Source organism: Triturus cristatus, chromosome 6 (genome assembly GCF_964204655.1).
Source record: "Triturus cristatus chromosome 6, aTriCri1.1, whole genome shotgun sequence".
In the NCBI taxonomy this organism is placed as follows: domain Eukaryota; kingdom Metazoa; phylum Chordata; class Amphibia; order Caudata; family Salamandridae; genus Triturus; species Triturus cristatus.
Genome location: NC_140589.1, coordinates 1,854,697,314 through 1,854,841,492, shown reverse-complemented (window position 1 = coordinate 1,854,841,492; position 144,179 = coordinate 1,854,697,314).

Below are 144,179 nucleotides of genomic sequence, written 5' to 3'. Positions count from 1 at the left end.
GCTTGACCGGAGGGAGATACAGGAAATCCTGCTGGTACGCGTAATTGTCCGTCCAGCTGTGGCAGGAGACCGGGCCTGCTACTCACCGCCGGCGCGTGAGATGAGAAAGTGTCCCTATTCGGGCGCCATCATGTGGTAAATAAAAATTCCTTTACCGGGACTGAATTTGATACAGAAACATTATAAAATAGCTCAGTAAAATGAGAGGCAGAATCCGTGATATTAGAGTTTCGGAATGGGCTTTATTCCAGTGATCGATTATAATCGGATGCTCCAAGTTCCATCACCACGGGGGTTCAGGAAGTGAAGTACATACTTTATTGACAAGAAGTAACTTTTATAGTACATTCATTACAATGAAGCGAATACAGTAGGCGTAACAATTGATAAGGAAATTGACGTTTTGTCTGCGTAACCAAAAATGGGTGTAATAATGAGTAAAAAGGAACATAATTGGTTATGATGTCATACATAGGTGGATCTATAAGATAATACTTGGCATAGATGCGCGCGCAGCAGTATGACGTGTAATTGACGTGTAACTAGGGGGTGAAGGGGACTTGACATTAGCTCTACATGTGGAGACGAAAAGTCTGGGGGGTCAAGTCAACCTAATCCCAAATCATATCTAACATCCTATGTTTAAAGAACTATGTTATCCACAAAAGAAGGACTCTCGGACAGAATCTATTCTATACTGACTGTGCGTGCGTGTACAAGCGTCTAAGTGTCTACACTGAATGCGAGGGGGTAGGAATATTCCATGGTAACAGGGCTATGAATTACTTGCATGAGGACAGAGAAGCCGGGCCTTTTGCTTGGTAACTGGAAGAATGTTTACTTAAACTACTAGGCAGGAATGCATCGGCTGAGGGGGAAGCAGATAATTCGAAGGTGAAATACAGTTCTTGGCAGAGAATAGGCTGATGTCAGGCTTCGTGAGCCGCGCAGAGAATGAGACAAAGTTCATGGTCACAGATGCAGGCTCAGACTGGAGCTTTCAGAGGCAGAAGGAAAGAGGAGTTTTGATGACAGAATCAGGGCCTACTTGCCTGGACTGTAAAATGGCATAAGTGAACCATATAAAGCCGGTGGCCTTTCATATTTAGGAATGGAATATCCGGCCTATTCATGGCGGATCTGACAGAGGACATGTTGACGGTGGACGCACATGTATTTGCGTCTTCATAACTGGAACTGGAGGGAACATACATGTACTTGTGACATGCACATAGAACCGTTGGGGTCCAAGATAGGGGACATAACTGACCAGAAAAATCCATATTTCCACACTTCACATGGCAATGATAAATTATCACTGTTCGCAGTCACTTATGACAGACCATCACCGTGAGTGCAACACCTCAAGTGTGTCCTACTGAAACCAGCATGGAAATCCCTGTGTCGCAGTGTTGAAAACGTGCATGAGGACAATGCTTGAGTGTCGTGACTAAAGATGTCTACATGCAGGGCCGGACTGGGAACCACAACCGGCCCTGGCAACGTGCTCGGCCGTCCGGCTCCCCCTGGGGAGGGCGGGGGTGCCGCCGAGCTCTTTGCCAGGGCCGGTTTTCGGCCGATTTTGTTACAAGGCCGATTTTGCAGCTATACTTTTGTGATGCTAACGTAGCAAAAATGTTAGTAAATTTAACTCAGGGTATCTATAATAAATATCATATTGGGGTGGTCCATGACACCAGACGAAATACACAGGATGTACCCATGAAGCCCAAGTGCATGTTGGAGAGGATGCAAAACCACATACACATGGTGGAATTGATCCCAATTCGCAAATGTACGGGAAATAAGACCTGTCAGTCATAAAAGATATAATGATGAGAGATATGTTGGAAAGGGATCCGAAAGAACCCCAGACTGTGGGACACATACCCATGCTGTGGCATGAGAATAGAGCACACGGACCATGCTGTGGAAGCGCTGGCCCAGAGCTGCATGGATCAGGACCTCCTGTAATAGTTTCAGTCCACCTCATTGAACGCCTTTTCAAAGTCAATGAGAAGTAGGGTGTGAGAAGTTGACCTGGTATATGCTGTCCACTAGTTATAGTGGGCACCCTGTACCAGTCCAAACAACCCCTTATTGGTTATAGGTTAAAGACAACCTTTATTGAAAGCTATCCTAGTTGTAGCTATGGAGAGCAGCCTTCAGGCTAAGTCTTGAAGGAATGTAAAGCAGCTTGTTTTACCACTCTATAACCTCTTGAGTGCCTAAATGAAAGACAACCACACCAGGTATATATATAAAATATATGTATGTATTTCTAAACACACCCTCCTCGACTCTTTATCAGGCTAGAGGTCAAAACACTTCAAATATGACAGTAATGAGCACAAATACACGTCAGGACCTAGGGGCGAGCCAAACCATTTACTAAAATAGTGGTATTAGAACCACAACTTAACTAGACACAAGGCCTAGAGCCTGTAGAATCGCTGGGACCCCAAGGAACCACCCACGGTAGTGACACAGGGGACCCACGGGGGCCGTGTGCAGTGTGTGAACACAGCCACAAGCTCCCGTTAGCTTCTATGGGGAAAGGCGCGGTTAGATTTTTAAAGATTAGGGACACTTAGAATTGAGTCAGGACCAAACCCTTTGAGACTTAGGAAGTTCTAGAGCCAATACCCACGTGAGCACCGGAGTACTTGTGTTACCTCACCCAGGGAAGTCGGGTGCATAGGTGTCAAATGCTGTCGGGTCGCGTCGTCGATTTCAATGGGAGCTGGCAAAGAAGTGCTGCTGCCGGGAAGATGCAAAGTGTCAGAAGAGATCCAAGTCTGGATTGAAGTCAAGGAGAACCTGAAAGCAGAGGGGACAGAGTCTGGGTCACTTGCCAGTGACCAGAAAGGCCATAGGCGGATGCCCACCAATGTAGGGTGATTTCAGGTGAAGAAGGTGAAGCTTGACTCTTCAGCCACGAGGACCGGGAGGTGTCGAGTACAGCCAGGAGCTGGATTTGAGCTGTCCCACAAAGAATGTCAAGTGCTGCTGCATCGGTGCCCGGATTGGACAGAACAAGCCTTGGCAACAGCAACCCACACAGAAAGAGAAGAAATGCTTCGGTGCAGACCAGCAAGGTCTTGGAGACTCACCACTTGGTCGGGAGTCTGGGCACGTCTGGAGCAACCAGGGAAACCAAAGGAAAATCAAATTTACCCCCTTTGGGACCCACCAGTCGACAGACCAGGGATCGCAAAGGGACCTCAAGACGAAACACAAAATGGTGGCTCATGGGTCACTTGGGGTGACTAGACCGACAATCTTCGGTAGATTCTGTGCTCGAGGTGGGGGCTACAAGTAAGCCCAAGCACGACTTCAAGAAATGTCAAGAAGTCAATGCACTTGCAAAAGTGCCCGGTTGCCAGGAGTTCCGGTTCCACGCTACTCACGAGGGCTGCAATTCTCAGCTTTGATGGGGCCTCGGGTCGGCCTCTGATATGTATGGAAATCCTCTTCTTGGGCTGCAAATACTTCGGAGTCCGGCGGGAGCTTCGGAAATGCAGCCCAGCAAATTGCTTCATTGGTGCATGCCAAGCAGGGGAGTCACTCCTTGACCCCAAGGGAAATTTCTTCAGTCCTCTAATCTTGAGTAGAGCATCGAAGTTCCAGGATTCAGCTTCAGAGTTTCGTCCAGGGATATCTAAAGTTCTGGTTACAGAGATTCCTTACTTATACCTAAGGAAGGGGTTGGACTAGCTCTGGGGACCCACCTATGGGAGGGTTTAGAAAGAGGGGTGGCTACACCCATTTTTTTTGTCCAGTTTCGCAGCAGAGCAGGGGCTGGAAGCCCCTGAACCGGTTTGAGCTGGACTATGCACAGGGACACCAAATGTGCCCCTAGTGCAGGATTTCAAAGCACTCTGAAAGTGCTCCCACCCAGCCCCAATACACATCATCCTGTCTGGGAGGTGGTTACACCTCTCTGTGACAGGAAACCTATTGTCCAGGCCTTCCCTGCTGGAATTTTGGTCAGCAGCAGGAGGCCAGACCCGCGTCTGTGGCCGCAGCATCCATTTTGTGATGCCAGGGCTCTGTTAAGTTTCTACCGGGTATACCAGTACTGCCATGTCTCTCCCTCTAGAAGGGTGGGATCATACTCCCACACCAGTTACTAGTGTGGGGGTATGATTCCAAGGTATTTGACACCAAACACAACATGTTTCCGTGCAGGCAGTCCAAAGTTAGCATTAACCGTTTAAGATATAATGCACTTAGAGTATATGGTCAGGCTGCACCACTGACAACCCCGGAGAAGAGATTCCGAAGGCTGCATAGGGGCTCAGCTCATGCCTGGGCACCTTTTCACATATAACCAAGCACTCTGCCTTCAGGATTGATAAGGCCTGCCATAGGAGTGACTGATAGGTTTGTATGTGCAGTGTTAGGTGAGGTATAGTGAACCTATACTTCAGTAAGGGGTGCATGCACCACCTTACCCAGGCTGCTGTAGCAGACCTGTGGTGTCATTTTGGATGGCTTTCCAGGGGTAGCATAATACATGCTTCAGCCCCTGGTAGGCCTCTGGGGTACCTATGCCCTGGGTACATAGTGTACCATATACTAGGGACTCACAAGGGTACCTCAGGATCCAATCTGTGGTGTACCTAAAGTGCATGCAATCGATTTAGAGAGGAAGCAGCTAGCCCGGGACCCTGAATAGCAGGCTCCCAGCCAGACTAAAGTCTAAAAACAGTGAAACACCAGCAAAAAGTGGGGGTAAGCATGTGGAGCAGATCCTACTCTCCTACATAGGGCTAGAGTTTGAGGCAGACAATGACAGTGGGCTAGGGCCACATGAAGTCACTAGATACAGTGTCTGGTGCTCCAAGAGGGTATAAAGTCACATTGATCCGGATGCACCAACATTGGCAGCACGCGTTTTAGTCTGTTTGCTAATACCGTGGCGAAGATCTTTCTTTCACAATTAAGTAGTGATATAGGGTGATAGCTGGCCCAGGACGTGGAGGGTGGATTGGTATTAGGAAGCACCACTATAGGTGTGGTATCCAGTTCTCCTGGGAACATGCCTGTCTGACACGCCTCCTCGTACAACCCCAACAGTTGAGTGATGAGAAGATCCAAGAACGCTGCATATTATTCCATGGGAAGCCCATCAGGACCAGGGGTCTTTCCCAATTGTATCTATGGTAAGAGGTTTGTCCAGTACACTGGAGTCCACTGGTGAGAGGATGGGCAGAGTGACCAAAGCTAGAAAACATTTAGGCCCTGTTGGACCCCTGTCTGAGGGTGCAGAGTTCAGCTTCTCATAGAAACGAGCGAAGGTCTGCACGATCTGCGGAAGTGATCATCTCAAACAGCCTGGGTCATCCATCACTTCGGGAATGATCTGGTTCACCTGTTGATGAGAAGCCAGACAATAAAGCAGTTTCCCATTCTTATCGCCCCAACCGTGCACAATAGCTGTTGAGGCACACCAAACAAGTTTAGCCGCCTCCAGGGACTGTAAGCAAATGTCATCTCGGACAAGGTGCAGCTGCTGAGAGACAGTCTCGCTAGGTGTACATTCCAGGCAGTGTTCCAGGTGTATGGCGCAGGCCTCTAACTGGGTAATGAAGAGGCTCGATCGCTTTCCCTCCTCCTGATCAAGCACTGTGCAACCCCCTAAAGGGTTGTCTTACTGACAGCCCAAATGGTGCACCTGCGGGAGACAGTTTGGGAAAAAGGAGGTGGTGATGGACAGAGTTTCTGAATGATGCAGAATACTCTTACCAAGTCAAGAGATCATGGTTTTAATCCATCACCGTTTTTTAGCTCACTGCACCATCCCAGCTCAGAACCTGGCTACATGCAAATTAGTCCGTACCTGTCCCAGTGCATGATGGGAACAGGGCAAACCAAACTACCAAGCCAATTCTTATACTGGGAAGGAAACAAGCTTCCGGGGACCGGTTTCTGGCATCACAGCCTTCATCGGCCCGGCTTGCCTGTATCCTGATGGTGCAATGAGCAAGGGACTCACGTCTGAGCATACCCTCCCACACTGAGTGTGGATAAAATCAATTTGGGAAAAAGGGGGTGGTGATGGACAGAGTTTCTGAATGATGCAGAAAACTCTTACCAAGTCAAGAGATCATGGTTTTAATCCATCACCGTTTTTTAGCTCACTGCACCATCCCAGCTCAGAACCTGGCTACATGCAAATTAGTCCGTACCTGTCCCAGTGCATGATGGGAACAGGGCAAACCTGCGGGAGACAGACCACTCGCTGTCACGAAAATATGCCCCTAGTTCGGCCCTTAAATCTTGGACAAAGTCCACGCCCTGGAAATACCACGTGTTAACTTGCCAAATAGGATGCAATCCCAAAGGAGAGCGCCCCAGGCAGAGGAGGAGCGGGGAATTATCAGTTATACTTTGCGGCAGGATATCGACGTGGGTCACCAATTGGTAGTCAGGGGCAGGTAAGAGAAAGAGGTCTATATGTGAATGCGTATGGTTTGCCGTCAAAGTGTGTGCAAACTGGCGGAGGTTAGGATGCCAAGACCTCCAGGCATCACAGAGACCCCATTCATTGATCCAATCAGCAAGGCAGCAGGCCCCAGTGTTTCTGGAAGTGGTGGGTGGGCCAGAGCTATCAAGGTCAGTGTGTAGGACTGCATTAAAGTTGCCCCCTATTATAAAGAGTCCCTGTGGGAGATTCGCAAGAAAATTAGAGAGATCTTTAAGACAGAGTGCCATGGAGGCTGGTGGAACATACATGCACACCAGCGCAACCGGCCTACTCTCCAATGTGCCCTCCAAGAAGATAAATCAACGCTGTGGGCCACACATGACCTGGGAGACCACCATAGGGAATGATCTGCACAGGAGGATGGCTACTCCTCTCGCACCCCAGGAATATCCCAAGTGGAATACCTTGTTGTATTCTTTACGGGCGAGGAAGGGACATCTATCGCCCAGGAGATGTGCTTCCTGGAGTAGCAGGACCTCGGAAAGGTGGCAGTGAGCAAATGTGAAGATCGCTGAATGTTTCACCCGGTCAAACAGACCGTTAACTTTCCATGATAAAACCTGGAATATCATGTGCTGTGCAGAGTGGAGGATGTGGAGTAGGAGCAGGATCCCTGGGAACCCATCCCCGGACAATAGACTGGAGTAGCCAATATAGAAGGTGCAGTGCCAAAAAGCAGTGTCCACAAGCTAAGGTCACGTTAAGGACGACAAAGTGTGCCAGAACCTCAAAAGGAAGGAAGAAAAGAAAACACCCCCCAACTCACATCCCACCCCACACTTTTACCCCAGAAGCATTTGTCCCCAATGAAACCCCAATACTAGAAACAGCATAATACACTAAAGTGGACGGTCGCTGTGACAGAACAGGGGTAATCCAAGAATTGGACGGACTTCGTAATGGCAGCTTGTCCTCGGTCATCACATAGATCTGAGTCCTGAACATAGCTAGGCATTATGGTTAGATGCCTTCAAAAAGACACATATCCTGCTTTGTGCACGTGGCATGGGAGCTGTTCAGTAGAGGAATGCCAGGACTTTCAGATGACAGAGCTACGAGAGAGATCTGAGTACAGATGAAGAGCAGGGTAGCCCACCGACCTTGTCGGTGAGAGGAACCCAACATCCCAATCCGCGTTCTCTAAATCAGTGGCTTGGCCCCGAGGTGGAACCCCTAAAACCATGGCTGCATTTGAGGTGAGGCAGGTGGCGATGCTGAGCGGGCTATCCCGCATCCCCTCTGGGAGCGAATGTGGTGCCTCCAAGATCTGGGCAGCAATTGGGAGGTCGATGCCGGATCAGTTCATCTAGTACTGGGGGAGTCTGCCTGCGAACAGAAGACGATATTGCAGGTCCATGGCTCGCAATTCCTGCTTGACTTCTGGATATGACTATCTCCACTGCTGTACCTCACTGGTATAGTCAGGGAATATGAGGACCTTAGCGTCCTTGCACCTCAGATCCAAGTGAGAAAGTGCTGCACTCAGGATCGTGTCTCTGTCCCAGTAGTCAGAATGGGGACTATGATGGGCCGGGGGACTGGCACCCGGTGGAGGCCTGGGAGTCAAGGCTCGGTGCACCCTCTCCACGATGAACCATGGGGACAAACACAAATCTGGCATCCAGGACTTAATACAGGTCTCAATGAAGTCAGTCATTTGCTGCAGAGTGGTGCCATCACTGGCCTCCGGCACCCCTATGACGAGATGTTGCAATTCGAGTGATTCTCAGCATCCTCAGCTCGAGCATGGAGCTCCAATGTGTGGGAAAGGAGAGCGACTAGCTGAGGTTTCGAGTGTGGAGACTTTGTCCCCAACTGTGGGATCTGGAATTCTGCCTTTGCAATCCATGCTGTGGCATTGCGAGGTCCTGTTGGGAGGACCACCACTACCATTCTGACCTCAGCGACCTTGACTTGTACCGCTGCTTGAGAGGACTGGAACACTTGCAGAATAACCGTAAGATCATTAGATGCAGGTTTTCGGTGTTGGGAGGGCACAGGGACTAGTGTAGTGATTCATTTGCGCCTGTGTTGAGGCGGAATGCCACGCTTTGTCCTTTCCCATGACTACAATCCCTGTGGGGGCATCTGTCGAGCTGTGACACCGTAGTCCACAAATCACACTGTCCAAGACCTTTGGACCGGCGAAAGGGGGTTGCAGTGCCAGAGCAGGCACCAACCACCCCGGTGCCCAAGACTCCAGGTGATCACACTAGGTAGTCACTGCATGCCATGATCCGCTCTGGACCATGCAGCAGTCCTCTGCAACTGGGGGGAAGGAGACAGGTATCACACTAGTGGTGTTGTCCCATCAAAGTAGGGTCCAGGGCCAGCTGGTACTGACCCGCCGACCCCCCCTCCGACAGGCCCACTGCTCCTGGATCCCCATGCCAACAGCAGCTTCAAAGCCAGGCAGCGCCCCATCCACAACAAGCAGTCCAGCGGTAGGGGGCTGCCACCCCGGTGTCCAGGTGCAAAGAGATAGTGAACAGAAACAGTGTGCAACTCTAGGGACCACATGTAACAGTCACCCTCCAAAAGCAGCCTCCAGTCAAGGTTCTCCTCAAGTAGGAGGGGGAGCAGCAGCAGGGCCAGAAGGACACTGGAAGAGGGAGCCCACACCCCAGGGGGTAGTGCACCAACCTGTACAGTGAACCTACTTCAACAGTTGCATGTGTAATCCGCAATCTTCAGGCCACCACTAGGAGCCAATGTCCACACTTCAGGGAGTGCCAGTGGCGGCTTCAACAGCAATCTGCCTTTACCTCCAATGGGGCACCGAAGCCTGGTCTCAGACAGAACAGCATATCCCAGCAGCACCCACGTCCCTGGGGTGCTCCAAAGGCCCAGCCAATGGGCCCCTCCGGCACCCGGGTCGCAACTCAGGCCCAGCCGGCTCCGCAGGCTACTGTCAACTGCTGGGCTTTCCCTTGCCTGGTCCAGACACAGGGAGTGGAAACAGCTGTGGAATCTGCAGGGCCAGGCCCCAGGAGTTGCAACGAGTGAGCCTCACCACAAGGCCTTGCACTGACGTGTGCAGTGCAGCTGCCCCTGTGGCGGGATAAGCAGACTGCGGCCACATGGATGCATCACAGCCCCAGCATCCAGGAGTCCACAGACCCCTCACCCACTGCACTGGTAGCAACAGTTGCCAGACCCCCCTCTCAGGAGGGACTCAGGGAGGGAGATTAGGGGGCCATAGCAGCACCTCCGGACTTGTGAAGGAAGTGGGCTGAACCTCCGGGGCACTGCACCAATGTGTTCAACGAAACTCCCCAGGTGACGGAATGGGCACGCCGTGGTCTCCAGACCTCACCATGTGCCCAGCTTCTAGCCAAAGTCAGGCCCTGCCAGCGGCCCCTCACTCAGCTGCACATCTACCCTGACATGCCTGTCTCAGTCTGCACACTCAGGAGCGACTCGGTAGCCCCGGCTACTCCGCAGCCCCGCGCCCAGTGCCCGTATAGTGCAAAGTCCCCACCAGTACTCAGAGTCCGCATCCCCTGACAGACCTGGGCTGTGGACCAAGCTGGCACAGCAACTCCAGCGGCATTGCCCACCAGGAACAGATATCAGGCAGACGCCACAAATTTGGATTAAGGCCGGATATCTGTATTCTTGATAGAGCTCAAGTACCGAGCCAATTTATGGGCAAAAAATTATGCTTTTATTGTGGAAAGTGTGACTGAACCATAACTACACTGGGGGGACAGATTTGCTTTGCTAATCATGCACCATTTGTAAATGGTAGACTTAGTATGGTGAGTTGCACCAGGGGCGTAGCTTGGTCAGTAAAATTGGGGAGGTGTGAGGGTCAGATTTTCTGACAATCATGTTGGTATTTCATTAGTCTGCAGACGTGGTAAAAATCTTTTTAGCATTTATTTTAACTTACTTATGGCACCTTTTAAATTGCTATTGTTAACTATTGGGTGATCCTTCTGCAGACATATTTACCTGTTTAACTTTGTTTGCTGCTCCCGGGTAATTAGCCTGTTCCCATCCTCCCCGGTCCACCGCAGCACTTCTGAGCAAAGGGAGGAGCAGTAGTCTTACTCTCTTTGGTATGTTATGTTATTGTGATTTCTAAAGCGCGCGAATACCAGAGGGTGTCTTGGCGCTAGCAATCCTGATAAATGATGTAGCACTATTTGTGGAAGAGCCAAGTTTTGAGTGCCTTCCTAAAGGCCATCAGAGAAGGGAGAGTTCTGATGGAGCTTGGGAGGCTGTTCCAGAGTTCCGTGTCCCCAACTGTGAAACTTCGACCGCCCCATCATCAGGCCCAGAGATTACAGTGGCGACACCTAATGGTTATACTGTGTTCTGTTTTGACAGACTCAATAAAAGGGGAGGAGGACTGGCAATATTTTAACGAAAGCACTTACAAGTAGCTTTTAAACCAGTCACTGTTGAGAGTATGGAAGCAGTGATACTTAATATTGAAGTCACAAAGACCCTATCATTTCATAGGTTGCTTATCTATCGCCCTCCTAGACCAAGAGCAACTATTGTAGGAAAAATCAGCCTGTTACTGGAAGTCCTTCTACTGCACACTGACTGTACGGTCATTGGGGATTTTAATTTCCATTTGGAAAACCCTTCTGACACAGAAACAGAATACCTCTTGGATACTCTGTCTGGTCTTGGTTTAGCGCAAATCGCAGAGGGGCCCACACATCATGCGGGCCACCTGCTAGATGGAATTTTCACCATCAAACCTAACATTACATTTATCCACTTAAAAAACGGGCTGCATTTAAAAAAAAGGTGCTTTATTAAAAAGAAGTTCCAGACATGGTGGTCTGCTGAGCCTAGCAGGCCACCATCCCTGGGAGGGCTGGCATTCACAATGGGCTCGCAAATTGAGAGAGGCTGATTAATAGCAATTTGCGACCCCATTGGGAATCGCAAAACAGTGGAAACACACTGTTGTACATTTCATTTAGTGCCTTGCAATATGCGACTCGCAATGTGTCAAAAATTACGAGGCGCTAAATGAAAGTGTTGTACATCTGGCCCCTAGTCAACAAGGTCTCTTCTACCTTCCTCTGGATTAAAACTATCAAATGAATTGAAATATTTCTTCCGGCTGATCTTCTGAAAGCTGTGGTCATTGCTTTAGTTTTTATCACAACTGGATTACTGTATTGGACAAAAGGTCCACTTAAGAAACTGCAGACATTCAAAATGCGGCTGCACGATTCCTTGAAAAAATTCCTAAATCTTAATCCGCTAGGTCAGCCGTTAGGCAATTGCATTTTCTCCCAGTTGGCCATCGTATCACCTTCAAGGCACTCTGCCTAGCCTATAAAACACTCTATGGGAAAGTCCCAGCCTATTTTAAGAAAAACCTTGAGTGGTATATACCAATTAGAACTCTCTTTTTCAGTGCAGCTAGACTCATAAAGGTTGCTTACTTCAAACTCGCCACCTAGGGGGGGAGAAGCTTTTTCAGAGCCACGGCTCTTCATTGGAACCATTTACCACCTGAACTGAAAACAGCGTCTTCACTCCCTGTCTTTAGGAAATAACTCAATACCTGGCTATTTAATCAGTAATCTCCTACAACACTATTAAGGACACCGTTGGGTCTTCTCTACTCCGCATAACGTCAAGACGCCTCTGGGCATTCGTGCGATTTAAAGTTACATCATTCATTCATTCATGTTTACATACATTACACAACAAGAAAGGCGCATGAGGGGGGCTTAAGCGGCAGTGGAAAGGGGGAGTAACACGGATTGGTAGGGGTACTAAGGGCCATATGTAGGAAGCCAAATACCGGTCGGTAACGGCCGATTTTCGGTAATTATCCCGTCACCGACCGGTATTTTGGCATTTGCTATGTAGGGGGCATATTTCAGGATTCGGTAATTTACCGAATCGGTAAAATTACCGAATCGGTAATTTTACCGAATCGGTAAATTCCGAATCCTGAAATGAGATGTAGGTGACACTCTAATGAGTGTTGTGTAGGAATTAAAATTCGGTATTTACCACCAAATATAGGTTGGTGTTAAATACCGAATTCATTGCAAAAAGCAATATTTTGCTGAAAAAAGAGTGCCATGTGGCAGACATACATGCCCTTAGGGCATGTATGTCCGCCACATGTGCACACATGCAGGAATCAGGGGTGCAACAGGGTGTCAATGTGACACCCTGCCACCCTTGAATGTGCTCCCCCCATTACCGAATCGGTATTTACCGATTCGGTAATGAGGCATACCTCCCATTGATTCCTATGGACCTCCAGGCCTCCAGGCCCATAGGAATCAATGGGAAGGTATGCCTCATTACCGAATCGGTAAATACCGATTCGGTAATTACCGAATTTCTCCGATTCGGTAATATTTACCGAATGATTACCTACATACAATTTACCACTTCTTAAATACCGAATCGGTAAAATTCGGTATTTAAGAAGTGGTAAATTGTATGCTACCTACATATGGCCCTTAAGTGAGAAAAAACACAATGTTTTGTAAAATAACCAACATCTTTGAAGACAGATCAAGGGAGAGTGTGTGTGTGCATTCTTTCTGTGTGTATGTAATCATTCTTGGTGAATTCAGACAGACACCTCACCATGCCTGGCTGAAAGCAGCTGTACCCAACTATTTACCACAAAGTACATGTATTAGGTGGCTGTAACAGCCCAAACACCCTCTGATGCCATGCCCCTGAGTGGCATATACTACAACGTGCATTGCCTGTATTCAGAATGTAGTTCCCAGATAGGTTTGCCACCGGGCCAGTTTTCATAGATCAGCTAATCCGGCATTCTTAGCCCTTTTCTGTACATTTGCCAAATGGAAAATATGAATAGAAAGCACTTCTAACCCCTTCACTGCTAGGCCTTCCCCCTAACCCACCACAGTGCCAAGCCTTTTTTGGGCTATTTGGGGTAGCTTAGCTTAGGCCCCTGTAACCTTTTGTCCACATAAGGTATCCGCTCCAAATCTGCACCCTTTTTTCCAATATCCTGGGGATTCTAAAGGTACCATGGGTTTGTGGTCCCCCCTGGAGGCAACCGAGAAATTATCAAAAATACAGCTAAATTATGTTTTTATTTTTTTTTAAAGGGAAAAAAGTGCTGCAGAAGAAAGTGCCTTTTTTCCCTTGTAAACGGTCTCAATGAAGGGTTTATGGTGCTTAGATCACTATCTTTCCACCTTTCAGGAAAATGCAGATGTTTGATAGAAAACCAACATTCTCCACACAGTTTTGGTATTTTAGTGGGACATAGCATATTTTTCATATTTTTGAGCTTTCAACCTCCTTCCAGTTAGTGGTAGAAATGGGTGTAAAACCAATAATGGATCCCAAAAAGCTATACATTTCTGAACAGTAAAGAAAATTCAGAATTCATCAAGGCATGATTTGTGTGCATCCTTCAAGGTTTTCTTATAGAAAGTAACAGTTGAAATAAAACAAATGAAATTGAGTTGAAAAAAACAGCCATTTATGCCTACATTTTCACCTGTAACAACTTCTAAGTATGGCAGATTTTCAAAATCATTATACTGTAACATCCAGTGGACTCTTCTGGTTGGGTGGGTATGTAGGACTTGTAGGTACACAAAGAACACGCGGTACCCAGAGTCAATAACTGAGCTGCGCCTTGCAATGGTTTTCATAGTGTACCAGGCATACCATAATTCATTTGGTAAAATATAAAAATTAGGTAACAAGGAAACCTATGTGGTTTTTAAATGGAAACAACATATGGATTTTATAAGCAGTGATTATTTAAACATCTAGCATGTGAATTAGAGGGCATTTTTCAAAATGACTTGTTTTTCACACACTGTCTTACATTTGGGAGGCAGAATTGCATAGAAAGTCAATTGTAATACCACTTGTTCCACTATTCCTTGTTGCCCTAAGTCTCCCAATAAAAATGATACCTCACTTCTGTGTGTAGGCCTAGTGGGCACAACAGGAAACATGGGCACAAAACATTTTTTCCAATGTTGTAAATGTAAATTTTTTAAAACTAGACGCACTGGGAAATCCAGGATGGGCTGATTTGTGTGGCTCTCACCAGGTTCTGTTACTCAGAATCCCTTGCACACCTCAACCTTGTAACCTCAACTTCCAAGCACTCAGCTTTTCTAGTCTCTCAACACAAAATGGTACCACACTTGTGTGGGTAGGCCTAGTGGCCGGGACAGGCAATGTCCCAAAACACAATGTGGACACATCACATATTTTCAAGTAAAAACAGACCATTTTTGCAATGTGTCTAGCTGTGTATTTTGGACCCTAGCTGAGCCGGTAAGTAGGGAAACGTAACAAACCTGTAAAATTTTAAACCAGGACATCCATGAAAATTCAGGATGGGGTGACTTATGTGGCTTATTGGTTACCCAGAATCCCATGCAAGCCTTATACTTTGTCAGAAAAACACAATTCTGTAATGGAAGGTTATAGAATCTGCATGGAGCCACAAACTTCCACCCATCCAGAATTTTCCCAAGTGTTCCAATAAAAATGACATTTCACTTGTGTGGATAGGCCTAGTGCCCGCGACAGAAAATGGCCCAAAACACAACGTGGACACATCACATTTGTCCAGTGAAAACAGACCCTTTTTTCGAAATGTGCATAGCTGTGGATTTTGGGCCCTATCTCAGCTGCACCTTGGGAAATCTAGCAAACCTGCAGCTTTTTGAAAACTAGACCTCAAGGGGGTTCCGGGATGGGGTGACATTTGCGGCTCTCACTAGGTTCTGGTACCCAGAATACCTTTCAAACATCAAACTTTGTAAAAAAAAAAAACAATTTCCTCGCATTCCAATGAAGGAAAGTTCTGGAATCTGTGTGAAGCCACAAACTACTACCTGCTCAGCATTCCCCCAAGACTCCCAATAAAAATGGTTCCTCACTTGTGTGGGTAGGCGTAGTGCCCACAACAGGAAAAGGCCTAAAACACAAAGTTGACACGACTGGAACAATTTATCCAGCTAAATGTATCTTTATACTTTGTGGGTTTTTTTCAGAAGGAGATAGAGATATTCCCTTTGTCACCTGACTAACTGAGCTTAATAGGCACACTGCATATAAATTACACATAGTATTCCCTATGTTTCTCGATGGTATTGACCGCCTTCTGTGAGTAGGGTAGGGATCTGTGTACCCGTCCTGAAGAAGAAGCCTTTGGCTTCGAAACATGTTGACACAGACACACAGGAGGTGTCGTACATTAATTCGTTAAACCGCCTTTCCACTGCTTTTAACAATACCCGCAAAGGGGTTTATTAAAAGTTTTTTTAGTCCTCATTTGCCAGGTATTTTTTAACATTCACTCACTCATCACTGTAGACCCTACCACTCACACACTCTCACACACTGCACATAGTGGTTACATCAAGTGCTCCCGCGTATTCGTTGGTCAGTAGCACGCCGCGCTCCGTAGAGGAGTGCGAAAACCCCTATGATGAAACATGACACCAAGGGCCCTTTTGGTGTGTGAGGGGTATTTTAAAAAACACAATGTGCCTCCTACCACTGTAGGATCCACATCGCTCGCAAGACCATATATTGCTTTACACCTTTAAACTGTTGCGGGTGGATTCCTTTAGTTTAGAAAAAATATGGCCACTAACACAGTCTAGGGCTCAGAATAGGTCTTAGACAATTATTCCCATGCTCAACCCTTGGTAGCATGGCTGCGAGCAGGCAAGATTAACTTCAAGGACAGGTATGTAAAGCATTTTAAAACACCAATACAGTAAATAATTAAGACACAATGCGCAATAAAAATCCAACACCAATTTATAACAATAGGAAATATGTTTATCTTTAAAAGGACACCAAAAGGAAAAAAAAATCCAATGTAGGGAACCCGAGATATGAATGTTTAAAGATTTAGGGCCTCATGTAGGTAGCCAAATACCGGTCGGTAACGGACGATTTTCGGTAAATATGCCATTACCGACCGGTAGTCAGACAAGTGAGATGTAGGAGTCCAAAAACCACTTTTCGGTAAATATGAGGCGGTAAATACCGAATCATATTTACCGAATCCTAAAATACCGATTCATATTTACCGAATACATATTTAACGAATCGGTAAACATGAAGTGGTAAATATGAAGTGGTAAAACTGAAAATGACATGTAGGAACACTCGGTAATTAAGAAATCCATGAAAATCGGTAAATAAGAGTCGGTAATTAACACGGATTGAAAGCAGGTGGTAACCATCAACAGTGCATATAAGCAATCCCAAAATGCAACAGCGTGGACAACATGGCCGCTCTGTATGTCATTGCAAGGCGCCTACGTCTACAGGCAGCAGGTCTGAGGATTTGGAGACGGGAGGAACGCATCTACAGACAGCGCATCACACTCTTCCAGCTGACTGATGCAGAGATACATGAGAGGTACAGGCTACACCCCGAAACCATCATGGACCTGATAAGGGACCTGCACCCACTCCTGGACCAGCCAATAAGAAGGGCGCACGCCATACCACCACATGTGCAGGTGCTCTGCAGCCTACATCTACTGGCATCCGGCAGTTATCAGGTGGTGATAGCTGCGGTGGGTGGTGTATCCCAGAGTTGCCTGTCCTGTTTCTTCAGGAAGTTCCTGGATGCCATGATGCAGAGAATGCACCACTACATCAGCTTCCCAAACACACAGGCTGCACTGCAGAAAACCAAAACAGACTTTTATCACATGGCACAGTTCCCCCATGTCATTGGCTGTATTGATGGCACACACATCCCAATATGCCCACCAGCTGACACTGAGCACATCTACAGGAACAGAAAGTCCACCCACTCCATCAATGTGCAGGTGATCTGTGATGCAGGGAACATCATCACTGATATTGTTGCGAAGTTTCCTGGGAGCACCCACGACTCTTACATCTTCCAGAACAGTGGGATCTACACACGACTGAGTGCCGGAGAATTTGGAGAGGGATACCTGCTAGGTAAGTAACAGTGACGCCCCTTGAAACCTGCAAATCATAGTGTATAGAGGCATGTGACTGATGTTTCCCTTCCTCTCACCTAGGCGACAGTGCATATGCCTGCCGGTCATTCATCCTCACTCCCTTCCCACACCCATCAACCCAGAGTGAGAGACGATACAACGTGGCACATAAAACAACACGCAATGTGGTGGAGCGCACGTTTGGACTACTGAAGAGCAGGTTCCGCTGCCTCCACAAGAGCGGAGGCGCACGCCAGTACACACCCATCCACTGCTGCAAGATCATTGCCACTTGTGCAATGCTGCACAACCTTGCCACGAAAAAAGGTACAGATGTGGAATTAACATATTTTGAGGACAACGAGGATGAGTCAGGCCAGCCAGAGTGCAACGCAGCTAGAGTGGCAACTGCAATCGATGGGAGAGAGAGACGGGCAGAGATCACATGCAACTATTTCTGAGTAAGTAAGGGGACACAGCCAGTTGTGATAAGTCATGACGTAGTTTTAATGCGGCACCACGCCATGAACACAAGAACAAGCCAATCTGGCAATATACCATATATACAAGGAGTAAGTCCAGGGTTACGTCACCCATTGGGAAGTGGCTAAGCAGGGCTGCATCAATGTTTGCGCATACGCGCTGCAGTGGTGGATGGCACGGCTTGTGCATCCTCACTAGAGCCAACCCCAAGCCGTCTGCTGCTCCTGCGTCCTTCTGGAACAGGGGGTGTGATGCTGCTCCTGCTGCTGGTGTCGATGCTCTCCACAGCATCCCCTGCAGCAGTTGTCGACGGCTGACTAGTTAATAGCACCCCTAGTGCACTTGTCACCTGCACCATCCCCCGAGACAGGTCGCTGCAGCAGTGTGTCAGGCCCTCCTGCATCGACACAGAGCGCCGGCAGAGTAGAGAAGTGGCAGTTGCCAGACGGTTGAGTGCCCTGGTGGTAGTGTCCCTCCTCTGCCGTTCCCGGCGCCGTGCTTCTATGTCAGCATCTAATTTGCTGCACAATTGCTGGATTGACTGGGACATGTCCCGAATGCCCGCTGCCATAGCGCTGATGTTATTGTCCATGTTGACTAATGTAGTTTTCATGACCCGCATGTGCCTCTGGACTGACATGACTGCCTTTGTTTGCAGGCGCTGTTGTTTCAACATTTGGCCCTCGAGCCCCGAGAAGACACCATGGCTGTCAATGGGTGCTGGTGGACTCTGGACACGCGACCTGCGGCGCCCTCTTGCTCCCGTCTGTGCTGCCTGTGAGGTGTAGGGCACAGTGGCATGGCTCCCTTCCTGGGGCCTGGTGAGTTCTTCAGGGCCCATGCTGTCGTCAGACGAGGTGTCTAAGGCTCGTAGCCTGGCTGCTGGACGCCTCCTCATTCTCACACCTGCAAGCGGAGATGTGGCCGGTGACTCAAACATGAGTGGCGATGCTGGCTCTGGGTGAGGTGATGCTGGCTCTGGGTGAGGTGATGCTGGCTCTGGGTGAGGCGAGGCTGCCTGTGTTGGTGGTGCGGCTGCCAGTGGCCCTGCTCCCTGGGCTGAACTTGTGCTGGCCAGAGGTGATATTTGTGGCCGGTGTGCCCTCTCTCCTGCAGCATGCCCTGTCCTGCATGATGTCACATCTGTGGACAGAAATACAACATTGGCTCAGTGTCCCCGAAGGGCTGCATTGCAAGCGTCACAATAAATCATTTCACATTCCAATTTGTCCTCTGCCTCCTTGTGCCTCATGTGTGTGACATACCTTGTTGCCCTGTGCCATTAACTTCATGGTTGGTGTTTCCCTGACTATATCTCCCAGAATGCATTGCCTGTCTGCACTGACACATGTGGACTGGAGTGGGATTCTCGTTTCACAATGGGGGATGTGGGATAGGGGTAGGGGGGGCTACATTGCTGTGCTTTCGTCTTACCTTGTTGTGTGGCGGCTCTGGCAGAGCTGTCAGCATCCCCAAGACCCACAACGCTCTCATGCTCGATTGTGGCCCCCACCAGCTCCTCAAGTTCGGTGAGGGCAGGTGCCCTGTTGGTTCCACCTCCAGTCTGTCTGGCCTCCTTCTGGATGTCGCCCATCTTCCTCTTGGTTACAATCCTCAGGTCATACCAGCGCTTTTTAAGGACCTCTATGTCCCTGTGGGTCACTCCCACAGCATTCACCTGCGCCTGGATGGCCAGCCAAATGTTGCGCTTTTCAGCCTCAGGCACTTGCAGGGATTGCCTTCCAAACAGCTTCTGGTGCTGCTTCACCACCTCCTCCACCAGCACCTGGAGTTCCTTGGGGCTGAATTTCAGCTTCCTCCTCCTTTCCCCTCCATCTCTCTGTGTCCTCTGGCTGGACATGATGTTCTTTTTCCGCTCGCACAGGCACTGGCTCCCTGCCTCTCCTCTGCACTCCAAGCCTCTCCAGGGTCGGCTGATTATGTACACCTGCCTGGGTGTGGCCACTTCCTGGTTGGGTGGGGTGTGGTTGCACAGGATTAGCTATTTCATCAAGTCATGTGATTTTATTTACCGATTCCGTATACACCGAATCGGTATTTACCGATTCGGTAAATACCACCTCGGTATTTACCGATTCGGTAAATACCACCTCGGTGTTTACCGATTCGGTAAATACCACCTCGGTATTTACCGATTCGGTGATTTCCGATTCATGATTACCGAATGTTACCGATTCGGTAACTGTTACCGAATTTTTACCTACATGTAACTTACCGATTCTTAAATACCGATTCGGTACGGCTCGGTATTTAAGAAACGGTAATATTTATTTACCTACATGAGGCCCTAAGTATTATATAGCACATAGAAACCCATAGCGTCTTAACAGGACATCTGGTTGCGATAGACTGGGTCAAAGTCAAAGCTTCAGGACGACCGCGATGGAGCCCTGTGCAGCTACCCCTCATGATAGATCTCAGTCAAAGTTTTTACCTTCTGACTTAGAACCTTTTCTGGACCTTTTCTTCCTGGGGTCTCTTGAAGCTCTCAGCCCGTCTGGATTCGCAGAGGGTTTGCTGGATTGCCTTGCGACGAGCTCCCAGTCAAAATTATGGAAGTCTGACCTCCGGAGCATTCCGGCGGGACGAACTAAGGATCCAGGCCAGTTCGCGGTTTAAGGCAGGTGGTTTGGCTCTCGCAGTTGCTCCCGGTCACCTTTTCTTCGCTCGGACTTAGCAACCTTTACAGAGCTTTTTCTTGCCAGGTCCCTTGATGCTCTTCACCAGGCCAGATTCGGTGAGGGTTTACAGGCCTCGGATTTCGCCTACTTCCGGCAAAACTCTTGAATTCTGACCTACTGAGCTTTTCACCGGGACGAACCTGGACAGCAGGCCGACTCGCAGTTGAAGGCAGGTGGCTTGGCTGGCCAGGTTGAGTTGGCCCACTTTTGGAGCTTTTTCCCAAAGTTGCTCCAAACTTCTCCAAACTTCTGGAACGTCTTCTTAAAGTTCCCCAAAGGGTCCCAAAGTGTCTCCAACTCCAAGGGTGTAAAAGCTCTAAGATGGTCCTTGAAAGTTGAGAACTTTAGTTCCCACAATCCACTTGGACAAAACCGTTACAAATCCACTGGTAGTGCTCCAGGTTGAGGATTCTTGGTGGTCATGTTCCAGGTGAGCTCTGTTAACCTGTAGCTTGCAGGGAGTCCACTTGTTATTCCTTTTACAGCAAGTTAGTCCACAGGGCTGTAGTTCTAGATGGTACAGAAGGTGCAATCTTCTGAGTGCAGGCCTTAGTGATTGCACATCAAACACTTCAGCATGGCCCTTCTTGCTCTCTTAGGTTTCAAGCAGCAGATCTGAGAGGCTCTGCCCCTCTCAGATACTTATTCCAAGTTCTCTGGGTCAAGCAGGAGGGCACTCCTGTCCAGTGGGGGGGCAGGGTAACACCCCAAAATATGACCACATCCTGCAGAGTGTGGCACTATTTTGTCCTAGAGCGCACCAATTCTTCCAAATTTATCATGGCTGATTTTCCAGCAGGAAGAGAAGAGCTGGCTAAAACACACCCCTAGGATGGCTAATCTCCATAGTCTCTCACCCTTGCACCTGCTCATTCCTTCCTTAAGCCTAGCGTCTGGCTTGGTTCAAAAGTGTAGAGTTGTAAATGACACTGGTGTCTTCCCCCCTCCCATGAAGTCCATGGTTTGGGGCTCCTCCCCCTGCTCTGGCATTCCTGTCTAACAGAACACTACCCTCTCAGCAGAACTGGTTAACACCAGGGGCTCTTTATTACCGCTTCAAAGGAGCCTGGCTTATTCATTTAACTCTGACCAATCGGGACAGACCACTGGAAGGCTGAATCTGGGATTACAGACAAGAAAAAACATCTTGCCTGTACATTTTAGGAGAAATCTGACAATATCATATTGTTGGATTTATCAATACCATTCTGGGAAGTCTTTGAATTCTATTTATATAATTCCCCTAGCAGTATTTATTAGTTAATAACTTCTTGCCATGTTAACCTATGTGGCAGGGTATTTGCAATGGGAAAAAATGAATTGGGCCATTTTTGCAGCACCAGGGATTATAAAAACATATTTTATAAGGACTCTGCTTTTATCTACATGGCCCCACTCCTGGAACACCTAGGGGAGACTTTAGGGGCTCTGAATATGTAAAAATATTACAGATCCTCCCTCCACAGTGCTTTAAAGTCGATTTCGTGCAGCACTTTATAACCATGTGGGGAGTGAAATGTGAAATTTCACTTAACCCAGGGCACATAAAACTATTTTTATAAGGGTTTGCCTTATAAATACCTGACCCCCTCCCCTAGGACACCTAGGGGAGACCCTGGGGGTACCTAATATGCCCAAACATTGTAGGTTATCCATTTGTAAGGGCACCAAACATCAAAGTCATTTGGGCACAATGTACTTTTTTAAAAGCAGTCCTGTAAAACAGGGCTACTTTTAAACTGACCTCATGCTTCAGTAGTGCACACATGCAAGTGCAGAAAGGGCTTCTGGCCTCCAAACTGCCATCCCATATTATATACTAGGTACTTAGAGGTAGTGTCAATCCTCCTGCTGTGTTATGTACTAGGGCGTTATAGGGTAGGTAATGCCAATCACAGGGGTATTCCGTCCCATATTGTACCCTAGTGTATGTATGTGTTTTCACCGTATTCTAAGGGTCTCTTTCAGCCTTAACACTGGCCCTGGGTGGTCGCACAGCAGACACTCTGTTGGCGCGCAGAAGGTGTGCCAAAGGCAAGCCCGTCTGCGCCCATCCGCGGCCAGCACCAGGAACCCTGGACCTCCCACTACCCATCGCTACGACACCACCACCCTCCTCACACTCAACCTTGGAAGACTTAGAGAATGCCAACAGGCCTCGCCGAACACGACGGCCAGTTCTCCAGTCTCCACTCCCGCCAGACCCTCACCGCCACCCCAGCTTCCAACACAGCTGACGCCAGTGCCGGCGCCACCCTAAAATGCATCCTCCTCAACGTACGCTCCGTACACAAACACGCCATGGAAATCTGGAACCTACTCGACTCTCTCTCGCCCAACATCACCTTCTTCACAGAGACCTGGACCAATGCATCCTCCACCCCCGACATCAGCACCACCATCCCAGACGGATACAAGATCCAGAGGAAAGACCGCCCAAACACCCAGGAGGAAGCCTCACCATTGCCCAGAAGAGCACCCCCCACCTCATCACCTCCAGCGAAACCTTCCCCTCTGCCGAATACCTGCACTTCCAGATCCAGACCACCCCAAAGCCACACTCCAGACCACCCCCAAAGCCACACTCCGAGGAACCCTCATCTACAGACCCCCGGCCCCCGAACACCCTTCACAACCACCATCACTGACTTCATCGCACCCCACGCCATCGCCTCAACAAACTACATACTCATTGGAGACATGAACTTTCACCTCCACAACACCAGCGACCCCAACTCCACTATCCTTCATGACAACCTCACCAGCATCTGACTTAAACAACTCGTCCACACACCGACCCACAGACCAGAACACACCCTCGACCCCATCTTCGCAACAGGAAACAGCGTACATTTCAGCCACACAACACAGCCTCCATGGACCGACCACCACTTCGTACACTTCGCCATCAACAAACCCAAGGCACCCAAACAATCCCCACGCACACCACGAAGGAATTGGAGCAAGGTTACCGATGAGCAACTTAACTCCACCCTCACCCGAGACAACCACACCTGGGTACCCAACACAAACAATGCAGCCAGAGAACTCCACACCTGGATCTCCAACTGCGTAGACGTACTCGCCCGCTACGCAACCCCGGCAGACAACGCGCCAGTAAAGCCACCTGGTTCACCACCGCTCTCCAAGAAGCCAGGCGCACCTGCAGACGCCTGAAGAACTGGAGAAACACCAAGACAGCCAAAAACAACACCACCTACATGGACGCCATGACAGACTACCACAACCAGATCAGACCCACCAAGAGGAACTTCATCTACAACAAAATCCTGGCCAACTTCAAGGAGCTTTTCAGTGTCATTCAAGAATTTACCAACCCACGCAGCGAAGCCACAGACATCTCCCCATCCCAAGACCTCTGCAACAAGCTTGGAACCTATTTCCACCTCAAGATCAAAAACCTCTACGACAACTTCATCGACCATCCACCAGGCGCCAGAGATGGCCCCCCGTCCCCCAGAAACACCAGTCAGCCCACCATCTCCAACTGGACACCGATCACGGCCGAAGACACCGCCTCGACCATGAAAAGCATCCACTCTGGTGCCCCCACCGACCCCTGTCCCCCTCACATCTACCACAGAGCCACGGCCGCCATCGCACCCGAACTACAATGCACCATCAACACCACCTTCAAAACAGGCACCTTCCCAGATGACTGGAAGCGCGCAGAAGTCAGACCGATGCTCAAGAAGCCCACAGCTAACCCCACCGACCTCAAGAACTATCGGCCCATCTCGCTCCTCCCATTCGCAGCCAAAGTTGCAGAGAAAACAGTTAACAGGAAACTGACAGGATGCATTGAAGAATGCCGTCCTCGACCCGTCCCAATCCTTATTCCAAAGCAACCACAGCACAGAGACCGCCCTACTCACCACCACAGACGACATCCGCACCCTCCTGGACCAAGGTCACTCCGCAGTCCTCATCCTACTTGACCTATCAGCGGCCTTCGACACCATCTCCCACTGCACACTAGTCACCAGACTACACGACGCAGGCATAAAAGGAACAGCCCTGGACTGGATCCGATCATTCCTCACCGGAAGAATCCAAAGGATCAGACTCCCACCCTTCCTCTCCGACCCCACAAAAATCACCTGCGGAGTTCAACAGGGTTCATCCTTGAGCCCCACCCTCTTCAACATCTACATAGCCCCCCTTGCAGCCATCGTCCGACAACACAGCCTCAACATCGTCTCCTACGCCGATGACACCCAGCTTATCTTCTCCCTCACCAAAGACCCCACCACTGCCAACCTCAACTTCTAGAAAGGAATGCAAGACGTCGCAGTCTGGATGACCAACAGATGCCTGAAGCTCAACGTCGAGAAGACAGAAGTCCTCATCCTCGGTACCACCCCTTCTACATGGGACAGCACCTGGTGGCCGACTGCCCTCGGAAGCCCACCTACCCCCTCAGACCATGCCAAGAGCCTCAGCATCGTACTCGACTCATCACTCACCATGAACCGTAAGGTCAATGCCCTCACCTCCAGCTGCTTCAACACCCTCCACATCCTCCGCAAGACCTTCAAGTGGATCCCCCTGAGTCAAGGAAGACAGTCACCCACGCACTCATCACCAGCAGACTGGACTATGGAAACGCACTCTACGCTGGTATCAACAAGTTCCTACTCCGCAAACTCTAGACAATACAGAACACTGCCGCCAGACTCGTCCTCGCCTCGGCATCCCCGACACGAACACATCAGCCAACACCTATGAAGTCTCCACTGGCTCCCCATGGAGAAAAGAGTCACTTTCAAAATCCTCACTCTCGCCTACACAACAATGGACCGAAATACCTCAACAACAGAATCAACTTCCACATACCCAAACTAAACCTCTGATCTTCCAACCTCGCACTGGCTGAAACCCCGAGCATCCACAGAGCCAGAGCAGGCAGAAGATCCTTCTCTCACATTGCAGCCAAGACCTGGAAAGAGCTACCAGCAGACATCAGACGCGCCCCCTCCCTGAACACCTTCAGGAAGACCCTCAAGACCTGGCTCTTCAGCTAAACAGATCTGCGGACCCCCCCTCAGCGCCTTGAGACTCTCACGGGTGAATAGCGCGCTTACAATTCCCTGATTGATTGATTGATTGATTGATTAGGCAGAGCCCAGGGTCAGTCAGAGTCAGTTACCACCAGTACCAGTCTGCAAAAAAGTTGGGGGGTGCCCTGGGCACAGGATGACTTTGCAAAAGCACCTCACTTTAGTGGGTACACCAAGTGCCCGCTACAGGAAACGGACCAAAAAGCAACGTGGTCACATCACATTTTTCCACTGTAACCAACAGACCCTTTTTTAGAAATGTGCCTAGCTGTGGATTTTGGACCCTAGCTTAGCAGGTTGCTAGGGAAACCTAGTACACCTGTTTGTGTTTGAAAACTAGATATCCAGGGAAACCCAGGATGGGGTGACTTGTGTAGCTTTCACAAGGATCTGTCAACCAGAATCACATGCAAAGATCAAACTTTATAAAAAAACACATTTTCCACAAATGTTTGTGATGAAAAATTCTGGAATCTGAGGGGAGCCATAAACAATCACCCACCCTGCATTTCCCTGACTCTTCTGATAAAAATGGCACCTCACTTGTATGGATAGGCCTAGTGCCCATGACAGGAAACGGCATAAAACGCAAAGTGGACACATCAAATTTTTCCAGTGAAAACTGATCCTTTTATTGCAATGTGTCTAGCTGTGGATTTTGGACCCTATCTCAGCTGGGACAAAGGGAATCCTAGCAAACCAGTATCTTTTCAAAATTAGACACACAGGGGAATCCAGGATAGGGTGACTTGTGTGGCTTTCTTAACGTTCTGTTACTCAGATTCCTTTGCATACCTCAAACTTTGTAAACAAAAACACATTTTCCCCTCATTTATGTGATGGAAAGTTCTGGAATATGCGGGAGTCACAAACTTCCAACCACCCAGAATTACCCCAAGTCTCTTGATAAAATGGTACCTCACTTGTGTGGATAGGACTAGTTCCCGTGACTGGAAATGGCCCAAAACGCAATGTGGACACATCACATTTTTTCAGTGAAAACTGACCCTTTTTTTGTAAAGTGCCTAGCTGTGTATTTTGCACCCTTGCTCAGTCGGCACCCAGGGATACCTAGAAAACATGTAAATGTTTTAAAACTAGACACACAGAGAAATCCAGGATGGGGTGACTTGTGTGACTCTCACTAGGTTCTGTTACACAGAATCTCTTGCAAACGTCGAACTTTGTAAAAAAAAACACATTTTCTCCACATTTCCATGATGGAAGGTTCTAGAAACTGTGGGGAGTCACAAACTTACAACCACCCAGCATTCCATCAAGTTTTTTGATAAAAATGGTACCTCACTTGTGTGGGTAGGCCTAGTGCCCGTGACAGAAAATGGCCCAAAACACAACGTTGTCACATCACATGTTTTCACTGAAAACTGTGCAAATTTTTGCAATTTGTCTGGCTATGGATTTTAAACCCAAGCTCTGCCGGCATGTATGGAAACCTAGCAAACCTGTACATTTTTTAAAACTAAATAAAAAGGGAAATCCATGATGGAGTGACTTGTGTGGCTCTCACCAGGTTCTGTTATTCAGGATCCCTTGCAAGCCTCAATCTTTGTCAAATAAACACATTTTCCTCACATTTCCATGATGGAAGGTTCTGGAATCTGTGGGGCGCCACAAACAACGGCCCACCCAGCGTTCCATCAAGTCTGCTGATACAAATGGTACCTCACTTGTCTTGGTAGGCCCAGTGCCCGTGACAGGAAAGGGCCGAAAATGCACCGTGGACACATCACATTTTTCAAGTCGAAATAGACCCTTTTTAGCGAAGTGCCTGCCTGTGTATTTTGGACCCTAGCTCAGCCGGCACCTCGGAAAACCTAGCACACCTGTACATTTTTAAAAACTAAATGCTAAGGGGAATCCAGGAATTGGTTACTTGTGTTGCTCTCACCAGGTTCTGTTACCCAGAATCCCTTGCAAACATCAAACTTTGTAAAAATTAACACATTTTTCCCACGTTTATGTAATGCAAAGTTCTGGAATCTGCATGGAGCCAGAAACTTCCACCCCCCAGCATTTCCCCAACTCCCGGTAAAAATGGTACATCATTCGCGTGGGTAGGCCTAGTGTCTGAGACAGGAAGTGGCCCAAAACACAACGTGGACACATCACATTTTTACCACTGTAAACTGACCCTTTTTTTGTAATGAGCCTAGCTGTGAATTTTGGACACTAGCTCAGCCTGGACATAGGGAATTCTAGCAAACCTGTATCTTTTTAAAGGTAGACACCCTGGGGAATCCAGGAAGGGGTGACTTGTATGGGTCTCACCAGGTTTTGTTACCCAGAATCCCTTACAAATCTCAAACTATGTAAAACAAAACATATTTCCCCACATTTATGTAATGGAAAGTGCTGGAATCTGCTGGGAGCCACAAATCTCCACCTACCTAGCCTTCCCCTAAGTCTCTTGATAAAAATGGAACCTCACTTGTAGGGATAAGCCTAGTGCCCATGACAGGAAATGGCTCAAAACACAACGTGGACACATCACATTTTACTAGTGAAAGCTGACCCTTTTTTTGCAATGTACCTAGGTGTGGATTTTAGACCCTAGCTCAGAGGGCACCTAGGAAAATCAACCAAACCTCTACATTTTTTAAAACTAGACACACAGTGGAATGAAGGATGTGGTGACTTTTGTCGCGGAGAGTTCTGGAAACTGCGGGGAGCCACAAACTTCTATCCACCTAGCATTCTCCCAAGTCTCTTTATAAAAATGCTACCTCACTTGTGTGGGTGGATCAAGTCTCACATTTTCCTCAAATGTCTGTGTTGTAAAGTTGTGGAATCCCCAAGCCAAAACAAATTTCCTACCCAGCATTCCCTCAGATCTCCTGATAAAATTGGTACCTCACTTGTGTGAGTGGCCAATGACCCACAACAGGGAAGGGTCCAAAATGCATTGTAGAGGCATCAAAATCATTGATCGCAAAAGGACCTGGTTTTGAAAGGGGGTCACCTGAGTTTTTTGTCCTGGGATCGGCGCCATCTAGGGAAACCTACCAAACCCAGAGAGTTCTGAAAACTAGAAAAACGGGGGAGTCCAAGGAGGTGTGGGTGGTACGAAATTGGTGCCGGCGCAGTGATACCACACAGAAATGTTATAAAAATGTGTTTTTGATTAGCTAAATTTGAAGTTTGCAGTGAATTCTAGGTAAGGAATCTATGGGGTATCCATTAGACCCACACCACTTTGGACTCTCCCAGGTGTCTAGTTTTCAGAAATGTCTGTGTTTGGTAGGTTTCCCTAGATGGCTGCTGAGTCATGGACCAAACACGCAGATGACCCCCTTGCAAAATCAGGTCCTTTTGTGTTCAATAATTTTGATGCTACACAATACGTTTTGGGCCTTTCCCTGTTGCGGGCACTTTGACCACCCACACAAGTGAGGTAGTATTTTTATCAGGAGACCTGGGTGAGCACTGGGTGAGAGGATATTTGTGATGGGCCCAGTGATACCACACAGAAGTGGGAAGAACATTTGATTTTTTTAGCTAGATTTGATGTTTGCAGGGGAGTCTCGGTAAGAAAACATTTGAGGATCCACACAAGCCACACCTCCCTGGACTCTCTCTGGTGTCTAGTTTTCAGAAATGTATGGGATTGGTAGTTTTCCCTAGATGGCCGCCAATCCCAGGACCAAAAACGTTTGTGACCCTCTTGCAAAACCAGGTCCTTGTGTGATTGATAATTTCGATGTCTCCACAATATGTTTTGGGCCCTTCCCTGTAACATGCACTTGGCCCACCCACACAAGTGAGGTACCATTTTTATCGGGATACCCGAGGGAACACTGAGTGGAAGGAAATTATTGGTTTTTCTGATTCTGGAAATAAATGGCAAAGTTATGCAAGGAAAATGCATGACTTTAGTCACCTTTTGATGTTTGCATGGCATTGTGAGTAAGAAAACGTGTTTAGATCTATGAGAAACACATCACCCTGTACTGCCCTGGGTTTTTAGTTTATGAAAATATCTAGAGTTGGTAGATATTCCCAAGAGACAATGTACACTGTAGCATAGAAATACAGAAAAGACAAATATTACTGCCAGTAAACCAGTATATTACACACATATACTGGTTTGATTTGACACGAGGGTGAGTAAAAGTTTCAAAATGTATATTTTATCAACAAGAGATTTCCCACAAAAAATACACTTAGTAACTGAAAGTCCCAAAAACTGACCCAATGACTCACACTTCGTGAGCTGTAAAGCTGCGTCATGGCACCAACCGCTTTACAGACCATTCACATACCTTTCATACTTGGCACACAAAAGAACATTCACACTGCCAGCCCGCTGGCCCAGCTCATTACAAAACTCACATCAACAGACAATGTAGAGACAATGTAAACCCTGGCAGAGAATGACAAAATACAAATATTACTTCTCAACTATCTGTTACTCAAGTGCACACATATAGGTTGGAATTGGCACATGGGTGAGTGAAGGTACAGAGTGCACAAAATTCATTAACAAGAGATTTCTCAAAAAAGAATTACACTGTTAATAACTGAACGTTTCTAAAACTGATCCAATGACTCACAGCTCGTGAGCTGTAAACCTGTGTCATGTACCAACTGCTTGACAGGGCATTCACACAACTTTCATACATGACACACAAGACCATTCATACAGTCAGCTGCATGCCCAGCACATTACAACACTCACATCAACAGACAGTGCCATTCAAGCGCCCATCACTTTCATACACTCACCTAACTGACAGACCAATCACACCGGCTGGCTGTTGCCAGAGTGTGTGCATTGGCATTTGGCTAGCAGTGTGTGTAGTGAGCAGCAGCAAGTCACTTCTCACATGCGCTCCTGTAAGGCTGCTGAATTTCTTTAAAACTTTTAAACTTGCACAATTTAGGAGGATTGTTGGCTTGTAAAGCTATTTTTATAACTTCTTGTCACTTGATTGTCATTGGATGCACATTGCACTCACTGTTTGGCAGCATTTTGACCGCGCTCCGCATTTCTCCTTGGTCCACCGCGGGTTCCCTGTTTGAGTGGAAGGAGAGAGCGGAAACAGTTTTCCCATACTTCTGGGCTGATCGTAGGTTAGCAGTCTAGCTGCTCGCCTTCTCTACATAAACGCATGCCTGACACGACGCTCAGCGGATGAGTGCAGCATGTGCGCCAAAGGCAAGCCCATCTGCGCCCATCTGGGCCCAGCTGTTGTCAGGAGACAGATCCCCTGTATGTTTTATGTCAGAAGCAGGAATCAGGTAGAAACACACCTATACTAACCTGGAACTCCTCAATATTATATGAGGCAGTTCGGATAAATGCACTTATCATTCATATGAAACCCTTAGAGCTCTCACGGTTATGGAGGGGCCCTTCATGTGCAGATTCTGTCAATTTCAGAGCCTGAAGTTGGATCAGAAGCACATAGATCTTACGGCATCTGACCCAGGCAAGAATCAGCACAGCCTCTATGCAGATACCCATTCCCAGACTCCTTCAGGAAACCACATGGGCAAATCTGCTCAAAGTTGGAACGGTTTTCTAAGCAATGTCAGATTTCTGCCTAAGCACGCAGTTGAAATCTGGAATCTACTTACCTCTAAGAACCAAAATATTGAATTCCTGAGGGAAACCTGGCTTAAACCCATCTCCAAAGCAAAACCAAACGAAATGATGGACGGAGTGTTGAACATTGCAAGCACTCACCCGCAGTCAACTGATCTGGGTTTAATCCATCACCGTTCTTTAGCCCACTCTGCCACCCCAGTTCAGACATGGTCATATGCAAATCAGTCTGACCCTGTGCCTCATGGGAACAGTCCAGCCTGAACTGCCAAGCCATGTCTTCCCTGGACCGGAAACAAGCTTCCTAGGACCGGTTTCTGGCATTTCAGCCGTCTTCAGCCAGGCTTGCTTGAATCCAGTGGCAAAGTGAGCAAGGGACTCACGTCTGAGCATACCCTGCCAACTTATGGCGAACAAAGCAAAACCAAAGGAAATGATGGACGGAGTGTTGAACATTGCAAGCACTCACCCCCAGTCAACTGATCTGGGTTTAATCCATCACCGTTCTTTAGCCCACTCTGCCACCCCAGTTCAGACATGGCCATATGCAAATCAGTCTGACCCTGTGCCTCATGGGAACAGTCCAGCCCGAACTGCCAAGCCATGTCTTCCCTGGACCGGAAACAAGCTTCCTAGGACCGGTTTCTGGCATTTCAGCCGTCTTCAGCTAGGCTTGCTTGAATCCAGTGACAAAGTGAGCAAGGGACTCACGTCTGAGCATACCCTGCCAACTTATGGCGAACAAAGCAAAACCAAAGAAAATGATGGACGGAGTGTTGAACATTGCAAGCACTCACCGCCAGTCAACTGATCTGGGTTTAATCCATCACCGTTCATTAGCACACTCTGCCACCCCAGTTCAGACATGGCCATATGCAAATCAGTCTGACCCTGTGCCTCATGGGAACAGTCCAGCCCGAATTGCCAAGCCATGTCTACCATTGACCGGAAACAAACTTCCTAGGACCGGTTTCTGGCATTTCAGCCGTCTTCAGCCAGGCTTGCTTGAATCCAGTGGCAAAGTGAGCAAGGGACTCACGTCTGAGCATACCCTGCCAACTTATGGCGAACAAAGCAAAACCAAAGGAAATGATGGACAGAGTGTTGAACATTGCAAGCACTCACCCCCAGTCAACTGATCTGGGTTTAATCCATCACCGTTCTTTAGCCCACTCTGCCACCCCAGTTCAGACATGGCCATATGCAAATCAGTCTGACCCTGTGCCTCATGGGAACAGTCCAGCCCACCCTTACCATAGCAGTAGCACTCCCGGAGGGCTAAAGCATTCAAAGGCTGGATAGACAACCCAAGGTGGGGGGGTAGCCATTATTCATAAAAATTCGATCAACGTTTCCATTCTTAAGCAACGCCGCAATAATAAAATCTAAATCCTCGTCTTTTGAATTGACTTGCTTCCCCAACATAGCTGGAAAGGTGCCCTTGTATATCAGTCCCCAGGCCCCCTTTCAGATTCCTCACTTCAACTAATGGAATTAATTGCCTCTAATGTCATTTATACAAAAAATGTCTTACTCTTGGGAGATTTTAATGTACATAGTGAGAACACTGCAAATCAGGATGCCTCCACGCTCTTGGCAGACTTAGCCACTCTAGAACTAGGTAAGATCAACGACCGCCCCACTCACTCAGCTGGACACACATTAGATCTCATTCTCACTAACTCTCCCAGCATTTTCTGTGAAGTTCCCTTTCCACTTACATGGACTGACCACTCATGAATAGATTTTCAAATCAGGGGCCCCAGAGTACACGATGTTCCCCCTATGATCCCCCTTAGCTCTCGCAGACAGTGGCATAAAATTACTCCTGACCACTTCCAGGATATAATTCCAGCATTCTGGAACCTCAAATTAGATAACATGGAGGAATGCCTGGCTCGCTATTATTCCACAGTCAAAACTGCCATTGATCACCTGGCATCTCTGAAACAGTGCCCTCGCTCGACAGGGGCCCTCAGACTGCGTGGTTCCACTCTAACCTACGGACGGAAAAACGTATTTGTAAAAATCTGGAACGGCGCTGGGACCATTCCCATGTTGCACAGGACAAAGAGAGATTTAAGATCGCTCTGGCTCAATACCACAAAAATAAAACAATTGCACGCACAGCCCAAATTGTGTTGCAACTTAATCTGGCAGGAAATGCCCCAAAGTTCTATACCAAATCCTTAAATTCTTCACCAACCCGAAGGCATGTAACAACAAGGCAGCTTTCTCCCAAGTACTTTGTGATAAAATAGCAACACATTTTACACAGAAAATTGAGCTGATCTACGATAAAATCACCTCAGTGGGAAACCCCAGGAGGATTCTATATCCTGCTACCCTCTTGCCCCTCCTAATGCACAGAAAATGTCCCCCCGCTTACCGCTAGTGACGTCGAGTCATTACTGAATACAGTAAAATCAGGCTCCCCTTTGGATATTATCCCGGCTAAAACTACTGCATTGCTCTCCGAACAGCTATCCCCCAATTTGCTCTATCCTCAATCTCTCGATGAGAGAGGGCCAACTTTTTACTGAATGGAAGGCGGCACATGGAAGACCTATCCAACTATCTCCCAATTTCTCTGTTACCTCTCCTGAGCAAGATATTGGAAAAACATATCAACAAACATCTGTCTGACCATGTCGAAGCCACAGGTGGCCTTGATCTATCTCAGTCCGGATTTAGGCCCAGGCACAGCACAGAGTCAGCTTTTATTGCTGTTACTGACAATATTATGAGGCAGACACTGGACAACGGACAAGCAGTATTGCTTGTACTGCTCAATTTGTCTGCTGCCTTCGATGCGGTCTCTCATCAGATTCTGCTCAGGAGACTCAAATAAATTGGTATCCAAAGACAAGCCTTTCAATGGATGTCGAGTTTTCTCTCTCACCGAACTCAGACCTAGTCCCTTTCCACTCAAAGACTATGGCACTGACTAAGGGAGTACCCCAGGGCTCCTGTCTCAGTCCCACTTTATTCAACATTTATGTTGCTCCTTTAACAGAACTGCTTAGGAAATTGGGTTTCTCACCAATCTCATATGCTGATGACACTCAGCTTCTACTTTCCTTTGATGAACACACTCCCAACGCTCAGTCTACTTTCTCGGATGGCTTGATGGCTATTGCTAGTTGGATGAGAAACAATATCCTCCAGCTCAATATGGGGAAAACTGAGATCATGCTGTTTGGAGGTGTCCCTATGCAGTGGTCCCCAAGCTGGTGTCTAGAGGAGTTAGGCACCATCCCGGCTCCCAAGACTGTGGTTAAAAACCTCTGGATAAGCTTGGACCAGCAACTAACAATGAAGGAGCAGGCTGCAACCACCGCAGGGTCCTGTTTCCACGCCCTAAGCCTCTACGGAGAGTATTTCCCTTCTTCCCTCTGACCACTCAGAAAACACTCATTCAGGCATTAGTGCTGAGCAGCCTGAATTACTGTAATGCCCTTCTGATCGCAGTAAATGAGTAATCGCTGAGCAGATTACAGATAGTCCAAAACACAGCGGCTCGCCTTGTCTCGAATGCCCCCCCCCAGAACTGCCTCCCTCCTTCTCCTACAACAACTGCATTGGCTTCCGGGTTTTTAACCGAATTAAATTTAAGATATGCTGCATTGTGTATAAAACCCTGAATGGCAAAGGTCCAACTTATCTTGCAGAAAAATTCATTCACTACCAGCCTCACAGGTCCTTACACTCAGAAACTAAGTCTCTACTCCTTGTTCCACGTTGCAAAAAATCACATCTGGGTGGTAAAGCTTTCTTTCACCTAGCCCCCTTCTATTGGAACCAACTCCCTATCTATCTCCGGCAATCCCCTGATCACCTACAATTTAAAAGGCTCCTTAAAACGGTACTGTTTTAACCTTGTCTCCCCTCTCGGCATGCTGCAGCTCATCCACAGCGGGGAGATACCCCTTGGGAGCTGATTCGGGCACTTTTAAATGAATAAATATCAAATATCACACACCGCCAGCCAAACACCAGTCCACGAATGCCACCATCCAAGCTCCAGTCCACACACACCGCCAGCCACGCGCCAGTCTACACATGCCACAAGTCAAGCACCAGTCCATTCACGCCGCCAGGTGAAGTACTTTCATCATGGATGGTAGTCAGCATGTAGACACCTCTCCTATCTTTCTTTATCACAGCTAGCAGTTCATCACTACGCAAAGCACTGCACTGTCCCCGCTAAAGTTTTTTTACAAACAAGCTCTTTTGTATAACCTTTATGCCTAGAGCGGATTGTGTACAAGCAACAGTGCCCGCTTTGAACAATTCCCTAAACAATTGCACACCAGTGTAGAAGTTATCTAGGTACAAATGGTAACCTTTGTTAAAAAACCCTCTACCTAGTTCCCACACAATGTTCTCACTAGATCCAAAAGTAGACAGACAACCAGGAGCGTCAATAGTGGAATCTACCAGTTTACACCCAGAAATTATAGACATATCCTGTACTACTCTCAGAGAACATATACAACTTAATTTCATAATGTTCCCTCTTGCTAGGAATGTACTGCCTAAAATCCAAACAGACCTTGAACAGGACCAAAGACTCATCAACAGCTATTTATTTCCCTGGAGCATAGATCCCTGAAAATTGATCTGCAATGTAACCAAGGACAGGCCGAATCTTAAAAAGGCAGTCACAATCAGGTTGATCTTGTGGCAACGATGAAGCAACAAGATGCAGCATCCGAAGCAAAAGCAAATACTGATTGCAACTCATGATTGTAGGAATTATAGCCGTTGCCATCAAGAGACTGGCCATTCCTTTAAGGTAAACAGGCTGCATCAAAAAAAATGCTTTGTTTAAAAAGCAAAGGAAACACAAGGAGATGATGAACGAGTGCTGAAACTTTCCAAACACTCACCCCTAGTCACAGATCTGGGTTGAATCCATCATCATTCTTTAGCTCACTTTACCACCCCAGTTCAGACACAGCTATATGGAAATCAGTCTTGACCCTGTGCCTCATGGGACCAGTCCAACTCGAACTGCCAAGCCATGTCTTCCCTGGACTGGAAACAAGCATCCTGGGACCGGTTTCTGGCTAATCAGCCGTCATCAGCCAGGCTAGCTTGAATCCAGTGGCAAAGTGAGCAAGGGACCCACGTCTGGGCATACCCTGCCAACTTAGGGTGAACAAAGCAAACACAAGGAGATGATGAATGACGGAATGCTGAAACTTTTCAAACACTCACCCTTAGTCACAGATCTGGGTTGAATCCATCACCATTCTTTAGCTCACTTTGGCACCCCAGTTCAGCATGGTGGTCTGCTAACCCAAGCAGGCCACCATCCCTGGGAGTGCTAGCCATTCCCAATGGGGTCGCAAATTGCACGCGCCTCATGGATTTTAATGAGGCAGGAAATTTGTGACCCCATTCGGAATCACAAACAGTGTCTGAGTCACTGTTGTAAATTCCAATTTGCGAGTCGGAAATTGTGAGTCGCAAAACTACGCAATTTACAACTCGCAAATTGGTAGGGTCATACATCTGGCCCCTAGTTTGGTATTCTAACTCAAGTACCAGGAGTGTGTCCCACCCTCACCGTGGACATGTACCTCCATTTGCTACCCCACTCAGTACTTCACTGAGACTTTGTGTACCCTCAGAGCAACTTCATTTATTGAGAACCATTTGTCTATATCACCTTCCACCACATAGCAGGGCACTAGGTCTTTGGGTATGCAAACCCTCCCTTCAATATTGGACACTGCTGATATGCTGCCATCATTACTGCTGGACTCTATTTGCTTGGCTCTCAAGTCCAGCTCTCTGAGACTGAGCTCATGGGCCATCCTTCTCTGTCCAGGCTCGTTTACTACAAGGCCCATTCAGCCCAAGCCTTCTCCATCTCTAGTTTCAACTTGGCTAGCTCTAATTTAAGCTTACTCTCCTTTTTCATATCCATCAGCTCATGTGAGCTCAGGTCCCTGCCAGGCACACTGCTCCATGCTCAGTCCTGGGCTCCCGGGTCATTCAGGTAATCTGTTGGAGTCGATTTGAGCTCTCCTGCCAACTCAGGACCCTGGGCTGGGTCCTCCTTCTGCTTCTCCTCTGTCTGTGCTCCCTACTCCTAATTGCCATCCTCCTCATCTTCCTCAGAGGTATCCTGCCTTCTCAGCATCTCCTAAAAGGCCCTGAGGGATACTTTGAGATAAAAGTTTGGTAGCCCTCCTGACTGTTTTCAGTCCTTTCTGCTTGCAGAGTTTCAGTAGGTTGGTCCTGCTAAGGGTGTCAATGTTATAGGGATTCATCTTCCTGGTGAAATAAGGAAAGTAGAGCACTCAAAATTAGAAACGAGGAAAAATAGAATTTAAAAAGGTGTAACACAAACTACTGTACGGTAGTGCACAAACACAAATTCTAAACCATACTGCTGAAAGTGAGTGTGAGAAAATGGGGTGTAGGTTGACTGGGGCATGAAACTTGGTCAAGAAACAACCACAATCCCATTCAAAGTGAACTACAAAAGTCACTAAATTAACTTGTGCTCAATGCTGGGAAACTTGGCACAAAAAGCATTCAGGCTTAACTGAGAGGTAAAATGTAAAGTATTTATGCAGGACACAAACAGTAATAAAGTGAAAACACAATAAAAATCCCATGCCAATTTAGAAAAATAGAGTACATTTTAATAAATTATCTGACACCAACGTGACAAAAACCCACAATGAAGATTTCTATGTTCAGACTTAGACACTAAAATGAAAGTCGAAAAACTCCAGCGGGATGAGGCAGATGGCTGTAGTCGAAAACAGATCCACAAGGTCAGATACACCTTTGTGAAAGGACTGTTAAAACGGAGTGGTACTTTGAAAAAGAACACAGCAGGACATGCTGCAAAATCAATGTGACCTGCGATGTCCATCGGGTGGATATGTGAGCAGGTTGGTCTTGGTCACCTCCTATTTCTCGGAGTCCTTGGTTTTGGAAAATGTTCATCTGGGTACATCTATCAACAAAACCACAGGTGCAGGACTGGTGGGACACCTCTTGGGAGCTACGGACTCACTCAGGATTGGTCCAGGTGCGGGTTCAAGATGGTAGGAGCCTGTTATTTCCCTGTGTCTCTAAACAGGAGGCCAGAAACCAACCCTTGGAGTCACTTCTGGTAGTCCTGGGTGCAGATGAAGATGCATGCCTGTTAGAATTGGGAATCTCTGGTTGGCACAGGTATGCACTTGTGACAAGCAGGGACTCTTACTTCTAAGTCAGAGTAAGGGGATCACCCTTTCAAATAACCCCTGCTCACCCTTTAGGTAGTGTGGCGCAAGCAGTCAAGACTATTCTCAGGGCGTCATAGGTTAAGCATTTGTGAACACATACAGTAATGCAATGACACACCACAAATGGACACCAGTCAAGGTTGTGTCAAGAATAGTTTTCTTTATATAAGGCTTAGCACAAGACCAGAATAACGAATAAAAAGACCACAGTATTATTTTGAAGTTCAATGTTCTTGTAGAAAGGCTTAAAATGCAAAAATAGGCTTCTTCTAGTTAAAATACGCTTCTTTCACTTAAGTACGCTTCTGTCAAGGCTCTGTACGGTTCGTACCTGGATGTGCGACTCGTTGGCATTCAAAACAAGGGAAGTACGAGTCAAACAATTGTTGCGGACTCCGGGGTCCGTGGCATGCACGCTGCGGTGCGAACAGAACAAAGTACCTTGGTGTTGTAGGGTCCGCGACGGACAGTGAGGGACAAGTCGATGGGTCCGGGTCGTAGCTCGGCAGTGTATTGGGATGCTGGTCGGGTCGCGGCGTCGGTACGCGGCGTTGGTACGGGACCTTCAGGGATACGTGCGGATGGCCCGGATCGGCTTGCAGAGTCCGTGGTGTTCGGCGTTCGAGCCGTACCTTCGGTGCAGATAGGCGGCGACACTTCTCGGCGAGCCGTACAGCGTACGGGGAGGATCTGTGTGATGCGGCTTCTCGGCTCTGAGTATGGCACGGTGCAGTACGATTTAGCAGCGTACGGGCCGTACCTGCGGGACAACGAAGCTTGTGTCCGGCGTAAAGGATTATTCAGCCAGGGTTGTACGACTCGAATCGGCGGGGAAGGTTAGGTGCGATGCGTCCAGGAAGGATACGGTGCGTACTAACGCTTTTAAATCAGCGTAGACACACGGTGCCGGGCGGCAAAGACACAGCTTCGCGGCGGATGGGGTACGAGTCGTACTGGGGCCAAATCCCGCGGAAAACAAGCAAGAATTGTCCAGGCAACTCAATTTTTGGAAGGCAGATGAGTCCAATGGTCCTGGGACTCAGTTCAGGGGGCAAGCTCTCTTCCAAGCCCTTGGAGATTGTTGAAAACAAAGTTGCAAAGTCTCTTTTTAGTCCTTTTCCTCTCCTTTCTCAGCAAGGCACCAACTGCAGGCCAATCCCCCAGGATAGGGAAAGTTACTCCTCCTTCAGCTTCTTCCAGGTCCTTCTAGTCAGGCAGAGTTTCTTTGTGGTTCAATCAGGATCTGCTTTCTTAGGAGCAGGGCTCCTACATTTATACCAAGTTTCTTTTGTCTTTACAGGCCAGGGGGTCCTTTGCCTAATCCCAGTCCAGTTATTTTCAGTGAGGAGCACTTTGTTGTTGGGACTCTGGCTTCTTCTTTCAGCAGGCAGGGCAGAGACATCAGACGCTCCCCAGGGGGTGGAACCAGCATTGTGGTGGCAGAGCACCGGCCTATTCAGAGTCAAGGTGCACTCCTCCCACCCATCCTGGTGTAATCTCTCTATTCACCACCTGGCAGCCCCAGCCTGTCTCCTGGAACTTTCCAGCCCTGTCACTCAAGCTACATACAAAGAAGATAGCCCCCCCCCCCCCCCCCCTCCAGAGGTGGACTTAAATGGTTAGGCACGCAAAGGCTAACTTTCTAAAAGTAGCATTTGCAAACCCAGGATATTAAAATAACCTTTTCTAAAAGATGTATTTTATTATTCTGAGTTCAGGCATACTAAACATGAATTTCTACCATGCTTCCTGAGCCTGCTAGGATTATAGAGTGTTATAATCTAGCAGCCCATTCTGGCCTATGGAGAGCAGGTAGCCTTACAATAGTGAAAAATGAAAATGGCTGTAATTTACTATTAGGACATGCCACACACTTCAGGGCATGTCCTACCTTATCCTTACAATGCACCCTGCCCTAGGGCCTATCTTAGTGGTGACTAACATGAAGGTAAGGGAAGGTTTAGGGACTGGCAAGTGGGGACACTTGCCCAGTCAGCATGACAGTACCAGACTGCATGCAGGTTCTGCAATGGCAGACCTTAGACATATTTTACCAGGCTGCTTCTGTGGGTGGCACAACCAGTGCTGCAAGCCCACTAGCAGAATTTGGATATACAAGCCCTGGGCACCCCTGGTGCACTCTACTAGGGACTGATAGTAACCCAAATAAGCCAAACATGGAAGTCAATTCACATAATACATTTTCCCATAGGGAGCACTTGCCTTGTGGCAATGGATGGCAGTGGCACAGGGTCCTGCGCAGCTAACACCAGCACAAAAATACATTGAGGCACAGACAAAAATGGAAGGGTGACCCACGCCAATGGTGCCAGGTCTAACAATGCCTCAACAGTGGGGCTGAACTTTGAGTGTTCAAGGTAGGATCCAGGCACATAAGCCTCCCTTCCAGGTATAGCAGCAGGTCTTCCACAGGTCCAGTAGTGAACTGAAGAGTGAGTTGACTGTCAGTTACACCCAGTCATGTGACCCATTTCAGCCTACAGGAAGAAAAGGGATAAGGGGAGGAAAATGACAACTTTCCTAAAGTGGCATTTTCAAATTGTAAGAATAATCTGACTTCACCACTAAAGAGGGTTTACCATTACAATTTTACAGGTACCAAACATGACATATTCACCTCCTCACAATTATTGCTTACAGCTTATTAAATATAATGAGGACTACTCAATGTTATCCTATAGTGGGGTAGGCCTCACAGTAGTTAAAAACAAAATTGGAAGTTTTTTACTATCAGGACATGTAAAACCTAAAAGAACATGTTCAAACTTTTAATTTAAACAGCACCCTCGCCTGTGGTCTACCAAGTGTCTACTGTAGGGGTAACCTATATCTAATAAAAGTGGAGTTTAAATGCTAAGTCAACATGGCATTGGGATACTGCATTCAGGCTGCAATGGGAGGCATCGGGCATGGTTTAAGGTGCTACTTAATCTTAATTGGGAGGCACATAATGTGCTGCAGGCCCACTGTCAGCATTTTGATTACAAGTCCTGGGTATATGGCATACCACTAAACAAGCGAGATATAAGTGAGTTTAATCTGCAGATTTGATAAATGCCAATCAAATCATGTGTAGAAGAGTGAGCACAAGCATTCTGGCACTGGTTAGCAGTAGCAAAGGGCAGAGTCCTATGGTCAACTAAAACGAATTTCAGAAAACAGTGGATGGTAAAAGGCAAAAGGTTTGGGGGGACCTTTAGAAAGTGCCAGATTCAAAAAATGGGAATTTTCTATAAGACACGGGCATGTAAAAGAAGAGAACGCAGCGCAGCAGCCCAACATTTTGCACTCTGTAGCATGGCGGGGAGGGTGGAGGTGAGCGCCTGTCTACTGAAATATTGCTCTCTCCTCGCCTGAGTCTACCTTAGGTTTTGTACTGGAAGAGTACCCTTCCAGTGCAAAATACTATACATAGACACATTTTAAAATTGCTCCAACTTTGTATGTATGCGGCAAAGTGCAATATACTGCTAAATTAAAAAAGAAATGAGAAATAAATACATTTCTCTTCTAAAAGCCTCCATTTAAATGGCACAATACCCTGTTTGTAGATAGGGTTCTTTATTAAAATGCATTGGTGGTAGCATGGTAGCTCCATGTACTACCCATGTGACTGCCCCTTGGCACTAAGTAATGAAAAGCAGTGCTTTGTGCTGCTCTGAGTTACTTTCATGTCACTTTCCAGCAGAAAACAAGTTTTGCACTGGAATCTAAATTAGGAAAAAACATTTTGTGCTGGTAAGTGGTATTTTTGTGGCGCTAACCGAGTGCAAAATACTAGTAAATCTACTCCAGAGTATCTATGATAAATATGATAGGGTGGTTCATAACACCAGACAAAATAAACAGGATGTTCCCTTGAAGACCAAGTGTATTTTGGAAAGGATGCAAAACCACACACACACACGTGGTGGAATTGACCCAAGTTGCAAATGTACGGAAAATAAGACCGGTCAGTCATAAAATATATAATTGGGTTGCCATTTCCAAGAGACACAGCTGCGATTATTGGGACTGAGACCTAAAAGAAGAGAAGGAGCGAAAAGATGAGTTGGAAAATGCTGTCCCATCTACTGTTATGTGCAAGATGGGTGATAGCCTGTTTTTGGAAATTAAATAAAATAATGAAATTATGGGAAAAAATAGCCATAGAAGGATTATCTAGACACATCATAAAAGAGAGCCAATTTCCGTCCTGGGTGGTAACTAGTACTGGATTCCATTGGGTGAGACTGAACAGAATCAACATGCAAACCTAGGATTCAGGCATTACACCTGTTTGACTGACAACATACAGAGAAGAAAAAAATGCACGCAAAACGATAAAAGCGAAAGGACCCATGGAGATCAAAATAACTAGAATTGCAAAGGAAAGGATTACAGATGATGGGAGAAAATGTATTAAATCTATATTGAAAATATTTGTACAATGACATCCAATATCACATCAAGGTAATGGAAAACGCGAATAATCTCACGAAAGCAATGATTCATAGCAAATGGTGTGTCGAATCTACTGTATTTATTACATTGACAACAGAAAGTATGAACAAGAAGTGTTGAAGTATAAGGAATTCCATGAATACAATATTTTATTGTATTACTTTAACAAACAACAGGGCTGTATCTAACTCGGATTGTGATGAATGGATGTTGAGATGTACACATCTGTTTAGTTACTATGTTAATAATTTCAACCAGGGTATTAAATTGTTATGTCCTCATTTTTTAAGGAATTCTGAAACTTATAGGATGCTTTTGTAACTGAAAATCTATGTGTGACGACAATGTGCCATTCTCAGATGAAATTCATAGTTGGTTACATCTTTTTCTGCTGGTGATTAATTTGCATCATCAGCTCATTTAATATTTCTGCAAATGTTTTACTTACAGAGAAGCCAGGTGAATGCCCTAAGGTAAAATTTACCTGCGGGATCGATCCTTTGCCCAGAACTTGCGACAGTGACAAGAACTGCAAAGGGATCCAGAAGTGCTGCCAGCTGTCTTGTGGCTTTGAGTGTACAGACCCTGTGAGCCCAGGTACAGTACGAGTGCACGCCTGTCTAGGAACAGGACACAGATTCAGTGCTCAGACCCTATCACAGCTTGTTAGATAATGCAATGTTTTGATGTGGAATCCCTGGAGATCTGTTGGGAAGCTGCAAGATGAATCTCAGAGGTCTGTAATCTGGTGAATTTACAGTCATTGTAACAAAATTAGCAAATGTATTTCTGATTGTAGCCTGGGTGCAAGATTTATAAAGCACCTTGACAATTTACACAGAGTATTGCTCATTTTTAAAATGCACAATTTGACATTCTAAATTGGTTATCAGGAGTAGCTCTACATCAGGTGTGAGGCTCATGTTGGATGCGAGCAAAATTGCTTCTTGCTGTTCCTGGTAGAATAGCATCCTGCATGGGATTCTTCTGTTAGCTATGAAAAGATATGCATCGGAGCATAGAGCTGCACCATACAAAGAAAGAAGAAGTTATAAACTGCCATCATAAGAGAAGAAGCACATTCCTACACCACAACAGAATCAACGTCACACTCTTCCCCAGTCATAAAGCCGTAATCACATCTCATAAGCATGCAGCTGTCTGCAGAACCCACCCAAGATAAGACATACTTCTCAGTAAAAGAGTGGTAGCCCCAATGCAGGCTGCAAAACAGAGTTATTCTACTCAGTCAACAGAAGAACAGTCTTAAGAGATAGAGAGAAGAGTGTCAGAGAGAAGAGCAGTGGAAATAAAAGTGAAAGAGTTAAGCGTGGTACAGTAAAAAGTGTAGTGTAGGGTGGTGTTAACTGTAGTAGAGAGAAGAATGAAGTGTGCTAGAGTGAAAAACTGTGAAATGCAGAGTCTCAGAGAAGACTAAAAAGAGGTAGGATAAGGAATAGTAGATACAGTACAGGTGGAGAAGAATTGTAGAAGAGAGAGGAGGGTTGGAGGGGAGATACCATGTGATACACCTTAATGTGACTTACAAGAGCCAGTTGTTTGATATAGATGCATCTGTGTGCAGTCTCTTTGAAGATCTTTTATGCTTTTTTATTCTCCGTATTATGGATGTGGGTCCAAAGGCAAAGAAGCTGATAAGGAGCAGCCCTGACAGTGCGCCACAAAAAGGTGGGTCACTGTCATTGCACCCTCTGATGGCTGCCCTCTGGAGGAGTTAAGGGGATCCTGTGGACTCTGCCCAGAGATGTCCTTGCTGGCGGGTACAATCAATAACTGCACCTGTTTGCAACGGGAGCTCTCTCCCCTCTTAAAGATGCAGGCCGCCTGCACAATTAAACATGGAGCGGATTTGATGTAGCCACTCTGTATTTCACTTGAGTGCAATGCCCCATGGGGCGTACGAGTTCACCTGTGCCCTGAGTGCAGTGCATTTAACATAGTATGGCACACTTTCCCTGTTTGCACAGGATACAGCTGTTTGAAGGTGAGGTGTATCCGAAACAGGGAAAGTCTACCCTATATGGCACAGGGTCCTTGTTTGTTAGAGAAAGTATTTCATCTTTTGAGAAATGTGATCAAAAGTATGGTATGGAGGAACAAGAATTGAGATTCCCATTTGAAACATTGGATGCAAAACAGACTAAAAAAAGCAGTAATGCTAGAACTGCGTTCGATAAATTCATCACCATCCATCGGGGGCAAGAATGGACTCACTTTTTATAAATTTAGGCTGGTCACCTGCCCATAAGAGCAACAACAGAGGGGACAAATGAAAATGTGTCAAAAATGAAAGGGATGGGGTGAGAAATTGGGATGTTAGTTGACTGAGATGTGAGCAGTGGTCAAGCAACAAACACAATCCTTTGCAGGGTGAACCATAAAATGTCACTAAATGAACCTGCTCTTAACCCTGGGTAGTTTGGCACAAAAAACATCCAGTCTTAACTTTGAGGCAATGTGTAAAGTATTTATGCAGCACACAAACTGTAATAAAGTGAAAACACAACAAATGAAAAATTTTGAACCACTTTAGAATAATAGATTACATTTCTAAAAATTATCTGACACCAAAACTACAAAAGACAGGGTCCAGTTGTGGGTTCAAGATAGTGGGAGCCTGCTATTTCCCCGTGGCTCTGAACAGGAGGCCAGCAACCAACCCTTTGTGTGACTTCTGATAGTCCTGTGTGCAGATGAAGATGCAGGGCCCAACAGCGGGGCTGAACTCTGAGGTTACAAGGCAGAATCCAGACACAAAAGCAGTCCTTCCAGGTACAGCAACAGTCTGTAAGACTGCACACTAGATCATAGCAGCATGCAGTCCTCTCGGAGTCTTTCCGCAGGCCCAGTAGTGAACTGAAGAGTGGGACTAGATGTCAGTTACATCCAGTTATGTGCCCCAAGTCAGCCTACAGGAAGAAAAGGGGTAAGGGGAGGAAAATGGCAACTTTTTTAAGGTGGTATTTTTGAAAATTTTAAGAATATTCTGACTTTACTATTAAAGAGAGTTCACCATTACAATTTCCTATTTACCACACATGACATATTTACCTCCTCTCAATTACTATTCACAGATCATTAAATATAATAAGGACTACCCAATGTTATCCTACGGTAGGTGTAGGCCTCAGCGTAGTTAAAAATCATAGCGGGAGATTTTTACCACCAGGACATGTGAAACCTAAGAGAACATGTCCAACCTTTTAATTACAGAGCACCCTGCCCTAAGAGCTTCCAAGGGCCTACCGTAGGGGTGACATATCTAGTAAATGTCAAGTCGAAATGGCATTGTGACACTGCATTCAAACTGGGGTCAACAAAAACAAATTTCAGAAAACAGTGGAAGGTTAAGAGAAAAATGGCTTGGGGGTGACCTGTAGAAAAGGCCAGGTTCAACAGATGGAAATTTGCTCTGAGACATGGACATGTAAATGTTGCACTGCCTTGCATGACAAAGAGGGAGGAGGAGAGCGCATACCAGCGTCTACCAGAGTCTACCATAGGTTTTGTACTGGAAGCCTACCCTTCCAGTACAAAATACTATACATAGACTCACTTTATAAATGTCCCGACTTTGCAAGTATGCTGCATAGTGTAGCACACTTCAAAGTTAGAATAAAAAGAGAAATACATTATTTTCTCCTCTTAATGCCTCCTTTTCAATGGCAAAAACCAAAGGAAATGATGGACGGAGTGTTGAACATTGCAAGCACTCACCCCCAGTCAACTGATCTGGGTTTAATACATCACCGTTCTTTAGCCCACTCTGCCACCCCAGTTCAAACATGGCCATATGCAAATCAGTCTGACTCTGTGCCTCATGGGTACAGTCCAGCCCGAACTGCCAAGCCATGTCTTCCCTGGACCGGAAACAAGTTTCCTAGGACCGGTTTCTGGCATTTCAGCCGTCTTCAGCCAGGCTTGCTTGAATCCAGTGGCAAAGTGAGCAAGGGACTCACGTCTGAGCATACCCTGCCAACTTATGGCGAACAAAGCAAAAACCAAAGGAAATGATGGACGGAGTGTTGAACATTGCAAGCAATCACCCCCAGTCAACTGATCTGGGTTTAATCCATCACCGTTCTTTAGCCCACTCTGCCACCCCAGTTCAAACATGGCCATATGCAAATCAGTCTGACCCTGTGCCTCATGGGAACAGTCCAGCCCGAACTGCCAAGCCATGTCTTCCCTGGACCGGAATCAAGCATCCTAGGACCGGTTTCTGGCATTTCAGCCGTCTTCAGCCATCATTTCCTTTTGTTTTTTCCTTTTCAATGGCACCACATTTTGGTATTATACCCTGTCTACCTTTGTTTGTGGATAGGGTACTTCATCAAACCGCATGGGTGTTAGCGTGGGGATGTCTATGTAACACTCCCTTGGTACTAAGTAATATAAAGCAGTGTTTTGTGCTGCTTTGCATTACTTTTAGGTTACTTTCCAGTGCAAAACAAGTTTTACACTGGAAAGTAAATTATAAAAACACAGTTTGTGCTGGTTAATGTTACTTTTCTGACGCTGACCCAGTGCAAAATATTAGTAACTCTATTCCAGAGAATCTATAATAAATAACATGATAAGGTCGTCCATGACACCAGACAATATTAACAGGATGTTCTCATGAAGTCCAAGTGCATTTTGGAGGGGATGCCAAACTACATACACATGGTGGAATTGTACGGGAAATAAAATATATAATGCAGTTTCCAGTTCCAAGAGACACATGCGATTATTGATATGAGACGTAAGACAAGAGTAGGAGTGAAAGCATGAGTTGAAAACTGCTGTCCCATGTACTGTTATGTGCAAGAATGGTGAAAGCCTCTTTAAGGAAATTAAACTAAATTATGGGAAAAAATAGCCATTGGAAGTTTATCTAGACACATCACAAAAGAGAGCCAATGTAATGCCTGGGTGGTAACTAGTTCTGAATACCGTTTGGTGAGAACGCACAGAATTAACAAGCCCGCCTAGCCTTCAGGCATTACACCTGTTTTTTTTTTTTTAATCAACTTTATTTATTTTTAGAACAGAGACACGATGATGCATAATAGAAGAATACATATTGCTATCTGATTCGGTTGCTTGGTGCTTGGAGGACAACCTCCCTTTCCATACAAAATAACAAGTTAAATCTGGTGCAGGAAGACGTTAGAACCAGCTATACATTTTACCCCACAAACCCTAGCCATTTGCCCATACATGCTCATACTTGGCAGAACAGCCTCTTGCCTCATATACAGGCTTTTCCTGCATTGCGCATCAGTCCACCCCTTTGCGCCACTGTGACACTGTGGTGGAGGGGCAGGGTTCTTCCACTTGGCCTCCTGGGAGGCAGCGAAGGGGTTAAATATAATAAGGACTACCCAATGTTATCCCATGGTAGGTGTAGGCCTCACAGTAGTTAAAAACGAAATCACTACCAGGACATTTGAAACCTAAAAGAACATGCCCAACCTTTTAATTACAGAGCACCCTCCCTAGGGACTACCAAGGGCCTACCATAGGGTTGACATATCTAATAAAAGAGGAGTTTAAATGCCAAGTTGACATGGCATTGGGACACTGCGTTCAGGCTGCGATGGCAGTGCTGATATGTGTTTTAATGTGCTACTTAAGTGGGAGGCACAATAATACTGCAGGTCCACTGGTAGTATTTTGATTACAGGCACTGGGTTTTTTGGCATACCACTATACAAGGGACAAATATTTAAATTCAATCTGCCAATTTGGAAACACCAATCAATTCATGTCTAAGAGGGTCTGCACAAGCATTCTGACACTGGTTAGCTGTAGTAAGGTGCGCAGAGTCCTAAGGTCAACAAAAATGAATTTCAGAAAACAGTGGAAGGTAAAAGGCAAAAGTTTTGAGGGCCAGGTTCAATAGATGGAAACTTGCTATTAGACATGGGCTTGTAAAAAAACAGAAGTAAAACACAATGTATCAGTGGCACACAGAGGCCCATATTTAAGAAAAATTCACAGAACGCAGCGCAGCAGCAAAAGATTTTGCACTGCGTTGCATGACAGGGAGGGAGGAGGAGAGTGCCTGTCTACTGAGATATGATTCTCTCCTCCCTTCTCCTTAGTGCTGGTGCTGATTTCAGCTGTGGTGCACCAGGCACACTCCTTATGCCCATAGTGCTAGGTTGTGTGCCTGAGTCTACAATAGGTTTTGCACTGGAAGGCTACCGTTACAGTACAAAATACTATGGGCCTCATGTAGGTAAATAAATTTTACCGGTTCTTAAATACCGAGCCGTACCGAATCGGTAAATTAGAATCGGTAAGTTATATGTAGGTAAAAATTCGGTAACAGTTACCGATTCGGTAACAGTCGGTAAATACGAATCGGAATTCACCGATTCGGTAAATACCGAGGTGATAATTACCGAATCGGAAAATACCGAGGTGGTATCTACCGAATCGGAAAATACCGAGGTGGTATCTACCGAATCGGAAAATACCGAATCGGTACGTACGGATTCGGTAAATAACATCACATGACTTGACGAAACAGCTAATCCTGTGCAACGACAGCCCACCCAACCAGGAACTGCCCACACCCAGGCAGGTGTACACAATTAGCCGAAGTGGCCACACCCAGGCAGGTGTACATAATTAGCCGACCCTGGAGAGGCTCGGAGTGCAGAGGAGAGGCAGGGAGCAGTTGCATGTGCGAGCGGGAAACGAACAGCATGTCCAGCCAGAGCACACAGAAAGACGGAGGGGAAAGGAGGAGGAAGCTCAAATTCAGCCCCAAGGAACTCCAGGTGCTGGTGGAGGAGGTGGTGAAGCAGCACCAGGAGCTGTTTGGGAGGCAATCCCTGCAAGTGCCTGAGGCCGAAAAGCGCAACATATGGCTGGCCATCCAGGCGCAGGTCAATGCTGTGGGAGTGACCCACAGGGAAATTGAGGTCCTCAAAAAGCGCTGGTATGACCTGAGGATTGTGACCAAGAGGAAGATGGGCGACATCCAGAAGGAGGCCAGCCAGACCGGAGGTGGAACCAACAGGGCACCTGCCCTCACCGAACTGGAGGAGCTGGTGGCGGCCACACTCGAGCAAGAGAGCGTCGTGGGTCTTGGGGACGCCGACAGCTCTGCCAGAGCCGCAACACACCAAGGTAAGACGAAAGCACAGCAATGTAGCCGCCCCTACCCCTATCCCACATCCCCCATTGTGAAACGAGAATCACACTGCAGTCCACACGTGTCAGTGCAGACAGGCAATGCATTCCGGGAGATGTAGTCAGGGCAACACTAACCATGACGTAAATGTCACAGGGCAACAAGGCATGTCACGCACTCGAGGCACAAGGAGACAGAGGACAGATTGGAATGTGAAATGATTTATTGTGACGCTTGCAATGCAGCCCTTCGGGGACACTGAGCCAATGTTGTTTTTCTGTCCACAGATGTGACATCATGCAGTACAGGGCATGCTGCAGGGGAGACGGCACACCGGCCACAAAAATCACCTCTAGCCAGCACGAGTGCAGACCAGGGAGCAGGCCCACTTGCAGCCGCACCACCTACGCAGCCAGCCTCGCCGCACACAGAGCCAGCATCACCTCACCGAGAGCCAGCATCGCCACCACCAGAGCCAGCATCGCCACTCATGTTCGATTCACCGGCCACATCTCCGCTTGCAGGTGTGAGAATGAGGAGGCGTCCAGCAGCCAGGCTACGAGCCTTAGACACCTCGTCAGACGACAGCATGGGCCCAGAAGACCGCACCGGGCCCCAGGCAGGGAGCCATCCCACTGTGCCCCACACCTCACAGGCAGCACAGACGGGAGCAAGAGGGCGCCGCAGGTCGCGTGTCCAGAGTCCACCAGCACCCACTGACGGCCATGGTGTCTTCTTGGGGCTCGAGGGCCAAATGTTGAAGCAACAGCGCCTGCAATCAAAGGCAGTAATGTCAGTCCAGAGGCACATGCGGGTGATGAGGACAAGCTTAGTCAACATGGACACAAACATTGGCGGCATGGCTGCGGGCATTCGGGACATGTCCCAGTCAATCCAGCAGTTGTGCAGCAAATTAGATGCTGACATCGAAGCACGGCGCCGGGAACGCCAGAGAAGGGACACTACCAGCAGGGCACTCAACCGTCTGGCAACTGCGACTTCCCTACTTTGCCGGCGCTCTGTGACGATGCAGGAGGGCCTAACACAGTGCTGCAGCGACCTGTCACGGGGGATGGTGCAGGTGACAAGTGCACTAGGGGTGCTATTGACAAGTCAGGCGTCGACAACTGCTGCAGGGGATGCTGCGGAGAGCATCGACACCAGCAGCAGCATCACACCCCCCGTCCCAGAAGCACGCAGGAGCAGCAGGCGGCTTGGGGTTGGCTCTAGTGAGGATGCACAGGCCGTGCAATCCACCACTGCAGCGCGTATGCGCAAACATTGATGTGGCCCTGCTTATCCACTTGCCATTGGGTGACGTAACCCTGGACATACTCATTGTATAGATGGCATATTGCCAGATTGGCCTGTTCATGTGTTCATGGCGTGGTGCCACATTAAACTACGTCATGACTTCTCACGACTCGCTGTGTCCCCTCACTTACTCAGAAATAGTTGCATGTGATCTCTGCCCGTCTCTCTCTCCCATCGATTGCAGTTGGCACTCTAGCTGCGCTGCCCTCTGGCTGGCCTGACTCATCCTCGTTGTCCTCAAAATATGTTAGTTCCACATCTGTACCTTTTTTCGTGGCAAGGTTGTGCAGCATTGCACAAGTGGCAATTATCTTGCAGCAGGTGATGGGTTTGTACTGGCGTGCGCCTCCGCTCTTGTGGAGGCAGCGGAACCTGCTCTTCAGCAGTCCAAACGTGCGCTCCACCACATTGCGTGTAGATTTGTGGGCCACGTTGTATCGTCTCTCACTCTGGGTTGCTGGGTGTAGGTAGGGAGTGAGGATGAATGAACGGCATGCATATGCACTGTCGCCTGGATGAGTAAAAGGGAACCATCAGTTACATGCCTCTATACACTCTGATTTGCAGGTTTCAAGGGGCGTCACTGTTACTTACCCAGCAGGTATCCCTCTCCGAATTCTCCGGCTCTCAGTCGTGTGTAGATCCCACTATTCTGGAAGATGTAAGAGTCGTGGGTGCTCCCAGGAAACTTTGCAACAATATCTGTGATGATGTTCCCTGCATCACAGATCACCTGCACATTGATGGAGTGGGTGGACTTCCTGTTCCTGTAGATGTGCTCTGTGTCAGCTGGAGGACAGATTGGGATGTGTGTACCATCAATACAGCCGATGACATGGGGGAACTGTGCCATGTGATAAAAGTCTGTTTTTGTTTTCTGCAGTGCAGCCTGTGTATTTGGGAAGCTGATGTAGTGGTGCATTCTCTGCATCATGGCATCCAGGAACTTCCTGAAGAAACGTGACAGGCAACTCTGGGATACCCCACCCACCGCAGCTATCACCACCTGATAACTGCCGGATGCCAACAGATGTAGGCTGCAGAGCACCTGCACATGTGGGGGTATGGCGTGCGCCCTTCTTATTGGCTGGTCCAGGAGTGGGTGAAGGTCCCTGATTAAGTCCATGATGGTTTCGGGGTGTAGCCTGTACCTCTCATGTATCTCTGCATCAGTCAGCTGGAATAGTGTGATGCGCTGTCTGTAGATTTGTTCCTCCCGTCGCCACACCCTCAGTCCTGCTGCCTGTAGACGTAGGCGCCTTGCAATGACGTACATGGCGGCCATGTTGTCCACGCTGTTGCATTTTGGGATTGCTTATGTGCATTGTTGATGGTTACCACCTGCTTTCCATCCGTGTTAATTACCGACTCTTATTTACCGATTTTCCTGGATTTCTTAATTACCGACTGCTCCTACATGTCATTTTAAATTTTTACCACTTCATATTTACCACTTCATATTTACCGATTCGTTAATAATGTATTCGGTAAATATGAATCGGTATTTTAGAATTCGGTAACTATGAATCGGTATTTACCGCCTCATATTTACCGAAAAGTGGTTTTTGGACTCCTACATCTCACTTGTCTGAATACCGGTCGGTAACGGCATATTTACCGAAAATCGGCCGTTACCGACCGGTATTTGGCTACCTACATGAGGCCCTATATGTAGACACACTAATATTTTTTTAACTTTGCATGTATGCTGCATAGGGCATCACGCTGCAAAGTTAAAAAAGAAAGGAGAAATAAATACATTTTTTATCTGAATGCCTCATTTTAAGTGACATTAAGTTTTAGCACTATACCCTGTCAACCTTTGTGTGTACCTTTGTGTGTGTATAGGGTACCACCAATGTAAAACCCCCTTGGCACTAAGTAACTCAAAGCAGTATGTTGTGTGCTTTGCATTACTTTCAGGTTACTTTCCAGCACAAAAACTTTTTTGCACTGGAAAGTAAATTATGAAAAAACATTTTGTGCTGGTTAGTGTTTCTTCTGTGACGTGAACACAACACAACACAAAATGTTGGTAAATCCTATCCAGAATATCTACAATAAATATCATGATGGGGGTGGTCCATGACAACAGAGGAATACACAGGATGTACCCATAAAGCCCAAGTGCATGTTGGAGAGGTTGCAAAACCACATATACATGGTGGAATTGACCCAAGTTGCAAATGTACGAGAAATAAGACCTGTCAGTCATAAAAGATATAATGGGGTTGCCAATCCCAAGAGACACAGATGCAATTATTGGGATTGAGCCCTAAAACAAAAGAAGGAGTATGGGTTGGAATCTGTTGTCCGAAGTATTGTGATGCACAAGAATAGTGATAGCCACTTTTTGGAAATTAAATTAAATGAAATTACATTATGGCAAACAATTGTCTTGGAAAGTTTATCTAGACAGATAATTAAAGAGAGCCAATTACTTGCCTGTGTGGTAACTAGTTCTGGATTCCTTTGGGTGAAACTGCACAGAATGAACATGCCCACCCAGCTTCAGGTGTTACACCTGTTTAATTGAAAGCATATAACAAGACAAAAAGGCATGCACAGTGATGAAGGAGAAAGGACCTATGGAGATCAAAATAATTAGTAATGCAATTTAAATGATTAGAAATGTTGGGAGAAAATGTATTAAATCTATATTGCCAATATTTGTACAGTACCTTCCAATATCAACTCAAGGTAATGGAAAAGTGAGGAGTGGCATATACTCTTGCGAATAAAAAGATTTATAGCAAATGGTGTGTCAAATCTACTGTATTTATTACATTGACAAGAGAAAGTATCAATAAAATATTTCAAAGTATAGGGCATTCCATAAATACAAAATAGTATTGTATCATTTAAACAAACGATAGGGGTGTGTCTAAATGGGACTGTGATAAATGATTTGTGAGATGTACACACCTCTTTACTTACTATGTTAATAATCTCAACCAGGGAATGAAACTGGTAACTTCCCATTTTCTAAGAACTCTGAAACTTATAGGATGCTTTTGCTACTGAAAATCTATGTGTGAGGTCATTGTGGCGTTCTCATATGAATTTCGCATTTGGTTACATTTTTTCTGCTGGTGATTAATTTGCATCATCTGCTCATTTAATATTTCTGCAAATGTTTTTCTTACAGAGAAGCCAGGTGAATGCCCTAAGGTAAAATACACCTGCGGGATCTTTCCTCTGCCCAGAACTTGCGACAGTGACAAGAACTGTGAAGGAATCCAGAAGTGCTGCCAGCGGTCTTGTGGCTTTGAATGTACAGACCCTGTGCGCCCAGGTACAGTACGAGTGCAAGCCTGTCTACAAACAGGACACAGATTCAGTGCTCAGACCCTATCACGGCTTATTAGATAATGCAATGCTTTGATGTGCACACCCTAGAGACCTGTTTGGAAGCTGCAAGCAGAATCTCAGTGGTCCGTAATCCGACCTTTAAATTTACAAACATTATAACAAAATTAACAAATGTATTTCTAATTGTAGCCCTGACGCAAGTTTTGGAAAGCACCTAGACATTGTCCATTGATTATTGCTCATTTTTAAAATGCACACGTTGCAATTCTAAATTAGTTATCAGTAGGAGCACTGCATCAGGTTTGGGCTCTTGTTGGATGGAATTAAAATTGTTTCTTGGTGTACCTGGTAGACTTGCAACTGGTTTGGGATCCTTCTGATAGCTATGACAATACCTGATCCGGAGCATAGAGCTGCACTATATAAAGAAGGAAGAAGAGACAAAATGCCATCATAAGAGAAAAAGCCCATTCCTGCACCACATCATGAGGCATGTTACACTCCTTAATTAAAGAAAGAAAGAGTGGCACAATGAAAAGAGATAGAGTGAAGAAAGCCAGAGTGAAGAGCAGTGGAAAGTAAAGTAATAGAGTTAAACATGGTAGAGTAATGAGTGACCTGAAGGGTGGTGTTACACTTAGTAGAGTGAAGAGTGAAGTGTGCTATAGTGAAAGACTGGTAAATGCAGAGTTTCAGAGACGTCTGATGAGAGGTAGGGTAAGGAGTAGTAGAGAGTGCACTGGTGGAGAAGAAAAATAAGAATAGTAGAAGAGAGAGGAGGGTTGGAGGAAGTGATACTAAGTCGCCACAATGGGTTTTGGGCCTTTGCCTGTCACGGGTACTTGACCCACCCACGAGAGTGAGGTATCATTTTTATTGGGAGACCTGGGGTAACACTAGGTGGGAGAAAATTTGTGCATCCACGTAGATTCCAGAACTTTCCCACACAGAAATTTGAGAAAAAAGTGATTTGTTTCAGCTAAATTTAAGGTTTTCAGGGGATTCTGGGTAGGAAAACTTAAGGGGACCCACGCACGCCATACCTCGCTGGACTCCCCCAAGTGTCTAGTTTTTAGAAATGTGTAGGTTTGGTAGGTTTCCCTAGATGGCCGCCGAGCCCAGGACCAAAAACTCATAGGACCCCCCTTGCAAAACCAGGTTGGTTTGTGATAGGTAATTTTGATGTCGCCTCAATAGGTTTTGGGCCCTTGCGTGTCACGGGTCCTTGACCCACCCATGCAAGTGAGTACCATTTTTCTCTGAAGACTTTGGGGAACGCGGGGTGAGTGGAAATTTGTGGATGCACGCAGATTCCAGAACTTTTCACCACAGAAATGTGAGGAAAATGTGTTTTTTTGACAATTGTTGAGGTTTACAAGGGATTCTGGGTAACAGAACCTGGTGAGAGGCAGTCAAGTCATCCCGTCCTGTATTTCCCTGGGCATCTAGTTTTAAAAAATGTATAGGTTTGCTAGGTTTCCCTAGGTGCCAGTAGAGATAGGGTTCAAAAACTACAGCTAGGCACTTTGTCAGAAAAGTGTTATTTTTCACTGTGAAATTGTGGTGTGTCCACGTTGCGTTTTGTGCCGTTTCCTGTTGCGGACACTAGGCCTACCCACAAAAGTGAGGTACCATTTTTCTCAGAAGACTTTGGGGAACGCGGGTGGGTGGAAATTTGTGGATCCACACAGATTCCATAACTTTCCACCACAGAAATGTGAGGGAAATGTGTTTTTTTGGACAATTTTTTAGGTTTGCAAGGGTTTATGGTTAACAAAACCTGGTGAGAGCCAGTCAAGTCACCCTATCCTGGATTTCCCTGGGTGTCTAGTTTTCAAAAATGTATAGGTTTGCTAGGTTTCCCTAGGTGCCAGTAGAGCTAGGGTTCAAAAACTACAGCTAGGTACTTTGCCAAAAAAGGGTCATTTTTCGCTGTGAAATTGGGGTGTGTCCATGTTGCGTTTTGTGCCGTTTCCTGTCGCGTGCACTAAGCCTACCCACACAAATGAGGCACCATTTTTCTCGGAAGACTTTGGGGAACGCGGGGTGGGTGGAAATTTGTGGATCCACGCAGATTCCAGAACTTTCCACCACAGAAATGTGATGAAAATGGGGTTTGTTTTACATTTTTTAAGGTGTGCAAGGGATTCTGGGTAACAGAACCTGGTGAGAGGCAGTCAAGTCACCCCATCCTGGATTCCCCTGGGGGTCTATTTTTCAAAAATGTATAGATTTGCTAGGTTTCCCAAGGTGCCAGCAGAGCTAGGGTTCAAAAACTACAACTAGGCACTTTCCAAAAAAAGGGCAATTTTTCATTGTGAAAATGTGGTGTGTTCGTGTTGCGTTGTGAGCCGTTTCCTGTCATGGGCACTAAGCCTACCCACACAAGTGAGGTACCATTTTTATCGGGAGACTCATGGTAATTCAGATTTGTAAAGCAACTGTTATTACCTATTGATTTTAGATGCATTTCTGCATTCCAAATGAAAGACAATGTGCAAAAAATAAGTAATTTTGAAAAATGATCGATAATTCTCATGCAAGTACAAGTATTCCCAATTTTGGAAATGTGCAAATATCTACTATTTCTAAACTCTATATTTTGTTCCCATTTCAGAAATACATAGGTGTCTTTCACACCGATTTTTCCATGTATACATTTTCCCAGAATAATTGCATATACCTGGTACATGATAAAAAAACATTGCAAGTCGCTGCTTAGTTTTTGGTTCTGGGTTCGTCGGGTTCTTGGTGAATCTACAAGTCCTATATATCCACACAACCAGGAAGGTCCAGCAAATGTAATGGTATATTGTTTTTAAAGAGTTGTCATAATTAGAAGAAGTTACTTGTGAAAAAGTTGACACAAAAGGCTGTTTTTTTCAACAAATGTTCAATTTTTCCTATATTTAACTGCTAGTTTCTATAAAGAAACCTTGAAGGATCTACACAAATGACCCCTTGTTGAATTCAAAATGTTGTCTACTTTTCCGAATTGTATAGCTTTCCGGAATCCATTATTGCTTTCTTAACCATTTCTACCAAGAACTGGAAGGAGGTTCAAACCGCAAAAAATAGCAAAAATAGGCAAAGTCCCAGAAAAATGCCAAAACTGTGTAAAAAAAAGTGGTTTTCTGACAAAAGTCTGCTTGTCCCTGAAAGCTGTGAAGATGGTGATTTCAGCACCACAACCCCTTTTTTGATACCATTTACACTGAAATAACCAGATGCTTTCATCTGAAGCCCTTTTTCACATTTTCCCCCCCAAAAACAAAATATTTGCTGTACTTTTGCTAATTTCTGGGTCCCCTCCAGGGGAATCCACAAAACCCTGGGTACCTTTAAAATCCCCATGATGTTGGAAAAGAAGGACGCAAATTTGGCGTGGATACCTTATGTGGTCAAAAAGTTACAGGGACCTAAGCGCGAACTATCCCAAATAGCCCAAAAAAGGCTTAGCACAGGGGGGGGGAACAGGCCTAGCAGCGAAGCGGTTAAATATAATAAGGACTACCCAATGTTATCCAATGGTAGGTGTAGGCCTCACAGTAGTTAAAAACGAAATCACAACCAGGACATTTGAAACCTAAAAGAACATGCCCAACCTTTTAATTACAGAGCACCCTCCCTGGGGACTACCAAGGGCCTACCATAGGGTTGACATATCTAATAAAAGAGGAGTTTAAATGCCAAGTTGACATGGCATAGGGACACTGCGTTCAGGCTGCGATGGAAGTGCTGATATGTGTTTTAATGTGCTACTTAAGTGGGATGCACAATAATGCTGCAGGTCCACTGGTAGTATTTGGATTACAGGCACTGGGTATTTTGGCATACCACTATACAAGGGACAAATAATTAAATTCAATCTGCCAATTTGGGAATGCCAATCACTTCATGTCTAAGAGGGTCTGCACAAGCATTTTGACACTGGTTAGCTGTAGTAAGGTGCGCAGAGTCCTAAGGTCAACAAAAATGAATTTCAGAAAACAGTGGAAGGTAAAAGGCAAAAGTTTTGAGGGCCAGGTTCAATAGATGGAAACTTGCTATTAGACATGGGCTTGTAAAAAAAGAGAAGTAAAACACAATATATCAGTGGCACACAGAGGCCCATATTTAAGAACAATTCACAGAACGCAGCGCAGCAGCAAAAGATTTTGCTCTGCGTTGCATGACAGGGAGGGAGGAGGAGAGTGCCTGTCTACCGAGATACGACTCTCTCCTCCCTTCTCCTTAGTGCAGGTGCTGATTTCAGCTGTGGTGCACCAGGCACACTCCTTATGGCCATAGTGCTAGGTTGTGTGCCTGAGTCTACAATAGGTTTTGCACTGGAAGGCTACCGCTACAGTACAAAATACTATATGTAAACACACTAACATTTGCATTTATGCTGCATAGGGCATCACGCTGCAAAGTTAGAAAAGAAAGAAGAAATAAATACATTTCTCATCTGAATGCCTCATTTTAAGTGATGTTAAATTTTGGCACTATACCCTGTCAACCTTTGTGTGTACCTTTGTGTGTGTATAGGGTACCACCAATGTAAAACCCCCTTGGCACTAAGTAACTCAAAGCAGTATTTTGTGTGCTTTGCATTACTTTCAGGTTACTTTCCAGCACAAAAAAAGTTTTGCACTGGAAAGTAAATTATGAAAAAACATTTTGTGCTGGTTAGTGTTTCTTCTGTGACGTGAACACAACACAAAATGTTGGTAAATCCTATCCAGAATATCTACGATAAATATCATGATGGGGGTGGTCCATGACAACAGAGGAATATACAGGATGTACCCATAAAGCCCAAGTGCATGGAGGAGAGGATGCAAAACCACATACACATGGTGGAATTGACCCAAGTTGCAAATGTACGAGAAATAAGACCTGTCAGTCATAAAAGATATAATGGGGTTGCCAATCCCAAGAGACACAGCTGCAATTATTGGGATTGAGCCCTAAGACAAAAGAAGGAGTATGGGTTGGAATCTGTTGTCCCAAGTATGGCGATGTGCAAGAATAGTGATTGCCACTTTTTGGAAATTAAATTAAATGAAATTACATTATGGCAAACAATTGTCTTGGAAAGTTTATCTAGACAGATAATTAAAGAGAGCCAATTACTTGCCTGTGTGGTAACTAGTTCTGGATTCCTTTGGCTGAAACTGCACAGAATGAACATGCCCACCTAGCTTCAGGTTTTACACCTGTTTAATTGAAAGCATACAAGACAAAAAGGCACGCACAAGGATGAAGGAGAAAGGATCTGTGGAGATTAAAATAATTAGAAATGCAATTTAAATGATTAGAAATGTTGGGAGAAAATGTATTGAATCTATATTGCCAATATTTTTGTACAGTACCTTCCAATATCAACTCAAGGTAATGGAAAAGTGAGGAGTGGCATATACTCTTACGAATAAAAAGATTTATAGCAAATGGTGTGTCAAATCTACTGTATTTATTACATTGACAACAGAAAGTATCCATAAAATATTTCAAAGCATAGGGCATTCCATAAATACAAAATGTTATTGTATCATTTAAACAAACGATAGGGGTGTGTCTAAATGGGACTGTGATGAATGGATTGTGATATGTACACACCTCTTTACTTACTATGTTAATAATCTCAACCAGGGAATGAAACTGGTAACTCCCCATTTCTAAGAATTCTGAGAACTTATAGGATGCTTTTGCTACTGAAAATCTATGTGTGAGGTCATTGTGGCGTTCTCATATGAAATTCACATTTGGTTACATCTTTTTCTGCTGGTGATAAATTTGCATCATCTGCTCATTTAATATTTCTGCAAATGTTTTACTTACAGAGAAGCCAGGTGAATGCCCTAAGGTAAATTTCACCTGCGGGATCGATCCTCTGCCCAGAACTTGCGACAGTGACAAGAACTGTGAAGGGATCCAGAAGTGCTGCCAGCGGTCTTGTGGCTTTGAGTGTACAGACCCTGTGCACCCAGGTACAGTACGAGTGCAAGCCTGTCTACGAACAGGACACAGATTCAGTGCTCAGACCCTATCACAGCTTGTTAGATAATGCTATGATTACTTACCGGTAATCCCCATTACTCTTAGTCCTACTCGTCCTCGACCCAGTCATCACTAATGAGGTATTCCACAAGACAGGAAACGCTTTTTAGGCTCCACCCACTCTTCCGTCAGGGGCTATAAGAACCCAGCCAACCAAAAGCACATCCTGACATACCAAGCAACAAAGGCCTGATCAGGGAGGGTGGACGGGAAGTATGACTGGGTCGAGGACGAGTAGGACTAAGAGTAATGGGGATTACCGGTAAGTAATCATAGCATTACCTCTACGTCCCTTGTCCTCGACCCAGTCTTCACTAATGAGGCATACCAAAGCACCCCCAGCAACAGGCCTTTGGCAAACCACACAGAAAACAGAGACCGAACACAAAGAGGCGTGCAGCAAAAAACAATTTAATGAAAACACAGAATCAGGGAGGCGGAACAACCTCCACAGCACGCAACACACCACTACCAAAATTGGTCCGGTCAGACAGAGCACAATTCAGGCGATAGTGCCTCACAAAGGTAGACTCAGAGGCCCACGTTCCAGCCCGACAGATTTCATCAAGGGAAACCCCATGAAAAGCAGCCCAGGAAGCAGAAACACCCCTAGTGAAACGGGCCTGAACACCCGAAGTGCAAGACAAACCAGACCCCTGATAAGCCAAAGAAATAACAGACTTGATGCAGCGACCAAGAGTAAGCCGAGACCCAGCCTTACCCCGACCAGCCAAACCAAAAGTCACAAAAAGGGAGTCCGAAGAACGGAACCCCGCAGACCGGGCAACATAAAGGGATAAAGCACGCCGCACATCCAAAGAGTGAAGCAACAACTCAGCAGGCGAAGAAGGAGAAGGACAGAGAGAAGGAAGAATCAACTCCTGAGAGCAATGAAATCGAGAACGAATCTTGGGAACAAAACCAGGATCCAAAGAAAGGACCACCGCGTCATCCAGGAAACGCAAAAAGGGGGGAGAACAACGTAAGGCAGTGAGTTCACCCAACCGCCTGGCAGAAGTCACAGCAACCAAAAACGCCACCTTAAAAGAGAGGAACTTAAGGGCCACCGACTCCAAGGGCTCAAAAGGAGCAGACTGCAGAGCACCCAAGACCAAAGAGACATCCCAAGGAGGAACCGGAGATCCTGAAGAAGGAGAGGACAGAGAGAAACTCCGAAACAAACGGGAAACCAACAAACCATCCGCAGAAGAAAGAGAAACAGGATCCCGGAAAGCCCGAAGAGCAGCCCACTGCCCCTTCAGAGTAGATAAAGCGTAATTCTTCCGAACCCCATCCAAGAAAAACTGCAGAATGGAAGCGATAGGACAAGAGACAGGAGAGAGACCAAGCCCCGCACACCAGGAGGAGAAAGAAGCCCAATGTTTAAAGTAGGAGGACAAAGTGGAACCCCTACGGGACCTCTGCATCACAGTGATGAGGTGATCAGGCAAACCCCGGACCCCAAGCGACAACCGTTCAACCTCCAAACCGCCAAGGTGAGAGGGACCAGGAGGGAAGTGGAGGGGGACCTCAGGGGAGACGGATAACGTGGCAGAATCCAAGGAGGGCCCACCGCCAGGCTCAACAACAACGGGAACCAGGACCTCCGCAGCCAGTGAGGCAAGACCGCCACCACCCGGGCACCCACCCTCTGGACCTTCAGCAAGAAGGCAGGAATCAGGGGGAAGGGGGGAAGGCGTACAGCAACCAAAGGGGCCACCGAAGAGACAACGCCTCCACCCCTCAAGCACCCAACTCCGGGGTCCGAGAACAAAACAGGGGGAGTTGAGCATCCGTCCGGCAGGGGAGTCCCGAACCTCCGACAGATCAACCGGAACACCCTGGGGGAGAGACACAGGGAGAGGGAAGATGGAAACCTGCGACTCAAGTCGTACGCCACCACATTGTCCACCCCCCGGATATGCTGAGCAGAGAGAGCCAGAAGATGACACTCCCCCCAACCCGCAATCACACAGGCCACCAAATTCAAGGAAGGGCTGCGAGTACTGCCCTGGCGGTTGATGTAAGCCACAGTCACGGTGTTGTCCGATCTCACCAGGACATTGCACCCCAGCAGACGGGAGTAGAAGAAACGAAGAGCCCTGGTCACAGCAGACAGTTCCCTCCAATTGGACGAGCGACGGGACTCCACCCCGAGCCAACGAGCCTGAACAGACCACTGCCCCAGCGTGGCCCCCCAACCGGACGCACTGGCATCTGTCGTCAACACCAAAGGAGGCGGCAGGCGAATCCACATCCCCTTCGAGAGATTTGCGGAATCCAGCCACCACTGGAGAGCTGACACCACCCCCAAAGACATTGGCACAGACAGAGCATAGTCCCGAACCGGAAACGGCACCCAACGCTGAACATGCCACAGCAGAGGCCGAAGATGAACCCTGGCCCAGGGCACCGTGAAGACAGTAGCGGCCATATGACCCTGAACCTCGAGCCACTGAAGAAGGGGGGCCGCAGCCTGGGACAACAAGATCCGCAACGAATTCGGGAATCCAGCAGGAACACCTTGCCCAGGACCGAGTCGAAGACGGCCCCAATCAAAGTCCGTCGAGTCGCAGGAAGGAGCTGGCACTTCGGAAAATTCACCAGGAACCCATGACGTTCCAGTGTAAGGATGGTCAAGGAAAGGTGCCGAGACATGACATCCGGGGAAGGAGCCTGGAGCAGCCAATCGTCCAGGTAGGGGAACACCGACACCCCCGGAGGTGAAAAAGGCCACCAATGGAGCAACTACCTTGGTGAACACCCGGGGAGCGGACCGGAGACGAAACGGAAGGACACAGAACTGCCAATGACGACCCTCCAGGCAGAAACGCAGGAACATCTGATCCTCCCAAGCCACCGGCACATGAAGGTAGGCGTCCTGGAGATCCAGTGTAGTGAACACCCAGCCGGCCCGAATCAGGGGAACCACCCGCTGCAAAGTCTCCATTTTGAACGGGATCTTTCTCACTAACAGGTTCAGACTCCGGAGATTGATGACAATCCGAAACCCTTCTGTGATTTTTGGAACCAGGAAAACAACCGAATAGGTCCCCAGACCCCACTCCAACCGAGGAACGGGAACAATAGCGTCCTTCAAAAACAGGGCCTGAACACCGTCCCTCAAGGACTGGCGACGGGAGCGGCACAAGGGAGTTGGAGTCCGCACCACACCCGAGGGAGGAGGAGGAGACAGGAACTCGATCCGATACCCCCGGTCCAGGACATCCAGCACCCACTGATTGGAGGTCGACAGACGCCAAGCTGGAAGGAACAACCTCAATCTCCCACCAACCGCGGGCGCCACTCCAGCGGGACCCACGACCGGAGGGGCATAGTCAGGAACTCTGCGGCCCAGGACCAGCATCACGAGGAGGCTTCTTCTGGAACTTCCGAGGGAAACCACGACCAGCACCACGAGAACCCCTAAAGGAGGACTGCTGAAACCTGGAAGGTTGGCCTAAAGTCTTGGCCTGAGAAAAGGAAAAATCCTTACGTGAAGGCTGTCTCCGGAAGGAAAAGGAATGCTTACGCTCCTTGAACACTTTATGCAGCCTATCTTCCAGAGCGTCCCCAAAGAGACGAGGGCCGGTAAAGGGCAAACGTAAGGCCATGGACCGCTGGGCGGCATCAGTATTCCAACCCTTCAACAACAGATTCCTACGAGCAGTGATAGAGGAACAACAAGACAGAGCAGAAGCACGTACAGAATCAAAGGCAATATCCGAAAGGAACTAAGCCTGGCGCTCCATTGATTCCAGCAAATCCGGACAGCAGCCCCCCTCCTGCATAGTCGAAAACAAAGACTTAAAGTCAGTCAAGAGAGATTGAGCCACATAAGCACCGTAGATACCAGAACGGATGGCAAGGTGAGAACCAGCATAGGATTTGCGCAAAGCCGTGTCAATCTTCTTATCCACTCCATCGCGAAGAATGTTATCATCAGCCATGGCAGGACGACCAACCAAACTAGCGACAATGGAGTCCACACGCACAGACTCAAGAAAGGACTCCTCCATGTCCTGCAAAGGGTAGAGTTTCGACATGAAGTGCGGCAACATAATATGATCAGGGTCCTTCCACTCATTCAAGAGCACATCCATCACAAACGGATGAATAGGAAGCAAAGCCGTAACAGGCTTCCGAAATTGCGGCAGAACAGCATCCAAAGAAGTACTGGCCACAGCGTCATCCGGGAACCCCATGTTCTCACGCACATGAGAAAGCAAGTCCGGCAACAGTTCCCTGGAGACATACTTCCCCTTCAGATCCACCGCATCCAAAGAAGCATCATCAGAGGATCCCGAATAGGAAATGTCAGAGTAAAAGGCCGCGCCCCCACCAGAACGACCCCCAGCAGATTTCTTGGAGGACTTCAGGTCAGACAAGGTCTCCAAAATAAGACGCTTCAAACGGTCATCATCCAGCTTGGGACGCTTCCCTGAGGGTGCAGGATCCCCACTGTCCTGAAGAGAAGAGGAAGAAGACACAGGAGACACATGTCTCCTCTTCCTATGATGCTTCCCCATCAAAAGCAGCTGTGAGCAAAGGAGCAAGAAGACCAATACAGCAAGTCCAACACGGAGCAGTGAAGCAGAGAACTGACAACCCACCTCATTATCAAGAAAAGGAACCGTGAAAAACCCCGCCCCCAACAACCCGGCAGAAACCAGAAACCGAGGCAAAAAGTGGGCGCAGCCAAAAGAGATCCAGAAAACAAGGCAGCGCGCGGCCGCCGAAGGCAGAAGAGAAGCAGCAGCGCAACCGGAGCCCACCCGGGCGCCGCGACTACCCAGGAAAAAGAAGGTGCACTCGGCCCCCAACACGAGTTCTCCAAGGCCCGTTAACAGCAGCGCAACCGGAGCCCACCCGGCGCTGCCAAAACTGCTGCAGAACGAAGGAGCACTCGGCCCCCAACCCGAGTGCTCCAAGGCCCGTTAACAGCAGCGCTACTGGAGCCCACCCGGGCGTTGCCAAAACTGCTGCAGAACGAAGGAACACTCGGCCCCCAACCCGAGTGCTCCAATCATCCCGGGCGCTCCATCCGGAAGGCAGGAATTCAAAAACAGACGGAGCGCCCGGCCTCGCAAACCGAGCGCTCCAACCTGACTGCCCCGTCCGCCAGCAACGGTGAAGAGCTTTGTAATAGCTCCATCCAGGATGAAAACGGAGCGCCCGGACCCCAAACCGGGCGCTCCGCGACTGAGACACAGACGGAAAAGCAGAGCACACGGCGCCACCCGGGCGCTCCCCAAAGGCAAAACACAACCACCCCACAGCCAGAGCCCCCAAATCCAAAACCCGGGGCCAGGCCAAGGCAGGAGAAAACCCACGTGACCAGCAATCCTGAACAGCACGAACAGGCACCCAGGAAGCCAGCACAGCCCAGCAGGACCAGCAGCCAGGAACCTATAGAGTCCAGGAAGCCCAGCAGCCCGACTCAACGAAGTCCCACGGAGGTCCAGCAGCGCCCCCAAAGCCCAGCAGAGGAGGACACCACAAGACACCACGAAGCCGGTAAGTGCCCGGCACCTACCCCAGCGTCCCCGTCAGGTCCACCGACAGGAAACAAAACAGGATGTGCTTTTGGTTGACTGGGTTCTTATAGCCCCTGACAGAGGGTGGGTGGAGCCTAAAAAGCGTTTCCTGTTTTGTTTCCTGTCTTGTGAAATACCTCATTAGTGATGACTGGGTCGAGGGCGAGGGAAGTAGAGGTAATGCAATGCTTTATGTGCACACCCTAGAGATCTGTTTGGAAGCTGCAAGCAGAATCTCAGTGGTCCATAATCCGACCTTTAAATTTACAAACATTATAACAAAATTAACAAATGTATTTCTAATTGTAGCCCTGACGCAAGTTTTGGAAAGCACCTAGACATTGTACATTGATTATTGCTCATTTTTAAAATGCACACATTGCAATTCTAAATTAGTTATCAGTAGGAGCACTGCATCAGGTTTGGGCTCTTGTTAGATGGAATTAAAATTGTTTCTTGGTGTACCTGGTAGACTTGCAACTGGTTTTGGATCCTTCTGATAGCTATGACAATACCTGATCCGGAGCATAGAGCTGCACTATATAAAGAAGGAAGAAGAGATAAAATGCCATCATAAGAGAAAAAGCCCATTCCTGCACCACATCATGAGGCATGTTACACTCCTTAATTAAAGAAAGAAAGAGTGGCACAATGAAAAGAGATAGAGTGAAGAAAGCCAGAGTGAAGAGCAGTGGAAAGTAAAGTAATAGAGTTAAACATGGTAGAGTAATGAGTGACCTGAAGGGTGGTGTTACACTTAGTAGAGTGAAGAGTGAAGTGTGCTATAGTGAAAGACTGGTAAATACAGAGTTTCAGAGATGTCTGATGAGAGGTAGGGTAAGGAGTAGTAGAGAGTGTACTGGTGGAGAAGAAAAATAAGAATAGTAGAAGAGAGAGGAGGGTTGGAGGAAGTGATACTAAGTCGCCACAATAGGTTTTGGTCCTTTGCCTGTCACGGGTACTTGACCCACCCACGAGAGTGAGGTATCATTTTTATTGGGAGACCTGGGGTAACACTGGGTGGGAGGAAATTTGTGCATCCACGTAGATTCCAGAACTTTCCCACACAGAAATTTGAGTAAAAAGTGATTTCTTTCAGCTAAATTTGAGGTTTGCAGGGGATTCTGGGTAGGAAAACTTTAGGGGACCCACGCACGCCATACCTCGCTAGACTCCCCCGAGTGTCTAGTTTTTAGAAATGTGTAGGTTTGGTAGGTTTCCCTAGATGGCCGCCGAGCCCGGGGCCAAAAACTCATGGGACCCCCCTTGCAAAACCAGGTTGGTTTGTGATAGGTAATTTTGATGTCGCCTCAATAGGTTTTGGGCCCTTGCCTGTCACGGGTCCGTGACCCACCTATGCAAGTGAGTACCATTTTTCTCTGAAGACTTTGAGGAACGCCGGGTGAGTGGAAATTTGTGGATCCACGCAGATTCCAGAACTTTTCACCACAGAAAAGTGAGGAAAATGTTTTTTTTTTACAGTTGTTGAGGTTTACAAGGGATTCTGGGTAACAGAACCTGGAGAGAGGCAGTCACCCCATCCTGTATTTCCCTGGGCATCTAGTTTTAAAAAATGTATAGGTTTGCTAGGTTTCCCTAGGTGCCGGCAAAGATAGGGTTAAAAAACTACAGCTAGGCACTTTGCCAGAAAAGTGTTATTTTTCACTGTGAAATTGTGGTGTGTCCACGTTGCGTTTTGTGACGTTTCCTGTTGCGGACACTAGGCCTACCCACAAAAGTGAGGTACCATTTTTCTCAGAAGACTTTGGGGAACGCGGGTGCATGGAAATTTGTGGATCCACACAGATTCCATAACTTTCCACCACAGAAATGTGAGGGAAATGTGTTTTTTTGGATAATTTTTTAGATTTGCAAGGGATTCTGGTTAACAAAACCTGGTGAGAGCCAGTCAAGTCACCCTATCCTGGATTTCCCTGGGTGTCTAGTTTTCAAAAATGTATAGTTTTGCTAGGTTTCCCTAGGTGCCAGTAGAGCTAGAGTTCAAAAACTACAGCTAGGTACTTTGCCAAAAAAGGGTAATTTTTCGCTGTGAAATTGGGGTGAGTCCATGTTGCGTTTTGTGACGTTTCCTGTCGCGGGCACTAGGCCTACCCACACAAATGAGGCACCATTTTTCTCGGAAGACTTTGGGGAACGCGGGGTGGGTGGAAACTTGTGGATTCACGCAGATTCCAGAACTTTCCACCACAGAAATGTGAGCAAAATGTGGTGTGTTTAACATTTTTTAAGGTGTGCAAGGGATTCTGGGTAACAGAACCTGGTGGGAGGCAGTCAAGTCACCCCATCCTGGATTCCCCTGGGGGTCTATTTTTCAAAAATGTATAGGTTTGCTAGGTTTCCCTAGGTGCCAGCAGAGCTAGGGTTCAAAAACTACAGCTAGGCACTTTGCAAAAAAAGGGTAATTTTTCATTGTGAAAATGTGGTGTGGTCATGTTGCGTTGTGAGCCGTTTCCTGTCGTGGGCACTAAGCCTACCCACATAAGTGAGGTACCATTTTTATCGGGAGACTCATGGTAATTCAGATTTGTAAAGCAACTGTTATTACCTATTGACTTTAGATGCATTTCTGCATTCCAAATGAAAGACAATGTGTAAAAAATAAGTAATTTTGAAAAATGATTGATAATTCTCATGCAAGTATGAGTAATCCCAATTTTGGAAATGTGCAAAAATCTACTATTTCTAAACTCTGTATTTTGTTCCCATTTCAGAAATACATAGGTGTCTTTCATACCGATTTTTCCATGTATACATTTTCCCAGAATAATTGCTATATACCTGGTACATAATAAAAAACCATTGCAAGTCGCTGCTTAGTTTTTGGCTCTGGGTTCGTCGGGTTCTTGGTGAATCTACAAGTCCTATATATCCCCACAACCAGGAAGGTCCAGCAAATGTAACGGTATATTGCTTTTAAAGAGTTGTCATAATTAGAAGAAGTTACATGTGAAAAAGTTGACACAAAAGGCTGTTTTTTTCAACAAATGTTCAATTTTTCCTATATTTAACTGCTAGTTTCTATAAAGAAACCTTGAAGGATCTACACAAATGACCCCTTGCTGAATTTAAAATGTTGTCTACTTTTCCGAATTGTATAGCTTTCCGGAATCCATTATTGCTTTCTTAACCATTTGCACCAATAACTGGAAGGAGGTTGAAACCACAAAATATAGCAAAAATAGGCAAAGTCCCAGAAAAATGCCAAAAAATGTGTAAAAAAAAAAAGTGGTTTTCTGACAAATGTCTGCTTGTCCCTGAAAGCTGGGAAGATGGTGATTTCAGCACCACAACCCCTTTTTTGATACCATTTGCACGGAAATAACCAGACGCTTTCATCTGAAGCCCTTTTTCACATTTTTCCCCCAAAAAACAAAATATTTGCTGTACTTTGGCTAATTTCTGGGTCCCCTCCAGGGGAATCCACAAACCCTGGGTACCTTTAGAATCCCCATGATGTTGGAAAAGAAGGACGCAAATTTGGCGTGGATACCTTATGTGGTCAAAAAGTTACAGGGGCCTAAGCGCAAACTATCCCAAATAGCCAAAAAAAATCTTAGCACAGGGGGGGAAAAGGCCTAGCAGTAAAGCGGTTAAATATAATAAGGACTACCCAATGTTATCCAATGGTAGGTGTAGGCCTCAGAGTAGATAAAAACGAAATCACTACCAGGACATTTGAAACCTAAAAGAACATGCCCAACTTTTAATTACAGAGCACCCTCCCTAGGGACTACCAAGGTCCTAACATAGGGTTGACATATCTAATAAAAGAGGAGTTTAAATGCCAAGTTGACATGGCATTGGGACACTGCGTTCAGGCTGCGATGGCAGTGCTGATATGTGTTTTAATGTGCTACTTAAGTGGGAGGCACAATAATGCTGCAGGTCCACTGGTGGTATTTGGATTAGAGGCACTGGGTATTTTGGCATGCCACTATACAAGGGACAAATAATTAAATTCAATCTGCCAATTTGGGAATGCCAATCACTTCATGTCTAAGAGGGTCTGCACAAGCATTCTGACACTGGTTAGCTGTAGTAAGGAGCGCAGAGTCCTAAGGTCAACAAAAATGAATTTCAGAAAACAGTGGAATGTAAAAGGCAAAAACTTTGAGGGCCAGGTTCAATAGAGGGAAACTTGCTATTAGACATGGGCTTGTAAAAAAAGAGAAGTAAAACACAATATATCAGTGGCACACAGAGGCCCATATTTAAGAAAAATTCACAGAACGCAGCGCAGCAGCAAAAGATTTTGCTCTGCGTTGCATGACAGGGAGGGAGGAGGAGAGTGCCTGTCTACCGAGATACGACTCTCTCCTCCCTTCTCCTTAGTGCTGGTGCTGATTTCAGCTGTGGTGCACCAGGCACACTCCTTATGCCCATAGTGCTAGGTTGTGTGCCTGAGTCTACAATAGGTTTTGTACTGGAAGGCTACCGTTATAGTACAAAATATTATATGTAGACACACTAACATGTTTTAAACTTTGCATTTATGCTGCATAGGGCATCACGCTGCAAAGTTACCCTGTCAACCTTTGTGTGTACCTTTGTGTGTGTATAGGGTACCACCAATGTAAAACACCCTTGGCACTAAGTAACTCAAAGCAGTATTTTGTGTGCTTTGCATTACTTTCAGGTTACTTTCCAGCACACAAAAAGTTTTGCACTGGAAAGTAAATTATGAAAAAACATTTTGTGCTGGTTAGTGTTTCTTCTGTGACGTGAACACAACACAAAATGTTGGTAAATCCTATCCAGAATATCTACGATAAATATCATGACGGGGGTGGTCCATGACAACAGAGGAATACACAGGATGTACCCATAAAGCCCAAGTGCATGTTAGAGAGGATGCAAAACCACATACACATGGTGGAATTGACCCAAGTTGCAAATGTACGAGAAATAAGACCTGTCAGTCATAAAAGATATAATGGGGTTGCCAATCCCAAGAGACACAGCTGCAATTATTGGGATTGAGCCCTAAGACAAAAGAAGGAGTATGGGTTGGAATCTGTTGTCCCAAGTATTGCGATGTGCAAGAATAGTGATTGCCACTTTTTGGAAATTAAATTAAATGAAATTACATTATGGCAAACAATTGTCTTGGAAAGTTTATCTAGACAGATAATTAAAGAGAGCCAATTACTTGCCTGTGTGGTAACTAGTTCTGGATTTCTTTGGGTGAAACTGCACAGAATGAACATGCCCACCTAGCTTCAGGTTTTACACCTGTTTAATTGAAAGCATACAAGACAAAAAGGCACGCACAAGGATGAAGGAGAAAGGACCTGTGGAGATTAAAATAATTAGTAATGCAATTTAAATGATTAGAAATGTTGGGAGAAAATGTATTGAATCTATATTGCCAATATTTGTACAGTACCTTCCAATATCAACTCAAGGTAATGGAAAAGTGAGGAGTGGCATATACTCTCACGAATAAAAAGATTTATAGCAAATGGTGTGTCAAATCTACTGTATTTATTACATTGACAACAGAAAGTATCAATAAAATATTTCAAAGTATAGGTCATTCCATAAATACAAAATATTATTGTATCATTTAAACAAACGATAGGGGTGTGTCTAAATGGGACTGTGATGAATGGATTGTGAGATGTACACACCTCTTTACTTACTATGTTAATAATCTCAACCAGGGAATGAAACTGGTAACTCCCCATTTTCTAAGAATTCTGAAACTTATAGGATGCTTTTGCTACTGAACATCTATGTGTGAGGTCATTGTGCTGTTCTCATATGAAATTCACATTTGGTTATTTATTTTTCTGGTGGTGATTAATTTGCATTATCAGCTCATTTAATATTTCTGCCAATGTTTTACTTACAGAGAAGGCAGGTGACTGTCCTAAGGTAAAATTTACCTGCGGGATCTATCCTCTGCCCAGAACTTGCGACAGTGACAAGAACTGTGAAGGAATCCAGAAGTGCTGCCAGCAGTCTTGTGGCTTTGAGTGTACAGACCCTGTGCGCCCAGGTACAGTACGAGTGCAAGCCTGTCTACAAACAGGACACAGATTCAGTGCTCAGACCCTATCACAGCTTGTTAGATAATGCAATGCTTTGATGTGCACACCCTAGAGATCTGTTTGGAAGCTGCAAGCTGAATCTCAGTGGTCCGTAATCCGACCTTTAAATTTACAAACATTATAACAAAATTAACAAATGTATTTCTAATTGTAGCCCTGACGCAAGTTTTGGAAAGCACCCAGACATTGTCCGTTGATTATTGCTCATTTTTAAAATGCACACGTTGCAATTCTAAATTAGTTATCAGTAGGAGCACTGCATCAGGTTTGGGCTCTTGTTAGATGGAGTTAAAATTGTTTCTTGGTGTACCTGGAAGACTTGCAACTGGTTTGGCATCCTTCTGATAGCTATGACAATATCTGATCCAGAGAATAGAGCTGCACTATATAAAGAAGGAAGAAGAGATAAAATGCCATCATAAGAGAAAAAGCCCATTCCTGCACCACATCATGAGGCATGTTACACTCCTTAATTAAAGAAAGAAAGAGTGGCACAATGAAAAGAGATAGAGTGAAGAAAGCCAGAGTGAAGAGCAGTGGAAAGTAAAGTAATAGAGTTAAACATGGTAGAGTAATGAGTGACCTGAAGGGTGGTGTTACACTTAGTAGAGTGAAGAGTGAAGTGTGCTATAGTGAAAGACTGTTAAATGCAGAGTTTCAGAGACATCTGATGAGAGGTAGGGTAAGGAGTAGTAGAGAGTGTACTAGTGGAGAAGAAAAATAAGAATAGTAGAAGAGAGAGGAGGGTTGGAGGAAGTGATACTAAGTCGCCACAATGGGTTTTGGGCCTTTGCCTGTCACGGGTACTTGACCCACCCACGAGAGTGAGGTATCATTTTTATTGGGAGACCTGGGGTAACACTGGGTGGGAGGAAATTTGTGCATCCACGTAGATTCCAGAACTTTCCCACACAGAAATTTGAGAAAAAAGTGATTTTTTTCAACTAAATTTGAGGTTTGCAGGGGATTCTGGGTAGGAAAACTTTAGGGGACCCATGCACGCCATACCTCGCTGGACTCCGCCGAGTGTCTAGTTTTTAGAAATGTGTAGGTTTGGTAGGTTTCCCTAGATGGCCGCCGAGCCCAGGGCCAAAAACTCATGGGACCCCGCTTGCAAAACCAGGTTGGTTTGTGATAGGTTATTTTGATGTCGCCTCAATAGGTTTTGGGCCCTTGCCTGTCATGGGTCCTTGACCCACCCATGCAAGTGAGTACCATTCTTCTCTGAAGACTTTGGGGAATGCGGGGTGAGTGGAAATTTGTGGATCCACGCAGATTCCAGAACTTTTCACTACAGAAATGTGAGGAAAATGTGTTTTTTTGACAATTGTTGAGGTTTACAAGGGATTCTGGGTAACAGAACCTGGTGAGAGGCATTCAAGTCACCCCATCCTGTATTTCCCTGGGCATCTAGTTTTAGAAAATGTATAGGTTTTCTAGGTTTCCCTAGGTGCCGGCAAAGATAGGGTTAAAAAACTACAGCTTGGCACTTTGCCAGAAAAGTGTTATTTTTCACTGTGAAATTGTGGTGTGCCCACGTTGCGTTTTGTGCCGTTTCCTGTTGCGGACACTAGGCCTACCCACAAAAGTGAGGCACCATTTTTCTCAGAAGACTTTGGGGAACGCACGTGGGTGGAAATTTGTGGATCCACACAGATTCCATAACTTTCCACCACAGAAATGTGAGGGAAATGTGTTTTTTTGACAATTTTTTAGGTTTGCAAGGGTTTATGGTTAACAAAACCTGGTGAGAGCCAATCAAGTCACCCTATCCTGGATTTCCCTGGGTGTCTAGTTTTCAAAAATGTATAGGTTTGCTAGGTTTCCCTAGGTGCCAGTAGAGCTAGAGTTCAAAAACTACAGCTAGGTACTTTGCCAAAAAAGGGTCATTTTTCTCTGTGAAATTGGGGTGTGTCCATGTTGCGTTTTGTGCCGTTTCCTGTTGTGGGCACTAGGCCTACCCACACAAATGAGGCACCATTTTTCTCGAAAGACTTCGGGGAACGCGGGGTGGGTGGAAATTTGTGGATCCACGCAGATTCCAGAACTTTCCACCACAGAAATGTGAGGAAAATGTGGTTTGTTTTACATTTTTAAAGGTGTGCAAGGGATTCTGGGTAACAGAACCTGGTGAGAGGCAGTCAAGTCACCCCATCCTGGATTCCCCTGGGGGTCTATTTTTCAAAAATGTATAGGTTTGCTAGGTTTCCCTAGGTGCCAGCAGAGCTAGGGTTAAAAAACTACAGATAGGCACTTTGCAAAAAAAGGGTAATTTTTCATTGTGAAAATGTGGTGTGTTCATGTTGCGTTGTGAGCCGTTTCCTGTCGTGGCCACTACGCCTACCCACACAAGTGAGGTACCATTTTTATCGGGAGACTCATGGTAATTCAGATTTGTAAAGCAACTGTTATTACCTATTGACTTTAAATGCATTTCTGCATTCCAAATGAAAGACAATGTGTAAAAAATAAGTAATTTTGAAAAATGATCGATAATTCTCATGCAAGTATGAGTATTCCCAATTTTGGAAATGTGCAAATATCTATTATTTCTAAACTCTATATTTTGTTCCCATTTCAGAAATACATAGGTGTCTTTCATACCGATTTTTCCATGTATACATTTTCCCAGAATAATTGCTATATACCTGGTACATAATAAAAAACCATTGCAAATCGCTGCTTAGTTTTTGGCTCTGGGTTCGTCGGGTTCTTGGTGAATCTACAAGTCCTATATATCCCCACAACCAGGAAGGTCCAGCAAATGTAACTGTATATTGCTTTTAAAGAGTTGTCATAATTAGAAGAAGTTACATGTGAAAAAGTTGACACAAAAGGCTGTTTTTTTCAACAAATGTTCAATTTTTCCTATACTTACAGAGAAGCCAGGTGAATGCCCTAAGGTAAAATATACCTGCAAGATCGATCCTCTGCCCAGAACTTGCGACAGTGACAAGAACTGTGAAGGGATCCAGAAGTGCTGCCAGCGGTCTTGTGGCTTTGAGTGTACAGACCCTGTGAGCCCAGGTACAGTACAAGTGCAAGCCTGTCTACAAACAGGACACAGATTCAGTGCTCAGACCGTATCACAGCTTGTTAGATAATGCAATGTTTTGATGTGCGCACTCTTGAAATCTGTTTGGAAGCTGCAAGCAGAATCTCAGTGGTCCGTAATCCGACCTTTAAATTTACAAACATTATAACAAAATTACCAAATGTATTTCTAATTGTAGCCCTGACGCAAGTTTTGGAAAGCACCTAGACATTGTACATTGATTATTGCTCATTTTTAAAATGCACACATTGCAATTCTAAATTAGTTATCAGTAGAAGCACTGCATCAGGCTTGGGCTCTTGTTAGATGGAATTAAGATTGTTTCTTGGTGTACCTGGTAGACTTGCAGCTGGTTTGGGATCCTTCTGATAGCTATGACAATATCTGATCTGGAGCATAGAGCTGCACTATATAAGGAAGGAAGAAGAGATAAAATGCCATCATAAGAGAAAAAGCCCATTCCTGCACCACGGCATTAGTAATGTTACACTCGTCAACGCTCATAAAGCAGTAATCCCATCTCATAAGCATGCAGCTGCCTTCAGAACACACCTAAGTTAAGACATAATGCTCAGCAAAAAAGTGATAGCCCCAATCCAGGATCAAAGACAGAGTCATTCTTGTCAGTCAACAGAAGAGCCATCTTAAGAACAGGCATGCAACTTTAATTAAAGAAAGAAAGAGTGGTACAATGAAAAGAGATAGAGTGAAGAAAGCGAGAGAGAAGAGCAATGGAAAGAAAAGTAATAGAGTTAAACGTGGTAGAGTAATGAGTGACCTGAAGGGTGGTGCTACAGTTAGTAGAGTGAAGAGTGAAGTGTGCTATAGGGAAGGACTGTTAAATGCAGAGTTTCAGAGATGTCTGATGAAAGGTAGGGTAAGGAGTAGTAGAGAGAGTACTGGTGGAGAAGAAAAATAAGAATAGTGGAAGAGAGAGGAGGGTTGGAGGAAGTGATACTAAGTGATAAACCTTAATGTGACTTACAAGAGCTAGTTTTTCGGCAAAGATGTCTCTATGTGCCGTCTCTCTTAAGATCTTAAAGTCAAAACATCTATAAGGATAATTCAGTGTGAAGATGTGTAAACTGCCTGTGACAGTACTGCTGTGTGTAACAGTTGCACCTCACCCGGGCACATGCCCTATCATGAATGTCATATGCAAGCTGCCACTGCCTCCCCCACAGTGCCAGAGTGACAGCGAGTGCCCTCAGACTCAGAAGTGCTGCAACATGTGTGGGAAGAAATGTTTAGATGCTGTGATCAGTAAAGTATCCTCAGAATGCTACCTTCTTGGGTGTCATGAGTCAATTACTAAGCTCTGTTGCTTCTTTTCCACACACAGCACCCAAAAACCTGTTGGGATTTAGAAGAGACACATAAAATAATACTACATTAGATAGCATAACATAGCATTACATAACATTAACTAAGATAGGATAATATGGCATGACATAGAACAACACAACATTACATAAGATACAGTGACATAACATAGAATTTCAGGTTTCATATGTCTTTATTTCGATTTGATATCATAAAAGACAAAACAACAAAGGAGCAATAATACATGCATACATTACATTACATTAAAAAAACATTTTTTTAAACCCACCTATATTCAATACAGTTCATCATTAAGAAAGCATTTAACAATATATGATAGACTTAATGTATGAAAACCCTTACAAAAAAGAAAACAATCAGGATACCTGGAGATGTCTGGCTATGATAACCCAAGCCCACCCAAGGAACTTTGCAACACCTATTACCACAGTATCCGAGGTATTAGTTTGCAAAGTCCACAAAGCCTCTGAGCTCCCTCTCATTTTCAGCCTTTGACAAATAGGCCTAATCCATCTATGTCTAGGGGCATGATAAGCAGGGCATGCAAAAAAGAAGTGTCCCACACTCTCCTTGTGGTCACCACACCATGGACAAGATTCATTTGAACCAGACCATTTCCTGGAGAAGGACCTTACGGGTAAAGACCCGACTCTAAACTAATGGTATAGTTTTTTGTCCAAACTCTTAGTAATAATGTCCCAATAGTTTTCCAAGAAGGGATCTGTTTTATATACCAAAAATCTACCTGTTAGGGTAACAGCATCTGACCGCGCAACGAAAAGAAGTCTGACGGAAGCCCAATAAAGTGCTTTAAAATCTTGTTTAGGGGGGAATACAGTAGAACCCGGGGAAACCCAAAGTTGGCTGAGACCCATACCTTCCAAGATTAGTTTCAGCTCACGTAGCCAAGGTATGTTCCCAGAACCCAGAAATTATCTAACTTCCGCAAGTTCACTGGCAAAGAGACTGAGATCCGGCGATGTCCAGAGCCGTCTCCACAGTGCGACTAACCGATATCGAGCCATCTCATTAATGGACTTACAGCCCATATCTAATAAGAGGGGTTTGATCGGTGTGGATTGGGGGAGTCCTACCAGTTTGCGCATAAATTTATTTTGGACTTTTACCAAGGGGGTCAAATCCATATACCCCCACAAGTCAGCCCCATACAAAATGGCAGAGCTAATTTTGGCCTCATAGATCTTAAGTGCAGGTGTAACCCGTTTAGTTAAAGACGTTTTTTGCTCCTGGATTAGGCAGCCCGAAAGGCGGACGAATCTTAGTTGAAGAGCTTCAACCTGGGGTTTCCAACGAAGACAATAATCTAAGGTTACTCCAAGGTAGGTCATAAGTTCCACTTGCTCAAGACTGACGCCATTCATACTAATGTGGCTTTTGATAGGGCGATTTTTCGTTAGGACCATAAATTTGGTCTTGCTCACATTAATTTGCAGATTGTTAACTTGGCAAAACTCCTCAAACCTATTTATTGCTGTTTGCAGCCCCCTTCGAGTCTTTGAGAGGAGTAAAGTGTCATCTGCAAAGATGAGCATAGGGAATTTAGTCCCACCCAATATGGGTGCATCAGTCGGGGTGTTAACAAAAAACTTCGCCATCTGGTCAATAAACAATAGAAAAAGGGTGGGTGCCAGAACGCACCCCTGGTGAACACCTCGCGTTACGGGGAAACTATCCGTCACCTGCCCTTGGGCTCCCCACCTCACCCTGGCAAAGTTGCCCTCATGCAATCTAATAATAAGTTCAAGGAGATCCAACGGCAAACCTAGGTTGCCCAAGACTGCCCACAGTTTTGCCCTAGGCACAAGATCGAAAGCGGACTTAAGGTCCACAAAGGCGGCATAGATGGACCCTCCGCCCAACAGCACCACCTTCCAGTAAATCAGAGTAAATCTGAAAACCTGGTCGATGGTGCTAGTGCCTGATCATAGAATTTCATAACATTACACAAGATAGTATAACACGATATGACCCAGCATTAAATGAGATTACAGAAGATAGTATAAATTGGCATGACATAGCATAAAAGATCCTCACATAAAATAGCATAATACAACATGACATAGCATAACATTACATTACATAAGATAGCATAATATGACATGACGGAGCATAACATAACATTATTATTGGCCACGCAAAGTCTGATTACTTTTTTCTGATGTTCTTATCTTTGACTTCTTTTCCACCACTTAAAAAGTATATTATTGTGTCACAAAACCAAAGAGCACTTAAAAAACACACGTCAATATACTTGAATATTACTCTACTTATACAGCACAACATTTTTACTGAGTTTAAAGAACAAAAGCATTCTATTCCATATTATCTTCCATTATACAGTGGCAGTCCCCCCTAGTGTTGTTATGGATCAGTCACACATAAATTGGGGCTACTTGGTTGAGTAGGCATCACATTTGGCACTCACCTACTGTAGCCTGCTAAGATCCGACATGTCAAATTTCATGTCTGCTTTCTCTTTGAAGCCGCCATAGGAAATGTAGCTCTTAGCGAATGCAAAAAACTGCTGAAACAGATTTACACCTTGAAAGTAGAAATTTGCTCAGAAAGCGTGATTTTGTTGATTTCACTAAATCCTTTCAGTAGCTTTTTTAGATATTGACATTTTAAAAAGGTGTTGGTAGGCTTGAAAGGGTTTGAAATACTTTGTATTGTATATTTAAAGTCACAATTTTGAAAAATATTTATATCAATCAGATATGGGCATTTTGAAAAATGTGAAATCGTGGGTGCTTATTTAATTTCCCTGAAATTTTTATAATCACAATTTTTTGTAAAGAAAAAAAAGAAAGTGGTGCATTTGAAAACATACTTTCCAAAGAAACGTGAGGATTATGTGAGAGCTTTTAGTCCCCAGAGGAGTGCTCAGGGCTTGCAGATAAATAGAATCTGGAGACACAATCAAGAGAAACTGAGCTCAGTACAGTAACATTTTGATTTTCATGAAAATCGCAATCAAGCAGCTGCCATTTTTTATTAAAAGAAAATATAGCATTTTGTAAAAAATAAATCCCAATTTTCATAACAAATATGTTTTTTTCTAAAAACAAATGTATGAATGAGGTAAGACCCTGGGAGGATGAACAGGCAGGTGCTCCAGGTCTGGCTTAATATCAAACTCTTTGGGCACCTCCCACTGTGCCATCCCTAAATGGGTCGATGGCAGGAGAATCAAGTGCATGATTAAAAAAACATAGAAATTCACAAAAACACATGGTTGAATGTTGGTTATGTTTCACTGAATACAAAACCATGAAACCAGTGAAATGTGCTTGTTATGCTATGCATGGCACACAAGACAAGCCATACCATTTTCCTTTCTTTGCTTTTGGTAGGCAGCTTTGCTTTGCTAATGATGCACCATGTGCAAATGGTAGACTTAGTATGGTGAGTTGCACTAGGGGCGTAGCTTGGTCAGTAAAATTGGGGAGGTGTGAGGGTCAGATTTTCCCAATCATGTTGTTATTCCATGAGTCTGCAGATGCGGTAAAAATCTTTATAGCATTTATTTTAACTTACGGCACCTTTTCAATGACTATTTCTATCTATCGGGTGATCCTTCTGCAGACATATTTACCTGTTTAACTTTGTTTGCTGCTCCCGGGTAATTAGCCTGTTCCTGTTCCTCCCCGGTCCACCGCAGCACTTCTGATGGAGCAAAGGAAGGAGCAGTCATTTTGCTCTCTTTGGTTTGTTATGTTATTGTGATTTCTAAAGCAGACGAATACCAGACGGTGTCTTGGAGCTAGCAGTACTGAAAAACGATGTAGCACTATTTGTGGAACAGTTACGTTTTGAGTGCCTTCCTAAAGGCCATCAGAGAAGGGAGAGTTCTGATGGAGCTTGGGAGGCTGTTCCAGAGTTCCGTGGCCCCAAATGTGAAACGTTGACCGCCCCAGTTGGCTTTCCGAAACCTGGGGAGTGACATCAATTTCACGCCTTCAGAATGGAGGCATCTAGTGGGGAATAATATTTTCTTTCCGACTATAGCCACTATTTTGGGAGGGCGATGTTCTAGCTGTTCGCCTGACCTCCTTCCTTCAGTATAAAACTGGAGGATGGCGCCGACACGCAGCGGACAGAGTCTGCAGACGCGATAAAAATCTCTTCAGCATTTATTTTAACTTACTTATAGCATCTTTGAAATTGCTATTTTTAACTATTGGGTGATCCATCTGCAGATACATTTACCTGTTAAATTGTTTTTTCTGCTTTCAGGTAAGTAGCCTGTTCCCGTTCCTCCTCGGTCCACTGCAGCACTGCCATGCTGATTGAGTGGAGGGAGGGGCAGCAGTCTTGCTCTCTTTCTGACCATAGCTGACATTTTGGAAGGGTGACGTTCTGGCTGTTCTCCTGACCTACTTCCTTTGGTTTAAAACTGGAGGATGGTGCTGACGCGCAGAGGACGCATGCAGTGGGCAAGCCACAGGTGCGCTAAAGGCACGCCAAAAATGCAAGCTCGCCTGTGCCCTTCCGCGCCTGGACCGTGCCCAGTGCCAATCCCCCTGGCCATCCTCACTCAGTTCTTCATCAGGGGCTCAGCTGCATGCAAGAAGCTCTTCTCGACATAAATGCTGCTAGTAGGTCAGTCAATTTTTCTCCATTAAGTTTAGCAGGTATTATTAAATCCTCACCAATCTCCTGCTGTACCTGCAATAGAATCTTTCTGACGGTGGACCCACCATTGGTGGGCTTTATTTGTAAAAACTCTTCCATTAGACCTGAGCTCCTAGATGACCGATCAGCCATTTTCTGTGCCCTTATGAACTCCAGGTCATTAGTAAAACACCAATTGAAGGTTACTGAATTTATCTCTAAACAGCACTTAGACCTGGTGTACTTGTCAGAATCATGAGCAGATGACTCATCAGGCCCTGAGATTACAGCGGCGACACCGGATGGATATACTTTGTTCCGTCTTGACAGACTCAATAAAAGGGGAGGAGGGCTGGCAATATTTTATTGAAAGAACTTGCCAGTAGCTTTTAACTCAGTCACTATTGAGAGAATTTAAGCAGTGATATTTAATGATGAATTCACAAAGACCCAATAAGTTAATAGGTTGCTTATCTATCGCCCTCCTAGACCAAGAGCAACATTTGTAGGAAAAATCAGCCTGTTACTGGAAGTCGCTCTACTGCACACTGACTTTACGGTCATTGGGGATTTTAATCTCCATTTGGAAAACCGAAACAGAATACCTCTTGGATACTCTCTCTGGTCTTGGCTTAGCCCAAATAGTGGGGAGGCCGACAGATCATGCGGGACACCTGCTAGATGAATTTTCACCAACAGACCTAACATTACATGTATCCACTCTTTGCCATTAACCTGGACAGATCACTATGCAGTAATGTGGAACTTAAAATTACAAGGTAACTCTCTTCCTATGGTACATAAACAATACCAGGCTAACCGTGCATGGCATAAAATCCAAGCTACTGACCAGGACTATAAACTATCACAATCATTTTCTATTAATTATACTAATCTAGATAAGATGGTATAGGACTACTATAATTGGATATGATTGGCCCTTAATGATATTGTTCTTATTAAGAACAGAACAAAGATGTCTCAACCCTGGTTCGATCAATCTCTTAGAACCATCAAACAGGAATGTAAAAGACAAGAGTGCAAATGGTGCTCAGAATATAAGAGATAGGAGAGGGAAAAGTATAAAACATGCCTAGGTAGTTTTAAAAAATACATTTTTGCTGCCAAATCTAAATATTATACAGTATAAATAAAAACAGCTACCGACGTAACCAGAACCCTTTTTCGAACTATAAAGATATTGACAATCCCGATGGTAACTAATATAGCAGTCAATAATCAAGATTTGTGTGATTCCCTAGCTTGTTCCTTCCAGCAGTTGCTCTGCAAATATACCTACAAAATTAAGAACAAAGTCAGTCAGCTTCGGACACTTTACGACCCTTTCAGTGGCGCAGATTGCTGAACTTATTCCAAAGATTAAAGCAGGATCTCCCAACAACAGATGCCCCCCGAAGATTGCTCACCTGGTCCCAAAAGCTATAGCACAACATCTACCTGTTATCTTCACCACCATGTTTAACACAGGGATTTTCCTGACCTCCTGGAAAGCAGACTCAGTGCTTCCTCTTATAAAGAAGCCTAATCTCAACATTATGGATTAAAGCAACTATTGACCCATAGCTCGGCTTCTTTACCCTGATAAACTAGTAGAAAAAATCATGAATCTCCAACTTTCCTCCTTTATTGAGGATAATTATCTTCTGGATGATACGCCGTTCGGTTTTAGAGAAAATCATTGTACCGAAACTGCTTTGATTACAGCCACAAAGGAAATCAGACCATCCCTCGACAGTGGGGGCAATGCAATACTTTTCCTGCTGGATCTTTTATGGGCTTTTGATACGGTTAACCACGAGATACTGGCAGATTTGGGGGTTGGAGAGACAGCCCTGGGCTTACTAAAGTATTTTCTCTTGGGACGCCAACAAGTGGTATCACTTGGTAAATTTAACTCAGATCCATACTGCTTACCTTGTGCAGTCCCTCAGGGCTCCTCCTTATCCCCTACCCTGTTTACTCTTTATGCTACACCGCTTGCATCCTTGAATAAATCCTTTGGCCTGTCACTGGCGTTATACGCCGATGACACAGAAATAATAGTCTCACTTGTGAAAAGTGAAAATATATTCTGGTAGCACTGTCAATAAATGCATGAGTGCAGTCAGTAGATGGATGGATAGCAATTGCTTAAAGCTTAACTCTACAAAAACAGAGGACCTCTAGTTCGACAATAATCCGTCCATCTGGTCCTCGAACTTGTAGCCATCAGATTTGGGCACGGCACCAACGCCAAATTCCAAAGCAAAGAACTTGGGGATCCTGATGGACAGGGAGCTAAAAAATAAAGACTAAGTCAACAAGGTCTTTTCTTCCTCCTTCCACTGGATTAGAACTATCAAAAAAATTGAAATATTTCTTCCGGCTGATCTTCTGAAAGCTGTAGTCATTGCCTTAGTTTTATCAGAACCCTATTACTGTATTGGCACAAAAGTCCACTTAAGAAACTGCAGACCATTCAAAATGCGGGCGCACGATTCCTTAAAAAAATTCCTAAATCTCAATTAGCTAGGTCAGCCATTAGACAATTGGATTGGCTCCCGGTTAACCATCGTATCACCTTCAAGGCACTCTGCCTAGCCTATAAAACACTCTACGGGAAAGTCCCAGCCTATTTTAAGAAAAACCTTGAGTGGTATATACCAATTAGAACTCTCTTTTTCAGTGCAGCTTGACTCATAAAGGTTGCTTCCTTCAAACTCGCCACCTGGAGGGAGGAAGCTTTTTCAGAGCCACGGCTCTTCATTGGAACCATTTGCCACCTGAACTGAAAACAGCGTCTTCACTCCCTGTCTTTAGGAAACAACCTAAATCCTGGCTATTTAATCAGTGATCTCCTACAACACTATTCAGGACACCGTTGGCTCTTCTCTGCTCTGCATAACACCAAGATGCCTCTGGGCATTCGTGCGCATTAAAGTTACATCATTCATTCATTCATTCATGTTTATCTACATTACACAACAAGAAAGGCCCATATGAGGGGCTTAAGGGGCATGGAAAGGGGGAGTAACACAGATTGGTAGGGATACTAAGTGTAAGAAAACACAACGTTTTATAAAATAACCAACATTTTTTAAAACAACAGAGCAAGGGAGAGTGTGTGTCTGCATTTTTGCTGTGTGTATGTAAGCATTCTTGGTGAATTCAGACAGACACCTCACCATGCCTGACTGAAAGCATCTGACCTAACTATGTACCACAAAATACATTTAATAGGCAAGTGTAACAGCCCAAACACTCCCTGATGCCATGCCCCTGAGTGGCACATACTACAACATCCATTGCCTGTATTCAGAATGTAGTTCTCAGATAGGGTTTCCACCAGGCCGGTTTTCATAGATCAGCTAATCCGGCATCCTTAGCCCTTTTCCATACATTTGTCAAATAGCAAATATGAATAGAAAGCCCTTAGCTGCTAGGCGTTCCCCCTAACCCACCACAGTGCCAAGCCTTTTTTGGGTATTTTGGGTAGCTTAGGTAAGGCCCTTGTAACATTTTGTTCACATAAGGTATCCATGCCAAACCCTTTTTTCCAATATCCTTGGGATTCTAAAGGTACCATGGGATTGTGGTCCCCCCTGGAGTCAACCGAGAAATTAGCAAAAATACATCTAAATTATGCTTTTTTGTTTTAAAAAAAGGAAAAAAAGTACAGTAGAGGAAAGTGTCTTTTTTTCCCTGTAAACGGTATCAATGAAGGGTTTATGGTGCTTAAATCACCATCTTCTCAGCTTTCAGGAAAAGGCAGATGGTTGATAGAAAACCAACAATTTCCACACAGTTTTGTTATTTTAGTGGAACAAAGCAGATTTTTCCTATTTTTTGAGCTGTCAACCTCCTTCCAGTTAGTGGTAGAAATGGAATACCTACCAATAATGGATCCCAAAAAGCTATACATTTCAGAACAGTAAAGAAAATTCTGAATTCATCAAGGCATCATTTGTGTAGATCCTTCAAGGTTTTCTTATATAAAGTAACAGTCGAAATAAAATAATATTGAAATTGAGTTGAAAAAAACAGCCGTTTATGCCTACGTTTTCACCTGTAACAACTTCTAAGTATGGCAGATTTTGAAAATCAATATACTGTAACATCCAGTGGACTCCTCTGGTTGGGTGGGTATGTAGGACTTGTAGGTACTCAAAGAACCCGCGGTACCCAGAGTCAATAACTGAGCTGCGCCTTGCAATAGTTTTCATAGTGTACAGCGTATGCCATAATTCATTTGGTAAAATTTAAAACATAGGAGTCAAGGAAACCTATGTATTTTCGAAATGGAAACAACATATGAATTTTATAAGCAGTGATTATATGCACATCTCCGAATATGTGGTTACCATACTAGCATATGAATTAGAAGACATTTTTCAAAATGACTTCTTTTTCACACACTGTCTTACATTTAGAAGGCAGAATTGCATAGAAAGTCAATTGGTAATAACACTTGTTCCACTATTCCTTGTTCTCCCGATAAAAAAGATACCTCACTTCTGTGGGTAGGCCTAGTGCCAACAACAGAAAACATGGACACATCAAATATTTTCCAGTGATGTAAAAGTACATTTTTTTAAACTAGACGCACAGGGAAATTCAAGATGGGCTGACTTGTGTGGCTCTCACCAGGTTCTGTTACTCAGAATCCCTTGCAAACCTCAACCTTTGTAAAAAAAACATTTTCTTCACATTTCTGTGGTGGAAGTTTCTAGAATCTGTGGGGATCCACCAACTTCCATGCCCTCAGCATTTCCAGTCTCTCAATACAAAATGGTACCTCACTTTTTTGCAATGTGTCTAGCTGTGTATTTTGAACCCTAGCTCAGCCGGTACCTAGGGAAACCTAACAAACCTGCACATTTTTTAAACATAGACACCCATGAGAATTCAGGATGGGTTGACTTATGTGGCGCTCACCAAGTTCTGTTACCCGGAATCCCATATAAACCTTACACTTTGTCAAAAAACACATTTCTGTGATGGAAGGTGATAGAATCTGCGTGGAGCCACAAACTTCCACCCATACAGTATTTCCCCAAGTCTTCCAATAAAAATGTCATCTCACTTTTGTGGATAAGCCTAGTGCCCGTGACAGGAAATGGCCCAAAACCCAACGTTGACACATCACATTTTTCGAGTGAAAACAGACCCTTTTTTAGAAATGTGCCTAGCTGTGGATTTGGGGCCCTATCTCAGCTGCACCTAGGGAAACCTAGCAACCCTGTAGCTTTTTGAAAACTAGACACCAAGGGGAATCCAGGATGGGGTGACATGTGTGGCTCTCACTAGGTTCTGGTACCTGGAATACCTTGCAAACATCAAACATTCTAAAAAAAACGAATTTTCTTACATTCCAGTGAACTACTACCTGCTCAGAATTCCCACAAGACTCCCAATAAAAATGGTTCCTCACTTGTGTGGGTAGGCGTTGTGCCCACAACAGTAAATGGCCTAAAACACAAAGTGGACACATCACATTTTTCTAGTAAAAACACACCTTATTTTGCAATGTGCCTAGCAGTAGATTTTGGATCCCAGCTCAGCCCGCACCTAGGGAATCCTAGAAAATCAGCACATATTTTTTAAAACTAGACACACAGGTAAATACAGGATGGGGTGACTTGTATGGCTCTCTTAAGGTTCTGTTACTCAGAGTCCCTTGTAAACCTCAAACTTTGTGAAAAAAATACATTTTCCCCACATTTATGTGATAGAAAGTTCTGGAATCACAAACTTCTAACCACCAAGAATTCACCCAAGCCTCTCGATAAATTGGTACCTGTCGGGAAGAGGATTATTAGTAGGGGCAAGTGTATATCTGCCGCTGGCAATACGGCCACTAACACAGTCTAGGGCTCAGAATACATCTTAGAAAATTATTCCCATGCTCAACCCTTGGTAGTTTGGCTGCAATCAGGCGGGCTTAACTTCAAAGTCAGGTATGTAAAGCATTTAAAAACACAAATTCAGTAAATAATTAAGACACAATGCACAATAAAAATCCAATTTATAACAAAAGGAAATATTGTTATCTTTAAAATGACACCAAATGACAAAAATCCAATGTAGGGAACCAGATATCTGAATTTTTGAAGATTTAGCATTATATAGCACATAGAAACCTATAGCGCCTTATCGGGACATCTGGTCGCGATAGACTGGGGCAAAGTCAAAGTTTCAGGCAAACCGCGATGGAGCCCTGTACGGCTACCCCTCGCGGTAGGTCTCGGTCAACGTTTTTACCTTCTGACTTAGAACCTTTTCTGGAGCTTTTCTCTTTTTTCTTTCTCTCGAAGCTCTCAGACCATCCGGATTCAGTGAGGATTCCATGGATTGCCATGCGACAAGCTCCCGATCAAACTTATGGAAGTCTGATCTCCAGAGCATTCCAGTGGGACAAACTAAGGATCCAGGCCAGTTTGCGGTTGAAGACAGGCGGCTTGGCTCTCGCGGTTGCTCCCGGTCACCTTTTCTTTGCTCGTACTTAGAAACCTTTAGAGAGCTTTTTCTTGCTAGGTCCCTCGATGCTCCTCACCAGACCGGATTTGGTGAGAGTTCACCGGCCTTGGATTTTTCCTACTCCCGGCCAAACTCTGGAATTCCCACCTATGGAGCTTTTCACCAGGACAAACCTGGACGGTAGGCCGACTCGCGGTTGAAACCAGGCGGCTTGGCTGGCCAGGTTCAGTTGGTCCATTTATCCAAACTTCTGGAACCAAAGAGTCCCAAAGTACCTCAAACTTACTCCAAGGGTCTGGAAGCTGCAAAATGGTCCTTGAAAGTTGAGAACTTCAGTTCCCACAATCCACAATCCACTTGGAAAAAACCGTTACAAATCCGTTACAAATCCACTGGTAGTGCTCCAGGTTGAGGATTCTTGGTGGTGATGTTCCAGGTGAGCTCTGTTAACCTGTAGCTTGCAGGGAGTCCACTCTTTAGTCCTTTTACCGCAAGTTAGTCCACGGGGCTGTAGTTCTAGATGGTACAGAAGGTGCAATCTTCAGAGTAAAGGCCTTAGTGATTGCACATCAAACACCTCAGCAAGGCCATTCTTGCTCTCTTAGGTTTCAAGCAGCAGATCGGAGAGGCTCTGCCCCGCTCAGATACTTATTCCAAGTTCTCTGGGTCAAGCAGGAGGGCACTCCTGTCCAATCAGGGGGCAGGGTAACGCCCCAAGGCATGACCACATCCTGCAGAGTGTGGCACTATTTTGTCCCAGAGCGCACCAATTCTTCCAAATTCATCATGGCTGATTTTCCAGCAGGAAGAGAAAAGCTGGCTAAAACACACCCCTAGGATGGCTAATCTCCATAGTCTCTCACTCTTGCATCTGCTCATTCCATCCTTAAGCCTGGCATCTGGATTGGTTCACAAGAGTAGAGTTGAAAATGACACTGGTGTCTTACCTTTCCCTTGAGGTCCATGGTTTCTGACTTCTCCCCCTGCTCTGACATTCCTGTGTAACAGAACATCACACTCTCAGCAGAGCTGGTTAACACCAGGGGCACTTTATCACCTGTTCAAAGGAGCCTGGCTAATCCACTTAACTCTGACCAATCAGGACAGACCACTGGAAGGCTGAATCTGGGATTACAGACATGAAAAAACTTCTTGCCTGTACATTTTAGGAGAAATTCAACAATATCATATTGCTGGATGTATCAATGCAATTCTGGGAAGTCTTTGAATGCTATTTATATAATTCCCGTAGCAGTATTTATTAGTTAATAACTTCTTGCTATGTTAACCTATGTGGCAGTTGATTTGCAATGGGAAAAATGCATTGGGCAATTTTTCCAGCACCAGGGATTATAAAAACATATTTTATAAGTACTCTGCCTTTATCTACAGGACCCCCACCCCTGAAACACCTAGGAGAGACTTTAGGGGCTCTGAATATGTAAAAATATTACAGATCCTCCCTCCACAGTTCTCCTAGCACCAAAGTTTATTTTCGTGCAGCACTTTATAACAATGTGGGGGGTGAAATGTGCAATTTCACTTAACCCAGGGCATCTAAAACTCATTTTATAAGGGTCCGCCTTATAAATACCTGACCCCCTCCCCTAGGACACATAGGGGAGACCCTCGGGGTACCTAATACTCCCAAACATTGTAGGTTATCCAATTTAAGGGCCCAAGCACCAAAGTCGAGTTTGGGCACAATTTACTTTTTAAAAGCAGTCCTGTATTATGTACTGGGGCGTTATAGGGTAAGTAATGCCAATCACAGGGGTACCCCATCCCATAGTGTACCCTAGTGTATGTAGGTGTTTTCACTGTATTCTGAGTGTTTCTTTCAGCATAGCACTGGCCCTGGGCCTGGTTAGGCAGAGCCCAAGGTCAGTCAGAGTCAGTTACCACCAGTACCTTTCAGCGAAAGGCTGGGGGGTGCCCAGGGCACAGGATGACTTTGCATAAGTACCTCACTTGTGTGGGTACACCAAGTGCCCTCAACAGGAAATGGCCCAAAAAGCAACGTGGTCACATCAGATTTTTCCAATGAAAACCAACCCTTTTTTCGAAATGTGCGTAGCTGTGTAATTTGGACCATAGCTTAGCCGGAAGCTAGGGAAACCTAGCACACCTGTACATTTTTTAAATGTACAGGTGATACATAATAGGTCTGATACATAACCACTCTAAAGGTGTTGGAATATCCACAAATATTGGAGAAGACGCCTCACTCACTAATAGTGACATACTTCATCATTGGCGTCTTTCCACACCAAGATAAGATGGTACTACCTGGGCGGACTCAACCAAAGATGTTATGGGAGTTCTTATATAAAATATTGACGTTAGCCCTTACGAGCCTGGGGCCTTCTTCAGGCCACTAGGCGGCGGGTGGTGTGAGCGATACAGGTACACATGTGGTGACCGATCTTTTATGAATGTTTACTACAAGACGGCACCATAGTCCACCAACACTCATGGTGCAAGTTAGCACCATCCAGTAGAAAAACTACTGGAGCAATAAAGAATATAGGTCAGTGCAATAGGCCTCATTTTTCTGCATTAGTAAATTGCGTAACATAGCGCAGGGACACCTAGGAGTAGACATTCTAACCCTGAAGATGGCCCCAGACCCATAAGGGCTCACATTGAGGGCCGAAACATATTGGCACTTTAAAGCGGGTATATTTGAACAAATTGAATTCAAAGAACCCCAATGAGTTCACGATGTTATCTTATACCCCAGGTACCCCAGGAATTAAACTTAAAGTGTGGGTATACCTTTAGGTATTTTTAATATCACCCATCTGGTTCCCTGCATAACCAGTCAATATTTTACATAAGAACTCCCTTAACATCTTTGGTTGAGTTCGCCCAGGTAGTACCATCTTACCTGGGTGTGGAAAGACGCCAATGATGAAGTATGTCACTATTAGTGAGTGAGGCGTCTTCTCCAATATTTGTGGATATTCCAACACCTAGAGTGGTTATGTATTAGGACAAACGTTTTCGGGAGCCCCCGGATTTTAAGTTTACCAGTCCAATAGTCTGTGTATCCAGTTGGAAAACAGATAACAGCAGATTACAAGTAGTCCAAAACACCGTGGCTCGCCTTGTCTCGAATGCCCCCCCAGAACTGCCTCGCTCCCTCTCCTACAACAACTGCATTGGCTTCTGGTGCATAAGTGAATCAAATTTAAGATATGCTGCATTGTGCATAAAACCCTGAATGGCAAAGGTCCAAGTTACCTTGCAGAAAAATTCATTCACTACTAGCCTCCCAGGTCCTTACGCTCAGGAACAAAGTCACTACTCCTTGTTGCATGTTGCAAAAAATCGTGTCTGTGAGGTAAAGCTTTCTTTCACCTAGCCCCCTTCTATTGGAACCAACTCCCTATCTATCTTTGGCAATACCCCGATCACCTACAATTTAGAAGGCTCCTTAAAACTGTGCTGTTTTAACCTTGTCTCCCCTCTCGGCCTGCTGCAGCTCATCTACAGCGAGGAGATTCCCCGTGGGGGTGACTCGGGCGCTTTATAAATTAATAAATATCAAATATCAACTATCACACACTGCCAGGTAAACACCAGTACACGCATGCAACCATCCAAGTGCCAGTCCACACTTACTGCCAGCCACACGCCAGTCCGCGCAAGCCACGAGTCAAGCACCAGTCCCCACACACTGCCAGCCAAGCGTCAGCCCACGAACACCACCATTCCTTTTTTTTAACACAAAGTAAACACAAACCAATTCAAAGAAGATTCAAAACTATAACTACAAACACAACAGCTCTAACTAAATGCACCACACTAATGCCAACCATAAAACTGAACAAAAAATATAAAACAATACAGATCAGACAATTAACTTTTACACTCACTGTTGCTCCCAAAACCTCTTGTGATTGTGATACAATCTAAAACATGTGGGCACACACAGCCCAGGCTTAGAAGGAGAATCAGAGCAGTGCATACTAATCTCTTTCCTCATGCACCTTCGCATATAGACTCTACATCTCACATAGGGATTGACTTTTTGGGTCGTGGGAGGAATGTAATCAGGAAAGTGGTGGTATTTCAATCTTGCCACATCCTCCACCACGCCACTCCAACTCTATGAACAATTGCCTACTCCACTACAACAAGGCTGCCTATAACAGGCTCCTGAAACAACTGAACAATATTCATCTTTGACTCTGGAGAACAATCCTTGACCATACCAAAAGCGTAAAAGGAGGCTAAATTGAAGGGATGGATAGCGAACTTCTTATACCAAATGTAAGCCTTAGGAACAGCAGCGCAAGGTTCCAACCGCTGACCTACTCTATCTTCACCACCCATGTGCTTATTGTAGTCTACAATGCACACAGGTTTGCGCACTTCAGCAACCTTACCACAAACAGTCACAGGTGAAGTACTTTCATCATGGATGGTAGTCAGCATGTAGACACCCCTCCTATCTTCCTTTATCACAGCTAGCAGTTCATCACTATGAAAGGCACTGCACTGTCCCCGATAAAGATTTTTTTACAAACAAGCTCCTTTGCATAACCTTTATGTTTAGAGCAGATTGTGTACAAGCAACAGTGCCCACTTTGAACAATTCCGTAAACAATTGCACACCAGTGTAGAAGTTATCTAGGTACAAATGGTGACCTTTGGTAAAAAAAAACCTCTACCAAGTTCCCACACAATGTTCTCACTAACTCCAAAAGAGGACAGACAATCAGGGGGGTCAATAGTGGAATCTACCAGTACACACCCAGAAATTAAAGTGATATCCTTTACTGCTCTCAGAGAACATATACTTAATTCCATAACGTTCCCTCTTGCTAGGAATGTACTGCTTAAAAACCAAACGGACCAAAGCTTTTCCTTTCTTTGGAGTATAGATCTCTGAAAATTGATCTGCAAAGTAATCAAGGACAGGCCAAATCTTAAAAAGATGGTCACAATCAGGTTGATCCTGTGGCAATGATGAAGCAACAAAATGCAGCATCTGAAGCAAAAGCAAATACTGATTGCAACTCATGATTGTAGGAATTATGGCCGTTGCCATCAAGAGACTGCCCATTCCTTTAAGGTAAACAGGCTGCATCAAAAAAATGATTTATTTAAAAAGCAAAAGACACACAATTGATGGGCAGAATGCAGAACCAATCAAAACATTCACCCCCAGTCAAGAGATCTGGGTTAAATTCATCATTCTTTTGCTCACAATGCCAGCCCAGTTTAGACCTGGCCATATGCAAATCAGTCTTGGCACTGTGCCTCATGGGAAAAGTCCAGCCTGAACTGCCAAGCCAGGTCCTCTCTGGACCGGAAACAAGCATCCTAGGACCGGTTTCGGATTTTCAGCCCTCATCAGCCAGGATAGCTTGACTCCAGTGGCATGGAGAGCACAGGACCCTCCTCTAGGATGCTTGTTTCCAGTCTAGGGAGGACCTGTTCTGGCAATTTGGGCTGGACTGTTCCTAATAGCTGAAAGGGTCAAGGCTGATTTGTATATGGCTGGGTCCAAACTGGAATGGCGTGGTGAGCAAAAAAACTATGGATTCAGGCCCAGATCTCTGTACTGGGGTGAATGTATGACATTATTCTGCATTCTGTCCATCAATTGTTGTTTTTGCATTTGTCACCCCGAGTGGGACGGGTATGCCCAGATGTGGGTCCCATGCCTTCCATGCCACTGGAGTCAAGCTATCCTGGCTGATGGGGGCTGAAAGCCCAAAACTGGTCCGAGGATGCTTGTTTCCAGTCCTCGGAGGACCTGGCCTGGCAGTTAGGGCTGGACTGTTCCCAATGGGTGCAGGGTCAAGACTGATTTGCATATGGCTGGGTCCAAACTGGAATGGAGTATTGAGCAAAAAAACAATGGATTTAGGCCCAGATCTCTGTACTGGGGTGAATGTATGACATTGTTCTGCATTCTGTCCATCAATTGTTGTTTTTGCACTTTTTAAAAAGCAGTCACAGACATGGTGGTCTGCTGACGCCAGCAGGCCACAATCCCTGGGAGTGCCAGCGATTCCCAATGGGGTCGCAAATTGAACCTACCTCATGAATTTTAATGAGGCAGCCAATTTGCGACCCCATTAAGAATCGCAAACAGTGTCTGAGACACTGTAGTAAATTCCAATTTGCGAGTCGCAAATTGTGATTTGCAAAACGACGCAGTTTACGACTCGCAAATTGGAAGGGTCATACATCTGGTCCGTAGTTTGGTATTCTACCTCAAGTGTCAGGACTGAATCCCACCATCACCGTGGACATGTACCTCCATTTGCTACCCCTCTCAGTACTTCTTTGGGACTTTGTGTAGCCTCAGAGCCACTTCATAAATTGAGAACCATTTGTCTATATCACCTCCCATCACATAACATGGCACTAGGTCTTTGGGTATGCAAACCCTAACCTCATCATTGTACACGGCTGATATGCTGCTACCATTACTGCTGCACTCTATCTACTTGGCTTTCAAGTACAGCTTTCTGAGACTTACCTCATGGGCCATCCTTCTCTCCTCCATGGCCAGGCTATTTTCCTCCAAGGCCCTTTCAGCCTCAGTCTTCTCTAGTGTCATATTGGCTAGCTTCAGCTTGAACTTCCTCTCCTCTTTTTCTCCATCAGTTCTTGTGAGGTCAGGCTCCTGGCAGACACACTGCTCCCTGCTCTGTCCTGGGCATCCGGGTCATTCAGGTAATCTGCTGGGGTCAAGTTGGGCTCTCCTGGCAGTTCAGGGATCTGGTCTGGGTCCTCCCTCTCCTTCTCTCTGTCTGTGCTCCCTCCTCCTCCTCATTGCCATCCACATCACCCTCCTCTGAGGAGGCCTGCCATCTCTGCACCTCCACAAAGGCCCTGAGGGTTACTTGGAGATCAAGTTTGAAAGCCTTCTTGTCTGTTTTCAGTCCCTTCTGGTTGCAGAGTTTCAGTAGCTCAGTCCTGCTAAAGGTGACAAAGTTACAGGAAGGAATGGTGCAAAAAGGAAGGTATTAAAATTAGAAAAGGGAAAAAATAGGCAATTGAAAAGCTAAGAAAGAATTTAAAAAAGGGGTCACTGCGATGTCAAATTATTTATGTGGGATTTTTGTGTAACATAAAACACTTTATGGCAGTGCACAAACACAAATCCTAAACCATATTGCTGCAAACCAATGTGGGAAAATAGGTTGTAGGTTGACTTGGTTGTGAACCTTGGTCAAGCAAAAATCACAATCCCTTTCATAGTGAACCACAAAAAGTGCTGAGTAGCTTTGCACAAAAGCATTCAGGCTTAACTTAGAGGCAATGCGTAAAGTATTTATACAGCACACAAACAGTAATCAAGTGAAAACATAGTAAAAATCCCAAACCAACTTAGAAAAATAGAGCATATTTTAATAAATTATTTTACACCAACATGACAAAAACTCAATCAGCAGAACCGGATTTAAGAATTTTTATAGTTTACGTTTAAAGTTTACGTTTAAAATAGCATCTAAAAGATCAAAAAGGCAACCGCAGACGCGAGACTGGATCAAAGACTAAAGTTAAGGCTGACCACAATGGTTCACAGTTTGGATACAAGAAGTGTATTGGGCCTGGTCAGAGCTTACCTTTGGACTTTAAAAACATTTCAAAGAAAAATGTCTGAAAAGGTAAAGTTCAGTAGATCAAGGCTGCAGGAGATGTTCAATGAGTGAGTGTCATCATCGAATGTCCTCTTGTTGAACCCACCGTAAAGATTTCTATGTTCAGACTTAGTCACTGAAATAGAAGTCAAAAAACTCCAGCGGACGAGGCAGAAGTCTATAACCGAAAGCAGTTCCACAAGGTCAGATATCCCTTTGGCGAAGGACTGCTGTAACAGATTGCAACTGTGTTAAATTACACAGCAGGAGATGCTGCAAAATCAATATGACCGGCAATGCACTTTGGGAGTACACATGATCAGGGTTGTCCTGGTCTCCTCCTGGTGTTTTGGAAAATGGCCACCTGGGCACATTTATCACCAAAACCACGGCTGCAGGACTGGTGGGACACCTCTTGGGGGCTACAGACTCACTCAAGATGGGCCCAGGTGTGGGTTCAAGATAGAGGAGCCTGTTATTTCCTTGTTTCTCTGAACAGGAGGCCAGCAACCAACCCTTGGAGTCACGTCTGGTAGAAGATGCAGGGCTCAACAGCGGGGCTGACCTTTAAGGATTCAATATAGGATCTAGGTAAACAAACGTCCTTACAAGTACAACACCAATCTGGCAGAGTGTACAGCAACTCAAAGAAGCAAGCAGTTCTTTGAGAGTCCTTCCACAGGTCCAGTAGTGAACGGAAGAGTGTCTCTGGATGTCAGTTACACCCATTAATGTGACCCATGCCAGCCTAACGTAAAAAAGGGATAAGAGGAGAAAAATGGCAACATTCTTAAAGTGCCATTTTCAAATTGTAAGAATAAACTGACTTTACAATAAAAGAGGGATTACCAGTACAGTTTACTAAATGTGATAAGGAATTTCTCATGTAATCCTACAGGACGTGTAGGCCATACTGTAGTAGGAAAAGGAATTTGGGAGTTTTTCACTACCAGGACTTGCAAAACTTAAACATGAATGTCCATCCTTTTCATCGTACAAGACCCTGTCCTATTGTAGTGTAGTTCCTATATCCCTGATAGGCTCTGCGCATTGGAATATTATACACTATTGTTTTGACATGGGACTGAGGTCAGTATGTCTCTATCGAGTACATTAAACTTAATTTACTTGTGTGTACCAGCTGACTCAGAAGTCACTAGAAACTTTCTTGAATGATCAAGAAGGGATTAGTTTCTGACAACCGCATAAACAAGTCGGCAGCTGAACCGTTGTTTGCCATGGTAAGTGAAGGTATATTTATACCTTGAAGGTGTTTAGGAATGCCAGTATTGACGTAAAAGTCGAGCAGAAGAACGTCATGAATGAACCCCTAAGGAATAGATGTTCATGAATAATAAATGAGTTCTTGGAGAAATCAATATCCAAGCAAGGGGAAGTCCTAAAGGCCTAAGAGTCTGGTTTTCCAAGAACTCGTTGTGACGTAGATGAACGGATGTAGGTGGCAATGCCTGGATTTGCTTAGCATGGATAATGCATAAATAAGGGTAGGATTTCTATGCCTAAATACGGGCAAAGCGATTTGTACCTATATAAGGACATAAATCGGGAAACCTATATACGGTATCTAAATCAACACACAACACTATGGGCAGCCTAGGGCCTACCTTAGTTTTTTTATATGCAATAAAAGCGGAGTTTAAGGCTTGGCAGCTGAGTTTAAATACCAAGTCTACATGACAGTGGGACATTGCTTTCAGGGTACATTGTCTAGCCTGAGTTATATTTTAAGGTGCTACTTAAGTAGGTGGTACAATAAGTGCTGCAGGCCCACTGGTACCATTTAATTTACAGGCCCTGGATTCATGGTATACTACTCTAATAGGGACTTACTCATAAATTAAATATGTCGATTAGGTATATGCTTTTAAGCCATGTTTAGAGGAGTGAAGAAAAACATTTTAGCAATGGTTAGCAGTTGTAAAGTGCACAGAATCATAAGGCCATGTCAGAGGGATGGACGGAAGCAGAAGCGAGGAGGCCGTATGTGGTCAATAGTGAGAGGTTTATTAAAGATAAGTACACAATGTGGGGAAAAAATAGTCTGGATGCAGAATAGCTGGTTGGAGGGCTGTTGGCACCAAGGGAGGATGTGAGAGGCTTCCTCAGGATCTTGACAGTACTTGATGGTAGCTCCTTCTTCAATGTAGGTCACGGAACCTATTATGGGCTCCAGATGGTCTGCCAGGATCCCGGAGTAAGCTAAAAAAAAAAAAAAAAAGTAGCGGTCAGAACCGAGTCCTATTGTAAAACGGGACACAGTCACCAAACGACGTGAAGGGGTTGAGGAAAGTTATTTGCGTTTTAATTTAGAGGCAGTTCGGGGGGGTAGCATGAGAGTTTTTGAAAAGGGTCAGGCTTGCAGGCGATAGAACGTGGGAGGACGGGAAGACTGAGAAGGTGGTCACGTTACTAGTGCTGTCCTCAGGCCACCAATTATCCCCTGACTACTCCCGGCCGCCCGTTATGCCTTCCCTCCCCCTCCCTAAATTGCCCTGCCCATTACATACCGCTAAGAGCCACAACTCTCCGGAGTTGTGGCAGCTCGTACGTCCTCTGGGATCCACCACTCTTCGGTCCACGTCTCTGGACCCTCTTCTTCAATATCTCTTGCTCCGGCGTCCACGTTGCTGCTTGACAGCTCCTCGGTCTCTAGGCAGTCTTCTTCCGGGTTCTCCCCTGCTGACGCACCTGACGTCGCGTCTCCTTCCTTTTTCTGTCAGTCGTGACCTCCCACCGGGGCTCCTGATTGGTTGATGGGGGTTTCCGTCCCACCTTCGAGGTGATGGACTACATCCGGGTTACTTCCGGTGATCTGCAGGAGGAGGGAAGAGTCCATTAGCTGTGCCGGTCTGGATGTTTCGTCATCTTCGTTACGGTAAGGAATCCACATCGTACTCTGCAGGGCTTTACTCTTGCTGGTGGGTTCGGCCCCGGGGACTCCCTCACATTCCCCTTCCCTAACTTTCTTGTTTACAAGGATAGGCTCGGAGGGATACCTGGATATAAAATCTGCATTGGCATGCTCTTTCCCTTTTCGGTGTTGTACAGTGAATCTAAAAGGTTGAAGGGCAAGGAACCCTCTCAGGATTCTTTGATTCTGTCATTTGTTCCGAGAAAGCCACTCAAGGGGAGCATGGTCGGTATAAAGTAGAAACTCTCTCCCGTCTAGATAATAATGGAGGGCTTCTACAGCCCACTTAATGGCTAAGGCCTCTTTTTCAATAACCGCATATCGAGATTCTCTTGGGAATAACTTTCGACTAATGAAGAGAATGGGGTCTTCTTGTCCTGCCTCATCTTCTTGAAATAACACTGCGCCTATTCCATGGTCAGAGGCGTCTGTTTGTAGTATAAACAGCTTCTCATAGTTAGGATTGATTAGAAAAGGTTTGGAAGTGATTAGGTGCTTTACTCGCTGAAATGCGTCTAGCTCTAAAGGGAACGGGATACTTAAGCATCTTTCGGTTTGCCTGGTTTTTCTTAAAAGATTTGTCAAGGGAGTGGCAATGTCAGAAAAACAAGGGATGAACCGCCTGTAATAACCAAGCAAGCCTAGAAAGGCCCTGAGGTCTCTCTTGGTTTTGGGGAAGGGAAATTGGGCTATTGCTGCAACTTTTTCTTCCTGGGGTCTCATGCAACCCCCTCCCAAGAGGAACCCTAGGTACTTTACCGATTTGGCGGCCAAGTGACTTTTGGCTGGGTTGATGGTCAACCCTGCATCTCTTAAGGAGTGGATAACCTGGGTCACGTGATGAAGGTGTTCTTCCCAGGAATTACTGTAAATGATGATGTCATCTAAGTAAGCGGTGGCGTAATTTTGGTGGGCTTGTAGGATTTTATTCATAAGCAGCTGAAACATTGCGGGGGCACCATGTAACCCAAAGGGCAAAACCTTAAAATTATATCATCCTTTGGGAGTGCAAAAGGCAGTTTTTTCCTGATCCTGGCGCCTCAATGGCACTTGCCAGTAACCCTTACATAGATCAAGTGTACTGACGCACTGGGCTTTTCCGAGTCTTTCTACCATTTTGTCGACTATAGGGAGGGGATAAGCATCAAACTGTGATATTTTATTTACCTCCCTAAAGTTGATACAGAATTGTATAGACCCATCTGGTTTGGGCACTTTTGGAGGGTTCTATAATGCCCATCTGTAACATTTGATGGATTTCTTGGTCAATGGCTTCTCTTCTGGCTTCGGGTATACAGTAGGGTTTAAACCGTACTGTCCTCCCCGGTGGTGTGTGTATTTCATGGTCCACTTTGGTGGTTTTACCAGGTGTCAGGGAGAACACTTCTTGTAGCGGGTCTCAGGTTTCTCTTAGCTCTTGCTTTAGCTGTTCAGATAGTTCTGGGTTTATACTTTGTTCAGTTAGGGGTCTTGGTGGAAGTGCCATCAATACAGGGGTAGGTCCTTCCCATTTCTTTAATAGATTTATATGAAATATCTGAGTGGCGTTGCTCTTGGGATCCATTTCTAACTTATAGGTAACTGGTGTAAATTTTTTCTAGTACCTTAAAGGGCCCCTGCCACTGACTGAGCAGTTTATGTTCAGAGGAAGGACGTAACAATAGGACCTAATCCCGACTTCTAAAGTCCTCTCTTTGGTGGATTTGCATACTGTTTCTTTTGGGCTATTTGTGATTGCTCTAGGTTAGTGCGTACGATCTCTCGTACCTGATTTAAATGTGATTTAAGACCAACCACATACTCCAACAGGGGTTTAGAGGTATAGTTTTCCTCTTCCCACTCTTCCCTGGCCATGTCCTTAAGGGTACGTGGAGGTCTTCCATATAGCGATTCAAAAGGGGAATACCCTAGATTTTTCTGTTGGCTACACCTAATAGCAAAAAGGGCTAGGGGAAGCATGTCCTCCCATTTGCGATCTTCGAGGTTTAACAACTTCCTTAAGGTGGTTTTTAGGGTGGAGTTATATTGTTCCACCAACCCTTTAGTTTGAGGGTGGTAGGCCGCTGTGCGAATCTGTTTAATGTGCAGCTGTTGACATACCTGTCTCATTAGTCTAGAGGTAAATGGAGCGCCCTGGTCAGTCAATATTTCTTTTGGAAGTCCTACTCGGGCAAAGATATTGATCATGGCTTTGGCGACCTGGGTAGTATTGGGTTGTCTCAAATCCACGTCCTCTGGAAATCTCGTAGCATAGTCTACTAGTACAAGAACATAGCGGCACCCACTACGGGAGGGTAGAAGAGGGCCTATTATATCCATTCCTACCCTTGAGAAAGGAACGTCAATTACTGGTAGCAGTCTTAGGGGTACTCGAGGTGGAATAGAGTGACTGGTTTTTTGGCAAACTGCACATTCTCTACAGTATTTTCTAACTTGATGATAAATGCCTGGTCAATAAAACCTCTCTAGTAATGCTTTCTCATTTTTTTCCACACCAAAATGTCCTCCTAGTAAGTGGCTATGGGCCAGGTATAGGACCTTCTCTCGGAAGGGTACTGGAACTAGAAGTTGGGAGGGGAGTGTTTTCCCCCCTTTCGCTATAACAACCCTTAGTAGGTGAATAATTGGGGACCTACTTGGAGTATGTCTTCTTGTTCGCAGGCTTGCTTCCAGGCCTCTTGCAAGGTACCATCCTCCCTTTGCAGCGTGGAAATTCCTTTTGTGTTCCCATAGAACTGGTTCCATGTTAGTCAGAAGGACAGGTTTTCCTTTCTTCTTCTCTCTTCGCCTTTGTTGTTTGCTTTTTCAGTCTTTTCCCGGTTCCCAACCGGGGTGGGGTCCCGAAAAGAATGGTGCTTTTTCCCTCCATTCTTTCTTTTCTGTTTCTGTGTCTACCAATAGGTTGTTGATGTGGGGATAGTCAATTCCAAGGATTACGGGTTCAGGCAGATGTGGCAGAAGACCGATTCTCATTTTTATTGGGATTTGGGCTGGCCGATGTTGTATATCCACGTCAGTCATGGGACACATCTTGCTGTCACTATGGATACATTGTATGTTTACCACTCCTGTGGTGATGGGTGTTCCTCCAGGGACAACTTGGGGTCTCATAAGGGTTTGTTTGCTTCCTGTATCCAGTACAAAAGGGGGTGGTGATGGACTGAGCATCAGAACCAATCAAACACTCACACCCAGTCAACAGATCTGGGTTTGATCCATCACCATTTTTTAGCCCACTCTGCCACCCCAGTTCAGAGATGCTTCCTGTATCCACCACGGCATCTCTGGGTTCTCCGTTTATGGCTAATTGTCGGTGGAACGGCCGTGGTTCATCGTCTAGACCACAATATAGAACCCATGTATAGCCGACCTCCATAGGTTCTTCCTTTTGTGGGCACGTCCTTGCTATATGCCCAAAAAAGCTCTACATTGGAAGCATTGGGGTCCCAAGGGCGCGGTGGGTGTAGGAATAGCTGGTAAGGGGTTCGGTATCATGGTTACGGTTTCTGTTTTCTTGGGATACAAGGATGGTCAGGGTGGTCGTGCCGACGGATGGCTAGGCTGCTTCCAAGAGCCCTCATCTTTTCCCTACTGTAATTCTTGTGCCCTGAGATAAATCGGTGTGCGGGCGGACCCATCTTTGGATCGGGGGATGTAAGGAGGTAAGAAACTGTTCAAGGTATATCTTCTCTAGAATGGCTTCTTTGGAGGTGGTTAACGGCTTCAACCATTGATCTGCAGCATCTTTTATGCGATAACAAAGGGCCCGTGGGTTTTCTTGAGGACCTTCTTTAATGTGCCAGAGACGCATTCTGTATGTTTCTTCGTCTATGCCCATCCTTTCTAGGACACATCGCTTGATGTCAGGGTATGGAGTGGTTCCGAGGGGATTTGCAGCTTGATATGCTGCTTGCAGGTCACCACTCAAAAGGGGTCCACGATACTGTCCCCACCTATCTTCTGGCCACTGGGCAGCTCGGGCCATTCTGTCAAAATTGGCAAGGAAAAAATCGAGATCTTCCCCTTGAACATATTTCTGTACTACTACTGAGGGTGGGGCAGTGTACCCCCGGGGCTGTCCAAGAGTCTCTGCCAGTTTTCCCATGGTAGCATCTTGGGTTTGTCCTTGGCTGGTAATGGTTTTGTGTAGTGCTTCCCTCTCAGACTCCGCGGTTTCAAAAAACCGTGCCATGATTTTCTCAAGGCGGTCTTGTCCTTCCTCCATCGTTTTGACTACGGCCTCCATTTCCTCCGATCCCACTTCTGACACCAAATGTCGAAGGGATGGTCGGAAGCAGAAGCGAGGAGGCCGTATGTGGTCAATAGTGAGAGGTTTATTAAAGATAAGTACACAATGTGGGGAAAAAACAGTCTGGATGCAGAATAGCTGGTTGGAGGGCTGTTGGCACCAAGGGAGGATGTGAGAGGCTTCCTCAGGATCTTGACAGTACTTGATGGTAGCTCCTTCTTCAATGTAGGTCACAGAACCTATTATGGGCTCCAGATGGTCTGCCGGGATCCCGGAGTAAGCTAAAAAAACGAAAAGAAAATTAGCGGTCAGAACCGAGTCCTATTGTAAAACGGGACACCGTCACCAAACCACATGAAGGGGTTGAGGAAAGTAATGTGCGTTTTAATTTAGAGGCAGTTCGGGGGGGGGGGGGTAGGATGAGGGTTTTTGAAAAGGGTCAGGCTTGCAGGCGATAGAATGGGGGAGGATGAGAATACTGAGAAGGTGGTCACGTTACAAGTGCTGTCCTCAGGCCACCAATTATCCCCTGACTACTCCCCGCCGCCCGTTATGCCTTCCCTCCCCCTCCCTAAGTTCCCCTGCCTGTTACGTACTGCTAAGAGCCACAACTCTCCGGAGTTGTGGCGGCTCGTACGTCTTCCAGGATCCACCACTCTTCGGTCCACGTCTCTGGACCCTCTTCTTCAATTTCTCTTGCTCCGGCGTCCTCGTTGCTCCTCGACAGCTCCTCGGTCTCTCGCTAGTCTTCTTCCGGGTTCTCCCCTGCTGACGCACCTGACGTCGCGTCTCCTTCCTTTTTCTGTCAGTTGTGACCTCCCACTGGGGCTCCTGATTGGTTGATAGGGGTTTCTGTCCCGCCTTCGAGGTGATGGACTACATCCGGGTTACTTCCGGCGTTCTGCAGGATGAGGGAAGAGTCCATTAGCTGTGCCGGTCTGGATGTTTTGTCAACTTCGTTACGGTAAGGAATCCACATCGTACTCTGCAGGGCTTTACTCCTGCTGGCGGGTTCGGCCCGGGGACTCCCTCACAGGCCAACAAAAACTAATTTCAGTAAACATTGGAGTGTAAAAGGCAAAAGGTTTTGGGGCAACCCTGCAGAGCGGTCCAGGTCCACCACAGCCCTCCTCCAGCCTAAAGCCAGGGGACACTAATAAATAACTTGCTGGACTTCTCTGTTTAGACAGTTCAACATGGAAACTGGCCCTCATCTGCAGAAGCCTGTGCCAGTTATATGCCCCTCTAAATTCAGTTGGATACCCCTACCTACACTCACCTCAGCCTCTGAACTGACTCATGGGTAACCCTTACCCTCATCTGTTGACCTCATTTGTGAAGCACCAAATCTTAATTTGCTCACAGATGCATCCCTGTAGGCAGACAGTACCACCATGACCAACAATGTCTTGTGGACCATTCCACGCCTTGGAAAAGACTTCTGCTCCAATCCCAAGGAAATCTCTGCCCAAGAGGAGAGCAGCCCAGACCACTGTCAGCTATCAGTGTCAACAACTAGGGCCCAGGTCATTCAAGGTCCTCTGTGGTTTCTCAGAGTGGTGTGAAGAAGGTCCAGGTGTTAGGCACACTTCTTCCACTCTTTTCTTTTAAGTCTATAGATGGTAGCCTGAGACTGGCTGCTCAGCCCAGGATCTGTACCCTTAGGCTGAATAAGAGTCATGGATGAGTCTTTCCTCACCCCTGAATCTGGAGCTCTGTACGCTCCTTTTGGGAGTGGTAAGTCCAGGTGTCTGAGCTTTCTGTGTTGCCTGGGCGGCTACCTCTCCCAGTTCTTCCATCACTGGTGGCAACTCATTCCCCAGAATACCCTCAATGGGTATCTTGAGACTACCTATGACCGTTCTCTGGGTCAACTCCCCACCCCACTCCAGATATACCAAGGCCATGTGGCAGACAAAGACCTGCCCCAGTGCCTAAATTACCCTACACTCCTTGCCGTTGTACTGATCAGGGGAAACCCGTTTTTCCACTACCATGGTCTGGCTGGCCGCGGTGTTCCGCAGAGCCATGACAGGGTCCCTATTCACTTTGACCTGGTGGGATTAATGGCTCCCACCCTCAGGGATCACCAGTCTACCCTTTGAGTATACCCCCTATCTAAGGAAGACTATGGCATGATCTATTTCATGCCCCTGGGGACCATCTAACCCTCTGGTCATATTGATGACCCCTGTGGATATCCCACCAGAGGGTTGTCTCTTTAGACAGACAGAGTCATCCTGAATGTATCCTAGCTAGGAACAATCAAAGCAGCAGGGTTTGAAATGGGGTGCCCTGGGTCACCGCCCACAAGAACCTCCCTTTTCCTTTTCAGAAGGGACATTGGAACCCTTTCCTTTCCCTTAACATGAGACTTGTCTGGTCTCCCTTGACCTCCCTCTCACTCTGTTAGAGGGAACCTGACCACCCTTCATAGAGTTGCTCACAGGTACCTTTTGGACACTCTGCTGCTGACCCAGAGATACGCCTCCTCAGAAAGATTGCTGGAGCCACCAAGCTTGCTATCTACCAGGTTTTGGCACAGCTCTGTAAAACAGGTATTGAGCATGTGCTCCCTTAATATCAGGTTGTACAGCCACTGAAATCATTTACCTTGCTCCCCTTCACCCATCTCTTCAGTGTCTTGCTGGCATAGTTTAAGAAGTCCGCCTGAGAGTGATTTTTGAGTTTGTGGCTGTCTATGAATTTCTGTCTTTACATCTCAGGGGTCAGCCCTCATTTGGTAAGAAGAAAGGCCATCATGGGCCATACTAGTTTGGTATTCTACCTCAAAGTGTCAGGAGTGTGTCCCACCCCCACCGTGGGTATGTTCCTCTCCACAAGCTACCCTTCCCAGTACTTCTCTGGTACCTTGCATACCCTCAGGGCCACTTCACATGCTGAGAACCATTTTTCTATATCATCTTCCACCACATAACAGGGCACCGGGTCTTTAGGTATGCAAACCCTCACCTCATCTTTGGACACTGATTATATGCTGCCATCATTCCTGATGGACTCCATCTTCTTGGCTCTCAAGTCCAGCTCTCTGAGACTGAGCCTATGGGCCATCTTTCTCTGTTCAGGCTCTTTTCCTCCAAGGCCCATTCAGCCCCAGCCTTTTCCATCACTAATTTCAAGTTGGTTAGCTCTAAATTGAGCATTCCCTCCTATTTCATGTCCATCAGCTCCTGTGAGGTCAGGCCCCTGCCGACACACTGCTCCATGCTCAATCCTGGGCAGCTGGGTCATTCAGGTAATCTGTGGGAGTCGATGTGAGCTCTCCTGCCAACTCAGAACCCTGGGCTGTGTCCCCCTTCTACTTCTCCACAGTCTGTGCTCCCTACTCCTAATTGCCATCCACATCATCCTCCTCTGAGGTGACCTGCCATTACTGCACCTCCTAAAAGGCCCTGAGGGCTACTTTGAGATCAGGCTTGGTAGCCCTCTTGACTGTTTTCAGTCCTTTCTGCTTGCAGAGTTTCAGTAGTTCAGTCCTGCTAAGGTTGTCAATGCAATAGGGATCCATGTTCATGGTGGAAAAAGAAAGGTAAAACATTTAAAGTAGAAAAGGGGAACAATGGCCAATTGAAAAACTAAGGAACAATTTAAAAAAGTGTAACACAAAATACTGTATGGTAGTGCACAAACACAAATCCTAAACCATAGTGCTGAAAGCGAGTGTGAGAAAATGGGTTGTAGGTTAACAGGGTTATGAACCTTGTTCAAGCAACAACCACAATCCCATTCAGAATAAACCACAAAACGTCACTAAATTAACCTGTGCTTAATACTGGGTAGCTTGGCACAAAAAGCATTCAGGCTTAACTTAGAGGTAATGTGTAAAGTATTCATACAGGAAACAACCAGTAATAAAGTGAAAACACAAAAAAAATCCCAAACCAATTTAGAAAGATAGGGTACATTTTAATGCATTTTTTGACACCAATGTGACAAAAAGTCAATCAGTCAAACCGTAATTATGAATTAGTTTATGGTTCAAATTAGCACCTAAAAGATCAAACTGGCAACCGGGGACACAAGTCTGGCTCGAAGATGAAAGTTAAGGCCGACCACAATGAAGTGCAGTTTGGATAGAAGAAGTGGATTGGGCCTGGTAAGCATACCTGCGGACTTCACAAACATTCTAAAGAAAAATGTTTGAGAAGGTAAAGTTCAGCAGCGCAAGGCTACAAGAGGTGTTCAATGAGCGAGTGCCGTGGTTGAATGGCCTTGGTTTGAACCCACAATGAAGATTTCCACGTACAGACTTAGACACTGAAATGGAAGTCTAAAAACTCCATCGGGACGAGGCAGATGACTGTACCGGAAAACAGATCCACAAGTTTGGATACCCATTTGGGAAAGGCCTGTTGAAACTGAGTGCTACTGTGGAAAAGAACACAGCAGGAGATGCTGCAAAATCAATGTGATCAGCGATGCACATCGAGTGGATATGTGAGCAGGTTGGTCTCGGTCTCCTTCCGGTTCTCAGAGCAAATATCCATCTGGGTACATTTAGCACCAAAACCATGGGTGCAGGACTGGTGGGACACCTCTTGGGGGCTACAGACGTACCCACGATGGGTCCAGGTGCGACTTCAAGATAGTGGGAGCCTGGTATTTCCCTGTGTCTCTAAACAGGAGGCCAGCAACCAACCCTTGGAGTCACTTCTGGTAGTCCTGGGTGCAGTTGAAGATGCATGCCTCAACAGTGGGGCTGAGCTTTGAGGGTTCAAGGTAGGATCCAGGTACAAAAGCCTTCCTTCCAGGTACAGCAGCAGTTCTTCCGCAGGTCCAGTAGTGAACTGAAGAGTGAGTCTGACTGTTAGTTACACCCAGTCATGTGACTCAGTTAAACCTACAGGAAGAAAAGGGATAAGGGTAGGAAAATGACATCTTTCCTAAAGTGGCATTTTCAAATTGTAAGAATAATCTGACTTTACCAGTAAAGAGGGCTTAACATTACAATTTCACAGGTACCAAACATGGCATATTTGCCGCCCTCACAATTACTATTTACAGGTTATATAAATATAATGAGGACTACCCAATGTTATCCAACGGGAGGGGTAGGCCTCACAGTAGTTAGAAACGAAATTGGAAGTTCTTTACTACCAGGACATGTAAAACCTAAAAGAACATGTTCAAACTTTAAATTTAAACAGCACCCAGCCCTACGTAGGGGTGACCTATATCTAATAAAAGTGGAGTTTAAATGCCAAGTCGACATGGCATTGGCACATGGCATTCAGGCTGCAATGGGAGGCATGGGACATGTTTTAAGGTGCTACTTAATCTTAATCTTAATTGGGAGGCACATAAAGTGCTGCATGCCCACTGTCAGCGTTTTGATTACAGGCCCTTGGTATATGGCACACCACTAAAGAAAGGACATATGAGTAAGCTTAATCAACAGATTTGTTAAATGCCAATCAAATCATGTGTAGAAGAGTGAGCACAAGCATTCTGGCTCTGGTTAGCAGGAGTAAAGTGCACAGAGTCCTATGGTCAACAAAAACGAATTTCAGAAAACAGTGGATGGTAAAAGGCAAAAGTTTTGGGGTGACCTGTAGAAAGTGCCAGGCTCAACAAAATGGAAAGTTGCTATAAGACACGGGCATGTAAAAGAAGAGAACCCAGCGCAGCACCCAAAACTGTTGCACTCTATTGCATGGCAGGGAGGGTGGAGGAGAGCGCCTGTCTACTGAAATATTGCTCTCTCCTCCCCTCTCCTTAGTGCTGGCTTTGATTTCAGCTGCTGTGCACCAGACTCACACCTTAGCGTCATAGTGCTAGATTGTGTGCCTGAGTCTACCTTAGGTTTTGTACTGGAAGGGTACCATTCCCGTGCAACATACTATACGTAGACACATTTTAAAAGTTTTCCAACTTTGCATGTATGCTGCATAGCGCAGCACTCTGCCAAGTTAGAAAAGAAAGGAGAAATAAATGCATTTCATGCCTCCTTTTAAATGGTGTTAGGTTTCGACATTATACCCTGTCTATTTTTGTTGATAGGGTATAGTGTCAAAAGGCATTGGTAGTAGTACGGTAACGCCCATGTACCACCCATGTAACACCCCCTTGGCACTGAGTAATGAAAAGCAGAACCTGAGGTCGTGCTACCAAGCACGGACAAAAACTAAACGCATCAAGAAGACCAAGGCAGGGGGTCCCTCCATTTCACAACTAGCAGCGACTCACTGGAATTAATTACCACTAGAACTTCAGCTTACTGATAACCACCTGGTATTCAGGAAGAAATTGAAAACCCATATGTTGCCTTGGATCTGATCAGTAACTTAGAGACCTTCTCTCAGTATTCCACTCCCACTTAGGTTGCGCTCTCCTTAGCTGCTTGATATCCATACGGATGAATGTTGCAGTGTATAAATAAATAAATAAAGCAGTGCTTCTCGCTGCTTTCGTTACTTTCAGGTTACTTTCGAGTGCAAAACAACTTTTCCACTGGAAAGTAAATTAGGAAAAAACATATTGTGCTGGTTAGTGTTAGTTAACCCAGTGCAAAATGCTAGTAAATCTACTCCAGAATATCTATGACAAACATGATGGGGGTGGTCCACGACACCAGAGACAATACACAGGATGTTCCCGTGAAGTCAAAGTGCATTTTGGAGAGGATGCAAAACCACATACAGATGGTGGAATTGACCTAAGTTGCAAATGTACAGGAAATAAGACTTGTCAGTCATAAAAGATATAATTGGGTTGCCATTTCCAAGAGACACAGCTGCGATTATTGGGATTGCGACCTAGGACAAGAGGAGGAAACTGCTGTCCTATGTACTGTTATGTGCAAGTATGTTGATACCTTGTTTTGGGAAATTAAATAAAATTAAATGAAATTATGGGAAAAAATAGCCATGGAAAGATTATCTAGACACATCATAAAAGATACCCAATTTCCATTCTGGGTGGTAACTAGTTAAGGATTCCGTTGACTGAGACTGAACAGAATCAACATGCGCACCTAGGATTCAGGCATTACACCTGCTTGATTGACAACATACGGACAAGACAAAAAGGCACGCACAAAGATGAAAGCGAAAGGAGTCATGGAGATCAAAATAACTAGAATCGCAATGGAAAGAATTAGAGATGTTGGGAGAAAATGTATTAGATTGATAGTGACAGTTGTTTTTTACAATGACATCCAATATAAAACCAAGGTAATGGAAGTGTGAGGCATGGTGAATACTCTCACAAGTCAAAAGATTTATAGCTAATGGTGTGCTGAATCTACTGTATTTTTTACATTGACAACAGAAAGTATCAACAAGAAGTGGAGGCCCATAGGAATGAATGGGAAGTCATTCTCAATTTGCGATTCGCAATTAGAGAATCGCAAATTAAGAATAATTTCAAGGGTGCCATAAGGACACCCTGATGCACCCCTGAAATGAGCATGTGTGCACATATGGCGCACATACATGCCCTAAGGGCATGTATGTGCGCCACATGGCACTTTGAAAAATGCCAAAAAGTGCATTTTTTAAAGATATCGCAAATTACCACCAACTTGAAGTTGGTGGTAATTTGCGATTTCTTAAGGAGAAATCGCACAACTTGGGTGCCTGTTACATAGCATTTAAGGAATTGCAATTTGTGATTCCTTAAATGGTTACGCAAAATTAAGGAATCGCAAAATTCAGAGTTGGTTATATCTTTTTCTGCTGGTGATTAATTTGAATCATCAGCTCATTTAATATTTTTGAAAATGTTTTACTTACAGAGAAGTCAGGTGAATGCCCCAAGGTAAAGTTCACCTGCGGGATCGATCCTTTGCCCAGAACTTGCAAAGCTGACAACAACTGTGAAGGGATCCAGAAGTGCTGCCAGCAGTCTTGTGGCTACCATTGTACAGACCCAGTGAGCGCAGGTACAGTACGAGTGCAAGCCTGTCTACAAACAGGACACAGATTCAGTGCTCAGACCCTATCACAGCTTGTTATATAATGCAATGTTTTGATGTGCACACCCTAGAGACCTGTTTGGAAGTTGCAAGCTAAATCTCAGTGATCAGGTAATCCGACCTTTAAATTTACAATCATTGTAACAAAATTACTGAATGTAATGCTAATTGGAGCCCTGATTCAAGTTTTGGAAAGCGCCTAGACATTGTACTTAGAGTATTGCTCAATTGTAAAAGGCACACTTTAATATTCCAAATTAGTTATCAGTAGAAGCACTGCATCAGGTGTGGGCTCCTGTTAGATGGAATTAAAATTGTTTCTTGGTGTACCTGGAAAACATGCATCTGGTTTGGGATCCTTCTAATAGCTATGATAATATCTGAACCAGAGCACAGAGCTGCACTATGCAAGGAAGGAAGAGATAAACTGCAATCATAAGAGAAGATGCCCATTCCTACACCACAGCATGAGTGACGCCACACCCTTCCCTACAAGTGAACTCATACGATTTTGCTTACGTTCCTCTTTAGTATCACTTCGACCCTTTACCGAGTCCACAACAAATGGCCCTTATTTTTCTCTTGGAAGGCTGGCAAGTCTACTTTCAGGATATTGTCTGACATTAATACAATGCCCTAAATACATAGACGTAATTAAGGGATCATCAGTGATAAATCAATCGATCACCCTCCTGAAATGATTCTATGTAAAATAGGTGAATTAGGCCATGCTCATCCTCTTACAAAATGTGTCCTCTTGTGTTTTATAGAAATTTTTAAGTGTACAGAGAACTTTTAATCCTGACTTATTATTCAAATTCTCTTATGGCTGTTACATTATGCCTGTAGCTCAAGGGCAAAGATTTCTCCCCAAAAAAGTGTAAGAATTGAACTTTAACTACATCAAGTTTCTTCCATTTCATTTGTAGATTATTTTAATGCCAACACTAGCATTCCTTTGGCTCAAACAATGAAATTCAGACAAGTATAGACTGGCTTGCAAGCAGAAGAGCAACTGTACAAACAAAAGGATTTCATTGAAATTTCACTGCAAGGGACTAAAGGCATTTTCATTGGCCCCAGGCAAAGATTTTTAGAAAACATGACAAGCAAACAATTCTTTTCTAACAATTCTGTCAGTAGATTGACGTTGTTTTCTTTTCTTCTTACAATGATTGAACTGCATCATAAGCAACACCTATTTACCACTCCTGTAAACAGCTTCAGGCCAATATTTACTTACATTTTGTGTTGGGGTTGCATTACATTTTTGGCACAGCCCTGAAGGAGGAGGTATTTAGGGTTTTACTAGGCCAAGCACAGCGCGATTTGCGTGGCTTACAGAAAAATAATAATAACTCTGTGGATGGTACTGATGTGCATTACCTTTTATCTGGGAGCCTTTCCTTGGATGGGGTATGGGCCTTCCCTGCATCTACCCATGTATTTTGACGCAAAACCAGATTTAATAACGTCTGTAAACTGTCTTAGCAACAAAATGTTGCACCTACCCAATCTTGGCATAATGAGGAGAAATATCTCAATATCTTCTTGTTTCGTCACTCTTTCAATATGTACTTCACCTTTGCAGCACACGTACAAAGGATTGCTTTTGTGCAGGAAGGTGCACAAAAGTAATCCTACCTACAATACAGGCACTGTTACCCACCTACAACACAGGCACAGTCGCACTATGGTGCAGGGGTGTCGATATTGGGTCTATGGAGCCAAAAGTGTGCCAGTACAGGGAGCAGCTGACACAGCCCTAAATCTTGGTAAATATGGCACAGGTCAGCGCGCTCCATTTCGTGCAAAGTAGCACAGCATCTTCTCTTGCTGCCTTGATTGAAAGATTAGTAAATCTACCCTCAAGCTCATTTATTCCAATATTTTGCATGAATGACTTGTGGCTGCTCCTAAGTGTAGCGTCAGCTACTATGATGCCCGACCAACTAAAGATGTACCTTAGGGGGTTCACCTGGCAGATAGACCCCAAACTTCTGTAAATTCTTCAGGACCTTTTATTTGCGACATTTTCTGAGTCCCAACTTTTGAAGAAGTACCCCCAACCCCACTGCCAGGAGTCTAGAACCTGATGGGGGTGTAAATACACAGTATTACAGTCAAATACCCAACACAACACAAGAGGTAGGTCACTCAATAGCAACTAACAAGAGACTGCCCACCTTCTTGTCTTCCCTGACCCAATCCATGATAATCAGCAGAGGGGACACATGAAAAGTACCTTAAATTATAGAAATGGTGTGAGAAATTGGGTTCTTTTTTGACTGAGATGTGAGCCCTGGTCAAGCAACAACCACAATCCCTTGCAAGGTGAACCACAAAAAGTCACTAAATTAATCTCCTTTAAACCCTGGATAATTTGGCAAAAAAACCAGCCAGTCTTCTCTTAGACGCAATGTGTAAAGTATTTATGCAGCACACAAACTGGGATAAAGTGAAAACACAACACAAGAAAAATCATGAACCAATTTAGAAACAAAGGGTATATTTTATAAATTATCTGGCATGAAAACCACAAAAATCAAATAAATAAACTGGAGTTACGGACTTTTAAAGTGTAAGGTACAAAATAGCACCTGAAAGATCAAAGTGCCAACCATGGACATCTAGTCATGCAAGGCCAAGACAAATGTAAAAGTTGTAGCCTACTGTGATGAAGCCGGTTTAGATTCAAGAAGGGGATTGGGCCCAGTAAGCGTTCATCTTCAGACTTAGAAACATTTCCGAAGAAGAATGTCTGAGAAGTTAAGGTTCTGCGGGGCAAGAGAAGGTTTTCAATACTAGGACATGTGAAACCTAAAAGAACATGTCCAACCTTTTAATTATATAGCACCCTCTTATACGGGCTACCAAGGGCCTACTGTAGGGGTAACTTATATCTAATAAAAGGGGAGTTTTAATGCCAAATCGACATGGCATTGGTATACTGCATTCAACTTGAAATGGGAGGGCTGGGACATATTTTAAGGTGCTACTGAAGTGGGAGGAGCATTAAGTGCTGCAGGCCCACTGGTAGTATTTATATTACAAGTCCTGGGTATTTTGGCATACCACTATACAAGGGACAAAAAGAAAATGTAATCTGCCAGTTTTGTAAATGCCAATCAAATCATGTTTAGGAGAGTCAGCACAAGCGTTCTGGCACTGGTAGCAATATTAAAGTGCAGGGAGTCCTATGGTCAACAAAAACGAATTTCAGAAAACAGTGGAAGGTAAAAGGCATAAGGTTTGGGAGTTAACGGAACAAAGGGCCAAGTTCAACGGATTAAAATTTGCTATGAGACAAGGGCATGTAAAAGAAGAGATGTAACACACTGTATATCAGTGGCACACGGAGGCCCAGATTTAAGAAAATGTTACAGAAAGCAGCGCAGCAGCTAAAAATGTTGCACGCTGTTGCATGAAAGGGAGGTAGGAGGACAGAACCCGTCTACCAAGATTTGGCTCTCACCTCTCTTCTCCTTAGTGCCGGTGCTGATTTCAGCTGCTGTGCACCAGGCACACACGTAAGCGTCATAGTGCTAGGTTGTGTGCCGGAATCTACCATAGGATTTGTACTGGACAGCTACACTTCCAGTACAAAATACTAAACATAGACAAACTTTAAAATGTTTCCAACTTTGTATGTATGCTACAAAGTGCAGCATGCTGCAAGGTTAGAACCTAAAGGAGAAACAAATACATTTCTCCTCTGAATGCCTGCTTTTAAATTCCATTAAGTTTTGGCACTATATTCTGTCTACCTTTATTTATAGATTGGGTTTTGCGACATAAAAGCATGGGGGGTAGCATGGGGCCGCACATGTACCACACATGTAACAACCCCTTGGCACCAAGTAATGCAGAGCAGTGCATTACCTTACTTTCAGGTTATGTTCCAGCGCAAAACAAGTTCTGTACTTGAATGCAAATTAGGAAAAACAAATTGTGCTGGTTAATGTTACGTTTGTGACCCATACACAGAGCAAAATGCTAGTAAATTTACTCCAGAGTATCTATGATGAATATCATGATGGGGTGGTCCATGCTGCACTGTTCTGATAAGGAACAGGATCAAGACTGGTTTGCATATGGCTGGGTCTGAACCTGGGTGGCAAAGTGAGCTAAAGAGCGATGATGGATTAAACCCAGATCTGTGACAGGGGGTGAGTTTCTGAAAAGTTTCAGTGCTCCAATCATCATCTCCTTGTGTTTGCTTGTATTGCTCCTATGTTGGCAGGGAATGCCCAGACATGAGTCCTTGCTCACTCTGCTACTGGATTCAAGCTAGCCAGGCTGATGAGGGGCGTTAAACGGAAACTGGTCCCAAGATGCTTTTTTCCAGTCCAGGGAAGACCTGGCTTGACCGTTTGGGCTGGACTGTTCCTATAAGGAACAGAATCAAGACTGATTGCAAATAGCTGGGGCTGAAATGGGGTCGCAAAGGGAGCTAAAGAACGATGATGGATTAGACCCAGATCTGTGACTGGGGGTGAGTGTCTGAAAAGTTTCAGTGCTCTGAACATCATCTCATTGTGTTTGCCGTGGTCCATGACACCAGACAAAATACACAGGATGTTCCAGTGAAATCCAAGTTCATTTTGGAGATTATGTAAAACCACATACACATGGTGGAAATTACCCAGATTGCAAATGTACGGGAAATAAGAACTGTCAGCCACAAAATATGTAATGGGGCCCCCTTGTACATACAAAGCCTTGTCAAGCCTTACCAACCCACTCGTAAACTGAGATCGGCCAGCCTTTCTCTTTTCTCAGTTCCTAGTGTGCGGTGGACATGTATCGGCGGTCGCTCGTTCTCTTACTTAGGACCTACATTGTGGAATTACCTTCCGTTGGAACTCTGGTCCTGTCGGTCTCTCCTAGCCTTTGTAAAAAGTTGAAGACTTTACTTTATAGTCAGCTTTAATCCCTCGCTTCCTACTACCTCAACCTTGCTTGTTCTGCTCAGCTCTGGGAAACCCTGTTGGGTAGCTGTGCGCTTAATACATCTTTTAAATAAATAAAATAAATAAGTGAGGTACTATTTTTATCAGGATACCTGGGGGAACACTGAGTGGTAGGAAATTAGTGGTTTTTCTGATTCTGGACAAATATAGTACAGTTATGCAAGGAAAATGCATGACTTTAGTCACCTTTTGAGGTTTGCATGGCATTGTGAGTAAGAACACTTGTTGGGATCCATGAGAGACACACCACCCTGTACTGCCCTGGGTTTTTAGTTTACGAAAATATCTAGAGTTGGTTGATATTCACTAGAGACAATGTACACCTTGGCAGAGAAGGGCAGAAAAGACAAATATTACTGCCCATCCATCTGTTCCTCAAGTACACACCTATTCCAGATTGATTTGACACGAGAGTAAATGAAAGGTTTAAAATGTATATTTTATCAAGAAGAGATTTCACAAAAAAGAAATACACTGTTAATAACTGAAAGTTCAAAAAACTGATCCAATGGCTCACAGCTTGTGAGCTGTAAAGTTTTGTCAAGGCACCAACAACTTTACAGACCATTCACACACCTTTCATACGTGATACACACAAGAACGTTCGCACTGCCATTTGCGGGCCCAGCACGTTACAAACTCACATCAACAGACAATGAGACAATGTACAGACAATGTACACCCAGGCAGAGAACGACAAAATACAAAAATTACTTCATAACTATCTATTCCTCAAGTGCACACATATTGGTTGGAATTGGCACGAGGATGTATGAAGGTACAGAGTGTACAAAATGTATCAACAAGAGATTTCACAAAAAAGAAATACACTGTTATTAACTGAAAGTTCCAAAAACTGATCCAATGACTCACAGATAATGAGCTGTAAAGCTGTGTCAAGGCACCAACTGCTTTAAAGGCCATTCACACAACTTTCATACATGACACACAAGACCATTCACACCACCAGCTGCAGGTCCAGCACATTACAACACTCACATCGACAGACAGTGCCATTCAAGCACCCATCACTTTCATACTCGGACATAACTGACACAGCAATCATACCAAAAGGCGGTTGCCAGAGTGTGTGCACTGGCATTTGGCTATCAGTGTGTGTAGTGAGCAGTAGCAAGTCACTTCATTCACACTATCAGACAAACACCAGCCCACGCACGCTGCCAGCCAAGTGCCAGTCCATGCACACCACCTGTCACGTGCCAGTCCACGCACGCCACGCATCAAGCACCAGTCCATGCACACCGCCAGTCAAGGGCCAGTATATGCTCACCACCAGCAAAGCACCAGCCCATACACACCGCCAGCCAAGCGCCAGTCCACGCACACCACCATCACATTTTTTTAAACACAAAATAAAACACAAACCAATTGGAAGTAGATTCACAACTATAACTACAAACACAACAGCTATAACTAAATGCACTACACTAATACCAACCATAAAACTGAACAAAAAATATAAAACAATACAGATCAGGCTGTTCACTTTTACACTCACGGTTGCTCCCAAAACCTCTTGTGTGTGTTATACAATCTAAAACATGTAGGCACACACAGCCCAGGCTTAGAAGGGCAATCAGGGCAGTGCATACGACTCTCCTTCCGCATGCCTCTTCGCATATAGACTCTACAGGGATTGTTTTTTTGGATCGTGGGAGGAATGTCATCAGGAAAGTGGTGATCTTTCAATCTAGCCACATCCTCCACCACTACACCACTCCAACTCTAGGAACACTTGGCCACTCCACTCCAACAATGCTGCCTATCACGACTCCTGAAACAACTGAACAATATTCATCTTTGACTCTGGAGAACAATCCTTGAACATAACAAAAGCATTAAAGGAGGCTAAATTGAAGAGATGGATAGCCAACTCCTTCTACCAAATGTAAGCCGTTCGAACAGCAGTGTAAGGTTTCAACCTCTGACCTACTCTATCTACAACACCCATGTACTTATTGTAGTCTAAAATACACACAGGTTTGTGCACTCCAGCATACTGACCACAAACAGTCACAGGTGAAGTACGTTCATCATTGATGGTAGTCAGCATGTAGACATCCCTCCTATCTTCATTTATCAAAGCTAGCAGTTCATCACTACGTGAGCCACTGCACTGTGGCCTCTCAAGTTTTTTACAAACAAGCTCCTTTGCATAGCCTTTATGATTAGAGTGGATTGTACCACAAGCAACAGGGCCCACTTTGAACAATATCCTAAACAATTGCACATCAGGGTAGAAGTTATCTAGGTACAAATGGTGAAATTTGTTAAAAAGCCCTCTTCCAAATTCCCACACAATGTTCTCACAAACTCCAAAAGTGGACAGTCAAGCAGGGGGGTCAATAGTGGAATCTTTACCAGTGTACACCTGGAAATTATAGGCATGTCCTGCACTGCAATCAGACATCATAAACAACTTAATTCCATAACTTTCCCTATTCCTAGGAATGTACTGCCTAAAAAACAAACAGCCCTTGAACAAGCCAATGACTCGTCAACAGCTATTTCTTTCCCTGGAGCAAAGATCTCAGAAAAACTGCAAAGTAACGAGGACAGGCCAAATCTTTAAAAAACTGTCACAATCAGGGTGATCCTGTGGCAACGATGAAGTATTATCAACAAAATGCAGCATCTGAAGCAAAAGCAAATACTGATCACAACTCATGATTCCAATTAATATGGCCTTTAAGGTAAGTAGGCTGCAATTTAAAAAAACAAAAAAACTTTATTCAAAAAGCAGACACAGACATGGTTGTCAGCTGACACCATCAGGCCACCATCCCTGGGAGTGCTAGCCATCCCCAAGGTAAATTCCAGTCTGTGAGTCGCAAATTGCGTGTCGCAAATTGGAAGGTTCATACATCTGAACCCTAGTTTGGTATTCTACCTCAAGTGTCAGGAGTGTGTCCCACCCTCACCATGGGCATCTACCTCCATATGCTATCCCTCTTAGTATTTCTCTGGGACTTTGTGTACCCTCAGAGTCAACTCATATATTGAGAACCATATATCTATATCACCTCCCACCAGATAACAGGGCACTATGTCTTTGGGTATGTAAATCCTCACCTCATCATTGCAAACTGGTGATATTCTGCCACCATTACAGCTGCACTCTATCTACTTGGCTTTCAAGTACAGCTTTCTGAGACTTAGCTCATGGGCCATCCTTCTCTCCTCCATGGCCAGGCTCTTTTCCTCCAAGGCCCTTTCAGCTTCAGCCTTCTCTAGTCTCATCTTGGCTAGCTCCAGATTGAGCTTCCTCTCCACTTTCCCCTCCATCAGTTCTTGTGAGATCAGGCTCCTGGCAGAGACGCTGCTCCCTGCTCTGTCCTAGGCATCCCGGTCATTCAGGTAATCTGCTGGGGTCAGGTTGGGTGCTCCTGGCAGCTCAGGACTTTGGGCTGGGTCCTCCCTCCTCTTCGCCTCTGTCTGTCCTCCCTCCTCCTCATTGCCATCCACATCATTCTCCTTTGAGGTGGCCTGCCTCATCAAACGCTGCGAGGGCTACTTGAAGATCTAGTTTGGAAGCCTTCTTGTCTGTTTTCAGTCCCTTCTGTTGGCAGAGTTTCAGTAGCTCAGTCCTGCTAAGGGTATCAAATGTACAGGGAGGCATCTTGATGGAAGGTAGAGTGCTTAAAATTAGAAAAGGGGACAATAAGTAATAGAGAAGCTAAGGAAGAATTTAAAAAAGGGGTCACTACGATGTCAAATTATTTATGTGGGATTTTTGTGTAACACAAAACACCGTATGGCAGTGAACAAACACAAATCCTAAACCATACTGCTGAAAACCAATGTGAGAAAATAGGTTGTAGTTTGACTTGGGTGTGAATCTTCATCAAGCAACAAACACAATCCCATTCAGAGTGAACCACAAAAAGTCACTCAATTAACCTGTGCTTACTGCTGAGTAGCTTTGCATAAAAGCATTCAGGCTTAACTTTGAGGCAATGCGTAAAGTATGTATACAGCACACAAACAGTTATCAAGTGAAAACACAATAAAAATCCCAAACCAACTTAGAAAAATAAAGTATATTTTAATAAATTATTTGACACCAACATGACAAAAACCCAATCAGTAGAACCGGATTTAGGAATTTTTTAAGTTTAAGTTTAAAATAGAGTCTAAAAGATCAAAAAGGCAACCACAGACGCGAGACTGGGTAAAAAATGAAAATTAAGACTGACCACAATGTAGCGCAGTTTGGATACAAGAAGTGGATTGGGCCTGGTCAGAGCTTACCTTTGGACTTTGAAAACATTTTGAAGAAAAATGTCTGAGAAGGTAAAGTTCAGCAGGGCAAGGCTGCAGGAGGTGTTCAATGAGCGAGTGGCCTCGGGTTGAACCCGCAGTGAAGATTTCTATGTTCAGACTGAGTCATTGAAGTAGAATTAAAAGATTCAAGTGGAACGGGGCAGAAGGCTGTAGTCAAAAACAGTTCTACAAGGTCAGATACCCCTTAGGCGAAGGGCTGCTGTAACAGATTGCTACTGTGGAAAAGTACACCGCAGGAGATGCTGCAAAATCAATCTTACTGGCAATGCACATCGGGCGGAAATATAAGCAGGTTGGTCTCAGTCTCCGCCTGGTTCTCAGAGCACTTTTCGAAGAAAATGTGTTTAATTCCTCTATTTTGGAAAATGTCCATTTGACAACATTTAGCACCAAAACGACAGGTGCAGGACTGGTAGGACACCTCTTGGGGGCTACAGACTCACTCAGGATGGGCCCAGGTGTGGGTTCAAGATAGTGGGAGCCTGTTATTTCCCTGTGTCTATAAACAGGAGCAAAAGGAACAAACGTTGGATGGAACGCTAAACAATGCAAACATTCACTCCCAGTCACGAATATCTGGGTTTAATCCATTGTTCTTTTGCTCACCACGCCACCCCAGTTTAGACCCAGCCATATGCAAATCGGTCTTGACCCTGTGCCTCATGGAAACAGTCCAGCCCGAAATGCCAAGCCAGGTCCTCCCTGGACCGGAAACAAGCATCCTGGGACTGGTTTCGGGGCATCACCCCTCTTCAGCCAGGCTAGCTTGAATCCTGTGGTGCAGGGAGCACGGGACAAGTTTTGCACTGGAAAGTAAATTAGGAAAAAAGATTTTGCTGGTTAGTGTTATTTTTGCCTAACCCAGTGCAAAATGTTAGTAAATCTACTACAGAGTATCTATGATAAATATGATACAGTTGTCCATGACACAGGATGTTCCCTTGAAGCCCAAGTGCATTTTGGAGAGGATGCAAAACCACATACTCATGGCGGAATGGACCCAAGTTGCAAATGTACAGGAAATACGACTTGTCATTCATAAAAGTTATAATTGGCTTGCCATATCCAAGAGAGACAGCTGCGATAATTGGGACTGAGACCTAAGACAAGAGGAGCGAAAGGATGAGTTGAAAACTACTATCCCATGCACTGTTATGTTTAAGAATGGTGATAGCCTGGAAAAAATAGCCATGGGAAGGTTATCTAGACACATCATAAAAGAGAGCCAATTTCCATCCTGGGTAGTAACTAGTTCTGGATTCCGTAGGGTGAGACTGAACAGAATCAACATGCGCACCTAGAATTCTGGCATTACACCTGTCTGATTGACAACATACGGACAAGACAAAAAAGGGACTCACAAAGATGAAAGCAAAATGACCCATGGAGATTAAAATAAGTATCATTGCAATGGAAAGGATTAGAGATGTTGGGAGAAAATGTATTACATCTATATTGTAAATATTTGTACAATGACATCCGATATGAAATCAAGGTAATGGAAAAGTGAGGCATGGCGACTACTCTCATAAGTGAAAAGATTTATAGCTAATGGTATGCTGAATCTACTGTATTTATTACATTGACAACAGAAAGTATCAACAAGAAATGCTGAGGTAGAAGGTATTCCACGAATACACTATGTTATTGTTTTATTTTAATGAACAACAGGGGTGTGTCTAACTCAGACTCTGATGAATGGATGTTGATATGTACACATCTCTTTAGTTACTATGTTAATAATTTGAACCAAGGTATTAAATTGGTAAGTCCTAATTTTCTAAGAAATTCTGAGACGTATAGTATGCTTTTGTAACTGAAAATCTATGTGTGAGGTCATTGTGCCTTTCTCAAATTATATTCAGATTTGGTTATATCTTTTTCTGCTGGTGATTAATTGGAATCATCAGCTCATTTAATATTTCTGCAAATGTTTTAATTACAGAAAAGTCAGGTGAATGCCCTAAGGTAAATTTCACCTGCCTGATCGATCCTCTGCCCAGAACTTGCGACAGTGACAAGAACTGTGAAGGGATCCAGAAGTGCTGCCAGCGGTCTTGTGGCTTTGAGTGTACAGACCCCGCGCGCCCAGGTACAGTACGAGTGCAAGCCTGTCTACAAACAGGACACAGATTCAGTGCTCAGACCCTATCACAGCTTGTTAGATAATGCAATGCTTTGATGTGCACACCCTAGAGATCTGTTTGGAAGCTGTAAGCTAAATCTCAGTGATCAGGTAATCCGACCTTTAAATTTACAAATATTGTAACAAACTTACTGAATGTATTCCTAATTGCAGCTCTGATGCAAGTTTTGGAAGGCACCTAGACATTGTCCGTTGATTATTGCTCATTTTTAAAATGCACACGTTGCAATTCCAAATGAGTTATCAGTAGGAGCACTGCATCAGGCTTGGGGCTCTTGTTAGATGGAATTAAAATTGTTTCTTGGTGTACCTGGAAAACATGCATCTGGTTTGGGATCCTTCTAATAGCTATGACAATATCTGAACCAGAGCACATAGCTGCACTATGCAAGGAAGGAAGAGATAAACTGCAATCATAAGAGAAGATGCCCATTCCTACACCACAGCATGAGTGACGCCACACCCTTCCCTACAAGTGAACTCATACGATTTTGCTTACGTTCCTCTTTAGTGTCACTTTGACCCTTTACAGAGTCCACAACAAATGGCCCTTATTTTTCTCTTGGAAGGCTGGCAACCCTACTCTCAGGATATTGTCTGATATTTAAATCATGCCCTAAATACATGACCATTAATTAAGGGATTGCCAGTGATACATATGAAAATCATATTACATTCATCAATTGATCACCCTCCTGAAATGATTCTATGTGAAATAGCTGAATTAGGCCATGCTCATCCTCTTACAAAATGTGACCCTTTGTGGAACACCAAGAGATCGATTGAGTCATTTTATATTCATCACTAATGTCTAAGTATACAGAGAACTTTCAATCCTGACTTATTAATCAAATACTCTTATGGCTGTTACATTATGCCTGAAGCTCAAGGCAAAAAATGTTCAATAAAGAGGGTGAAAGATTTGAACTTTAACTACAGCAAGATTCTTCTATTTCATTTGTATATTATTTCAATGCCAAATCTAGCATTCCTTTGGCTCTGGGGGGAGTCAAAACAATGACATTTAGGCAAGTATGGACTGGCTTGCAAACAGAAGTGCAACTACAGAAACAAACCAATTTCACTGCAAGGGACTTAAGGCATTTTCATTGGCCCCAGGCAAAGATTTTTAGCAAACAGAACAAGCAAACATTTATTTTCTAACAAATCTGTCAGTGGATTGGGGTTGTTTCTTTTTCTTCTTACAATGATCGAACTGCATCATAAGTACCACTTATTTACCTCTCCTATAAACAGCTTTAGGCCGAGATTTACTTAAATTTTGTGTTGGGGTAGGATTACATTTTTGGCAGAGCCCTGAAGGAGGAGGTATTTAGGGATTTACTATGCCAAGCACAGCGCGATTTGCGGGGCTTACAGAAAAAAAACAATCAGTGGATGGTACTGATGTGCATTACCTTTTATCTAAGAGGCTTTCCTTGGATGGGGTATGGGCATTCCCTGCATCTACCCATGTATTTTGACGCATGACCAGATTTAATAAAGTCTGTAAACTGTCTTAGCAACATAATGTTGCACCTGCCCAATCTTGGCATAGTGAGGAGAAATATCTCAATATATCTCCTTTTTTCGTCACTCTTTCCATATGTGCTTCACCTTTGTAGCACATATACAAAGGATTGCTTTTGTGCAGGAAAGTGCACAAAAATAATCCTACTGAAAGGCTAGCGCTGTTGGCTTTGCGCTACTTTGGCCTTATTTTTATATTTCGCTCGAATGTAATTTTAATTTGAACTGCTGCTACTGCCTTTGTACTTGCTGAATTGTATCTTTTTAATTCATTTTATCCTTTTAATCATTTTATCTGGTCACCGCTATGCACCTGCACTTTATCATTCTCGCTCTCTCCCTGGTCCACCACAGCTTCTAGGGGCTGATTGAGTGGAGGGAGAGGAAGCGGAGACAACTTCTCTACATCCTCACTTCTGGTAGTCAAGAGAGGTGGGCGCTCTAGTGGTCAGGCCCTTCTAGATCGGCCGGGCTTTCCAGCCTCTCACACTACATATGAGCATTATGGTGCCATCGCACAGCGGACACGCGCAGTGGGCGCGCCAAAGGCAAGCCCATCTGCGCCCGTCCGCGCCTGGACTGGGCCAAGGGCCAGGACCCTGGTTCAGGTCAATCAGAGGAACAAAGGAGTGCAAGATCATACTCCAGCAAACAATTAATGACCATTTACAGTAACGATAATTACAGTAAAGCTGGTCTGTCCTCATTTCAAATTGGAGATTTCTTTCAGTAAAGACACAGATTCATGCCCGACTTGTGGGTTCAGACTAGAGGCCTATGACAGGACACCAACAAACCCCATGGATCAGAGAAACAATAAGATAATTCCAAAAATTCCCAAGAAGAAGGATATGATTTACTCTGCCCTGATCAACACACGCTCTCTCCCTAAACATAAATATGAGATAGCAGAGTTATTAGATAAATATGACTTGGATATTTTATTTATTATGGAAACATGGGCTGACCCTTCAGCTGGCCCAGATTTCTGTATCGCTACTCCTGAAGGCTTCTCAGCATATAGATGTGATAGAACCCTGAAGAGAGGATTGGCACTCATCTATCGAGACGAGTACTCAGTCAGGACAGAGGTGATTACCACTGCGGTTTGTGAGGCATTTAATTTTAATATAATGCTCACTAAACACCAGTCTTTCAAGGGGACCCTATTATACCGTCCACCAGGCCCCAGGGGAGATTTTCTTTCAGCAATATGTAACCTATTGGAACCTGTGGCGGGTGAATCTAATTTCACAATTTTGGGGGATTTTAACTTTCATCTGGAGGCCCTCATAGATAGAGAATCGATAGCCCTCATCTTGGAATTAGAGGCTTTAGGATTCTCCCAAAAAGTGAGGATGCCTTCTCATTCAGCTGGGCACACATTAGATGGTCTGTTTCCAGACAGTAATCCTATCTTAATAAGGACGATTCTTCCCTTGACATGGTCTGATCATTGTGCGGTACTATTTGACATCAGGATACTACAGCCCATCTCCGTGCACACCAGCTTTACCTCCTCTAAACAATTCAGGGCCTGGAGTAGCATTAATCAAGCCCATCTAAGACAAAATCTAATGGATTCTCAATCAGAGGCTGTGCCAGACCCTGAACTAGCCTCCACTAACTACACAGAATGGCTCCAAAATGCATTTAGCAAACTAGTACCTTACAAAACAGCCCCCCAGAAAAGGAAGACTCCCTCAGCGCCATGGTTTACCGAGGCACTCAGATTGGAGAAGAAACACTGTAGGAATCAAGAAAGACGCTAGCACCAAGAGTATGACAACTCAGAAAAAACACGCTATAAAGCGCCTCGGACAAAGTACAAACATCTTATAATCATAGAAAAACTATTATACCAGTAAAATAGAAACGGCACAAAATTCCACTAAACAACTGTTTCAGGTAATATCCAACCTGGCAGGGAGAGTGATAAATTCCACTAAGGAGGCGTCTCAATCACTTTGTGACTCCTTAGCCAGCTTTTTTTAAGAAAAGGTCGGCCAAATCTATTCCAACTTTAAAACTCCTACGGGGGACTTGAATCAACTAGCTGACAACAATAGGAGTAGAGACTCCCCCAGTTTCATGGAATTCCGGCCAGTACCGGAGGAACAGGTCATTGATCGGGTCAACACAGTCAAATCAGGCTCCCCGTGTGACCCATGCCCCCCATCAGTCTTGAAAATGATCCTGGACTTGATAGGCACTAATCTAGCGAGCATTTGTAAATCTATGTTTTGCTCAGGCACCTACCCTTTGATATGGAAAAAGGCCATCATTCAGCCATTGTTAAAGAAAAACAATCTCGACCCAGGAGAGACCAAAAATTATAGGCCAATCGCGCAACTACCTTTTCCAGCGAAAATGTTTAAAAAAATCATGAACATCCATCTAGCGCACTTTATAGAAGAGAAAAAGCTTTTAGATGACATCCAATTTGGCTTTAGGAAAGGCCATGGCACGGAGACTGCACTCATCAAAGCATCAGATGAAATTAGAATGGTGCTTGATAGAGGAGGTGCCGCAGTCCTGGTGCTTCTGGATCTATCAGCAGCTTTTGACATGGTTGATCATGCCACCCTGATCAACCGTGTCTCAGCCATAGGCATCGGACGAAAGGCCAAAGCCCTTCTGTCCTCTTTTCTCTCTAATCGGACCCAGTCAGTCAGTATGGGTGATTATGACTCATCAGTTTTCTCTCACCCCTGTGGAGTTCCGCAGGGATCATCGCTAAGTCCAACTTTGTTCAACATATATGTGACAGACTTAGCACGAGTAATTAAATCCTTTGGAATGGGTCTCACATCTTATGTCGACGACACGCAACTGGTGCTAGCGGTGCACAAAGACGGGGAGGCAGTAGCGGCTAGCTTTCATGATGGCATGTTGGCCATTAGCTCAAGTATGGCAAACAACTGCCTCAAATTAAATTCAGATAAGATCGAGGTAATGGTCTTTGGTAACCTTGCCCCTGGATGGCCTCCGACCTGGTGGGCAGCTGAACTGGGATCACTCCCCACCCCTGTCAAGAAGGCCAGAAACTTAGGCATTATATTTGATGAGAGCCTAACCTTCAAACAGCATGTCAACGCAGTGGTCTCCTCATCCTTTATGTCTTAATGATGATAAAGGAATTGCTACCTTTCCTCCCGACTAGCACTGGAAAAACAATCATCAGTGATCTAGTTATGTCAAAAGTCAACTACTGCAATGGCCTTTTAATCAATGCCCCAAAAAAGTTTCTGAACAGGCTGCAACTGATACAGAATGCAGCCGGCAGAATACTGTCAGGTACTCCAAAGTTCAAGTCAATTTCTAATGTGGTGTGCCAGCTACACTGGCTGCCCATAAAAAGCAGAACTAAATTTAAAGTGCTATGCATTGCCTATATAGCAGTTCACGGTACAGGACCGGAATACCTGGGTGAACCACAAAAAGTCACTAAATTAACCGCCTGTTAACCCTTGGTAATTTGGCACGAAAAAAAGCCAGTCTTATCTTAGACGCACTGTGTAAAGTATTTATGCAGTACACAAACTGTGATAAAGTGAAAACACAACACAAGAAAAATCATGAACCAATTTAGAAACAAAGGGTATATTTTTATAAATTACCTCAAATTAATCTACAAAAATCAAATAAATAGAACTGGAGTTATGGGCTTTTAAAGTGTAAGGTACCAAATAGCACCTGAAAGATCAAAGTGCCAACTATGGACATCTAGTCGTGCAAGACCAACAAAAATGTAAAAGTTGTAGCCTACTGTGATGAAGCATGTTTAGATACAAGAAGTGGATTGGGCCCAGTAAGCGTTTTTCTTAAGACTTAGAAACATTTCTGAAGAAGAACGTCTGAGAAGGTAAGGTTCAGCGGGACAAGGGACGTTTTTCACTACCAGGACATGTGAAACCTAAAAGAACATGTCCAACCTTTTAATTATATAGCACCCTCTTCTATGGGCTACCAAGGGCCTACTGTAGGGGTAACTTATATCTAAATAAAGTGGACTTTTAATGCCAAGTCGACATGGCATTGGTATACTGCATTCAACTTGAAATGGGAGGGCTGGGACATGTTTTAAGGTGCTACGGAAGTGGGAGGAGCATTAAGTGCTGCAGGCCCACTGGTAGTATTTAGATTACAGACCCTGGGTATTTTGGCATACCACTATACAAGGGACAAAAAACTTATGTAATCTGCCAGTTTTGTAAATGCCAATCAAATCATGTTTAGGAGAGTCAGCACAAGCGTTCTGGCACTGGTAGCAATATTAAAGTGCACAGAGTCCTATGGTCAACAACAACGAATTTCAGAAAACAGTGGAAGGTAAAAGGCATAAGGTTTGGGGGTTACCTGAAGAAAGGGCCAAGTTCAACAGATTAAAATATGCTATGAGACAAGGGCATGTAAAAGAAGAGATGTAACACACAGTATATCAGTGGCACACAGAGGCCCAGATTTAAGAAAAAGTTACAGAAAGCAGCGCAGCAGCTAAAAATGTTGCACGCGGTTGCATGACAGGGAGGGAGGAGGACAGAACCCGTCTACCAAGATTTGGCTCTCCCCTCTCTTCTCCTTAGTGCAGGTGCTGATGTCAGCTGCTGTGCACCAGGCACACACGTAAGCGTCATAGTGCTAGGTTGTGTGCCGGAATCTACCATAGGATTTGTACAGGACAGCTACACTTCCAGTACAAAATACTAAACATAGACACACTTTAAAATGTTTCCAACTTTTTATGTATGATACATAGTGCAGCATGCTGCAAGGTTAGAAATTAAAGGAGAAATAGATACATTTCTCCTCTGAATGCCTGCTTTTAAATTTCATAAAGTTTTGACACTATATTCTGTTTACCTTTGTTTATAGATTGTGTTTTGTGACAAAAAAGCATGGGGGGTAGCATGGAACTGCCCATGTATCACACATGTAACAACCCCTTGGCACTAAGTAATGCAGAGCAGTGCATTGCCTTACTTTCAGGTTACGTTCCAGCACAAAACAAGTTTTGCACTTGAAAGCAAATTAAAGGAAAAAACATTTTGTGGTGGTTAGTGTTACTTTTGTGACCTAAACCCAGTGCAAAATGTTAGTAAATCTACTCCAGAGTATCTATTATGAATATCATGATGGGGTGGTCCATGCTGGACTGTTTTGATAAAGAACAGGATCAAGACTGATTTGCATATGGCTGGGTCTGAACCTGGGTGGCAAAGTGAGCTAAAGAGCAATGATGGATTAAACCTAGATCTGTGACTGGGGGTGAGTGTCTGAAAAGTTTCAGTGCTCCAATCATCATCTCCTTGTGATTGCTTTTTTTGCTCCTATGTTGGCAGGGTATGCCCAGACGTGGGTTCCTTGCTCACTCTGCTACTGGATTCAAACTAGCCTGGCTGATGAAGGGCGTTACACGGAAACTGGTCCCAAGATGCTTGTTTCTGGTCCAGCGAAGACCTGGCTTGACAGTTCGGGCTGGACTGTTCCCATAAGGAACAGGATTAAGACTGATTGCATATGGCTGGATCTGAAATGGGGTGGCAAAGGGAGCTAAAGAACGATGATGGATTAAAGCCAGATCTGTGACTGGGGGTGAGTTTCTGAAAAGTTTCAGTGCTCTTTACATCATCTCATTGTGTTTGCCGTGGTCCATGACACCAAACAGAATACACAGGATGTTCCAGTGAAATCCAAGTGCATTTTGGAGAGGATGTAAAATCACATACACATGGTGGAAATTGCCCAGGTTGCAAATGTACGGGAAATAAGAAGTGTCAGCCACAAAAGATATAATGGGGTCCCCTTGTACATTCAAAGCCTTGTCAAGCCTTACCTGCCCACTTGTAAACTGAGATCGGCCAGCCTTTCTCTTTTCTCAGTTCCTAGTGTGCGGTGGACATGTATCGGAGGGCGCTCGTTCTCTTACTTAGGGCCTAAATTGTGGAATTCCCTTCCATTGGAACTCAGGTCCTGTCGGTCTCTCCTGGCCTTTCATAAAAAGTTGAAGACTATAGATTATAGTCAGGTTTAATCCCTCGCTTCCTACTACCTCAACCTCGCTTTTTCTGCTCAGCGCTGGGAAACCTTGTTGGGTAGCTGAGCGCTTTATCAATCTTTTAATTAAATCAAATAAATAAGTGAGGTACTATTTTTATCAGGATACCTGGGGAAACACTCAGTAGTAGGAAATGTGTGGTTTTTCTGATTCTGGAAAAATATGGCACTGTTATTCAAGGAAAATGCATGACTTTAGGCACCTTTTGAGATTTGCATGGCATTGTGGGTAAGAAAACCTGTTGAGATCCATGGGAGATACACCACCCTGTACGGCCCTGGGTTTTTAGTTTACGAAAATATCTAGAATTGGTTGATATTCACTAGAGACAATGTACACCTTGGCAGAGAAAGGCAGAAAAGGAAAATATTACCGCCCATCCATCTGCTCCTCTAGTACACACCTATTCCGGATTGATTTGACACAAAGGTGAATGAAATGTTCCAAATTTATATTTTATCAACAAGAGATTTCACAAAAAGGAAATACACTGTTAATAACTAAAAGTAAAAAAAACTGATCCAATGACTCACAGCTTGTGAGCTGTAAAGTTGTGTCAAGGCACCAACTGCTTAACAGACCATTCACATACCTTTCATACGTGACACACACAAGCACATTCGCACTGCCATCTGCGGGCCCAGCACATTACAGAACTCACATCAACAGACAATGAGACAATGTAGAGACAATGTACACCCTGGAAGAGAACGACAAAATAAACAAATTATTTCAGAACTATCTATTCCTCAAGTGCACACATATTGGTTGGAATTGGCACCAGGGTGTATGAAGGTACAGAGTGTACAAAATTCATTAACAAGAGTTTCACAAAAAAGAAATACACTGTTAATAACTGAAAGTTCCAAAAACGGATCCAATGACTCACAGATAATGAGCTTTAAATCTGTGTCAAGGCACCAACTGCTTTAAAGGCCATTCACACAACTTTCATACATGACACGCAAGACCATTCACACCGCCAGCTGTAGGCCCAGCATATTACAACACTCACATCAACAGACAGCGCCATTCAAGCACCCATCACTTTCATACTCGGACATAACTGACACAGCAATCACACCGGCTGGCGGTTGCCAGAGTGTGTGCACTGGCATTTGGCTAGCAGTGTGTGTAGTGAGTAGCAAGTCACTTTATACACACCGCCAGACAAACACCAGCCCACTCACGCTGCCAGCCAAGTGCCAGTCCATGCACACCACCAGTCACGTGCCAGACCACGCACGCCACGAGTCAAGCACCAGTCCATGCATACCGCCAGCCAAGCGCCATTCCACGCACACCACATCACATTTTTTTAAACACAAACCAATTTGAAGTAGATTCAAAACTATAACTGCAAATACAACAGCTATAACTAAATGAACTACACTAATGATAACCATAAAACTGATCAAAAAATATAAAACAATACAGATCAGGCTGTTCACTTTTACTCACGGTTGCTCCCAAAACACTTGTGTGTGTGATACAATCTAAAACATGTGGGCACATACTGCCCACTTTTAGAAGGACAATCAGGGCAGTGCATACAACTCTCCATCCTCATGCCTCTTCGCATAGAGACTCTACAGGGATTGTTTTTCTGGATCGTGGGAAGAATGTAATCAGGAAAGTGGTAATCTTTCAATCTAGCCACATCCTCTACCACTACACCACTCCATCTCTAGGAACACTTGCCTGCTCCACTACAACAAGGCTGCCTATCATGACTCCTGAAACAACTGAACAATATTCATTTTTGACTCTGGAGAACAATCCTTGAACATAAAAGCATTAAAGGAGGCTAAATTGAAGAGATGGATAGCCAACTTCTTATCCCAAATGTAAGCCTTACGTACAGCATTGTAAGGTTCCAACCTCTGACCTACTCTATCTACAACACCCATGTACTTATTGTAGACTAAAATACACACAGGTTTGTGCACTCCAGCAACCTGACCACAAACAGTCACAGGTGAAGTACTTTCATCATTGATGGTAGTCAGCATGTAGACATCCCTCCTATCTTAATTTATCAAAGCTAGCAGTTTGTCACTATGTGAGCCACTGCAAGCTTCTTTGCATAACCTTTATGGTTAGAGTGGATTGTGCCACAAGCAACAGTGCCCACTTTGAACAAAATGCTAAACAATTGCACACCAGTGTAGAAGTTATTTAGGTACAAATGGTGACATTTGTTAAAAAGCTCTCTTCCAAGTTCCCACACAATGTTCTCACTAACTCCAAAAGTGGACAGAGAACCAGAAGGGTCAATAGTGAAATCGTTACCAGTGTACACCCGGAAATTATAGGCATGTCCTGCACTGCTCTCAGACAACATATACAACTTAATTCCTTAACTTTCCCTCTTGCTAGGAATGTACTGCCTAAAAAAAAACAGCCGTTGAAGAAGACCAAAGACTCGTCAACAGCTATTTCTTCCCCTGGAGGATAGATCTCAGAAAATCGATCTGCAAAGTAACCAGGACAGGCCAAATCTTAAAAAGACGGTCAGAATCAGGGTGATCCTGTGGCAACGATTAAGCATTATCAACAAAATGCAGCATCTGAATCAAAATCAAATACTGATCACAACTCATGATTCCAATAAATATGGCCTTTAAGGAAAGCAAAAATGGCTTATTTAAAAAGCAGACACAGACATGGTTGTCTGCTGACACCAGCAGGCCACCATCCCAGGGAGTGCTAGCCATGCAAATTCCAATTTGCGAGTCGCAAATTGCGAGTGGCAAATTGCAAGGGTCATACATCTGACCCCTAGTTTTGTATTCTACCTCAAGTTGCAGGAATGTGTCCCACCCTCACCGTGGGCATCTACCTCCATATGCTACCTCTTTTAGTACTTCTCTGGGACTTTGTGCACCCTCAGAGCCAACTCATATATTGAGAACCATTTGTCTATATCACCTCCCACCACATAACAGGGCACTATGTCTTTGGGTATGTAAATCCTCACCTTATCATTGCACACTGGTGATATTCTGCCACCATTACAGCTGCACTCTATTTGCTTGGCTTTCACGTACAGCTTTCTGAGACTTAGCTCATGGGCCATCCTTCTCTCCTCCATGGCCATGCTCTTTCCCTCCAAGGTCCTTTCAGCCTTATCTAGTCTCATCTTGGCTAGCCCCAGATTGAGCTTCCTCTCCTCTTTCCCCTCCATCAGTTCTTGTGAGGTCAGGCTCCTGGCAGACACACTGCTCCCTGCTCTGTCCTGGGCTTCCCGGTCATTCAGGTAATCTGCTGGGGTCAGGTTGGGTGCTCATGGCAGCTCAGGACCCTGGGCTGGGTCCTCCCTCTCCCTCTCCTTCTCCTCTGTCTGTCCTCCCTCCTCCTCCTCATTGCCATCCACATCATCTTCCTTTGATGTGGCCTGCCATCTCTGCACCTCATCAAAGGCCGCGAGGGCTAGTTAGAGATCTAGGGGCATATCAACAAGCAGGCGATAAAAAATTATCGTCGCTTTTGCGGCCGTCTTCGGCCGAAAAGCGGCAATAATTTTATCGCCTAATCAGCAAGGTCACGCTAACGCGTGAAACCTTGCTTTAGCGTCAGGATTCCTAACGCCCAGCTTTGCATCTCTAATGAGATGCAAAGTGGGCGTTCCTGACCTGGCATGACAGGAGAAATGTCGCTAAGCGACATTTCTCCTAGCAGAAAGCCTAACGCTATGAAGCATAGAGTCAGGAAAAGTAGCGATAACCCCTGTTATCGCTACTTTCCTTACGCCTGCTTCAGGACTGACTTAGCCATGATATCCTATGAAAGGTGGATATCATGGCTAAGTTTGTGAGTCCCTATCAACTAGCTAACGTGAGATTATCGCTGGGTTTCCAGCGATAATCTCACGATAGCCAGTTAGCGCCAGGATTTTTATCGCTGATGAGATAAGCGTTGCTATTAGCACGCTATCTTAGCGATAAAATTCGGCGCTAGCCGGCGATAATTATCCTGGCGCTAAGTGCGCTCAGCGATAATTATCGCCGGTTGTTGTTGATATGCCCCCTAGTTTGGAAGCCTTCTTTTCTGTTTTCAGTCCCTTCTGTTTGCAGAGTTTCAGTAGCTCAGTCCGGCTAAGGGTATTAAATGTACCGGGAGACACCTAGATGGTGGAAAAAAGAAGGTAGAGTGCTTAAAATGAGAATAGGGGACAATAAGTAATCGAGAAGCTAAGGAAGAATTTTAAAAAGGGTCACTACGATGTCAAATTATTTAATGTGGGTAACACAAAACACTGTATGGCAGTGACCAAACACAAATCTTAAACCATACTACTGATAACCAATGTGAGAAAAGAGAGGTTGTAGGTTGACTTGGGTGTGAACCTTGGTCAAGCAACAAACACAATCTCTTTCAGAGGGAACCACAAGAAGTCACTCAATTAACCTGTGCTTAATGCGGAATAGCTTTGCACAAAAGCATTCAGGCTTAACTTTGAGGCAATGCGTCAAGTATTTATACAGCACACAAACAGTAATCAAGTGAAAATACAATAAAAATCCCAAACCAACTTAGAAAAGTATATTTCTTTTTTTTTTTTTTTTTTTTTTTTTGAAACCGTTTATTGCAGGTTGTAAAAGTTACAGGTATGGGCCTACAACCACCCGGCCGGCCGCTAGAATGACAAAAGCATATTGCATACATACAGTAAAAGTCTCTCGGCAGTGCAGAGCAGTGAAACAGGAGTAATCAATGGTGCAGGCCACACAGCTCCAAGCCCACAGTACGGTTCCCTTTTCTTGAAACAAAACAACACCAAAAAACCACACCCGCAAGGCAACCCGCGATCCAAAGTGACAGCACGTGCTCCATAAGTGGGGGATCCAAACCCGCAGCAGAACTCTGAGGAGGGGAATGGGAGTAGATCAGGGACTGGGGGACCGCGCGCCCGCGGCCGAGGGAGGGGGGCCGTCTAGGGAGACGGAGCAGGCGAGGCAGCCGGTAGCAGTGGTGGCTCACAAATACCCCCGCGGTAGGCGTTCCAGGGGCCCCAGAGTTTCACCCACGCCCCAGGCTTACCCCTCGCCACATACACCACCTTTTCACGAAACATACACCAATCCATATGCTCTTTCCAGGCCGACACCGCAGGGGGCCTCTGGGATCCCCACAATTGAGCAATGTCACGCTTAGCTATCATGTATCCCAGAGTCACCCACCGCGTCTACGGGACCGAATAGTCATTCGGTTCCCATACATTCAGCAAGCATCTCCTCGCTTCAGGCAGCAGCGCGACACGCGTAACCACACGCAGGACCTCATGCACACCACGCCAGAATCGCTCCACCTTCGGGCACTTCCACAGTATATGCATGAAAGTCGCCAACGCACCACAGCCACGCTTACACATTCCGTCACCAGCAAAACCCATACGCAGAAGCCTTGGCCCCGTCACGTAAACCCGGTGAAGAATCTTGAGCTGGACGAAACGAAGGCGAGCCGGGATGGCCACCTCTTTCGGAGAGGCCACCGCGGAAATCCAATCCTCGTCGTCCAGCTCCAGCCCGTCGGCAACCCAGGCCTCGCGGAGACTAATCAGCAGGCACGATCTATCGTTGATCAGTTTTTTGTATATGAGGGAGATCGTGCTGTCCGGTACATGGCCGTCCAGCACTCTGTCCTCCAGGGGGGAAGACTCCGGAATGGATGCGACGTCCGGGAAGACGGAGCCCAGCGCATGGCGGACTTGTAGGTACCGAAAGTACTCACTGCCCTGCAGCTGAAACTCCGCCTGCAGCGTCTCAAAAGTTTTGAATCCCCCCCTCGTCCAGAGATCTCCCACCGTGCTGATTCCGATCGTGTCCCACTTCTCGAAGCCCTTCGACGTCCACAGGGAGCCCAACCTCTCAGACGCATACAGCGGTGACGCCCGGGTCAAACGGTCCTTCCACCCCATAGCTGCATTAGCCGCGTGCCAGACACGCACCATGACACGCGTCGGTCCCGTCAAACGGGAGTCGGGCGCGCCAGAGTAGAGCGCGCGATTGTAATCGCCACCGGGTAGGAGCATCTTATCCATCTCAAATGCCGGGTTCAAGGCGGGCCCATAAAGGCCATGATTAATTGCAGCTAGTTGGGAGGCCCAGTAATACCGTTTAATGTCCGGGAGGGCGACCCCCCCATCGTACCACCGGAGCGTCAATTTAGCCAGAGCAATGCGCGGCCTCCCGTCCCAGAACAGGCGCCGCTGGAGGCCCTCCACCTCACGGAAATAGCGTGCCGGGACCAAGTCCATAGTATTCTGGAGGGCGTAGAGGAATCGCGGCAGGGACATCATTTTGAACAAAGCCGCTCGGCCGAGCGGCGAGAGCGGCAGACGCCGCCAGCGCACCACATCCTCCTTCAAGCGCTGGAGGGGGGGTAGCAAATTCCGCTCATAGCGGGCCTCCGGGTCAAGTGTGATATAGATACCCAGGTACCGAAAACCTTGGGAGGCAATCTGGATCGGACAGTCCCGTGGTAGGGCCGGAGCCTCCCCGGAAAGCACATAGACACAGGATTTCGCCCAGTTGATGACCAGGCCTGAGTTGCGACCGAATGAGCGCAAAACATCAACCAGGACGATCAGTGATTTACGCGGGGAGGCGAGATACAGAAGGATGTCGTCAGCATAGAGGGACACACGGTCCTCATGCTCGGGGGTCCAGCGGAGACCACGGATAGAAGGGTGCCACCGCAGCCACTCCGCCAGGGGCTCCAGGGCCAGGGCAAACAGGAGAGGCGACAGGGGGCAACCCTGTCGCGTACCCCTCCCCAGCGCGAATGGGGCCGAGACTCGCCCATTCACTACCACCTGCGCCAATGGGCCCGAATATAGCAATTTGACCCAGCTAATGAAACCCGGGCCAAACCCGAATTTCGCCAGCATCGCCCAGATGTATGGCCATTCAAGCGTATCAAACGCCATGGTGGCGTCCAAGGACGCCAAGATGGCCGGCTCCCGCACAAACGGGACACGCGCGAGCACCCCGTGCAAGCGCCGCAGATTGAGCGCCGTGTTGCGGTGCGGTATAAAGCCAGATTGGTCTTGGTGGACCAAATCGCCCACCACGCCAACCAACCGGTTGGCCAACACCTTGGCAAGGATTTTGGGCTCCGCGTTCAAAAGCGAAATCGGCCTATAGGATGTGACCTGTGGCCTATAGGGGCTTCCCCTCCTTGTGGATCACCACAATTGTGGCCAGACGCTGGTCCGGCGGGAGGGAACCCTGCGAGTGGGCCGCCAGGAACATCGCGCGCAGGTGGGGCGCCAACACATCCGGGCGTAGCTTGTAGAGCTCGATGGGAATACCATTGGGGCCCATGGCCTTGCCGGATGCAACCGAGCGAATAGCCAAGGCAATTTCGTCCGAGGTGGGAGGGGCGTCCAGCGAATCCCTGTCCTCCACCGTTAGGGAGGGCAGTGCGATGTCCCGAAGCAGGGCATGGGAATCTTCCTCCGAGCAGGGGGAAACCGGGGAGTAGACTTCGCGGAAATAATCCGCGAAGCAGGAGACAATGGCTTCCGGCTCGGTGACACACGCACCATCAACACTCTCAATCAAAGGCACCACGCGGCTCGCTCTCTCCCTCTTATCCAACCACGCAATCAATTTGCCAGCCTTATCACCCACATCATACAATCGCCCCTGCTGCTCTCTACTGAGGCCCCTGGCCGCCTCCGTGACGAGGGCCCGATAGGCCGCCTGCTTTAGGTGTAGAACATGCAACTTGGCGTCTGTTACCCCGCTCCCCAGGTCACCCTCCAGTTCTGCAATCTCGGCCTCTACCCGGGTCACCTCCTCCCGCTCGAGCCGCCGGGCATGGGAGATAAAGGAGAGGGCCTCCCCTCTAAGGACTACCTTGAAAGCCTCCCACAGGGAGATGGCCGAAGAGACCGACCCCACATTCTCGTCGAAATATCGCTGTAAGGATTTGATCAAATCGGCACGAATGGTGGGGTCGCGCAAATACCATGCATTGATTGGGGCCACCCTGCCATCCCCCCTCGGGAAGACATCGAAATGCAACAACAATGGGGAGTGGTCTGAGATACCCCGCGCTAGATGGCGCACCTCCCCCACCCTCCCTGCATGGGCCGCCGGGACAAGGGTGTAATCAAGCCGCGAGAGGCTACCGTGGGCACCCGAGTGGAAGGTGTACTGTCGCAATGCGGGATGCTTTAATCGCCAGCAATCCACCAGGCCCAGCGTGTCCAGAAGGCCGGGCAGCCACGCCTGTGCCCGGGGGAGGTCCCTAGGGGGATGGCGATCCATAGACCCAGAGGCTACCGCATTAAAGTCCCCTCCAACCACCAGCAGGCCACTCGGAAGGTCCAGAAGGAGGCGCCCCAGGTCCGCGAATGTGGTGGCTTGTAACCCAGGCGGGACGTACACTGATATAAAGATAAACACTCTACCCTCCATTCTTCCCACCAGAACCGTGTAGCGTCCCCTCTCATCATGGCGCACCTCATCAATCTCCAACGGGAGCGAGTTCTTGATCATAATACCCACCCCCCGCGAGCCCGAGGTGAAGCCGGAATGGGCCACCAAACGATATCCCCGCCGATTCATTGCATGAAAGGAGTTACCTATAAGGTGCGTCTCCTGCAGGAAGACAACATCTGGTGAAATACGTTTTAAGTACTGCAGGACCACACCACGCTTAATCCTATCCCCCAGGCCGTTAACATTCCATGACAACACAGTCAAATCCCTACCCCCCATCATACGTCGAATCAATCGGTCGTCCCCCATCGAGCATCCTAAAAACAACAACATAGTAGCGGGTTTGCCCTGCGGTGCTAACAAACAACACACCCCCCCCACCCCCCGGTCCCAACAGAACTCCCCCCTCCCTGCACCCCTGCATGAGCCCAGACAGCCCCCCCAAAGTGCAGTGTGCCTGTCGCCCCATAGCTAAAATACTAACTAGTCCCCCAGAGGAGGAGGGAAGCCCCCAACAGACCCCGCGCGACCTCCATAGGAGGGGAACATACGCAATCAATAAATGGTGAAGGAACAACGTCCAGAGCAAGGCCTATTCAGTCACCCCTCAATTCTGATCCGGCGGGCCCTCCTCGCCAGCCGCGCCCCCCCCGCCCCCCCGGCCCCGATCTCCAGGCAGAGTGTCCAGCCAGTCCCCAGCCGCCCCGGGCCGGTCGAAGAAGTGCGTGCGACCATCCACCTCTACCCTCAGCTTGGCTGGAAAGAGCATTGAGTACTTGAGGTTCAGGTCCCTTAGGCGACGTTTAACACCAAGAAAGCTCTGTCGCTGCTTCTGGACCGCCGGAGTAAAGTCTGGGTAGAAATGTACCTCCATGTTGTCAAGCTTGACCGGTCCCTGTTGCCTGGAGGTCTGGAGGATAGCATCTCTGTCCCGAAAATTAAAAATCCGGGCAATGAGCGGCCGCGGCGGGGCACCAGTCTTAGGTCTGCCCCCGGGGACCCGGTGAGCACGCTCCACCGCAAAAAGCTTACTCAGCCCCCGGGGCTGGAGATGGGTCAGGATCAAATCTTCCACGAAAAGATCCGCCGCCTCCGCCTCTCGTCCCTCCGGCACCCCCACAATACGGACATTATTCCTCCGGGCCCGACCCTCGGAGTCCTCCAATCGCCGGTCCATCAGGGCGCTCGCCTGGCCAAGCCGGCGCACCTCCTTCTGGAGGGCCACCACGTCTGTCGTGAGGCTCGTTGTGGTGTGGGCCAGGGAGTCGACTCGGTCGTTTGTTTTGGACAAGTCTGCCCTCACAAGGCTCACATCCACAAGGACCGAGTCTATTTTTTGCGCTAAGGTGTCGAAACGCTGGTCCACCGAGGCCTTCATCTCTGCGATGGCGCCCATGACGTCCCGGAGGGTCAGATCCACCGGATGAGCAGATGCCTCCGTCGGGCCCACCGGGGATGCACGCGATGTCTCCGGAGAACCCTTCTGAAGCGTGTAGCGGTCCATACTGTTGGCCTGGTGCGCCGTGCCACGGCGGGTCGTCTTCACCTTCGCCCGGTCGCCATCTTGTTTGGTGGACATGCTGTCTCTCCCACCGTCGTGCCAAGCTCCCCAAACGGGCCGCTATACCAAGTCACGGGCGCCAGGGGGGGGGCAGGGGCGACCACCGAACCGCGGGTCAACCCACCGCCGGCGGGTCAGCCGGGCTCCTGGACAAGGCCACACCACCGCACCCCGCTCCGCAGCCCGACCCGGCTTGAGAGCTAGGAGGGCGCAAAAGCGAAAGTGAAAGTGCGGGGTACGCCAGTCGCCCAGCCCCGCTCGCCGCTGTTATTCACTTTGTCCCCGGATCGCCCCACTACTCCAATCCGGGGGGCCGGCGAGGAGAAGGCCGCAACCTTCGATCGATGCTCCCACCGGCGTTCGGGGTCCGATTCGAGCCCAAAAAACGGGTGGCGCCTCAGCTCCGGTTCCCCAACACAGTCCCCTCAACAAGGACAGGATATCGCCAGGATTAATTCAGGAGGTCGCGGAGGTCCTCGGGAGCCTCGCACCTACGCGGCCATCTTGGTTGCGCGCTAGGCTCCTCCCCCCAGAAAAGTATATTTCAATAAATGATTTGACACCAACATGACAAAAACCCAATCAGTTGAACCGTATGTAAGAATTTTTTGTTTAAGTTTAAAATAGCGTCTAAAAGATCAAAAAGGCAACCGCAGACGCGAGACTGGGTCAAAAATGAAAATTAAGGCTGACCACAATGTAGCGCAGTTTGGATACAAGAAGTGGATTGGGCCTGGTGAGAGCTCACCTTTGAACTTTGAAAACATTTTGAAGAAAAATGTCTGAGAAGGTAAAGTTCAGCAGGGAAAGGCTGCATAAGGTGTTCAATGAGCACGTGGCATAGGATTGAACCCACAGTGAAGATTTCTATGTTCAGACTGAGTCACTGAAATAGAAGTAAAAAAACTCAAGTGGAACGTAGCAGAAGGCTGTAGTCAAAAACAGTTCCACAAGGTCAAATACCCCTTAGGCGAAGGGCGGCTGTAACAGATTGCTACTGTGGAAAAGTACACCGCAGGAGATGCTGCAAAATCAATCTTACTGGCAATGCACATCGGGCGGAAACATGAGCAGGTTGGTCTCAGTCTCCTCCTGGGTCTCAGAGCACGTTTTTGGAGAAAATTTGTTTAAGTCCTCTATTTTGGAAAATGTCCATCTGTCAACATTTAGCAACAAAACCACAGGTGCAGGGCTATAGACTCACTCAGGATGGGCTCAGGTGTGGGTTCAAGATAGTGGGAGCCTATTATTTCCCTGTGTCTCTAAACAGGAGCAAAAGGAACAAATGATGGATGGAATGCTGAACAATGCAAACATTCACTCCCAGTCACAAATATCTGGGTTTAATCCATTGTTCTTTTGCTCACCACACCACCCCAGTTTAGACCCAGCCATATGCAAATCGGTCTTGAACCTGTGCCTCTTGGAAACAGTCCAGCCCGAACTCCCAAGCCAGGTCCTCCCTGGACCGGAAACAAGCATCCTGGGACTGGTTTCGGGGCATCACCCCTCTCAGCCAGGCTAGCTTGAATCCAGTGGTGCAGGGAGCATGGGACAAGTTTTGCACTGGAAAGTAAATTAGGAAAAAACATTTTGTGATGGTTAGTGTTACTTTTGTGACGCTAACCCAGTGCAAAATGTTAGTAAATCTACTCCAGAGTATCTATGATAAATATGATACAGTTGTTCATTACACAGGATGTTCCCTTGAAGTCCAAGTGCGTTTTGGAGAGGATGCAAAACCACATACCCATGACGGAATCGACCCAAGTTGCAAATGTACAGGAAGTAAGACTTGTCAATCATAAAAGATATAATTGGCTTGCCATATCCAAGAGAGACAGCTGCGATAATTGGGACTGAGACCTAAGACAAGAGAAGGAGCGAAAGGATGAGTTGGAAACTACTATCCCATGCACTGTTATGTTTAAGAATGGTGATAGCCTGGAAAAAATAGCCATGGGAAGGTTTTATAGACACATCATAAAAGAGAGCCAATTTCCATCCTGGGTAGTAACTAGTTCTGGATTCCGTAGGGTGAGACTGAACAGAATCAATATGCCTCGCTAGGATTCTGGCATTTCACCTGTCTGATTGACAACATACGGACAAGACAAAAAGGGACTCACAAAGATGAAAGCGAAAGGACCCATGGAGATTAAAATAAGTAGAATTGCAATGGAAAGGATTAGAGATGTTGGGAGAAAATGTACTACATCTATATTGTAAATATTTGTACAATGACATCCGATATCATATCAAGGTAATGGAAAAGTGAGGCATGCCGAATACTCTCATAAGTGAAAAGATTTATAGCTAATGGTATGCTGAATCTACTGTATTTATTACATTGACAACAGAAAGTATCAACAAGAAATGCTGACGTAGAAGGTATTCCATGAATACAATATGTTATTGTTTTATTTTAATGAACAACAGGGGTGTGCCTAACTCAGACTGTGATGAATGGATGTTGAGATGTACACTTCTCTTTAGTTACTATGTTAATAATTTGAACCAGGGTATTAAATTGGTAAGTCCAATTTTTCTAAGAAATTCTGAGACGTATAGTATGCTTTTGTAACAGAAAATCTATCTGTGAGGTCATTGTGCCTTTCCCAAATTATATTCAGAGTTGGTTATATCTTTTTCTGCTGGTGATTAATTGGAATCATCAGCTCGTTTAATATTTCTGCAAATGTTTTAATTACAGAAAAGTCAGGTGAATGCCCTAAGGTAAATTTCACCTGTCTGATCGATCCTCTGCCCAGAACATGCAAAGCTGACAAGAACTGTGAAGGGATCCAGAAGTGCTGCAGGCAGGCTTGTGGCTACCATTGTACAGACCCCGTTAGCTCAGGTACAGTATGAGTGCAAGCCTGTCTACGAACAGGACACAGATTCAGTGCTCAGAACGTATCACAGCTTGTTAGATAATTCAATGTTTTGATGTGCACACCCTAGAGACCTGTTTGGAAGTTGCAAGCTAAATCTCAGTGATCAGGTAATCCGACCTTTAAATTTAAAATCATTGTAACACAATTACTGAATGTAATGCTAATTGTAGCTAACCCTGGGCATAGTTTGCGAAGTAGCACTTCGCGAAGCTACGCAAAGTGCACTTCGCACTACGTGAGCTACGCATAGCACTTCGCGAACTGCGTAGTACCTTGTTCGCACTGTGCAAGATGTCGTTTTCAATGATTGCACAGTGCGGAGAAGCAACCGGCACTGTGCAATCATTGAAAATGGCATCTTGCACAGTGCGAGCTGTAGTTTTCTGCTGCTCGAGTAGATTTTTACTCGAGCGGCAGCTTTCTCAACGCGAACTGGTAGTTTCTCATCACGAGCGGTCGCGAGCATACGCGACCACTCGCAATGAGAAACCTGACCTCCTCGCGTTGGGAATCTCACCGGGAGGTTTATTTTCCATGATCGCGATCACCAACTTGATGTTGCTGATCGCGAACAAGGAAAAAGTCTCGCCGGGATGTCATTTTGCTTGCTCGCGGTCGCCAACTTGATGTTGAGGACCGCGAGCAAGCAAAAAATGACCGCAGCACCACGCAACTGTACGCTACGCGTGTTTGCACTGTGCTACGTGCAATTCGTGTAGTGCGAAGTAGCGCGAACTTCGCAAACTACGCGAGCGTAGCATAGTGCTTTGCCCAGGCTTAATTCTAGCCCTGATTCATGTTTTGGAAAGCACCTAGACATTGTACTTAGAGTATTGCTCAATTGTAAAAGGCACACTTTACCATTCCAAATTAGTTATCAGTAGAAGCTCTACATCAGGTGTGGGCTCTGGTTACATGGAATTAAAATTGTTTCTTGGTGTATTTGGTTTGGGATCCTTCTAATAGCTATGACAATATCTGAACTTGCACTATGCAAGGAAGGAAGAAGAGATAAACTGCAATCATAAGAGAAGATGCCCATTCCTACACCACGAGCACAAAAACAACAGTTGATGGACAGAATGCAGAACAATGTCATACATTCACCCCAGTACAGAGATCTGGGCCTAAATCCATCGTTTTTTTGCTCACCATGCCATTCCAGTTTGAACCCAGCCATATGCAAATCAGTCTTGACCCTGTGCCTCATGGCAACTGTCCAGCCCCAACTGCCAAGCCAGGTCCTCCCTGGACTGGAAACAAGCATCCTAGGACCGGTTTCGGGGTTTCACCCCTCTTCAGCCAGGATAGCTTGATTCCAGAGGCATGGAGAGCACGGGACTCACGTCTGAGCATACCCGTCCCACTCTGGGTGACAAATGCAAACCAACAGTTGATGGACAGAATGCAGAACAATGTCATACATTCACCCCAGTACAGAGATCTGGGCCTAAATCCATCGTTTTTTTTCTCACCATGCCATTCCAGTTTGAACCCAGCCATATGCAAATCAGTCTTGACCCTGTGCCTCATGGGAAAAGTCCAGCCCTAACTGCCAAGCCAGGTCCTCCCTGGACTGGAAACAAGCGTCCTAG